The sequence below is a fragment of the Sceloporus occidentalis genome, unplaced genomic scaffold (genome assembly GCF_023333645.1).
Source record: "Sceloporus occidentalis isolate IW3139 unplaced genomic scaffold, rSceOcc1.0.p SCAF_84, whole genome shotgun sequence".
NCBI lineage: Eukaryota > Metazoa > Chordata > Lepidosauria > Squamata > Phrynosomatidae > Sceloporus > Sceloporus occidentalis.
Window position 1 is genome coordinate 1,263,445 of NW_028317064.1, and position 144,179 is coordinate 1,407,623.

At 40.7% G+C, this 144,179-nt stretch overlaps 1 protein-coding gene across 1 annotated transcript; it reads right to left on the minus strand.

Annotated features, from left to right (window-relative positions):
• Nucleotides 1-26,101: 26,101 nt before the first annotated feature.
• On the minus strand, nt 26,102-100,705 carry LOC149285096 (alpha-1D adrenergic receptor-like). Its single transcript, XM_089495775.1, has 2 exons — nt 99,754-100,705; nt 26,102-26,661 (listed from the first exon to the last, which is right to left on the minus strand). Exons 1-2 carry the CDS (start codon nt 100,703-100,705, stop codon nt 26,102-26,104), a joined length of 1,512 nt encoding a protein of 503 aa, XP_089351901.1.
• Nucleotides 100,706-144,179: the final 43,474 nt, after the last annotated feature.

A 144,179-nucleotide genomic window follows, 5' to 3' on the forward strand; every position in this document is an offset into this window, starting at 1 on the left:
TGTGTAAGTATATGGTATTAGTGTCAGTGTGTGTTACGGTATGACAGTAAAGCGTGCATTTGTTAGTGTACGATGTTAAAATGGGTGTGTAAGCATATGGTGTTAGTATGTGTGCGTGTGTGTATGCATGTTAGTGTATGGTGTTAGCATGAATGTGTGTGTTTCAGCCCATGATCCATGACGTATCCGTGCCTACGCTGACAATGGGGACCTGGTACAAAACCAGGGGTAGCAAATTGCCCTTTTTGGGTGATAAAAACTTCCCGATGTCCCGCTGTACAATCCACCGGTCGCTTACGTTATGGATGCTGTGTCGGCGAAGCACAGCCTCCATAGACGGTGTGAAAAGCCACTGCGTGCCTCATTTATTTTATTTTTTTAGCTTTATAGACTGTTTCTATAGCCCCAGTGCTAATGATGTAATAAATAAATAAAAATGAAATATAACTATGCCTTTACCGCAGAGAACAAAGCCGTGTTATACATGTTCGATACATAGAACTATCACAATTACATCTTGTTCCTTGCATTCATATTCCCTGCTGCACCGATATTCTAATGAGATTTTTATCAATGTGTCCCTGCTGACGCAGACGCACATTATTGTCCTCTATTTATTTTTCCCAGCTTTTTGATTTTATTTCTTGCTACACAAATAGAAATGGTTTACAAAAAAAAAAAGGACTGAAATAAAAAAAAACCAGGCTGAATTTTACTATAATCAATCAGAAAAAGGAGCACTGGCACTACATGAAGACCGAAGTAATCAAATAAATGTATAATATAAAAATATATATATCTTTTTTTGGATGCTTGATCTCATATATATATATAAAATATAATGTAGAAAAATATATATCCAAAATTATACAAAAAAAAAGAAATGAACAAACAAAAATTAGGACAATGAATATCATACCAGACGCAGAAAAAGAGGCCGATTGACGCGTTTCGCACCTCAAGTGCTTTATGAAAAGCCTGGGCATCCGGGACACTGGGAAAATAAGTGGAGGGGCACTGGCCATCGGCCCCCCATACTCACCCAATCTGCCGCCAGAGTAGCATGTAGCCAGAGGCTGAATATCCCTCAGTAGATTCTATGTGAGCATAAAAATCCTTTAAAAACGTGACAATTTAGCTATTTGAAGCAAAGTAAAATATTAATTTAACGGAATGATCAGTATTTATTACATGGCGCCATCATATTCCACAGAGCTGTACAATTGGTAAACAGGACATGGCAACGGCAGGCTGGCCTGGGAGGCAGTGGGTTAATTGCTTCCAGGGCTGGTCCAATATTGTTAAAACACTCCACTCGCAGGGCCGGGAGCGGACGGAAACATTGCCGCAATACTGAGTCTTAATATCACAGCCACTTGCAGCTCTGGGGAACAAGAAAGGTAAGGGTGAGGTGTGAGTGACGGAGTAAGTATGCCTTAGTGTGTGTTGATGTGAGTGTGTGTGCTAGTGTGTATTTTATGGGAGGGCAACGTACCCTGCTTAAAGGAGGTTACAATCTAGAAATAATAACATAAAGAATAGTAAATAATAATGATAAAATAATAATAATAATAATAGTAATAATATATTAAAACAAATAAAAATATAAAATTGTATTAATGTGCAAGTGGGAACCTACAGCAGAGAAACATTTGCCTAGTCGGTAAAATTGAAACAGATAATAGAACTTTTCTTTTTTTTAATGGTTGGATCAATCAAAATAGGATAAAGACAGCTATTCTATGATCTGATATCAATTTATGCTGAACGAGGACTGGGGAAGGTACCGTGAATCCTGATCACCAAAATCTTAGACCTTTTCTTCAGCCCTCCAGGGAATCTGTTGATTAGTTCCTTTGTCTGTTTTATTTTTTCTACCTTTTGAAAAAACCCAATTGGGCCGTTTCATAGGAGAAGAGACGGCGCTTTTTAACCGCTATGAAGTCAAGGCCTTAAGGATTGTTGTTTTTTTTTGGAAAAGAGCAGCAAATTTTTTTTTCTGTAGTTCAATATAATATTTTTCTTAATCATTAGATTATTATTAATTGGCATTATCAGCCTAAAATATTTTGTTTGAAAGTGAATTCCCCATCTTTACCACTCTCAATGAACTATAGCCTCATTTAAGCTGAGCGTAGATCGGAGTGTATCAATTAAGCCTTTTACTTTATTTTTTATGTCTAAAATAGCGGAAAAAGAAAACGGTCCAGTCCCCAGTTGAACGCAATCCCTATCTTGAAAGTCGTCTCCTCCTAGGCTGGTAATCTTTTCCACCTTATTTCAAAAGCCTTTGAAGATGGCTTCTTGGATTCTAAATATACAGACCATCGATGGACACCGGCGGGGAGGCGACGTCCCTGATTTTCTATTTCAGTTGCGAGGAGCCACGGGCTTTCTTCGAGTAGCGAGGAGACAATCTTTCGAGGGTTGTCATCCCATTATGGTGCATTGAAGAAGCGGATGAATAATATGAATGAGAGTTAATGGCAGATCATGAACAATCATTTCCAGTTGGCCGTAGGGGATCTGCTCACCTCCTATACCGATCTTAAAGGAGACACATTACAAATATAATACGGCTCCTTGGTATCAATGAGTCTTTGTATTTTGTATTCTTTGTATCACTTTCAGAATTGTTCTAGATTTTGTTAATCCCTTAATAACAAAGCCCGTACATGTATGGGCTCAAAGTGCATTGTTTTCAATGGGTTTTGGGACCGCCCATGGTCCTTAAGGGGTTGAAGAAGAGGAGAATAGTTTATTTAAAATGTTAGAATAAGAGTCATAATCTAAAGTTTCGAATTGGCTTAGAGGGTGGTGGATAGGTGGAACAGCCTCCTTGCAGAGGCGGTAGGGGCTAATACAGCGCGGGGGCTTAAACATGTATAGGCTGCTGAATCTTATACCGTTTGGATAGATGGGCAGAATGGTTCCGTTTTGTCATCAAATGCTATGTTTCTAATTCAGAGGCTTCGTCAGAAAAGATAAAACAAAGGTAGACAATCTAATGACAAAACAGTATTGCCGAAAAATAAAGAAATAAAAATATTTTTTTTTTTATAAATAAATGATAAATAATAAATCACTAAGGAACGGATTATCCATTGACAAAACAAATATTTGTAAAACAGCGAACTGTCATAATGATGGCGGCAAAAGATACAGAGACAATCAAAAAGCAATAAAAGTCTAAAGCATAAATAATACTCTTATAAAGAAAAGGCTGGAAGGCAAATACAATCGGAGGAAAAGAAGCCGAACAGAAGTTCTGAAACGCCATAGAGAGTTAAGTTCTTAAAGGGACAGACATGCCTAATTTTCTAGGTTGAGTTTCAGTAAATCAGTAAACTGAAACAGTCAAACAAGAACATTAAATCCTGATCATATTCAGAAAACAGAGGGAAAATAGCCAAATCCTCTTCCAACTGACTCCATTAGCATCGCCATAAAGCATCAGCTCAGTGTGGTGTTTGAGCCGGGAAAGTCACCCAAAATATCACATGACTGACAGCAACGGCGGCTCCAAGTCTGCAGATAAATAGAGTTTATTGGAACAAAATGAGATTAAAACCAGGTTTTTATCACTGATCGACATTAATGTATACAGCGCTGGGGGTTATATTACTGTATACAGCGCTGGGGGTTATATTACTGTATACAGCGCTGGGGGTTATATTACTGTGTACAGCGCTGGGGGTTATATTACTGTATACAGCGCTGGGGGTTATATTACTGTATACAGTGCTGGGGGTTATATTACTGTATACAGCGCTGGAGGGTTATTACTGTATACAGCACTGGGGGGTTATATTACTGTATACAGCGCTGGAGGGTTATTACTGTATACATCGTTGGGGTTTATGCTCAAGGACAAAAATATTTTTTTTCCATAGAACTTCCTGTTCCAGGTTATAATTGGTCTGCATATTGGTGAAAGTAAGTTAGATGAACCCAAGTAACATTCGGGGCACTATATTACCGGCCCACATTGTCTGAGTTACTCTTTCCCCCTGCGGCTGGCATTTGCCTGACTTCCCATGGCCACAGGGCTTACGACGTCCTGGTCATTACAGTCTATATCTCTGACAATTAGTATTCTACTAGCAGAACCGTAAAGATCCGACCGAGGCTAACGATAAACCTTCATAAGCTAGAAGTAGTATAATTTCTAGAACAGTTAGAGACCCTTCTGGCGATTTCCTCTCTGGCATCGTCACCGAGTTAGATCAAAAAGCAGACATTGTAGGCAAACAATAGGCCAGTCACGTATTTTCAATCGACCCTTTTGTTTTCGACATAAACGAGTTCCTCCAGGCAGTGCTTATCCAGCCACAGAGAGAAGAAATATTCTATACATAACATCAAACCTATATCACAGCCGCCCCTTACAAACCCCGAGTTCTAGAAGCCATAGATAAAAAAACCCATCCATTCTAGAAAATAAAAGAGCTGAAAGACTTGACGTCTGTCTTGAAGGAACCTCTCGTCCAACGCCGACCCCGTTGAGTTCCTTGACTTATTTTCGAGTCATGATCTCACTGCAAATGAAACAAACCAGCTAACAAGGACTAATTGCTTTCAGACCATTCTCCCAAGATTCTATTAACTTGTGTTTTTGTTGTTGTTGTTGCCATGTTGTCATCGTGCCATGGGGTGAAGGGCTCCTCCGGATTAAATAATATCGATCACAGCGATATGACGAGACTTGACACGGACAGAGATACCCGTTCGCTGATGAAGTGTTACTGCTTTAATCGCTACGGCCACATTAAACGGACCGCACGCATCTAGGTACAAACCGATCTTATTGCCATGCAGACGATCCAAGAGCTTATGGCCACCGATAAAATGATTTATACAGAAACCATACAGAAGGCTCCTATTCTAACATGTCTCCGTAAATAAACTTCCCTCCCGTACTTTGTTAAATCACTTTAGGTATTTAAGTATTTCTTTAGCATCTCCTCTCTATTCTCCTGGTTTGTCCCTCAGCCTTGGTTCTTCTGGACTGATATCTGGTTTGGCCTGGCTTGTTCCTGACCCCCGGTCCTACCTGCCCTGACATCCCTTCATTCCACAAGTTCTACTCAAGACTTAGAGGTGTATTCACCAAGCAATGTTTGGTTCTGGTGTCCTCTTAGCATTACAGGGGTGCCAAATCATGTAAAGTTCTCCACCAAAGTTGGTCCTCCAAAGTTATATGACTGCTTGCGATTTCATTACGTGTGCAATCAGATGCAATCCTCTTGGAGCTCCTTGGTCTAATTTCATCGTAACCCTTGCAGCTCTTGGCAGACTTCTTGTTGGACATTCTGAGAAATGTGTTTGTTTACGGAATGGCAACCAACTTCACCAAATGGCCAACAAATATCAACTCGGAAGAGAACCTGAGTTACTTAATGGGTCCATTACTTTCCACCGGGCAAACAGCAGGTCATGTCCAATCGGTGAATTCAGTAAATACGCCCGAAAAATACAATTAAATACTTAAATTAACATTTAGTCTCATATACCTAAAATGTAAATCTTACAAAATACTACAATATTCGGTTAAAAAAATTCCCAAACATTTTGAAATCAAAATTAATTTTGAGGGGGACTTAATGGAGAACGAGAAACGTAACGAGCCAACTCCAATCAAGCTATTGCTAAGAATTGGTTTTCCGTGGCCTGAAATGTTATTTAGTTTTGTTTACGGGAAAGAAAGAAAAAAAAGAACATTTTACCAAAAAAACGGGATGTTTATTAGGTAAGGGAGTTAGTCATCGAGGAGAATGGAAGCCAGCAGAGTACGTGACGGGAAGACCATAAATCTGTTCCCTCATCAAAGCAAAGCCATCCTTCATATAAACTGTAGAGCGACATTGAAAATAAACATACTTGAGATGATATCACAAGGAATGAATTTATTTACTGCTCCCTGAAGGCTCTGAAACAAAAACGCTTATCAAGATGAGTGAAAAAAACAACAAAAAAGAACCCAATTCGCACCGATAATTAAATCCATGTTTTGTTTTGTTTTTTGTTTACTCGCCGTAGATATAGAATAACAAAGCTACCTATTTTTATATATTTTTTTTTTTACTGTATTTCTAAAATATTATAGACGGTCAGCAAATAGTTAACTAAATCAAATATGGTTTTAATAAGGCAAAAAAGAATTAAAACAAGTGAAAATTATGTTTTTTGTTTTTTTGTTTTTTTGTTTTTTTTACTAGACTTGTGCCCAGGAAGCAAAATTGATTCGGAAGAATATTTATAAATGATTTATTGTTTTGCGTTGTCCTAGAGGTTTTGCTGGCATTGTGAATGAGCTGCCGTGCTTCTAGAAATGGACGAAACTGGCAAATTTGGTTTAAATGTAACGTTCTTACGAATCCGAACGAACAAGTCGAATTCTTACTGCCCAGATTGGGAATTTTTATTGTTTAACGAGAAATAATTGAAATATTTACGTTATTAAGCGGCATTATACGCTAATATGACATCGTATCAAAGATAGATTGTTGAGGGACATCAATGAAATGTAATACATCAGAATCCCAATCCAGAATATTTAATTGTAGAAAAGCAGAAAAAAGATCACTATTTTTTTTGGCGTTAAGTGCATTCCATTCCCTTGATAAACGCGTTTTTGGTTCGTGTCATGCAGCCGAATGAATAATATCAGTTTTGACGCCTGTTTATTTCTGATTTGAAGTCTTGCCACCGCTTGCGTCACCCACCCAGGGGGAATTAATCTCTTCCCTAAAAATAATCAACGATCTTAAAAGTGATGTCATAATTTTCAGCAGGGTCACGAAAAAGTAGATGGGGCCAAATTTAGAATGTTGGTGATGTCATAGCACTGAATGTAATGTTAATACCATAGGGGAATATAAACACGCATGGGGTAGGCAGATGGCTCCTGAACCAACGACTGATTAACGTTTGAGTCTTTACTGCAGGAGAAACGGGCGACTAGACGGGGGCCAAATGGGGCCGATCTGCTGTTAAACTGTGAGTGTGAGCTCAGCATGCACAGAATATCAGTGACATCACACATACTTTTATTTTTCATATCTCAGACTTTTTGGGTCCTTGTCTCATCCTATACTTGTCTCGTCCTTTGGGTCGGTCCCGGCGCCGTGGACCTCATACTAGGTGTGTTGGAGATTGCTCCTCTCCATCTATGCGTTACGTTTTGGGTCTGAATGGCTGCTTCTTGGAACTTTAGACTTCTTAAAATTGGTCCTTAAATAAGGGCCCTTAATTGACATCATATCCCGGTGATCTGTGTCTTAAACATACGCGGCACCTTCCAATAGTGGCTGAGCTAAGACATCAAAGACATCCCCCATAAGTGGCCCATCGAGCCCAACTGGCCCCTGGGGGGCGATTACCTGTCTCCCTTTTGTAGCAGGGTCAATGGCGCCCACTGGACCTGCCACCCTAGGGACCCTACATCTCCGGCCCTACAGGGGCCAAAATTAGACCCCTGGATGCATCCTTTTACTGTTACTTTATCGTCGATTTGTATGTTACAATAAATTAGGGAATTATCCAATTTATCGCTAGTATACAAATATGGCTCACCTCAAACCAAGAACTCTGTCTGAAAAACGAATAATTTTTTCTTTAATTCTCCCAAATTGTGGGTTGAAGAGAGAGTGAAAAAAACCCCAAACCTGTATACTTTCTTCTTATTACCAAATTAGTTTAATGTTGAAAAAATCACAATAAGCGAAGTACTGAACGTTCGGTACTTTTAATACAACTTAAGGATTTTGTCTAAACAGCCCATCAATGGCTGACATCTCAACGTCAACATTTGTACCAGAAAGTTTGTACGGTTTCTTTTGTATTTTTTTCTTTCTTTAATAATAATAACGTTCAGCTGTACCTAAAAGGATTTTTTTTTCTCTGGTAATTACACTTGATAAATGTGGGAACATCAGAAGGTGTTTTAAAAGGAAAGTATAGCTAATTATGCTTATTATATATATATATTTTTTTTTATATAACACATTATTTTTCATAGAAATTACGAAAAGAAAGTACGAAAAGCTTTTTTATGCCATATTTCTGACTTTTACCATCCGCAGTGAATCATTAGCATCTCATAAGGTTACTCACACCTTAGGTGCCTGTGATGCTTATGCCATTAAAATAGATTGCAAGCTCACAAGACCAGGACCCTCTTCTCCTTCTCTACCGGTATGTTTTAACGTGTTTTAAGGTTATTGTCATTTGAAATTGACGTTAAATCTCTTCACTGTCTCCGTTTGCGACAACGCTATGGAATATGCTGGCGCTATATATATATATATATATAAAAATTTAATATAGTAAGGGGGACGCCGTTGAGCATCCTGGTGGCAGAAGCAGATGTGACGTCAGTGAGGGGCCCCAAGGGCCCCAATTACACCAATGCATACACCTTTTAGGGCTGACATTGCTCTTTATTCTTAATGCTAAATCCAGTTGCTTTGGGTACACTTCTTTTATTATTATTATAATTATTATTTTTTTATATATAGCGCTATCATATTCCGCAGCGCTGTATTGAATCTGAGCTGTGCCTAGTACTCCGAGTATCTCCAAAACCTTTTTAATGCTTGAAAATAAAAATAAATAAATAAAAAATGTAACATTTTATAATTAATTTCATATTTTTTTAACCCAAAAAAGTCTCGAAGCTACCGGGTCAACTTGTACTCTTTTTTTTTTTATTATTATTATAATTTGAAAACTTCTGACATCATCTGATTGAAAACAGCAGTAAACATACAAACCACTCATAGATTTTATTAAACAGCTAAAATATCGGCATTTTTTTAAGCCGAGGACATTACTGTTCTGATGTCATACTATATATTTTTTATTTTTGAGTTTTTTTGTGCCCCTGAAAAATAAAAATAACGGTAATTGCCGTTTCAGAGGAAGAAATTGATATATAACAGAGTATTATTGGAAAACAGTGACTCACTTCGTGTCTTTGAAATCATCCGCCAAGGATTTTTTTTTTTTAAGTATTACTTTAAATATATTACGTTAATAATGTTTCCTGCTGTGACTGCGAATTGCCAAAACAGTCCAAATCCTGCTGAGAATTAATTAAAAAAACCCGTCTGCCGGCGTATGTCAGGACAAAAGCTCCGATATTGTAAACTGAAGCATTCACAGGAATAAGTCGAGATTCCCGGAGAGATAAGTAAGGACCTGTGCCTCGCATACTATCCACAGGCGCAAATCAGGACTTCGTTGTACCGATCCGTAGAAAATTTAGTAGTGTTTTCTGAACCTTTTTGAAATATAAATTGAGGTTATGCATCAGAATAAATGCATTTAAAAAAGGAGATTTTAATCTTTATATATGTATATTTATATATATATATTTATATATATATATATATTTATCTTTATATATATACTTTATATGTCATCATCACTCCATTAGCTGCGGATTCCAGATCTGAACTGCCCTCCCTATACATTTCCCGGAGGTGAGATTATTTTTAACCCCTTAATGACAATGGGCGGTCCCTAAACCCATTGAAAACGATGCATTTTGAGCCCGTACGGGCTTTGTCATTAAGGGGTTAAGTAGTCTACTCTAATTAAATTAAACATACAATAATACATAAACTATGGTGATTTTTAATAACATTTAAGAACAGTTGCTACTTGTGTAGCTAGCATTGCCAACCAGTGTCCAAACACGCTATATCAGGGGTGTCCAACCTGCGGCCCTCCAGCTGCTGCAGGACTACATCTCCCATAATGCTCTTTCAGCGAAGGGGCTGGCTGAGGAGGATGGGAGATGTAGTCATAGCGCAGGGGTGTCCAACCTGCAGCCCACCAGCTGCTGCAGATGTTCTGTCATGCTATAGAATCCCCTCATTTGCATTTGCCCCTCCCCCAGCTATATGTACAGAATGATATACTCATAGTATTCTTACTGCCAGTAAAATCTAGCAACCCCCCCATTGTGTGGAAAGTGCGCCTATTAATCTCAATGGGACTGCTTTCCTGCTACTGATTGGCTGCTTCATGGACCATGGAGTAGATGGGGTACTGCAGCTCTGCAGCTGCAACTTCTACTAAAGGAGTGTCCCTTTAACACATCTGGCAGTGGCTTTCAAACTATGCCCCCACCAGAAGACACTGTTCTGGAGAATGTTTACGTAGAGAAAAAAATGAAAAAAGAAGGTATCAAACCACATAATACCCAGGTAGCACGTTACAAACGACCTTTGTAAATGCCGCGTGGAAACGATCCTTCTGTGTGACGTTAGCATTACACGGGGTGGAATAACAGCTTGTACTCGGAGGGGGGGGGGGGTCACACGTAGAAGCACTTAAGAAACGCGCTCAGATCAGCAATTAGCAAGGAGAGGCCGACGCGCTCCACAAAGTAACCTGATTATATGTTACGGAATCCAGACCATTCCTTTATTTCATATCGCAGCCACCCGAAGATTATATATCACTTGAAAAGTATCTATTGTACGAAAACTATTATTTTTTTTTAGTAACCGAAAAAAAGGTACGACACAAACCTTTTCAGAGCCGCCAGTTGTTGAAACATCACTTTATTTTCACACTTTGTGTTTCATTATTGTATAAAAAAAATAGCATTTCAGGTATAGCTGCATCAATCCATATAAAATACTAATATTTACTGTATATACTGTATATATATATATATATATATATATATATATATAATAAATATATCATCATTTCATGTTCTAGCTTCATTCATCTGAACTGCCCTTCCTGCACATATAGAGTTTCCTATCTGAAAGACATCGTGTCCTCTGGATAGTTCGCAATGTTCTTTTCTATTTAAATCTGATATTATATTATATTTAACAAAGGATTAAATAAACTTTATTTGGGATACATGTCCTCAAGAGAATCTGTTGTCTCTTTAGTAATCCTTATATGTCAAGGATCCACAAGTGAGCTACATATTTATTACAGTTCTATTTTTGGCTGGGATTTTTTGGCTGAAACCCTTCTATACGTCGGCATGAGTATAGTGAGATTTAGACTCTTCATGATGGCGTGGTGTGGCATGATAAAATAATTTAGTAGTAGCCGGATCACTGCCAAAAGGTGTGGATGGTGCATGGAGCAGGCAGCCTAATGTGGCAAAGAGAAAAATGACCCCTGGTAATGTGCAGGGCCATACCGAGTACCTTCCACCTGTCTAATTCCCCCTCCCCAAATAATAAAGGCAAAGCACAAATATATATTTATATCACACATTGGAAGATGAGCCTTTGTGGACTGCAACTCCCATCATCCTCAGTCAGACTGATTTTGCAAAAATATTTTTATAATACTATGTTTATTATTATTTAGTTGGCACATATATATATATATATATATATATATATATATATATATATATACTGTATTGGCTCGGATATAGGCCGCCCCCCTATATAGGTCGCACCCTAAAAGTTTGGTGCTTTTTTAAAGAAAAAGTTTTTTTCTTTAAAAAACCACCAAAAAAACATGCTGCCACTGTCCCCCCCCCAGAGATATGCTGCCACTGTCCTCCTCCTCCTACCCCCCCGAGATATGCTGCCACTGTCCCCCCCCCCTAGATATGTTGCCACTGTCCCCCCCCCGAGATATGCTGCCACTCTGCCCCCCCGACTTACCAGAGCAGACTCCCGGGTGTCTTGCAGGGCCGGCGGGGGACATCTACGCAATACGCGTATACAACTTCCGTTGCCAGCACTCAGCGGATGTGCCGGCACCGGAAGTTGTATACGCGTATTGCGTAGATGTCCCCCGCCGGCCCCGCAAGACACCCGGGAGTCTGCTCTGGTAAGTCTTGGGGGCAGAGGTAAAACGCATCGTGCGGACGGTCACCAGCTGCGGCGATGCGGGTAAACAACCTCCGCAGCCGGTGACCGTCCGCACGATGCGCTTAGACAACCTCCCGTGCCGGCACCCATCCTCCTCCGCCCCGTGGGAAGTGCTGGCAGGGGAGGCTGTGTAAGTGTATCGGGGAGTAGGATGCGGGTCCCCTGCACCGCTGCGGGGGATCTGTATCCTAACCCTGCCCGGCGCCCGGGACTGCATGTCCCGGGCGTCGGGCGCTAGACCCCGAATATAGGCCGCACCCCCACTTTAAAGACTTAAAGTGGGGGGAAAAAGTGCGGCCTATATTCGAGACAATACGGTATATATATATATATATATATATATATATATATATATATACATATATATATATATATATATATATATACATATATATATATATATATATATACATATATATATATATATATATATATAATGGGAAACATATGGGGTTTTTTTTGGTTGGTCTATACATATATATATATATATTTATCATATGTGGAGTACACCAAAAATAAAAAAGGTAATCATGGCTAAATAAGCATATGGTTAAAAAAACCCACTCAATTCTCCAGTCCATTCATAAGAAAATCTGCAGAGAGGAAAGGGAGAAACAGCTGCAATCTTAAAATAATAAAAAACTAGAAGTTCTGAACTGAGATGCAACCTAATTATGTATAATTTGGGAGCTTTATAGAGAAATCTCGAAACCAAGATTTTTAATGTTCTTTTATTTTTATCGTTCCTCCCAAAATGGCCAAAAAGGGAGATGTTCTTTGTTTTAGAGGGTGCCCGTAGAAAAGAGGGACATCAGGGGAGGAAAAAGGGGACATAAAGATTTGGGTCCAACAACCGGTCCATCTTTATCTCCGGCGTTCAACACCGTAAGATCTTACAGCTCTATTGCTGTGGAATTCCCATAATGGTTGCTTAATGGTGTTTCCAGTTAAATCAGAATCATTTCTTTTGGGACTTAAGGCAGGTTTTCATGACAAATTTCCCAAAGTCAAAAACGAAGAAGAAATGAACTGATTTGCGCATTTTTGTAATTTATTTTTTGGTAGAGATCCCAGCCTTTATTGTTCCTTTATTTAAACTTGATATCTGGGGGGGGGGGGGGATACATTTATATTATTTATTATATATTTCATTTGATATTTATACAGGACATATCCAAAGAAAAAAAAACAGAATTCCAGCAGGGCAAGGACTCCGTCTGATGACCGCGATGTTGGGTCACTTAAAATAATCCTTTTTTTCCGGGATTAAGACCCATAGACGATGCCCTGGACACCTCTGCATTAATCTTTTTTTTTTTTTTTTTACAGATTGTCGGAGAAATGATGCTTCACGAATTTTTTTGATTGTTTCCTGAAAGTTACATTGTAATTCTGAAAAGTATCTATGCTCCGATGTCTAGAACTGCATACTAACCCATTAAACGCCGGCTCGCAGCCAGTGATCAGCTCCCTGACCCTTCGCTGCTCACCAGTGTGTTTCACAAAATCACCGGACGACAAGAAAGGGTGTAAATGTCTGTTCTGATCCGATCACCGGAAATACTTTGGAATATTCGTAGTAATTTGAACAGTAGTCACTGACACACGGAATAACTAAACACAGGGGCCGGATCTCATCATCTCCTGACATGAATGGATGTTTTCTTAAAATGAGAATAAGGCATGTTAAAGTACTTTAACCTCTATTTAGCTTTAGGAGAAGCTGCAGCTCCAGTGGCAGATTGGGTGCTGCCAGCGGCTGGATATGCCCAGCCACATGCCAATGAAACGCAGTGTAAGGCCGCGCATATTAAGCCATTGGCTGTACAAATGTCATTAGCATACCTGGGAACTTCTCGGCTCTGCACGACGACAATGGTGGGCGGTCCCGCTGACATCGGTGGGCGGTCCCGCTGACATCGGTGGGCGGTCCCGCTGACGTCGGGGGAGTTCCGACTGACGTCGACAGCGTTCCGGCTGACGGCGTTAAACACCCCCATTTAATGGAAAAAACGGGCGGGGAGCGGGGTGTGTTAAGACCCCACTCCCGCGACCCGGAGGATTCGGGTCTTGACCTGGAGAACCGGAGGAGCAGCGCTCACCCGGCAATCTTCAGGTCAAACCCGGAGAGTTCCCAGGTATGGTCATTAGGGGGCCTCAGGCCTTAAAGCACCAGGGCCACCCAGGCCCGGATCACCACCCGCACAGTGAATGAAAGAGGAAGCCCACAGTAATTATTATTTTACAGAATACTCTGGTTTGGGGTAAAATGCAGCCTCTCACGTGAAGATTCTAGTCCGTAAATCAGATACCAAGATAAACAAACAGAGATCCTGCCTTCTGTTCTAAACCGAATCCGGACGTTAATATCAAAGCGAAATCTCTGAACAGCTCATAAAATGAAAGCGAAAGTTTTTGTGTAAGTTTGCCGGCGGGCTGTTCCTTCCCTGCCGGGTGAAATAGTTTGTTTACTTCCCACAGACAGAAAATAAACATTTCAGCGGCAAGTAAACAACAAGGGGATTAGCAGGAACTGGCGGAAGAATTAGTTTAACCCCATGAGTGCTGCAAACGCACCCCTTATATTTTAACGCACATTAAAACGTTGACGGCTGGCAGTTGGGTCACTGGAGGGCAAGAAAGGATGGCCGAGGCTTGGATACGGGGTAGATGAGGGGTCGGCAAGGGGCGATTTTTACTCTGGGGTGTTGTGATTTAAAGAGTGTGTTTAACCTGCAATACCACATAAAACCACCAGGTTGTCCAGGGTAACGAACAAAGACTTGAAGCATCATTCACATTTAGTGCAGGTCCTTTATGTGCTCACTCTATATTTATTTTTTTGCCCCAATTGCTGTGCTTTCTTTCTCCCTATTACTTTGCCAAGTGGCCGATTTGTCCCATGAGCTGACGGTTATCGGTTGCAACGTATCAGGTTAATATAATCCGTGTTTCTTTTAAAAAAAAGAGAGCATATAACCATTTCTGTCCCATAGTGTCCACAGAAAATGATAAAAATCGAGCATAATGCCCAAAATTAAGTTTATTTTAACAAAGACCTCTCCAAAAATCTCTTTAGTGCTGGGCTTTTTTACTATTAGCCACTTAAATTAACATGAAAAAAACTACATTATTAAATCAAATATTGATTCTAGTCTGAAAGGACCTTTAGGCTGTAAGCCGGTGAGCCGGGCCATCTCTACCTGACGTATCGGCTCTTCTTAGTCTGTCAGACCCTTTCGATGTAGGGACTGTAAGAAGCGCTGCGGGAATTGTTGGAGCTATATAAATAAAAGATAATAATAATATTAATAAGAAAAATAATAATGTTAGAATCCTTGTTGTTTTCTGACCACTTCAATATTATTGGTAATATTATTATTATTATTATGATCCTTTATTTATATAGCGCCAACAGTTTACGCAGCGCTTAATACAATACATAAATTCAAGGGATATGACAAGACAAGAATTGACAGACTAAGACAAACCGATACATTTGGTGGAGAGAGCCCTGCTCGCAAGCGTAATATCGCTTATATATATAATATAAGTCCTCAGAAATTACTTATTATTATTTATTATTATTATTATTATTATATATTTTATTTATATAGCTCCAACAATTTCGGTTCTTACAGTCCCTACATTCAAAGGGTCTAACGAGCCGATACGTTAGGAAAAAGGGAGCCTTCTTTGCGACCTTCTGTCTGAAGGTCATGACCTCTAAATCAGTTTTTGAAGTATATTTTGGAAATATCTTAATATTTTGTTTAAATATCATTAAAGCTACTTATTTATTAGAGCAGCCAATTAACTTTCTAAATATTATATTAGCGATATTTACTGTGTGAAAAATGACAAATTCCATTTACGGTCTAAATATATATTTTAAAGAAATAAACAACGTGCCTGATTTAATTTGAAGATTCTTTTAGGCTCATTAACCTTCAAAGCGCTGCATCGTATTGAGTTTATAGAACAAACGATTACTTATTTTATATCAAATAATATCAAAATTTTTTGTATGACAAATTAAATTAAATAATTTTTTTCCCCATCATCCTTGAAATGCATTTGACATTTGTGCGGGGAACGCTTTAAATACAATTATTCTTATCAGCTGAGTAGCAGCAGAACCTCCTGTAAATAAACCAAAACAGGTATGTATATGCAGTGGTGGGATTCAATTTATTTTAGTAACCACTTCCGAGATTTCGTACTAAAAAATAAAAACCTCACACACACTCAGGCAGTCTCTCTCACACACACAGAGACTCAGGCAGTCTCTCTCACACACACACACAGACTCAGGCAGTCTCTCTCTCACACACACACAGACTCAGGCAGTCTCTCACACACACACAGAGACTCAGGCAGTCTCACACACACAGAGACTCAGGCAGTCTCTCTCTCACACACACACAGACTCAGGCAGTCTCTCACACACACAGAGACTCAGACAGTCTCTCACACACACAGAGACTCAGGCAGTCTCTCTCTCACACACAGAGACTCAGGCAGTCTCTCTCTCACACACAGAGACTCAGGCTGTCTCTCTCACACACACACAGACTCAGCAGTCTCTCACACACACACAGATACACAGGCAGTCTCTCTCTCACACACAGAGACACAGGCAGTCTCTCTCTCACACACACACAGACTCAGGCAGTCTCTCACACACACACAGAGACTCAGGCAGTCTCACACACACAGAGACTCAGGCAGTCTCTCTCTCTCACACACACAGACTCAGGCAGTCTCTCACACACACAGAGACTCAGGCAGTCTCTCTCTCACACACACAGACTCAGGCAGTCTCTCTCACACACACACAGACTCCATTTACGGTCTAAATATATATTTTAAAGAAATAAACAACGTGCCTGATTTAATTTGAAGATTCTTTTAGGCTCATTAACCTTCAAAGCGCTGCATCGTATTGAGTTTATAGAACAAACGATTACTTATTTTATATCAAATAATATCAAAATTTTTTGTATGACAAATTAAATTAAATAATTTTTTTCCCCATCATCCTTGAAATGCATTTGACATTTGTGCGGGGAACGCTTTAAATACAATTATTCTTATCAGCTGAGTAGCAGCAGAACCTCCTGTAAATAAACCAAAACAGGTATGTATATGCAGTGGTGGGATTCAATTTATTTTAGTAACCACTTCCGAGATTTCGTACTAAAAAATAAAAACCTCACACACACTCAGGCAGTCTCTCTCACACACACAGAGACTCAGGCAGTCTCTCTCACACACACACACAGACTCAGGCAGTCTCTCTCTCACACACACACAGACTCAGGCAGTCTCTCACACACACACAGAGACTCAGGCAGTCTCACACACACAGAGACTCAGGCAGTCTCTCTCTCACACACACACAGACTCAGGCAGTCTCTCACACACACAGAGACTCAGACAGTCTCTCACACACACAGAGACTCAGGCAGTCTCTCTCTCACACACAGAGACTCAGGCAGTCTCTCTCTCACACACAGAGACTCAGGCTGTCTCTCTCACACACACACAGACTCAGCAGTCTCTCACACACACACAGATACACAGGCAGTCTCTCTCTCACACACAGAGACACAGGCAGTCTCTCTCTCACACACACACAGACTCAGGCAGTCTCTCACACACACACAGAGACTCAGGCAGTCTCACACACACAGAGACTCAGGCAGTCTCTCTCTCTCACACACACAGACTCAGGCAGTCTCTCACACACACAGAGACTCAGGCAGTCTCTCTCTCACACACACAGACTCAGGCAGTCTCTCTCACACACACACAGACTCAGGCAGTCTCTCACACACACACAGAGACTCAGGCAGTCTCACACACACAGAGACTCAGGCAGTCTCTCTCTCACACACACACAGACTCAGGCAGTCTCTCACACACACAGAGACTCAGACAGTCTCTCACACACACAGAGACTCAGGCAGTCTCTCTCTCACACACAGAGACTCAGGCAGTCTCTCTCTCACACACAGAGACTCAGGCTGTCTCTCTCACACACACAGAGACTCAGCAGTCTCTCACACACACACAGATACACAGGCAGTCTCTCTCTCACACACAGAGACACAGGCAGTCTCTCTCTCACACACACACAGACTCAGGCAGTCTCTCACACACACACAGAGACTCAGGCAGTCTCACACACACAGAGACTCAGGCAGTCTCTCTCTCACACACACACAGACTCAGGCAGTCTCTCACACACACAGAGACTCAGACAGTCTCTCACACACACAGAGACTCAGGCAGTCTCTCTCTCACACACAGAGACTCAGGCAGTCTCTCTCTCACACACAGAGACTCAGGCTGTCTCTCTCACACACACAGAGACTCAGCAGTCTCTCACACACACACAGATACACAGGCAGTCTCTCTCTCACACACACACACACACACAGATTCAGGCAGTCTCTCACACACACAGAGACTCAGACAGTCTCTCACACACACAGAGACTCAGGCAGTCTCTCTCACACACACAGAGACTCAGGCAGTCTCTCTCACACACACACACACACAGATTCAGGCAGTCTCTCACACACACAGAGACTCAGACAGTCTCTCACACACACAGAGACTCAGGCAGTCTCTCTCTCACACACAGAGACTCAGGCTGTCTCTCTCACACACACAGAGACTCAGGCAGTCTCTCTCTCACACACAGAGACACAGGCAGTCTCTCTCTCACACACAGAGACACAGGCAGTCTCTCTCACACAGAGACTCAGACAGTCACACATAAATAAGTAAAATCTACTGTAAAAAATGCACTTTGAACAATTTCAAGCTGTTTCAAGCTGTTTAGCAAATATATATATATACAGCATTTAGGCTGTGTGTGTCTCTCATGCATACACAGCTTAAACACAATACTCCCTGCGCACAGCGTAATGCATTATTTTGCAGTACTTCTATGCTGGGACAGACTCCGAATTTAAAGGGAAAAAAAACAGGACTGTTGTCAACTATGTGACACTTAATGGCCGGAGGACACCAAATGACGCAAGTCTGGCCCTGCATCAAAACGCCACAAGTTGGCCAACGTGGAAGCTGCGAAACACAGACCTCCATTGATTTTACAGCTTCCGGGGCCAGTTAGAGGGGGGGATCACATGATCTCAACTGGCCAATGAGCCCAAGCTCGGTGGAAAAATACCCCCCCCCCAAAAAAAAATATATTTTTTTTCTCTTGTAATGTAAACCATAAGCATTTTTACACAAGATGTAGAAATAAAAAAAAACTACAAAAAAATGTTTTTTTTCCTCATTCAGATGTAAAGAACTCGCTTCTTTTTATAATCTTTCCTATAAAGCGTTCTTTCAACAGCACTGAAGTTCAGTTTTCTTCGTTGACAGTAACGATCGTTAATAAGAAACACCTGTTACATTGTTTCTGCTCGAAGGCCCTCCGCGTTCTAATGTAATTAACTAGCTGTTGAAAGAACGCTTTATAGGAAAGATTATAAAAACCTTTGGCGAACCTTTTAAAAAGCAGCTTTTCACTGCGTGTTTGGTGTATTTCTGCGTGTTTTTGGTGTATTCCTGCGTGTTTGGTGTATTCCTGCGTGTTTGGTGTATTCCTGCGTGTTTTTGGTGTATTCCTGCGTGTTTGGTGTATTCCTGCGTGTTTGGTGTATTCCTGCGTGTTTTTGGTGTATTCCTGCATGTTTGGTGTATTCCTGTGTGTTTTTGGTGTATTCCTGCGTGTTTGGTGTATTCCTGTGTGTTTTTGGTGTATTCCTGCGTGTTTGGTGTATTCCTGCGTGTTTTTGCTCTATTCCTGTGCGTTTGGTGTATTCCTGTGTGTTTTTGGTGTATTCCTGCGTGTTTTTGGTGTATTCCTGCGTGTTTGGTGTATTCCTGCGAGTTTTTGGTGTATTCCTGCGTGTTTTTGGTGTATTCCTGCGAGTTTTTGGTGTATTCCTGCGTGTTTTTGGTGTATTCCTGCGTGTTTGGTGTATTCCTGCGAGTTTTTGGTGTATTCCTGCGTGTTTGGTGTATTCCTGCGAGTTTTTGGTGTATTCCTGCGTGTTTGGTGTATTCCTGTGTGTTTTTGGTGTATTCCTGCGTGTTTGGTGTATTCCTGTGTGTTTTTGGTGTATTCCTGCGTGTTTGGTGTATTCCTGCGTGTTTTTGCTCTATTCCTGTGCGTTTGGTGTATTCCTGCGTGTTTGGTGTATTCCTGCGTGTTTGGTGTATTCCTGCGAGTTTTTGGTGTATTCCTGCGTGTTTGGTGTATTCCTGTGTGTTTTTGGTGTATTCCTGCGTGTTTGGTGTATTCCTGTGTGTTTTTGGTGTATTCCTGCGTGTTTGGTGTATTCCTGCGTGTTTTTGCTCTATTCCTGTGCGTTTGGTGTATTCCTGCGTGTTTGGTGTATTCCTGCGAGTTTTTGGTGTATTCCTGCGTGTTTGGTGTATTCCCGCGTGGCGTCTGTTCTGTGATGCTGAGAGATACGATACACATTTTGTAATTCCGAGTCTGAAATGTGAATTTGCCGTTTTATGCAACTTTTCTTGGTTTAATAAGCTATTTTAGTATTGACTTTTGTTGGATTAGACGAGGAGATTATGTCTTTGATTAATGTTTAGACCACAGGGTGCCATCGATCTGTAACGATATAAACACTGGAATGTCATTATGTTACTTGGAGTTAGAATATGGGATAATAATAATGATTGTATCCCGCAGACATCTGATTTGTTCTTATTAAGAGAAACCAGAACATTTTTGGATACTTCTAAGAAAATAGGCTACAAATATAGCAGGGGTCTCCTACCTGCCCCCAGCCGCTATGGCGGCACTCGCTAGCATCTCACGCTCCAGTGACATGTATTGTCCTCTGCTGGCGGGGGGGGGGGGTTCTTCTGTCCTCTTAAATCCTTCTGATTGGCGGTTCAGCGTTGATCCTACTACAGGAAGGAAGAGACTGACTGTGACGGAGTGGAGCTTCATCTTCTGACCCTATATAACCTATGAGCTCATTTTAGTTATTATGTATTATGTCGTCTTGGTCCTGACATTAATGACCCTTACGCTTGCCTGCTACTTAGCTGACCTCGCTTGACCCTTTTTGAACTCCCGGCTTCTGACCTCGGCTTGACTTTGGGCCCGAAAACCTTGGCCTGTTTGACCTTGATGAACCTGAGCTGTCTGCCTTGACTGTCCGACTACATGCGCGCTCTACCCTCCGGCTGTTACTGCTTTTGGTCTTCCTGGCCCTCGTGGCCTTACGCCTGCTCCTCAATGTACTTCCTTACTCTGAGGGATCAATTCAGTCCCATCACATGCTGCTGGATATGTGTATCTATTGGTGCAGGGCTGCTGTGCTGTACTGGTGGTCCTGCTGTGCTGTGCTGGTGGTCCTGCAGTGCAAAATCGAGTCTGGACCTCTTCTTGAACCTTGAGATGGTGCTACTTTTAGGTGAAAGGTGCGGAAGGTGTCAGGGACCTCTCCCTTTAGGGGAACCCCACAAAAATGAACGTGGCAAATGAAAATGTCATCCTGCCATGCACGAGTCCATCATACATTATTGGCTTATGACCAGTGGGAGAATTCTTAAAGGGGGGGACATATATGAGGTGTGGACACTCGGGACTGGATAAGATGGCGGGTTAAAGCAGGAGGCTGATTACAAAGAAGAGTAATAGCGAAATAATATATAAAAATGGTTGCAAAATAAGATGTTCTATCATAGTGAAGTTATAAGACCTTCTCTGTATTCTCCTGAAGTTCTCTGGACTCACAGGCTTAACGCATGAACCGGTCAGAAAATGATTCCGATTACATTAAAAGAATATGGTGATTGCAGCCGATACCCAGCAAAATTACAGAGACGGCGGGGCCACAGGTTTGCCCTGCGGGGACCTTCCATAAAGGGTCCTTCTGAACAAGACGCCGTGATAAAAGAGGCACGAGACTGATGATCTATTCAAGACCGAACTGATTGTCTGATCAGCTATAGATTGAGGGGAATGCCGTCCCGTATATCTTTTATCTATTCCATGCATGCCACAGGTGATTCTCACAGCACGTGCATCGTGCGCGATGATTGCCAAGATGATAATGATCCCAGACCCGGGGACATAAAGCGCCAGGAATTTCACTTGCAAATATATACCGTGCTTTTAGTGCATCATTACAATCATTTTAAGGCTTTCCTACTCGGATACGATATGCGGGGAAAAGAAGCTGCACAGATGAACCAAGCTACAACAGTCATTTACAACATTAACCCTGTCTGTTCTGTATTTCTGATCCATTTCATGTTATTTTTAATGGACAAAATGTCCTTTTCCTTTAAAAACAAGGGGATTTCAAAGTGACCCCAAACTTTTGAACGGTAGTGTGTGTATATGTGTGTGTATATGTGTGTATATGTATTATTTACACAATGTTAACAAATTAAAATGCTCATTGGGGTTTATTTTATCTTCCAATCAGTGTTAGGGTGGAGATGTTCAGAATTCTAAAGTGACCTTCTAAAACGACGCCCCCCCTTCCATATAAGGACATTTTTTATTTAGCTTTACTGTTTCTTTAAATTCCATCCCCCGCTTTCCTTCTTATGCTAATGTCACTGTTTATGGAGCATGTGAACCAGATATTTATCTTCCGATATTTAAATGCATGATGGAAATGAGCTTGGAGGAGAGGAGTATTACGGTATTATTATTTATTGTTTTATACAGCGCCAGCATATTCGGCGGCGCTGTACAATAGGAGGATAGGTACATCTGTCTGTATTAGAAATAAAAAACTGAAAACAGATAATGAATTTGGTATTTAAAGTCAAAAGCACTGAATACCAGAGAGAGAATTCCGGATGGGATTTGCTCAGAAAAAAGAATATATAAGAAACAAACTTTCAGATAGCGGAATATAATTGTAGGTAGCCCCCTTTTGATATTCGGGGTACAGTTTATGCTGTACCCCAAATATATTCCTCTGCGCCATGCAAGGGGGCCACATGGCTGCCCCCCCTCCCCCGGACAGACGATGACAGCCATTCCCTGCGAAACCTAATGCTAAGTGAATAAGCCATAGTGATAAAATCCATCCAATTGTTTTTTTTTCCCCCGTTGTAAAATTATTACCGGGTTATTTTTATTACTTTCAAAACTTTTTTTTTTAATCTCGTCATACGAGGGATTTGCTGAGAAAAAGTATAATGAATTAATACATGAATATTATTATTATTTCGTCTTTGCAACCATCAGCTATACTAATTAACGATATGGAAAAAATGCTGAATGCTTTTATATCTGATGTAATTAAAAATGCATTTGCAAAAAAAAGTGCAATATTCCAGCTAACTTTAGACTGAAACTATATAGTAATTTGTAGGGTATTAATAAAATCAGCAGGAACATTCCTTTAGTTGCTATGGTAATAAGTCCACTTTTAAAACTTTGCCAGTTGGGGAAATCAATAATTACACATTTTTTTCAGGTTTAAGCCATTTTATTATAAAACCGTCCAAAAGCTTCTTGCACCACATATTTCATTAATTACGTACTGGAATTTAATGAATTTAATTAAAAAAAAAAAATAAATGTGACAATGCCTGTGGATTTATGGGGATTTTGCTAGAAAATTTACTTATTTTTTTATATTTTTTAACATCCGTTTAGAAAACTGATTTTAAAAAAAGCATCGTGATCTAGGCTGCATTGCTCAAAATAAATCGATATTTTATATAAATGGCTCCGGTATATCTATATCTCAAACTATAATTCTATTTATTTTATTTTTTTCATAAATATATTAAATAATAATATTAATTGTCTCCCTTTAGATTAGAAAATCCACAAAATAAAAAACAAATATTAAAAGAAAGAGTGTTTAATCAATTTTTCCCGTGTGTGCTTTGTGCAAAATAATAGAAAACTGCCAGATTGGGGAAATCAATGAAATATGTATTTTTAGAAGGGGCTTTTGTTTGATAAAAAAAAAATCCCGCTGGAGATTGTTCTGATTTTCTAATGATACAGACGTAAGAGATCAGATCTATACGGTGTAAATGGCTGGGTAGATAGCTTAAAGAATTCTGTATTGATTTATATAAGGAACAATAAACCTCAGGTTGCGTAACTATCTCAATAAACCTTTTGATTGGAAAATCCAGAATTTAAATAGTATTAAAAAGTATATATTATTTTTTAAAAATGGATAAATATTGCATCTCTAGCTGCTGGAATATAACTCCTTTTGCACACAAGCGACAGAGGGTCTAAATTATGATAATATCTTATTTATTTTAAATTCTGGTACATTTCAGATAATTGTGTTAACCCTCTGCATGGGTGGGCTGGTGATCACATGGCCCCCTGGCACTTTAGGACCAGCGGCCACCTGATGTAGACAGCCGCATGGTTGGTGTTTATGCTCCCGCAGAGTGCCGGCTGGACACACGTCAGCAGATTGGGTGAGTATAGGGCGCCGATGGCCATCGGCCCACCGGACACTTGCCCATGTGACCCTCTGCATCACATAAACGCCTATGGAATATTGGCAAATGGTTGTTCATTAAAGATATATAAATGTTCTTTTTGAATGCAAAAATGATACTTTAATGCATTTAATATTTTGTAAATACCGTCGGAAATTCACCTGAAAATCATGTTTAAAAATTTTAAAAACTCAAGTATTCCCGCAGACAATGGGTTCTATAAGATATGTGAGCCCTGGAAAACACCTACTTGGCAGGCCGGTTACATGAAGAAGTACGTTGACTGTGACTTGGTCTTCAGGTGGAAAATAAGAGGACATCATGAGAACCAACTTGGTCAACCTGAGTTCCTCCTTATTCTGGTGGTAGATTTATCGATGAACCCAGGTATATTTAGCGAAGAACAGAGGTGCTAATTCTCTGTATTTAGGTCACTAGGTTAACCTGTCAGATACATCAAGGCCAGACTCATCAAAGTCTACTGAATTTTGCTTGACAAAAAAAAGCAAATACCTTGAACAAAAAAGTCAAACGCCTCTAATCACGTGGACAAGGTCCTTGTAATCCACCAGAGCCAGCTAAGACCTACTTGTTCCGAACAAACATTATCTGTTCCTGGAAACACTTCGCCGACAAGAATAATGACTCTTGGCTTCGTGACCTGTAAACATACTTCCAGAGATTGATAAGTTATTACAGAAAACATAAAGTTTAAATTTATGAAGATATACCAAGTAAGGGAGTTAAAAGATTGAAGGAGTTTCTACGCTCTCCAGCTTTCACGCTCCACTTTCCCACTAAATGTCCACCAAACTTTTCTGTACAAATATTTTGGGTAGATATTTAAAGCGGAAATGATACCTTATGTTCCAAAGTATGGCTCAGAATTCCTAATAAGTTATTGTCAAAAAAATTAAAAACTATTTTGGGAAGAGGTGGACTATTAGGAACTCTCTTCTCTCTAGTGTCCACTGTCCAGGCAATTGGCCCCTGGGCTGGTATGATTTAAAGAATTTAGGCTACTACCTGAAGCTTTTTCTGAGTGTTTTATAGCAATTCTAGAGTAGACACCAGGATGTCTAGACTAACAAGAGCTGTAGGTGGCGATTCCTTGGTGGTTGAATCATTTTTTTGGGTTTTCTATACATTGTGTGTGTCTCATGTTCTGTGCAAGGTGTCGTTTGGGCTCCTTTATTATGGAGCCACTTGGTTTGATGTGCCCCCCCCCCGGTATAAATGTTGTTAGCCCACCTTATGGCTAAGGTTTCCCCATAAGATACTGTAGATAGATGTTAAATAGAAGCTAAACGACCAACACACATTTACCCACCCAGACCCCTCTAGGTCTCTATAAAACCCCCCAAATTAACTTTTCTTTGTTGGCGGAGTATAAAAATTATATATATATATTATGTATACATGTTGCATGTGTATAAGATGACATAGGATAAGTATTTAACCCAAATGAATTCTTCTGATCACAAACATACGTTTTCTTTTTTATTTTCAGATATTTTTTTTTTTTTTTAATCACATAAAAATTTGGGACATTTACCACCGTAAATTCAACGTCATCGAAACTCTTTTAACCTTCTGATTCTTCACTTATTACACAAATACCAAATATTTCACATATATCACATTTTCTCTTCTGCACGGTATACCACGATGAAAACAAACCCCCCTCCCCAAAAAAAAACTGCAAGTAAAATCATAACTCTTCTAAATAATTACACCTATATATCGGTTTCTCTGAGCCCACAGCAGTCTGTAAGGTCGTACATTTGATATTCAAGTTCTGTCAAGTCATTGGAAACAGCCATGGAAATGGATTCGACTTCACTCTTGTAGGCAGCTGTAACGTTGCTCTTACTCGAGCCATTCCTGATTTTGTTTGAAAGATTGTTCATTTTTTCTTTTAGTTGAGTAGACGATCTTTGAAAAGGAGAAATGATTTTCCACCCTTTGAAATCCATGGCCTTCCTCTTGGCGTTGACTCCTCGGTTCCCAGGGTTAAATATGAACGAGGAGTTCATGGAGGAGAAATTCGTATGGCGTTCTCCGTCGGTTCCCTTTCCAGAACTAGTCATAGATGTTCTCCACTGGTGGTCATAAACCCTCCAAAGCGGTCTTCGTCTTCTCCGGCACTGACATCTCAACAGCCTGATGAACGCTCTTTTGAATTCCTTGCTGGAACATGGGTATATAATAGGATTGACGCAGCTGTTAAAGTATCCCAGCCAAAAGATCACCTTGAAGACCGACTCTGATGGTTTCAGGGATGGAAAGAAGGACCCTGAATAAAGAAAAAAAAAAGAAAAAAAATAATTTTTGAAAACTTAACTAAATTTCAAAAACTAAAAACAACTAAAAGTATTTTTTTAGGAAACTATTTCTTAAATAAAAAATGTAAAACGATCAATACAGAAGTCCTACTTGGTCAAACCCATTCCTCCTCTATAAAAAATAAATACCCTCCATATTAGAAAGGGAGGTGTCAATGTCACATAATTTCTCCTGGATAAATTTATTTATTAAAAATTAATTTCAACTTTTTTAAAGTTTTTGCTTGCCGATCAGATAAATTGTTTTAGAGATATTCAGTTGAAAAGCCCATCTAATGGAGGCTGAGATCTTTGCCTGAATATCTCCAATTATCACAATGTCTACTAGAACCAGTCGTCTATATTCAGGAACATAAAAATAGGGCAGAGATGCTATAAGCGAATTAAATAAAAAAATAAAAATAAAAAAAAAATTATCACGCAGCTCTCATGTTATATACACATCCTTATGTATTTATTACACAGGGTTAATTAGTGTATCGAACTATAATATATAATTTAGTAAGAGAGACCTATCCATTCTAAGTTTTGAATGCTGAATTACTTTATTTTCAACCATGGAAGGCATAATAAAAATGCTTTATAATAAATTAAGATTTGGTTCCTTATATTTTTGGTCCTAATATTATCTGCAATATTACTAACTAAACATAAAAAATAAATAAATGTAATTAAAAGCATTAGTATATACCGAATCACATGGGTCATTCCTATGATGTAAGAGTATGTTTGATGACAAAGCACTAACCAACTACCGGTAATATATATTTACGGAATATGTTCAGATCATCTGCAATGCAATGTAGAACTTCACCAATCAGTATAAAATGTATGGTAAGGTTTAGGTTTAGGATATTCCAGACTTAATCAGGACAATAGTAATCACAGTATTCGGTGCTTTTTTGACAACACACGCAAAACTTTCCAATCCCCATATGTAGATATTAACACAATATTTCAAGAGACCTCAAAGGTCACTTGTTGGGATGTATGGGATCCATATCTCACCAACCCCTTCATTAATTCTACACACTCCTGCGCCTACTCACCCTTACCCCAATGTAGTACGATGTTCACCTAGGTCGGTAGGAATGGCAAATCCCAAATGCATAGTGGCTAGCGGCATTAGTGAATAGATGAGTTTCTCATTTTCTCAAGCCCTGCTTGCCTAGGACCTATGTATTTTCAAAAAAATATTAACATCCCAGTGAAATAGATTCGTTTGTAGAATGGTCCTTTTTGATTTAATAAATAGCCAATTACTAGATTATATATTAGTTGTTTTTTTTTACAATAATCCTACATGCATTATTATGAATGGCCGAATTGTCCTAAAACTAAACCCTAGATGATGATTTTCACTAATGAGAGTTAAAGGGACACCGATTGGCTGCGTCAAGCAACATCAGACCTCGGAGGAGGAAGAGAGCTGCAGCTTCTCTCTAAGGAATATCAAAGTACTCATAACATGATTTAATATGCATTCTTTTTTGATGAGATCGTCAGGCACAGTAAACTGTCCCTTTAAGGTTTATTACAGACAGAACCAGAGAAACACTCAATGCGATGGTCTCCCAAGCAGACCCCTTACCAGCCCTCTCCTGAACACAAAGAAAGGGGAGACCGCGATAACCTAATTCGATTCTACGACTTTTATGGGTATGGGAAAGAGCGCACCCGCATTAAAAATAAGTTTGGATAAGATTAGGATAAAATACATAGTGGAATTTTCGTGCCTCCTAAAATAGACACTTTATTAGGGCGCGTATCCTTAAAATGGTAACATTTGTTGATATAAAGATCATGAAATTATTGTACACTTACTGCTTGTCATCTTTCCGTACAGTACATAAAACTCCTTGTTAACCCCTTAAGGACAATGGATGGTCCCTAAACCCATTGAAAACAATGCATTTTGAGCCCGTACATGTACGGGCTTTGTCAGTAAGGGGTTAATACCCTCTTGTTTCTTATCTACAGTTCCAGTTGGATATATATTAGATAGATAAGTGAGTACTGAATTGAGTTGCAGCTGTGGGTATAGAGGGCTGGGGCTTTGTTATCAAAAAAGAGTATTTTTAAGTATCAAATTTGTTTTTTAATGTTGACTACCCATATATCCCATTGTACAGCGCTATGGAATATGATAGCGCTATATAAAACAATAAATAATAATATTATTACGCTTAGATGCTATTCTACCTCCAGTGCAGTAGGTGGCGCAGGTACTTGCAGTACGATAATGTACGGGTTTGGCCCGGATTTAGTGCAAGAAGCGGCCAATAAAAATGAAATTCTACCAGCGTGCTGTTATTATAAACAATGTTTAATTGCGTTTTATTATGTATTATGTTGTTTTTGAATAGATCATAAGCTTTTATGCACTATGCTGTTTATGTAGAGATGTGTTTATGATTCAGATTTCAAAAGAATGTGCTCAATCGTTGTAGTTTTTGGACTAATAACTGAAAAGAATAACCACGTTATTTGTGTAAAAGATTTTCATGTTTTTATTCAAATGTCATTAATAGAATTAATACATTTTGTGTCCATATATAGGAGAATGGTAAAAGTAAGTGTATACAGAGGCTTACGATACGGCAACAGAAATTGTATATATTATATACAGCCCTACGGAATATAAAACAATAAATAATATATACAGTATATATATATAGATATATATATATATAAAATCCTGAGTGCGCTGCCTCCTGTGATTTTAGGGGTTTCTTGTACCGGACCCAGGCTTCTCCTAGGCCTGAGACCAGTTACATGGGCTATGTTGGTATAATTGTACAAAAACAAGATATACGTTAAAATACCATATAAATTATTTCCAGTCTTACGATTTTCCAGTTTGAGTCCACATTTTGTAAACGTTACGCGAGGTTTAACTTTAAACTCTGCTCGGGGTTATAGGCTGCAGGGTTGGTGGATATTACCGTATTTGCTCAATTATAAGACGACCCTGATTATAAGACGACCCCCCAAATCTGAATATTAATTTAGGAAAAAAAGAAAAAGCCTGAAAATAAGACGACCCTATAGGAAAAAAGTTTTACCAGTAAATGTTAATTCATCTAAACTAATTTTTTTTTAATAAAAGCTATGATTGCGAAAAATATTTTGGTTTTATTTCCTTCTTTTTTCCAACCTGCCCCCCAGTTATGCACATCTGCCCCAGAAATGCCTTCTACCCCCTATATGCCGCTGTGCCCCATGATATGCCTTTTAACCCTCTAAATAGCACTCTGCGCCATGATATGCCTTTTGACCCCCTATGTGCCACTCTGCCTCCAGAGATGCCTTATACCCCTATATGCCACTCTGGCATTTAGAGGGTTAAAAGGCATATTATGGGGAAGAGTGGCATATAGGGAGGTTTAAGGCATTCAGGAGGCAGAGTGGCGTATAGAGGGTTAAAAAGGCATTTCTGGAGGCAGAGTGGCATTAAGGGGGTTAAAAGGCATTTCACAGAGCACTCTGCCTCCAGAAATGCCTTATGCCCCCCATTTAACCGCCCCCCCCAACTTACCGGTGCTTCTGACTTCCCTGTCATGTAGCCGGGGCAGTGTGCAGATCCCACGCACTTACGCTGCAGCCGGAAGGAGGCGTGGCTAGGAGCGGGGGTTGTCTGCGTCCATTGCGCAGACCTTCCCCGACTGTCAGATATCAGAGTTCCCCGCACCGACTCTTATGGCTTCCTGTCGGCCAATATGTTGACACTGAGAAGGTTTGGAAACTTAGCATCTTGGGAGCCACAAACCACATGCTCCACTGTTCCTATATTTTTGGTCAGACGTGCGCTCCCCTAGGACCCTAAAAATAACCGTATGTTGTATACGAAATTAAAATGGCGCCCTAGGAGCATAGGTATAAATGGGCAGCACACCAGATAAAGTAAATAGGGGGGAGTGAGCGGGAATCTGTCGGAACAGGGAGAGCTTTAGCGGGAGCGGGGAGAGCTTTAGCGGGAACGGGGAGAGCTTTAGCGGGAGCGGTTGTGGTTAACGCTAGCTCATCGTTCTAACCTCCTGCGTTGACCGCGTTCTAGGTTTAGAACTTCGGTCTTCGCTCATGGTAAGTGTCTGCCGCGTGGATACCTTTTGTGGTTGAAATGGGCAAAAGTGCAGCTTAAAAACCTTTTTTTGTTCTTTTTTTCTAGATGATGACATGATGGAAATGTGTTGATAGGAAGCAGCTATCCCTCCCCAGGTTTTAGCGTATGCACGGTAGGGGGATCTCAGAGCCCTGTCCCATCATGTTGCCTTTTCGGGCTGCCCCGCGCTCCTTTACAAGATAAATAGATGCTTGAAGTGTTGCTCCGATTCTTTTTCATAACATGCCAGTGATAAAAATCTATGTTTGTTCTTGTCTGAATTAAACAAACCCATGTGTGTTGACGTTGGCTGTACCCTTATTGGAAAGGCTTGGCCGAGGCGTGGAAATGCAAGGAGAATGTATTTTAGTCCTATTTCAATTTTCTTTTTTTACCTTTAATATTTTTCGAGTGCTTCACGGAGTTAAAGGGGCGCGCCACTCGTATATTTAAGTGAAATGCGTTCTGGAATCCATTAATCACGGACCCAAGATGCATATTTCGTCAAGCTGGAGTCCATGATAGGTGAACCCCGCCGAAGTCGATGGGCGTAGTGGCAGCCAATTGTGTTGTGTGTTGTGTGTTGTTCAGCTACAATACATGCAATTGGTTGCTGCTTCTCCTATTGAGTTTAATGGGAGCTCAGTTTCATTAAAATGATTAAAAGCTATTAAAAAAATATTTTTAAAAAATTGAGGCCCGTCCCTTTAACAGATTAACCGCCAGGTCTCGTCTTAGATTTAGAAGCCATATTCCTACCCCACGCAAGTTTACATTCCTTCACTGTATTAACCTCTACCACTTCTGCTGAAAGGCTGTTCCACGTATCTACCACCTATTCTGAAGGTGACAAATGTGTCGTTATATAGACCATTCTATTCCAGATATTTGGATTGTCATTATTATTCTATTCTATTATTTAAACCCAGAGTCTCGAGTTAAATCGTGGGATGTTAGAGATGTCGCTATATAAACCGTAATTCATCTTATCATGGCTTTGCAAGAAAAAGGTGCCCTCAGCAAGTAAAAGCCTTAGTGTGTAGCGATGCAGACATCTTACAGATGGCACCGAGGTGACCTGTGATGTAACGAAGCAGAGCGCCGCAACGTGATGTCATATCCCAGTGCTCAGCTTCAATACATCATACATATAGCTGGACGTGGATGGTCCTGGCCTCAGTCCCTCCACACACCCCAGAGAAGGTGCCCTGCTTTGGGCACATGAAATGTTGGAGGCAACGCATATTTTTAGCTCATTCATCACATGGAAACACTAAAAATGCAGGATTTTTTTTATATTAATGGTGCTATTTTGTTCTGTCACATTTAACACTTTTGGAAGTAAATACAGTATTAGAAACAACTCTCATAGTGTTCATTGCCCTCTTTTTATATTTTTAGGGAATGCTTAATTGTCTCCTTTAAATGAATTTATTAAAAGAAAGCTTTTATATTTGTTATTATTATTATTATTGTTCAATATTCTCTCACAGCTTTATTCAGTTTCAGTTTATAGACATTTTACGTTCTTGATGCCTAAGCAATTTTATTTCAAGACACAAGTAAAACTCTTTAGGGTCCTTCACACACACTTTGAACTACAATAAATGCTGTCATAAGCAAGGAAAAAATCAATTATTAAAGCGTACAAAAGTCAGTTGCATGAAGTGAACTGCAATATGGTCAGAAGGCAGTATATTATTCTACCATTCTTATTGCTACGGTAACACCGCGTCACATGGTCATACCTGGGTTGGCCTGGCGTCTCGGGGTGAAGCGCTGCTTCCCTGGGTCCCCTGATCACTTCTCACTTTCTCCAGGCAAGGGGAGGAGTGTTTAGCCCCCCTAATCGCTGCCCACTTTTCCTTTTAAACAAGAAGGAGGAGGGGCTATCTCCGCCCCATGCGGAGCTGGTCCCACCCACATGACTGGCTAGCCCCACCCCCACAAAGCCACTCCCCAAAAGAGAAGGAAGCTCCCTACCCTGGGAAGTTCTCTGGTATCTCCATGGTGGCCCTCATCTCACATATTTGAAATCCAAAACGATGGGCCCCTTTGTAGATTGTAAAGCCAGACCTGAGGCAAGATGTCGAAGGAAGGGTTTTTGGCAAAAATTCCCCCAAAAAGATAAATTCTCTTGAATTTGTAAACAATAACCATTGGATATATGACTAACGGGATCACAAAAATCAACCATATGAGTCAGTATCAACTCCGTTTGTAAACTAAATTTCCAATGGCATTCCACCGCTAAAACACAAAAATGTGTTTTTGGCCTAATTTTGAAATATTTTAGCTCTTCCGTTATGTCCAGCTTAGTACTTTCAGGTTTTAGGGCCAATTCCCACACTTCTGCGCTTGTCAAATAAAAATAAAAAAAGTCATTTTGGAACCTGGAGAGTCTTTACGACCCAAAAGTTGTTTTTTTTCTTTCGAGAAAAATATTTTGCCTGTTCAAATATCTTCATATTTCCCGGACAACATGACTTCTAGACATAGAGTTTTATTTCTTTAGCCCAGGAGATATCTGGTAATGCCATTAATCTACATCGCTATTCCAATGCGGGGGAGGGGGAGGCCGGTCCGATCACGAATCACGAAACGTAGAAAAAACACGTTGTAAACTTCTGTTTTTGATCCTGAAATTTTTTTCTTTTTTTTTTTGCATTCAAGCCTTGGGGCTCAGGATTACCCTCGCAGACTATCTCAGGGTTCAATCACACGAAAACACGCATCTCATTTAAAAGCGCTGCCTGAATACACAAAGCCGCGGCTTACGGGTTATGCAGAATGCTAACTCTGGCCAAAAAAATAAAATGGGAAAAAAATAAAATAATAATAAAATAAAAAGCAAGCGCTGTTAGCTTAAATAGTTTGGGCCTTAACCCCTTAATGAGATGTTAACCTTAGACAAAGCATATAGTATAGTCAGCTTTATAAGAATGATTCCAGCTTGGAAGAACCCAATAATATTGGAATTCTTCTCATTTTTCCATACTAATGTAAAGGGGTTTCCATGACAACAATAATAGCTATTATTCTTTACCCAGTAACGTATTGTTAGTTTTTTTAAGGCTACGTGTCAAGCAGACTTTGAAAGTTATCTGCGTTAATGAGGGCATTTGTATATAGTTTGCCCAAATAGTATAATTTTACTTATGATCTTTGACTACGTTGACCAATAACGTTCCAGTTCGGCTTGAGCTGCCTACACACTCATCATACACAATTAACCCCTTAAGGACAATGGGCGGTCCCTAAACCCATTGAAAACAATGCATTTTGAGCCCGTACGTGTACAGGATTTATCATTAAGGGGTTAAGAACCAATTTAATTGCCCGATCAGGACAGATGGCTTCTTGTTGGGGGGGGGGATTTATTTTAAATTAGATTCAGATTCTGTATGTGGGGCGTCAGGATGTCATGTCGTCCGTTTCTTGATCCATCATGGAAAGAATAAAACCGCCCGTTAAATTGGAAATTAAATGTCCGATCGTTCCGTGTTCGCCGATGGATTTTTCCGTTCTCTGGGAAGCGCCCTGCGGTGAATTAAAAGGAATCGGGGAATCTGCACAATTTAAAGGGTTTGATGAATTAGGAAAGAAATACAATGTTCTGTGATTCCACGTACGGAGAGAGCAGCTGCTGAAAGATTTATTGACGGTAGATAAGTGGGAACGTGGAGAACGGATAGCGAGTTACAAAGTATCTTGTAAGACGTTATCAAGGGTGGGCTTCTGATCTCTTCTAAGAGTCATTAAGCAGGAGCTTTATTAGGGTTTAATTGGACTCACTTTAAAGAGATATACTTTTACCGGAAAATCTAAAATAATTCCTTTTTTTGTTGCCTTTGAGTTACTAAATCGTTTATTTCCTCTGGGTTTCATTTACATTTTTATTAGTTTTTAGGATCGAAAAAAATACAATATATTATGGAGGCGGATTGTAATCAAACAAGGTCAATCCCTTAATACCTTTTCTGGTCTATTAGACTTTTCTGTTAACGTTTATCATAACACCAATATATGAATGTTTACACAAAAATGCAACTTTTTCTTACCACCCGTCTTTCTCCCCAAATATCCAGGTCCGGTCGGGTCATCAAATTCCCCACCGGTTACTCCCAGGTCAATCTTTTTATCTGATCTGAATTCAGGAGATCGTGGTGGAGAATGGCTGCCAACATGCCTAAATTCCATAGCTGTCCTGGCTGGTTATTTAGCTTAAAGGGAGCTTTCAACAAGCAATGCCTATAATCTGACATTGCGAATGAGCCAAAGGAGTGTTCTGCGGGCCAGACAGGGCCGGCCCGACAATGGAGTGGGGCAACCGCTCCAGGCGGCACTTTTGAAGGGGCGGCACCTTTTTTTAAAGAAAGGGGCGCGGAGTGGTTTTCGCTTACCAATCTGTCAGTACCCGCTCAGCGCCCCTCTCTCCCTCCTCTGCGGCGAGTCTTCCTGTTCGGTCTCGGTGCCGGCTTGTAATGCTGAGTGCCAGAAGATTTCCGGCGCTCAGCATTACAAGCCGGCACCGAGACCGAACAGGGAGACTCGCCGCAGGACTGCTGAAAGTTAAGTACAAGGGGGGGGGGGGGCGGCAGGGACGGAGGGAGAGGAAGGGTAGATAAGGGGGGGCGGCATTTTAAAATTCGCCCCAGGCAGCATTTTGCCTTGGGCCGCCCCTGGGGCCAGATGATCATGTGACGTGAAAACGATGGCTTCCATGCGGACAGGTTGTTATTCGTGAGCATAAGAGGTTCTACAGTGGGGAATAAAATACTTATTTGTGAATGAATTTGTAAATTTCTTACACAATAAACCAGTAGTTCAGGTTTGGTCCTTCCTCTAAAAAGCCTTCTCGATAAGAAAAGCTGCAGTTCAGCTACTTTGCTCCAGGCTACCCTCGTTGAGTGAACTCTTGTCTGACTCATTTGGGTAAAGGTGGTCCTCAGAAGAGTCTTTATGGATGTAGACTAAGACCAAGACATTATAGTGGGGCATGAGTTTGAATTTAGTGCCCGGGGAATATTTCCTATATAAAGAAATAAAAACCTGTCCCACCAGCCCCTAGCCATTTAGAGTTTTGATGGCCCTTTGACAAACGTCCATGACTCTATGATGTGGGAAGCCAAGAAATTATGAGGTTAACAATCACATCGTATTTGTAATGTCTCAAAAGGGAAATACGCTCCATACCCCTTTTTGTTTCACTTGATGCTTCGTCTTATAGTTCTGTAATACTAAAGAATAAAATGAAGAGTAAACCCAGCTGGCACATGTAACGATTCACCTGACGTAACAGCGACAGCTGATAACCGAGAAACACTACGTTATCCAATTATATGGAAAATTAATCCATTTTCTGTTTGAAATGATGGATAGCCAGAAAAAGAAGAGCGTTATCTCTAAGAAAGTCAGATTATCTTTCAATTTAATACGTGGTATACTCCAATAATAGACTCTAAGTATATCCATTTCTAAGAAAGAAGATATTATCGGCCGAATTTCCTTCTGGAGATACATTGTATCAGCTATAACATGTCTACGCCGTCCAGGTCTGTTAATGTCTAGAAAAGTCTTATGAATGGCCATTTTGATCACGCCATATTATTTCAATTGTGTTACAGTATCTACGGTGCGGGCTGGAAAATTACAGGATTTACAGACAGATGATATGGATTTAGGGCAGAAGACAGTCCGCTTGGCCAGCCATGCTAAGTGCCATCCATTTTTAATAAGAAAATTGTAAGGATGTGACTGGACAAGGAGAAAAAGTTTAAGAAAAGTTGTGTTCATGAAGGAAACCAAAAGTATCTGGAAATACCTGAAAGTCACCGATAGAATACTAAGGAATATCCGCTAAAGATATCACCGCCAGATCGTTCACAATATAGCTGGTTTTAGTACCAAAAAGTGCAACGAACCCAGGAACAATGTTCAGCTGCACTTAGAAATTTCAAGACAGTCTTCTACAAGAGAACAGTTTACAATTCTAACGGGTTCTATCCGTAAACATTCACCCACCTCTGAAAATGAAGCCCCGACAGAAACATCATATTTCTACCCTCTTTATTGTTATGATGTTGATGTCATGACTGCTCATGACATCATCATACCTGGAAATATATCAGGGTAGGCTACCCCGAGCTTATGCTTTTTTTCATTGCAAGTGGCTTTATTAAAGGGGGCCAGATTAACCATGCATGGAGTCTCAGAAAGCCTTAAGTGGGCAGGGAGTAGGAGGAGAATTGGGCGGGGAGTGGGAGTGGCCAAACACCACTTTTCAGGAAAGAAGAAACTGACCCGGAGAGGCAGGACTTGATGTTGGGTCAAACCCAGACCATTCCCAGCTATGGACATCAAAATGCGCGCTAAATGAATTACAATAAATTATAGATTATTATTATTATTAATTATTTTATATATATAGCGCTATTATATTCCATAGCGCTGTACACTGGGTGGCTTTTCCCTAGAAAGTAACAAAGTTGCATTGCAGTTAATCATTCTAAGGCACTCATGACGGACGATTGAAACATAATACTAAGTAGGCCAGACATCCAAGAATTCCTGTTCCAGCCCTGTATCTATCCACTCATATAATTCATCTTCTCGATGGGAATTTTAACCCGTACCAGTTTAAGTACCAGACGTTTCCAGTTACTGGGTTTTTTTTGTAAGAATAATCACGTTGGGTTGAAGACAGCGAACTCTATTGTTTTATTTCTGTTAGCGACCGCTCACTCTTCTGTATTACCATTAATAAATCCCTTTGGATACGAATTGTATTTTCATAGCTCCGTGGGAATTTGCTATCTGTCTATCAGCATACATATAACTGTAGCTGGGAAAATATTAACCAACCAGCCTGCGAGCTTGTCTAAGGATCTATAGATACCGCCGTGTCTAGATCCAATGCAATCCTAACCACGTCCTATGAAAACTGCCATATTTTGAACCTTCTTATACCTGGGTCCGTAAAAAAAGAATTTTACTAATGACAAACGTCCGTAATATTCCAAGGAAGGAATTAAGATTAAGTCAAAAAGCTGCCTAAAACTATTTTATGTTAATCAATCAAGTTCTCGGATAAGTAATTAATATCAATGGCAAAAAAACCATAATTATAATAATCGTGTAGGATGTATTAATTTTCTAAAAGTATAAAATCGAGCGTTTTGTAGAACGCGTCGCCTACCGTGCATTCCGCCGCCACGGAAAGGGTTAAAGAGATTATATGCTAATTCCATTATTACCGACTGAATAAACAACTGAGAAAGAGTACAAGTGGGATGGGATTAGTGAGGCTTCATAAAGTATAGAAATCTACTGTAAAGTACAAATAACTCTTTATAATTGGATTTACATTCTGATTACTTATTGTATGTTTTGTTTTCTTTGGTGACGCCCGTATCGGTGGGTAGACGTGAAATTCGCAGACGCTGAAGCACTTTGTGTTCTTATTGTGCATATTAACTCGCTCGTGTGGGATGCAAATGTTTGTTTAACTATTTCATTGCCAGAGCATTGGGAGAAAATGTCTAAATCCCTCTTTGGCCACTTAGGGTTAATACGAATCGAAATGTACATGCTGAGAATGATGAAAATCTAATGAGAAGAGAATTGGCCTCCATTCTCCTGCTAGTAGGAGTTGAGAAGAAGCAATCTGTTTTAGGAAAATACAAAAATATAATAAACCAATAAACGTTGAACCCTTAAAAAGTTTTTAAATAAGTAAATAAAAAAATATTTTTACATCATCAAGAACATTTTCCAGTCCTGGAGACTTTTGACATAAGGTACAAATTCTAATAAAAGTTTAGTAATTGCAGAATTCCGAATGGCCACTTGGGGGCAGCAGCAGTCAAACTTTACAAAAGGAAAAACTCTTAACATTTATATAACTTTTCAGCAAACTGTAAACAAGATCTTATCAAAGGGAAACACACTTTACAAGAAGAAAAGAAGCCCATCGTACTTATTTTACTGCCATTAAGCCTACATACAAAATGAGGCTTCTTTTTCACATTTCTATATCATCATTTTTATATTGATTTCAGGACATTTTTTCTGCGAAAGAGGGAAAAAAGACATAAAACAAATGCAAAAACTTTAAAAAGAAAAAAAGGCTTATAAAATGTTCAGAATTAGCCACATGATAAGTCACAATATCTAATCTAATAAATATTTATAGGGCCGCCTGCCGCTGGAGCTGGGCATTTACTCGGTGCGCCAGACGGCCAGTCAGAATTCCCAACCGTTATACTAATTTATTTTGTGCATGGTTTTTTTATTTTTTTTTTACATTTTTTGAGGAAATTATTTATAAATGCGATACATCGTTTTTTTGGTGCGGCATTTAGACATTTGTGAGTCTCCCCTTTTTTTCATTATTTTTGCATTAGCAACATTATTTGACTTCATACCTACATAGCATTCTGCGTTCCTAAAAAAGAGGGATGGACGGGTTAGAAGCCCAAAGAGGGACTAACCCTGTCTAATCAGGGACACATGGGAATTATCCTTCATGAACAGGAACACATTTTTCAGTCCTCACTATTACCCCTCCTGGATAAGTACACCGATTATGTTCAGCCCCACCCCCCCCAAAAAAACCAACCCTGTTTTTGAACTATATTTCCCATAATGATCAACCTTCAACAGTAGCTGAGCGTGATGGGAGTTGTTGATTAAAGCTGAAATAATAGCCTCCTATCCCTACTTTTAGAAAAAAATGACACATTTTTTTTCTTTTCTTGCTATTTTCTCCTTGAAATGATGATAGTTTTCCGCAGCCGAAATTAGTGAGGTTTAATCAGTTTATGTATGCATAACCCACACAATACGAACTCGCAAAACCCATTAAATTCAGCCGCCCAAAAAGCCTTTTTTTGCAAATTGAGCTGCATATTTAACCAGGGTATGTGAAATGGTTCAATTCACGAAAATAATTTATTTATGGTCTGAGATTAAGAAATTAGGCAGGATGTCGTTTTTTTATTAATCTCCATCCAGAATTATTATTATTATTATTATTATTATTATTATTATTATTTTTTGCCTATAGGCTTTTCTAATGTATGTAATCTGATGTACTTTATTGTCGTTTTTAATGTTTGCCCCCAAGGGTCTTTAATGCAGAGAATTAGAATTGGAGTATTGGGCTGGTATTGGGTCGGATTCAATTATCAGAGATAACATATCATTATATATTTATATAGCACTATCATATTCTGTAGAGCTGCACAAAGAGTGTATCTCATAGCAATCTGGATTTATAGAAGCAAAGGTTAAAGAGAGCCCAGCTCAAAGGAGCTTACAATCTATTATCACAAGTAATTGAATAGCAGTCCTTCCATACACGGCAATGGAAAAATTGGAGTCAAAAACATTGATACATTTTATCTCAATTATCCTTTATTTATTTTTATCTCACGCTTAATATTGTTAGATTGCTATTTAATGACTTGTGATAGATTATCTCTGGTGATTGAATCCAACACATTTGCCGTTGAAACATCGAGTAGAAGGAGACTATTGTTTTTTATTAAGCCCATTCGTATGTTTTATACATCTCAAGGTTATATTTTGAGTTTAAATTCATTTTGAAGATGAATGGACCCACAATGGGCATCCAGCCCAATACTTTACATCATGTCTGGCATGGGGACACAAGAAGCAAGATCTTCCGTATATGTGTCCCAGGCAGCATTATTATTATTATTATTATTATTAGTGATTTATATTTATATGACTTGTTCAGCAGTGCCGTACAATGGGTAGACAGGACATAAGTAGCCCATCTAAAAGGTCTTGTTACTAGTGGGGTACATCAGAGATCGGTATTGGGATCCATACTTTTTAATATTATTAGCGTTATTACAAAAAGTCTTAATGGTAAGGTATCTATTTATGCAGATGATCCAAAAGGCTGCAACAGGGTAGACATTACTGGTGGAAGACGTCAAATGGGAAATTATTTCATTCAATTAGAAGAATGGTTGAGAGTGTGACAGCTGCAGTTTAATGTTGATCAGTAGCATACCTAGCGGGGGGCGGGGGGGGCGGTCCGCACCGGGTGCCGCTCATCAGGGGGGTGCCAACTTGCCGGCACCCCTCCAGAGACGGACAGTAATGTCCGCCGCTGGAGGAGAAGGCTCGCAAGGGAGCGGTATCGGAGGTCTTTAACAGACCTTCTGGCTCCCTTGAGTGATTTTAAGCCGGTTCCCTTGAACCGGCTTAAAATCACTCAAGGGAGCCGGAGGTCTGTTAAAGACCTCCGATACCGCTCCCTCGCGATCCATGCGGCAACTGCTGCTGTGCGCCGAGGTTAACCCACTGAACATAAAAGTGACCCTTTCATGCTGGGTACATCTGTAAATATATCTGAAAACCCTCATCAAGGAAATAAATCAATAAAATGACTATATATATATATATATATATATATATATATATATATATATATATATATATATATATATATACTCCCTTTATATATAAATCCCTACCATATAGGGGTTCATACATATTCACCAACACAGCCGTAGCATTCTATAAAGGAAAAGGCTGTGTTTATTGTGACTATTTTTTTACTATTTCAGCACATGATTGGGTTTCAACCTACATATTAAATTAATGACCATCGGTATATTTGTTAATTCATACGCCTAACCATAAGCCGACAAAACCCCTGACTTTATGTGAGCGTACCTAGTAGAATTGACGCTATTTTAAAGGCAAAGGGTGGTCACACCAAACATTAATAAATTTAGATTTTTCTTCTTTTCACTCACTTTGCGTTTTGTTAAATGATAAAAAAATAAACTACGAACATGTCTATTTCCAAAATAATTCTTACTTCTTGCCCTCGTCATAATTCTTCCCATTAATTGTTGGAGGAGAAGGAATTCACCAGCCTGGTTTATCATACGCATATTTTTTCGGCACCAGAGCTCCATGCTGCCCACCATTAATGGTAGATAACGGTAATTAAATAATGAGGCTAGATTCTATCACCCAAATTCATGCTCATCGCAGATTTCTAACCCATTTTTCTTTCTAGTGTAGTCTATGGGGATTATTGGAACTCTATTATTGGAATTGCGCTTTGTCTGGTAATAGAATCTCCCCCCTTGTGTATCTGGGTATGTTTCCAACTCTTTCAACTCCACACCCAAACCTCATGGGCTATTATTTTACTCATAAGTTTAAAGACCAGACCGAGCAACGCAGCGTTTTTTCTAGAAACTGACAGATTTGATAGCAGGACGTGTCTAGTTGTTGCTAATCGTGACCTTCGGTCCTACTGTCAACAAGAACATAGGGTTCGCAGGTCCCCGGCGTCTGCTCGTAGATATCCGCTGGCTCCAGACAGCGCGTTATGACATATCGTTACATAGAAAGTAGGACTCTCCGAGCACTCGCTGCAAATCATTCCTCAGAGTCCTCGTCATCGTCACAGCCACTATATGACAGCAACTGGAATAGAACCGGCTCGGTACGGGGTCAACGACAAGAATAATGCTGTGATAAACGACGGGGTCAGCCCTTTTTGAAGGCAATTATTTTGTTGAAGTAAAATGTCCGGTTCTTCGTTCTCATTTTTGTGGAGTCACTGTCATTAGTCACGCGAGCATCGGCCATAAGACGTACGAGAAGGAAACACAATGAAAAGCTCTAAATGTTATCTTATTACTTTTCTCAAGGTAACAAGAGCCTGGGACATAGCGATCTAGGCCTGACGAAGGCCATTTGTGGCTGAAACGTCAGCACCTGGCATTAAGAAGCATCTTGTTCATTTTTCTCTATACCGTGTGCGTGGTTTTTCTTCGTTATTGTGTTATCCCTGGGATCGTAGGAGGATCACTATCACTCTAAGAAAGAAAGCTTATCAACGGGACCTCAGAGGTGTCTTCTTCTTGGGCTGGTGGGGGGCGCGCAACCAACATATTCTAGATTAGCAAGCATGTGTACAAAGGAGATGGGCTTCTTAGACATCGCTTGCCTTGGGTTCTAGAAGCCTTGCCCCCTCTAACTTTCTTCTACGCATGTATTATATACAATGTGCGGCGTACTAACACTTATTATTAACGATCACAAGATCAAGGCACATGCTGCTGTCTTCACTGCCTGGAATTGCCGTTAGTTTCACCGGTTTGTACATTTGTCCTACATGTTTTTGGAAAACCCGAAGCAAGGCTGTAAAATGTCAAAGGAAAAAAAAATAATGCATATTTTAAGTCTGCCAGTTCTGTTTTAGAAACAATATAAATACAGCCAGACATGAAGCAAGATCAGAAAAAATAAAAATATTCCCCTGGGTTCAGACAATAAAGTGCGTGTGACCGAGTCGGGCGGTGAGGTTTTAATTTGAAGGCTCTTAGTTTGTCTGCTGCTTCCAATTTAACTTCTTCGACTACAAAGCTTTCCCCGACGGTCTCATATTACACCTTCGTCAGACCCCTGTCAGGCTTCCTCTTCTGTTCCTTCCTTTCATTCCATGACCTTGTCAACATACTAAGGCCTCCTTAAGGTGTTCCACATATATTTCGGTAACCTCTCAACCTTCATATCATACCTTCCAAGTGTCATACCTTCCAAGTGTCTTTAGGACTTAACTCCCCCCCCCCTTGCTACCCCTCTAACTACAACCCCAAAAACAAGAATATCCTTCTATTTTTTCTATTATACATCATGTTAACACATTGTATATAATATCTATACAGGAGGGGGGGCAAGATTGTAAGATTGAGCAAAGCTCTCCTTACATTTTGTTTTTTGGAGTCCAGATTGTTATGTGATGTCAGCGCTGCGGAATATGATGGCGCCAAATGTATCCATCAACAAAAATAACAATAGGATCTAAAACGGAATGCTCAAACGGAATGGTCTTGAACGTAAGAGGAGCCCATGATCAGATCTTACTATTCCACTCAAAAATTCGTCTCGTGATATCCCAATTTCTGTTTTTTTTTCCTCTAGACTACGATGTAAGAGGTTATGTTTGTGAATATCGTTCTGCTGTGTTGGGAATCTAACGTGCGTGAAAGGGCAATCCCACGTGGCATTTGCTATGTGCCTGAGTTGTGCCTTCTCTTGGTAATTATGAATTTCATTTCAGCCGAAACCGAGTATTAGGAACAACATCTGATTAAGTCGGGTTTCAGCCTATTTGTAGTATGAGTTATAATCATGAAACGTTCAGCATTTTGGTAGGATAATGCATCATAATGCATACATGTTTCATGCAGAAATTCTAAGCCCCGTCAGCAAGGGCCACAATGAGACATCGAAGTCTTCCCGAAAATCAAGCGCCATTTTTTTTTTTGCATTATTTTGCATTGCTTTTTTTGTATTTAATTAGTAACTTCTTCACTATGCATGTCATGGCCAAACCAGGAGCACCACCAGAAGCCAGATTAGAAATATGGCAGACCCAGGGGTAATAAATGAAATAAACCGGCTGGGATTATCGTTCCCGCTAGTAGCGGCCAATGGCTTAGTTCTCCCGGGGCCCTCAACCAGAAAAACATAGACAAAAACTGAACAAGCTATGCCGTTTCCCCAGACCTGTATTGACTGTACAACGAATGGTAATAAGGAAGAAGGTCTCCTGGAATTGACTTGAACCTCAGAGGACTTGGTTCTCTTCATCCAACGTTTTTTTTTCCAGTCCTAGTTTAGATTTTCCAGTCAGTTCTAGAATGGATATTGGAAATATATCCATTTTTTTCTGGGTTACTTAACATTTTTTAATTTGTTTCCTAGTGGCTTCCAGAACATGTCATGGCCAAACCTGGACAATTACCAAAGAAACATACGAGGAACTTGGGGTCTTCCCATCAGACCGTATCCTTATCAAGTAATACCAACCTTCAATCATATTCTAGATCCCACAAGTCTTCCTGGGTACAAGTGAACCCTGAAAAACTAAGGAAAAGGAACTGGAAAGGGATGTACATCATCGTGTTGGTTTTTTCCGAGAGGCAGCGCTACCATAATATAGATTTATTTGGGGGGGTTTCACTCGACTTCATTTTTTACTGCCATTTGGGGGGGGGGGGGCTGTTTGGCCAACTTGGACAGAATTGACAAAACATTTATTATTCCACCAAATTCTCGAGTACACGCAGCCATTAAATCAAATGAATACAAACAAAATTAATAATGGGCAGTAAAGGTGGCCCCACCACGATGAAACTACTCTTGGAACGAGCCGGACGGTAAATGCTATTCTGAAATAGATTTGTGGATTCCCGAAAAAATTAAGTTAATACCAGATAAGCCGAGGTTTAAAGATTAACGCAATCTCTCTGTAAATAAACAGCGGAAGATTTATGTAGGAGCTGTCAGCCCAACGCGAGTAGAGATAGAAACATTTAACGCAAGTACTAAGTGGGGAATAATGATGGAGGGGAGGCATTGTTAATCCCGTTACAAGTAACTATATTACTGCGGACGGCCATAGTTTTATTGCATAATGTTAAGAACCCCCGCCGACGACAATCTGACGGGCAACACAGTTTCATCTCCTTAATCCCTCCGACGACATTGGAAATAACGCTCTTTGAATCTTTCATCAGATGGCTCCCAGCTTAAATTCTGATTAAGCAGAGCTCATAAAATGTACAAATTATCCTAAGGGAATAGCCGTGATCAAATTAAATAGAATTTGGGTCACATAAGGTGAATTCTTCTTTAGGAAAATTAACCAAAAAAATTAGAATTCAGCGAAAGAAAAGTTTCCAAATAATGTGTTAATATATATATATACATATAAATATATACATATATATATATAAAATATATATATATATTTCTTATTTATTTTAATGCCTGTTGACTTCAAATTAAGACTAATAATCAGTTTGCTCACAAATCAAATATCACTTAAGCTAAGATTAAGACGGAAAAAAAACAATCCATAGCAGAAGAAGCATCAAAAAGGAGGCATTAAAAGGGGAATTGTTGCCTTCATATATTTAGTATAATAACTTTTGTGAAAATAACCACTGTTTGCATTCCATTAATTTTACTTTAGTAATGACAAGCCCTAAGGGCGGCAGGGGGGGGGCAGTACCCCAGCTGCAAGATTGGGGGACAGATCACCCTCTCGGGTGATAGAGAACCCCGGTGGGTACACTGGAGATGTCTGACCTCCCCAACCCCCCTATTTACGCTATGATGGTTGTGCCGACTCAGCACAGGCTCCGTAGCCTAAACTGAAAGGCTCTTCGCGCCTTTAAGACACAGGATATGACATCATATACCGGCGCTCGGTGTCTTAAAGGAGCCTCGGAGGGGGCAGAGCCAAAGATATATACATCGCTGACCATATGTGATATTTACTTTTATTATTATTATTATATTCCTTTATTATATTATATTTTGTTTTAAACGTTGGGATTCTTCAAATCTATCGAGTGAATAAAAAAAAAGAAATCGTAACCGTTTAATGATCCGAGCATTGTCGTTTATAGTCGTGTCTCTACTTTTAGAAGCAGCCTGGCATACAACCCAAAACAAGCAAACTGACGTTTTCTGGTTTTCATTCTTGATTCTTCACATTAGCCGCTATCACACTGACGTTTTTTTTTTTTTAGGAATCCGATAATTCAATCACATGAGCCTAAAAACTTTTGCTATATTTTGTTCATGTATTGGAGAAAAAAAAAATGCGAAAAAAAGTTAAGTTCTTGGAAAAACAAAATCTCCTGACCGTGTCTGCATAGTCCTTGGGGTTTGGATTCCAAAATCAAACTTGATTCTCATCTGTAGAGACTTCGTATCCCCAATCTGTGAAGTAACGTCACCCATTGTGCGTATTCATTCTGTATTCTTTTTTTTTTTACCGCTTAAAGGGATTTTATTTTACGTAAAACAGCAGCACCTTCTGTAAGACTCTGTCACCTACAGTATACCTGGATGTCATATGGCGGACATCGCCTACAGGCGACGCTCCTATGTGATGAGTTATTCTTTTCTAGCTCCCATATAACATAATGCTTTCAGACAGCTATATATTAGTCATTCGTATGTGTTCTAGTTCTGCGGTTATTTTAGCCTAATCTTCTAGACAAGCACCTTGACACCTTTACCCTGGTGGTAAACAATAGAATGACCCAGTCTTAATGACCCAGACCACCTGACTCTATAGAGGAAAGGACTTCATGAGCATTGTCATAAGAAATTGAATTGAGTCCTTGTCTTTGAGTGAGTGTCACTGAAAATATTACATGGCTGACAGCAACGGCGATATGTGTTCTTTCTCTATGTTTTATCCCAATCTACTAAACAAACAGCTCGGTCTTAATCACCCATCCAGACTTTCTTACCAATGAAAGCCTATGGAAGGACGGACTTCATTAGCATCGCCATAAAGCATCAGCTCAGTGTGGTGTTAGAGCCGGGAAAGTCACCCGAAATATCACATGACTGACAGCAATGGCGGCTCCAGGTCTGCAGATAAATGGAGTTTATTGGAACAAAATGAGATAAAAACAGTTTTTCTTATAAAATAAATATAAATTTCATTCCTAGGTTCTTGTACCAATAAAAAATAATAATAAAATCCTCAATTAAAATGTAATACCCCCAAAGCATTTATTTTACTTTTTTTTTCTCATTGCATTGTAATTTTTTTGTACATGAAGCTCGGCTGCGATTTTCTCTGGAGATCTGAATTCTGTATGCTTTTATTATTTAACCAGCATGGTAAAAAATCTTTTTTTTTCTTTTCTTCTAGTTATTATTGTCCGCAGGGATGGATATTTTACGTACGGACTACATAAACAGGTCCGGCGTTATGCAGAATAACAATGATTTTATAAATTGACTGGAAGTGAACATTTCAGCACAAAATAATTAGAATGCGGAGAAAAATAAATGTGGTTACTTTCTTAGCAGAGCCACATGCTATGGATTAAACAGGACGGTCTGTTAATCGTAACAGGTCTACCATGAAAAATAGTGTTCATGGGGCAGGCGTACTGATGGACTATGACCCCGTGCCGAGAAGGAGACCTCAAAGAAACTGATATTAGCTTCTGTGTCTTCTGCGGGTCATGCTGGAGTCTCGGACCAAACGCAACTCAGCAGGTGTTTCAAATAAAAAAACAACCATTATCTCCACCATCTGAATTATCAAAGACACATGTTCGGAAAATTGATAGGAGAAGGTTCTTTCCAGCCAGGATAAAAATATTTTACCTACAATGGAGTTCTCACCAGCCCCAGTCTACTAGACAAGCATCCCGACTCCTTATCATACTGCCTGTAGAGTGGCTCAGTCTTAATCACCCAGTCAGACACTGACTTAGGAAAGTCTATGGAGGAATGGACTTCATTAGCATTGCCATAAAGCATCAGCTCAGTGTGGTGTTTGAGCCGGGAAAGTCACCCAAAATATCACACGACTGACAGCAACGGCGGCTCCAGGTCTGCAGATAAAGGAGGTTTATTGGAACAAAATGAGATAAAAAAATGGTTTTTTTTTGTCAATTCTACGTAATGCTGTACTGTATTTATTATTCAAATAAAAGCGCTTGAAATGCTTTATTTCACCTTTAACTCCAAGGTTAAACTAGCACATGCACAGAAGACTCTAAATACATACACAAATTAACCCATTCATTATATCAAGGGAATCTCGACACTTATGGTGGTTTATTTAGCTAAATGTCTAATTATCTTTGACCTCAGTTGGGTTCCCGGACATTCGCTTTAATTAGTCCAGAAACGCAGTGATTTCACCTTAAAATTATTTGAATTCGAAATGTTTGTTGTATACGAACACGCTTGACCATGTGCCCTGGTAGCTGAATCACCGAATACATTGTTGCAATTGAGCACCTGTTCCACGGATATTACACGGGATGCTGAATAAAGCCCGACATTGCTGTGCACGCTACGATGGCTTCCCGATATTAAAAATAGCAGGTGCCAAAAAAAATCACTGTTTCACTGATATATCTCAAAATATATTCATTTTTACTGTCAAAATAAACAGAAAATAAAAGTCAATTATTATTATTATTATTATTTTTGAACACCATCTTATGTCTTCTTCTCTTTTGCTCCATAATTGTTTGGGACAGGCTTTCCTTAATGTTATAGAACACACAATAATGAGGTCATATCACCCAATAATTTTAGATTGATTTAAACAATTAAAGCAAAAGTTTTGTGTTCTATGCAACGAATACCACATTGGTCTTCATCTGCATTAACCTTGAGCCCACCCATATCGCTCCCCCTTGCCTTATTTTCTGGACATTTTGAAAGCCATAAAATGAAGATAAGCATGATTTCTGAATAATTTCTCATTTCATAATAACATAATTGGAGGACATTGCCCATTTCCTAATATTAAAGCTAAAAAAAACCCAAAAACAGAATATTAAATCCAAAAATTTTCAATAAATATTCAAGATTAAAATAAAAAGTGCTTCAGATGGAACAAGAAAATTGGTCCATTAGTGAAAATGTGAACGTCAGGTTGGCAGAAATGGCATATTTTGCTACATAAGCACAGCTTTCTTAAGAATATATATTAAAGCTAAGAAAACTCGTATCTACTGGCCGTGGTAGATTACTCAAGAATACCGCCATGCTGGTCAAGAAATGCTCATGCATTGAGAAATTAGGGTAGATTCTACTCACAAACCATCTGACCAGAGAGTAGGGAGTGAACATTTTATGATGAGAACGTTCTATTACAGTAGATAGGTTGTGGGGTCTTTTTTCCCCAAGGACTGGTGAAGGAAACACTACAACAGGTGCCACGCAAGCAGTTTTTGATTCTACTATATGTATCAATAAATTCTACATGCCTTGGTATACTTGTATGGACACTTGGCCGTCCTTGAGATAAGTCTTCCATTGTATTTATAGGTGTCGATGACCTTGGGCTTAACCAGAACCTACTTCTATTCTCCTACCTAGAGTAGGGTTTCTTGCCACATCCTCAATGGAAGTAGCAGAACATGATATCATATCCTGACACGCCAACTCAGATGGGTGCACAAGGGTAGTTGTGTTGGGTAGGAGCCAACTTCCCATAGTGTAAATGGAATGCTTAAAAAAAACAACCTCGGACCACCCCAACCAGTCCATTAAGCAGCGGAGCACCAGGCATGATTATTGCCCAACATGACGATCTTCCTCAGGTAACAAGACACAGGAGCTGCCACCACTGGACCTGCCACCATAAGCGTAGTCTACATGGGCCAGAATATACCCCATGTTCATGGCTTAACTTCTCAAAAGAAGAAAAGCCGGTTCTAGATTTGTCAACATATTGCCTTCTGTACTTATGATTAAAACTCTCTGTATAGTTTAGAGATGAGCTAAAATACTTGTATTCAGGTCTCGGAAGAACCTTGTCATATAATTGTTATCTTAACATTATGGGGCAAAAAACTAGAACTGTGTATAAAAAAAGAAACAGTGCAATAATTTTGAAAGCTCATATTTAATGTGATACTATTACTACGACGGGAGTTCTCCTTTACGACCTGTCTACGTATTTCTAGCCGTTCTCTTTGGTTGTCTAAAATGTATAAATTTTGACATGCAGTATTTTTCTACAGTCTCCCGCCGAATCACGTAATTGCAGATATTTCCATTAGCTTTAATTGAAACATTTGTAGCGGTCGTTTTCTAGTTTCGGTACTTTGTAGACAGGTCAATTGATGCATTATTCACCCCCGTTAAAACCAATTAAGGTACAGATGGGTCAATGAATCGAGGCCCTTATTGCAGGAGCTCATATAAGCTCGATAAAAGTGCCACAACTGCGTCACACATAAACGATTCCCCCCAACGTACTTCTGTAGAGTTCCATGGAACTTTAGAAAAGGAAAGTCCTATCGATTTGTTAAAAAAGAAAACAGCCAATTTTTTTAGAAATCCTTACATATTCTTTGCTTTTTTTCTTTAAAATATAGATTTTTCAGATTCAATCCCCCCAAAAAATTTAGAAGAGCATAACCTTCCAGAGAATTGCAGAAAAAAATATATGCTAAGTACGGTATGTGATGTCTCCCAAAAGAAAAATGTACAAAAAATACGAGCCCTTAGTAACAAAATAAAATATATTCCAATACCAGTTACTCACTCGCTGGGACTCAAACGGTTAATGATGCGCTGCCTTGACATTTTGTTGCCCGGACTTTGGCAAAAATGATGTAAAAGCATTATCTCTTGCTAATTAGGTGATGAACAATTTATGTTATTTTTTTTTGCTTTTTTTGGTCTTATTTAACAGAAAATCATTAGTCGTGCAAAGAAAGCATCGAGAATAGACGGCTAATTATATTCTGCCATTTTTTTGGTAATAATTAGAATTTCAACACATTTGAATATTCTGTAATGGCTGGTGGTAAACCATTATCACGTATTTTGTCGTGTTTCCCTTTTCAGATATGACAAGCAAGGATAGCTTCATATCTCCCAAGTGACCCTTAATAGGAGGTGCAGTCCCTCCCTTCGCTCATTCCCCCCTCAAGCATCACATTATAATTGGTGAGTATTAAGTTGTCATAAGTTACAATGGTTGGAGAAGGGGCCGGGGGCCATTTGGCTCCAGGCCTTGGCCAAGAACTGGCTCAGATCCCATGATCTACCCTTTCCAAAACACATCCACAAAAAGGGGTGGTAGAAAAAGCCTTAAACGGAGCACAGAAAGGATCCAGTGTGAATGTAAACAATATCTCAGGATCTTCTCAGGTCTCCTGAGTACTTGTCACCAAAAGAGTTAGGCCGATACCGCCCATCATTTGAAATGCCCAATCAGAGACCTTAGGGGTGTGGTTAGAGGAGTGGCTAGGGATGGGGCTTTACAGAGGCTCTGCATGCAATTTTGAAATAATTTATTTTATTAACACGATGGAATTTTTAAACCCATTTCACACATTATTGGGGCTTTTAGGGCGGTAGAACCCTGTGATAGCCTCATACCCAGCAGGGGCATCAGGGGAGGGGAACAGGGAGAGATTTAGGGGGCAAACAGTATATACAATTCTGTCTGAATAATGATGTGGAAATCACTTATCAGAGTCATTTTCCACTGACAAATGTTTGTTATAAGATAAACACGGATCCTGTTTTGGTTGATTTCGTGGCATTTCTGTTATTTTCTCTTCTGTGTAATCTATCAGGAACATCAGTCAGCAGGTAAAGTGCCTGCTAAACACCGCTATTATTGGTAATTATTGTCAAAACACGAGAAGGTGTGAAATTCGAAATATTTTCCAATACCAGACATATTTCACTGTTTTTTTCACCGTTTCTGGGTGGTTCATCACACATTCTCCGTGCCCCTGTTTGCGTGCGGATGCCGCTCCGAGCCGGGGGGGGGGGGGGTCATTTGATCCTTCATTCTTCTCTCTCCACCATATCTCTGCGCCCCCTTGCCCACCGTCCTTTTCATAACCCAAAGGGTTAAAATTACTTAGTCCTAAAGTGTGAGACTTGCTTAACCCTTAAGACCCATGCTACGTTTAAAGGAAAGGGTTAATATCTGTAGGGTTTCAAGGTAGAAGTGTTAAGAATAACAATTTTAAGATCTAAAAGCATGTTTTTTTTTTAAAAAAAACAACAAGATTGGGATGGATTTTGATTGTTTTCTTCATATCTGGAGATTATTATCTTGCAGACTTTCCCCAGATTTCCTGCAGTTTTCGGAGATTCGGAGGGGTGCCTATCTCAGGCGTGCAACAAAGAAGAACTTCTCTCTCTTTCTTTTTAGCAGAACACGCGATTTCAGAGTCATTCCAGATCCCCTTTCCGAAAGCTTCATAGTGATTCTTTCGAGTTGTATCCTACTGCACAATTGCAATAGCAGCCACCAGTCCCAAACTTGATAGAACAGTCCTGGAACCCTGGTTGTCGGGTTCTCTCAGCCATTCACAAACATTGAGGCTGCTCAGAACACGTAATGGTGCAATGAGCATCCGTAAGAGATCCAGACATCAATATTCCACGATGGTAAGCCACCGGCAGAGCATGCCATGATACCCCACAGCCTATGGACAGACCCACACAACATAGCGCATGTACATAGGACACATGGCATCAGAAGCCAGGATGTTGGTAAGTATAACATTCTCTGATGCCTGCTATCTGCACAGGCACTGGGAGCATACATAGCCTGTCCTGATGGTGCGTGGCCGAATGCTTAAGACGGACATAACTGTAACATAGTGTCCTCGAGGCATGGTGTACAATGGGCAGTATTGGTCTGCTGTTCGCTACACTGACATGGAGCCCATGAACCGCGATTGGGCCAGCATCGGGAAGATGGAGGGTGTTGGGTTATATGTATACTATCTATCTATCTATCTATCTATCTATCTATCTATCTATCTATCTACCTATCTATCTATCTATCTATCTATCTATCTATCTATCTATCTATCTATCTATCTGTTTACCTATCCATCTATCTACCTATCCATCTATCTATCTATCTATCTATCTATCTATCTATCTATCTATCTATCTATCTACCTATCCATCTATCTATCTATCTATCTATCTATCTTTCATCTCTCTGTACCATATGACTCCTCTATTAATCCTAAATTTCGGTGGAATATTCATCCTCACCCAACGTCCAATGTGCACCGATTTAAACGACCGACTTGCTGTTATTTCGATGTCTCGGTAACATCCAGTCACTTTCTTGCTTTTCCTTGAGAAAATTGAGCGGTGTTTATCTAGCAATCACCGCGCCGATGCTTACCTTTCAAGACTCAGACAAAGATTATTCCGAGCGCCTTGAATCGGTGAAACCTCCCCGAAATGATCTCGCCTGCATGTTTCTCCGAAGGTTTCCCGCGGCTGCAGGTCGAGCGATCGCCCGCATCTGGATCTTAAACCTATTTCACCTGTTTCTGATTTCTGCGTCTCTGCTTCCGACGTTAAACATTCTTTCCCAGCCGCCCGTGTAGAAGCCAAGGAGCGGAAGGGTTATACGATGTTTGGCCAATTATTTCAGATCCCGGTATGAACCTGAAATGTATCTAATATTGATGTTTTTTCAATACATTTCAAATCATTGATTTACTTATATTTTTCTTTAGCGCTTCAAACACCAAATCGAGGAGAAATGGTGTTTAATTCCTTTCCTCGGGATCCGCATGATTCTTTTATACCTTCTCATTAAGTTATCTCTCCCTTTATGTTATGTTGCTGATTGTTGTTGATTTGTTACTAGAAGTTCCACCTATTTTCTTCAGATCACAGCCTTCGTGTCTTTCATAGTCCTTTAATTTTAAATCATAATAAAGTATCGAAGCCTCCTTCCAACACGAGAGCCTCTCATGTCATAATTTAATTTATAGAATGTACTTAAGTCATCTGAGGGTCCTTTGACGTGCTTGGGCGTAGGGTCTTCAACGTTCCTCTAGGTAAACAAAAACAGATTCCCCCAGTTTACTGAATAAATAAGTCTAGCGTTGCAAAAATAGCTATCGGAATTTATTAAACAGTGACTTCATTTTATCAAAGAAAGTCAAATCGAGTGAATAAGAACAACGAGAAATCCGGAGCCCCGAAGGACATTATTTTCTTAAGTAAAAGTTGTTTTAAGGTTCTTTTTTTTTGCAGAAAATGTTATAAAGCTATCCATTCTTGGAATTCCGGTTGAGTTAAGCGCAAAAGAAAAGTATAAATATACCTTTTTAGAAATGTCCAGATTAGGTAATTTACGCTGGCCTCGGTTCGGCAGAGCGAGGCTGCTCGTAGTATAAACAAGAAAGGTCAAGTGTACAGAAAGTGCCTCTTTTAACGTACTTTGAGGAACAAGGAGACGCTCAGGGTCACGCAACCTGCGGCACTAATACATTTTAATTATAACGACGCCTTACTTTACAGAAGACGTGTTAACGATTTGCATAGTTGAGTTCTGCTTACAAGGCTGATCTGTTTTCCTGAATTTTTGCATTTTAGAGGTCTAGGTAAAAAATATGTAATTCTGTTCACTGGTTACAATAAGGAGAACAGGTAGAGTGGAGAGCTTGTATGACTTTTATCTCCATTTTTATGAGTTTCCATGATAATGATCCAGCTGATTCACGTGGAGAAGCCACGGTGCATCCCACGATGAGAGACGACAAATAGCTACACAACTCCAGTCATCAAGGGCCCCAATTTCACATCTAGTCTGCCTGTTTCTCCTGCTGTAAAGACTCAAACCTTCAATCAGTCCTACCTACCACACATCACTCTCATCACCCCTATAACAGCTCACTCCCACCGCACATCACAACTAACCCCCATCACAGCTATCACACCTATCAATCACACATCACTCACATCACGCCTATTGCACTTCACTCCTAGCACGCTTCCCACCTGACATCCTTACATCGCCCAGGGATTTCTTACTGTTGGTCACGTAAATGACCCCACTACACTCCACCCGTGAGACTATCAAAGTCAGAGCTGCCCTATTAGAAGAATGGCCCCTGGCTGTGAGGCTGCTCCACTTATCCACCACCCTCTCAGTAAAGTACAACTTCCTAACATTAACTCTTTAAAATAAACATTTCTTCTTAAAAAAAACCCTCCTGTACTTTGTCAAACCCCTGTAAGTATTTAAATGTTTCTATCCCATCTCCGCTCGCTCTTCTCTCCTCCATGCCATACGTATTGAAATCCTTTAGTCCTTACCTCAATGTTTATCCTGCAAACCATTCGTCATTTCAGTCGCCCCTTCTCTGAACTCTCTCCAAAAACCTTAATACTCTCCTGGAGATCTCCAACACTGTACCCAATACAGAAAGATGGCAGAAGCACCTCCACCCTACCTGCGTCTAATGCCTCTAACTACTCGCCCTGGCCTGAAGACAAGTCGTGTGACTGGGGTGCCGGCACTCAAGCTGGAATGATGCCCACGGGGGGGCCAGTATGGGCTATAGCGGGCCTTGACTGTTGTGCGGAGGAGGGGTAGGCTTTTTGGCGGGAATTTCGGGGGTGGAGTTGGGGGAAGATTATATAAGTGGCTGCTTTCCCGGGCTCAGGAACCATTTTTTGTGGTTAGCTTACCTGGTTGCGTGTCCCACCCTCCCTCCCTTTTTTCTTTTGTTTGTAGGTTTGTGTCGTTTGTCACAGTCTGTGGGGCGGCAGCTTGCCAGGTATCCAGGGGGTTAATGTGGTGGTAAGTGAATGGTTGGTAACATCTGGTGGGAGGTTCTTGGCTGTCAGTGCTGGAACCTCAGGTCAGGGTGGGGGCATCTCGGTATGTCCCTTCCTTAAGTGGTATTTGGTTATGGTACCTGGATTGCTTGGCAAGCTTGGGTGTTTATTGTATATATTTACATGTTTGTGTTTTGAGTCATTGTCCTTGTTAACGCACCGATGTTTATTGTTTCAGGTTTTGGCGTGACAATGACTCTAATAAATAAAATTGGCTGTGGCCTTTTCTCATCCATATTTATGGTGTGCGGTGTCATTATTGGGGGGTTTTTAATGGGGAGTTAAGCCCAGCCCGGAGAATCGAAGCTACAACAGTCATGGCCAAAAAACGAGGACTCTCGTGGTCCTCAAGGAGCGGCGCAGCCCTGATCTACGTTACAACACCGTCTGCTCGATTCCTGCTTGGAAACCCGAATACATTATTATTTTTTTTGCTGCCTTTTCTTTACTTTAATAGTCTATTATCTGTTTTCTCAACATTGGAAGTCAACATTCCGTTTGGCTCTTCTCCACTCCAGCTTTAATAGTCTAGCCTTTTACGTGTGAAGTTACCGTTAACAAATTCCCTATACATTGTACTTTTTATAATAAGCCTTCAGAACATTCCCAGTCTGGATCGATCTCAGCCGCCCATTAATGGGTGATCCGGTTAACTATTTCATATAAAAATCTGGCATTGTTTTAGCCGTAAAACAGATTAGGATTTTCACAGTTTTATCCATTTTATACTCATTTAGAAGGGAATATTTTGTAAGCGGCTATGAAACGTAATGAATGGAAATAAGATGCACAGAACCCCTGCAATCCAGCGAGTTCTAATGACAAAACAGCAATTCCTTAAATTAGATTTTGTGTTTGTTTTCTCTGGAATCTCATTGTGTTCGTTGGCTTTCTACTTACAAATCATCAAATCCGCTTCCAATCTATCTCTTGCAAAAACAGTGATTTAACAAAAATTTATCGGGCAAAGGAGCGCATTCGTACAGCTAGACCAAACAACGCACATTAGTCATATTGAAGTATTTTGTTTTTCCAAAAATTATTTCAAACAGTCACTGCATCTGTGAAAAAGCGGCCATAAGAATCAGGGTAGTTACTTAAAAAGCAAACAAAATGTAACGTTCAGAGCTGATTATTTGAATTGTACCCCATTGTACTGCGCTACAGAATATGACGGCGCTTCATAACTCAATAAATAATAATGATAATAATATAACTGTTTCAAGCTATAGGAAGAAGTTTTATATAGCAGTCTTATGTATATATATATATATATATATATATATATATTTATATTTATTTATAGATATATATACAGTCTTATGTATATATTGATATATATTTATATATATTTATATTTATATATATTGATATATATTTATATATATAGTCTTATGTATATATTTATTTATATATATATATATATATATATACAGTCTTATGTATATCCTTATGTATCTTATGTATCTTATAGTATTATAATTTTCAGAAGAAGCTCTTAAAACCTTTTTTTTCACTCCATATGAAAAGGATTGAACCTCAGGTGCATTCTCCACTTTAAATCCAGCACTATGTAATGTGAAGGCGCTATATAAATCAATAATAATAATAATGTAAACTGCAATTCCACATATAGCCACCAGGGTACAAAGTATATAAGTAGCACTTTTATTCTACCTTTGATCCTTTCTGTGCTTCTTTCATGGGGTTTTAATGCAAACTGAGCACTTGGGTATTTCATTAAGGTCACTATGAGGCTCACGGGCTGAACTTTGTTTGGCGTTTCCTTTCTTCAATAAATCATATTTCCACTAAACCGTGAGAAATGGAAGTTCGCTAAAAATGCGAAGCTTTTCATTCTGTGTTATTGTAAGAAAATGCCTCACTTTTAACCCCCCGGGCTCCGGGACGTCAAATGCTTCCGTTTGATACACGGGGCTGGATGGCCGTGTGGTTTCTGGTAGCTCGGAAACGGTTACACGGTTAAACCAGGTTATGAAGACGCTGCGTGCAGCTGGGCTGCGCGGAATACATCGTGTTCCTTTACAGTATGGAGATTTGTTTTCTCTTTAAAAAAAGAGGAATTTAGCTTTTTTTCTTTCTTTTTTTTTTTTTCAGTCCAGGGCCGATCAGCTTAGAAACAACATGGACCGGAGACAATCCAGGCACACCGTGCCACTGCGATGTCACACCTTACCACTGCGATGTCACACCGTGCCACTGCGATGTCACACCTTACCACTGCGATGTCACACCGTGCCACTGCGATGTCACACCGTGCCACTGCGATGTCACACCTTACCACTGCGATGTCACACCGTGCCACTGCGATGTCACACTTTACCACTGCGATGTCACACCGTGCCACTGCGATGTCACACCGTGCCACTGCGATATCACACCGTGCCACTGCGATGTCACACCTTCCCACTGCGATGTCACACCTTACCACTGCGATGTCACACCTTGCCACTGCGATGTCACACCTTACCACTGCGATGTCACACCTTACCACTGCGATGTCACACCTTACCACTGCGATGTCACACCTTACCACTGCGATGTCACACCTTGCCACTGCGATGTCACACCTTGCCACTGCGATGTCACACCTTACCACTGCGATGTCACACCTTACCACTGCGATGTCACACCTTGCCACTGCGATGTCACACCTTACCACTGCGATGTCACACCGTGCCACTGCGATGTCACACCCATAGGCATTACTAGGGGGAATTTACATTTAAATCTCACATTAAAACCCGGAACGAGTGCAATGATAGCAGCGTCCAGACCATGAGGTATATGATACTCTGTTAATGAATGCCCTCTTACTCAAGCTGAGTCCCAATACTCACTGCCTGGCACATAAACCGGACGCATGCTGCTTGTGCTGTTCATATATACTGTATTTATACTTTGTAGGTCAGCAGTGAAGCCAGACGTGATATTTCAGGAGACTTTCTCTGCATAAACACCACACTGAGCTGTTGGCAATGCTGATGAAGTCCTCTTTAACTAATGAAGTCCTTCCCACCATTTACTTCCATTAATCTGAAGGTCCCTTTGGGCGATTAAGACTGAGCCATTCTTTTGTTTGCCACAGTATAATTGCAGTCGATGTATTTATCTAGTAGATTAAGCTAATATAACAAATACAAATAGTGTGTAAAAACATTATCTTAGCTGAAAACTAGAACTGTTCTATAACAGAAATGAATACAATATATTTTTTTATGTTGGCTGGGTTTCTGGTGAACCAATATCTATTGACCTATGCGGATCCTGGTATCTGAGCCCTGACGTTACAGAGTTGGCAGGCAATTTACTGAATAGTTCATTTGATATGTTGTTAGTGTTCGTGTCTCCTCTGCTTTGTCTATTGTTTTCCTATAAGAGAGTTTCAGACATTCAATGGCTTAAAAAGGGATTCCGTAGACTGGTTCCTTGTAACCTTACAGCGGGATAAATACCTTTATTACAACACAGTCCGTTTCTAGGTGACGATGCACGGCCAGCATTGTTCATCGGCTTCCTATCACTTTCCTGCTACTAGTATTCGTGCTCGGTCTAGTACATCATATTTTCTCAATGACGACTATCCGTTTATTCATGCGCCCGTATTATTCATCGCTTAGTGGGCTTACTACCACTGCTCGGTCTAGTATATAATAATTTCTCAATGCCGATTACCCAATTATTCATGTGCCAGCATTACTCATCATTTAGTGGGTTTATTACCCATACTCCGTCTAGTACAAACTAGTGTCTCAATGGTGACGATATAATCATTCATATCATTCTACTCATTCCTTAACCATTCAAACCTTAATCTGTCTTGTCTTAGATTCAGGAGCCATATGCCCACCCCATGCGTGTTTATATTCCCTCACTGTATTCGCTTCTTCTACTTCTGCTGGGTGGCTGTTCCACTTATCTACCACCCCCTCAGTAAAGTTAAACTTTCTTACATTATATGCTGGTTTAAAATTGGTCGCTGAGCATCCATAAAAGAGAGATCGACTTGGATCTTGCTGTGATCCCGTGTGTGACGTGGGCCAGAAATGCACGGGATTGGCATGTTTGGCATGTCGAAGCTCGAGTCTCTCTTTACAGCCGCGTCTTTAATTACTTTGTGTTCATTGGCAGCCGAAGTACCGGCCGTATTTCAGTTTTGTCTTTTTCGTACCGCCTAAAACATATCAATCTGTTTCCCAGACAGGGGACAAGAGGTCCGGCCTGGAATGTTACAAATTCAAGCACCGAAATTTCTAAAATGGGAAAAACACGAAGTTTAAAAAAAAAAACACCAGGAATACCGGCTACAAAACTCCACAAGATTGAGCTTGGAGTTTTATTTCATACCCTAAAGTCTGGCACAAGTAATGGTCATACCTGGGAACTTCTTAACTCCGGCTACCCGGAGCCTTCCCTTGCGGGACGCGGCCAGGACTGCCCGCTGATGTTGGTGGGTGTTCCTGGTGATGTCGATGGGCGTTCCTGGTGATGTCAGGGGCGTTCCTGGTGATGTCAGCAGGAAACACCCCCATTTAAAGGGAAAATAGGGTGGGGAACCGGGCGTGTCAAGACCTCGCTCCAGCGACCCATAGAATTTGGGTCTTGAATCGGAGAAGCGGTGCATCACCCAGGAGATCTCTGGGTCAAACCTGGAGAGTTCCCAGGTATGGTCATTGCGGCATTATACCCGCCGGGCGGAATGTTATTACTGAACATGCTTTTGTTTTAAAATAAAAAAAAGAAAGGCGTAACAAGGTTATTGTTTTTCAGAATGCGATAATAGCGGCTAGTATTAAAGAAAAAAAATAAATAAAAGAATTCCCGGGAGGCATCCCTGTGACACTAAAAATCCTAGACCTCATCCACATGTCTTCTATTGATGTGAAATGTAATATTTTAACCGCACGGTTTTTAATGACACAGCATTAGATACACAGAAGCTGGAAATTAATATGTCCTCCGCTATTAGGTTTGCAAAAATCTTGACTTAATGGGATTTGAAATTTGAAAAGCCATTTCCAAACAAAATAAAAAAACAGACAAAATAACTACAAAGTTGATAATATTAAAAATTTGCACTAATAAAGACATTGTTCTACTGAAGCTTAATTTTGGAAAACATGTCCAAGTGGCAGATACGATCTTTCCCTTTCTAATGAAGACCTCAGATGGGTTGAAAGGTTGGCAATGTATGATTAATAAATATATATAATATTATTATTATATTTTTAAGATGTTAAGGACTGCGTCTCATATATTTTGCTTATTCTTTCAGCACGCTGCACCTAACATTTATTGTTGGGGAGTATTCTTTTTTTAGTGTGCGTACTCTCTCTACCATTGGGACTCTTGGTTAAAAAAATAAAAAAATAGCAATTTTTATAAAATAAAAAAAAAAGGCTTACTATGGTCACAGAATGTGCTTCGTATAAATCTTGCAATCTTTGTGACAAAAAAATGAATTGTATGTGAAAAGACAAAACTGTTTCACGAGGGGGTGGCGTTTGATGAACTGAACCCTCTCTATATTGTAAAATTTGAAGTAAGTTAATTTAAAAAAGTAAGATTTGGGAAATAAAACCGCTCACTCCCTATATGCTGGCACATAATAAACTTCTAGAATCTCCAATACAATATAAAATAAACTTCTCAAAAATAAACTTCTAGAATAAACTTCTCAAAATAAACTTCTAGAATCTCAAAATAAACTTCTCAAAATAAACTTCTAGAATCTCCAATACAACATAAAAATAAAATTGAAAAATTCCCTTTACCCAAAGTTATTCTCCATTACGCCCATCGAACATACCTACAGTATAACAAAACATTCATGCCGTATAATCCTTAACCCTTGCACCCCTATCCCACATTGTGTGTTGCGTGTTAGTTGTTACATGTAATGTAATGTAGTTATTAAATAATACATTATTTTTATACGCTGGATGTTTGATGGGGGCAGAAGAGAACTGGGCTATGTAACCTTATTACAGTATTTAGCGCCAGGGGAGTGGCACACGAGTATATAATGAGATTAATGTTCTCTTACTTCAAGACGGGGCTGGGGAGATTAAGGAACCATGCTGTTCCAATTATTACGAGCTAAATATGTGAACGGAACATATAATAAGCTTCGGTAGCGTTCTTATTAAAGTCAAGAGCAGGCTGACTGCTCAGTAGCTGTAAGGGCTGGACAGCGGTCGAGGAAAGCCACACACGGTGCATAAAGAAATAGAATTGTCTAGAGAAACTTGCTTCAATGTCTCTTGTGGCCACCTAAGAACGTTGACCAACCCTATGTGCGATTCCAAATGGCTGGTAGACCTTGTTTTGTACTAAACATTGGACATGTCTAATGTAGTATGATAGAAGTCACACCGTGATTCTCTATTAAGTAGATCAGTAATGTTCCTGGGACCACTATGTTTTTAGAGAAACCTTTCAGGGTTCCTGGGCAAAAGTATGGTGTCCAGTGGTGCCTTCTAGCCACTGTTGGGTGAGTTTTGGGTTGGTGGAGGGTGGTAGATGTTGGTTTGGTTTAATATTACCAGAAATATATTAAAAAAACAGCTCCATACATATCCTACAACATGATTTCCCGCTTCCCCAGCAGAAGATCAACGTTTTTGACCATCGTGGGGTCTTCATCAGAAGGAACGTCTTGAGTAAGGGAAAGACAATATTGGCCAAAGGAGTAAAAGCACACCATTTTTCAGGCTGGAACGACGATTTGTCCGTTTATAAAAGAGCTTAATTAAAATATGTATTTGAAATATACAACTATGAAAGAATGTAACATTACAAAACATTTTGGAAGGATTGTTCACTTTACTTGGCTTCCACCATCTTAATAAAAGTCAAGGACATATTCTGTTTCCCTGTTAACTGTGATTCTTAACCTTACTATTTTTTTGGCCAAATTAAATCTCTAAGTTGAATTTCCCGTGATTTTGACATCTTGTGTATGGCCTGCTGTTACGATACTTAATTGTTCAAATAAATAATACTTCGGGTGTCAAATACAATTTCCTCAGTTTAAAAATCAAAGAATGGCAACCAGACTCGGATTATAAAGACTTTTTTTGAAGATGACCGCACAATGGGGGTGAAAGAACGAGAGCGTGAAGGATGGTACTACGGACATCGGGGTTATCCATACCACAGAAACATTCTACTCTGATAAAGGGACGTCCGATACCTTCTTCTCCGGGACTTTCATCACAGTACCTGGGAACTTTCTAAATGAACTATCCCCGAGACTCTTTAAATGTTAACACTTTAATAGCCCATTGAGAATCTTCTGTGTAGCATCTCATCAAAATGTTTTAGCCTCTAATACCTTGATTTGGGATTATTTAAAGATACACTTAATTGAGTAACATTATAACATTGAGTATTCAAGCAGGGATATCAACCATGACATTAGGTATCTTAAGTATTATCAGATCAATGTAGAGTATGAAGGAGTCGGCTCCAGACTGCATGACCCTGAGATTTTGCCCCTTCTCCCAAGACCCTGAGATTTTGCCCCTTCACCCGAGACCCTGAGATTTTGCCCCTTCACCTTGAGATTTTGCCCCTTCTCCTGAGACCCTGAGATTTTGCCCCTTCACCCCGAGAGCCTGAGATTTTGCCCCTTCACCCGAGACCCTGAGATTTTGCCCCTTCACCTTGAGATTTTGCCCCTTCTCCTGAGACCCTGAGATTTTGCCCCTTCACCCCGAGAGCCTGAGATTTTGCCCCTTCACCCGAGACCCTGAGCTTTTGCCCCTTCACCTTGAGCTTTTGCCCCTTCTCCTGAGACCCTGAGATTTTGCCCCTTCACCCCGAGAGCCTGAGATTTTGCCCCTTCACCCGAGACCCTGAGATTTTGCCCCTTCACCTTGAGATTTTGCCCCTACACCCAGAGAGCCTGAGATTTTGCCTTTATAGGGATAACCCAGATGTTTGTAGTATGATCCTTTACACTATCGTTGTGCAGCCATCTTCAAAATAGTCTTTATAATTAGGTTGCCATTCTATGATTTCTAAATAGTGCTATCACCTAAATGTATCCACATTCTCTTTGGCCCATTCCTTGTCCGTGGAAGCATTCCAGAACGTTCCACGTTCCATATGTTCATAGGACTCTTGTTTCGGAACACCAATAATATGAATTTCTTACACCAGCACCCTTGCAAAGGCTGCCTGGACCAACCAACAACAATCTGCAGCTTATAGAAGAATGAAAATTTAATGGGGAGGAATAGCCATGCAGACCTGGAAAACAAGGGGTTCTACTCCCACGGTGTAAACATCACATTTCATTGTTTAGTGTTGAAAAAAATGGGGAAAAAGTGACAGATCTGCCTAAAGAAGTAAAGTATTGGATGGTTTCTTCACTCAACGCCAGAATAAGCACAAAATTACAGGAAGAATTATGAATGTAAGAATCTTTTGCTTCTGACATTATTACTATTAATGTAGATCTATTGCTCCGCCATCGGCAAGGGGAAGATATAAATATTTATACTTATCAGTATAGTTTAACATGAAAAAAATCTTTCGGCTAAAGAATGCATAATGAAGTACTTACAAAATACTTTCATGGGGATTCATGGTTGGTGGTGCAGCTCAGGCCGCTGGAGTCCCTTTAATATTAACTAAACACACTATCAGGCCAAATTACCACCGGGGCGGTTACCGATACTGCCTCCAGCTGCGGGTTGAGTCCCGAGGTGTGCTGCTTGTAGGTCGTTTGGTGGCCTTTGGCCTTAAAGTGACAATGTCACTTAGTCCTGGTCCAGCTCTGTCCCTCTATCTATGTATTATTTGCTAAGATATTTTAAAACATGCCTCTTTTGTGCCATTGCCTGTAGCTTTTATGGTGTCTTACTTGCAATCCCACATACAGCCACCAGGGGGTTTAAAGCGGCCAGGAGGTTAGGCAGCATTTACAGTATGACTGGATCCTTTGTGTGCTCCTATGTGCTTTTCCTATGTGTTCTGTAAATGTATTTCTGTAAATGCATAGGACTGAACGGTGCACATTAGACTCGTACAAATGGACCAGAAATGGACCAGATTTGGACTTTTTTTTGTTTTGTTTTGGGCCATTCATTTTTTTTTTAAACAATGAATTTAATTTCCTGCTCTTTTGGTTCGGACAAAATTCAAAGGGTGTTTTTGATTTGAAACAAAATCTGAACACTTATTTGTGTGGAGAGCTTTTCTCTTTCTCCACGAATTCATCTGCATTACTCAGGCCACTTGGAGAACTTCCGCAAAAGGGGGCAGCCTCTCCCTTATTCCTCCAAACGGTGGAGGCTCAGTCCATTTTGCAAGAAGGGCTCTCAAGGATAATACAGCGCTTGGCGGGGAGAAGCAGATCAAGAAAGATGAAAGAAGACAGAAGAAGGGAAGAACAAGAAGAGACAAGACAAAAAGTAGAGCTGTGGAAAAGGATGGGGGCATGGAAGTGGTTGGTTGGTGGAGACATTAAGAGAAAGTGTGAAAGGGTGTGTAAGAGAGTGTGTACGAGAATGAGAGTGTGTGTAAGAGTGTGAGGGAGTGAGAAAGTGAATGAGGGTCAGTGTCCAAATTTTGTTTCCGAATTGAAAAAACCTCTGAATTTCATCTGAACTTAAAGGGGAGGAAAATAAATTTGTCTGAAAACAAATAGACCAAAAACTAAATGAAAAGTCTATCCAAATCGTTTTTGGTCTATTTGAAGTCTTCTATAAACTACAATTCAGTCAATGACAAATATTTTTCTTAGATGAGTAACATCAGCCCGCTAGCTAATTTTCGTAATAAAAAGAAAGCATATTGATTTATTTTAATCCGTTTCACTCCAAAATATATATTTCTACCCTTTTAAAGGGCACGTTTGTGTTCATGCTGTCTATTAATCTGTGTTAATGAATAATTGATAGCCAGCATGTTGATTTTCCTAGTATATAAATACAAATATATTTTTTCAGGTGGTTTGAGGTGGAGGCAAAAAAATAAGAAAATATAGTTTTTCATTTATACCAAAACTAACCACAAACAAAATAATTTCAAAGGAACAGCTTAGCCATTTTTTAAATGACATTAATGTTCTTTTAGGAGAGTACTAACAGCCCCCCCTCTCATATGCCAGAGCCATATTTATCTTCCACACTGCCCTGAGCTCTGCCACCACTGCCTCCTCCGAACTGGGGTAATAATTTCTAGGGAATGCTTAAATGTCATGTGACATAAAATCAGGAACTGATAGGTTGTTGCTGAAGAAACTAAAAGTTTCCGTGTTGTTTTGATATGATTAACCCATCAGAGGAAACAATAAAACAATAGACCTATCAAGGGTTTTCCGTGTAACGAGTACAAAAAAGGGACACTCCACCCATCCTATGCAAATACAAGAGGGGGTTTGTAGAATGCCCTCATGTGCTCTTGCCCCTTTTTCCCACCCCATCCCCATTTACCAACAGTCACCTCCAGCACTTCCCCAGCAAACCGCCATGCCCATGAGCGGAAAACACACCCATTGATTTCAATGGGGGCATTTTCCCGCAGCTGATTGGCTAATTTAAGCAGGAGGAGTGCAGCTGCAGGGCTGCAGCTTCTACCTTACATGGTTTTTTTTCCCGATTTTTTGACGAATGCATATTAATGAACACACAGAGGGAGAGTACTATCAATTCTTTCGTGGCGGCATCAGGGGCAGTAAACTGTCCCTTTAACATTTTGTCTAAGTGGAACAGCAGCTTTAATGCCAGTAGGACAAACCTAGACAGAAGAAGCATGTGTTGTTTTTATAAAGGTATAATGTTATAATTGCTCCTGTTGTCAGCACAGCCGGGGTAAAACAGTTCTCTGGCACTTTTACGCATCTTTGATTTGAAGCCGCATGCCTCCAGTCAACACGACGGCTGACCCATACTTTTCTGGCCACGGATATGCCTCTCAACGTTCAGGATTTGTAGCGTGCAGACAGGACGGGATTTACTATCTGGTACTTAAGAGGCCGTAAGAGCAGGCACATGGCCACGGAGAAGCCGAATCCCGAGATCAAAGCGTTCTGCAGCTGGTGAAAGATGCAATTGGATCTCATGGTGGTTTGCCCTTTATTCATCAATTACAGCAGATGTCAATAAAGTGCATGTTCCTGTGGCTACTACTCTGGGAAAACTGGAACGGATGGCGCGTTCGGCAAGGACCCGGCCGTACAAACCACAAACGAAGCTCATTGTCCGACATAATTCTTCTTCTTCTGGTTTTGTTGTTTTACAAGCGTTACGTTGTTACAAACACCGCAAGCAGCTGTGATGCTGTCCTGGTCCCGGATCAATGGTCAATGGGACGTTGTTTTTAAAGACGGCCTGTCGCCGATGGCGTTAGAACGCGTGGTAACGAAATACTCGCCAGCATGCACGTTTTTACTCAACGCTCTGATGATTTCTATCCATGTCTAATGTCTGTGAAAACGTGACTTCTGACGCATGGCTAATGATTAGCTTTAGACATGGGCTATAATTGTGTTTACAAATGTATGTTCATTAGCTTCAGTCTGTACATTAGTAATGTGCGTGTAAATAAAATACTTTCATCCTGCCCCAAATCGCTTATTTTACCGTAAAATGGGGTAAAATGTCCCATTAAGCCCCATTCCTTACCCACCATACCATCCATACTTCCAAAAACATAGGTATGGATATGGAGGTATGGATATATGGTATGGAGTCCTCATGACTCGGGCACTATATATTAACATACAGCGAAAAGACATGAAATAAAACACAGGAGACATGAGGTCGTTGGAAAAAGTGTAAGGCCACAGTGCTTTATTACTGTGACAAGTGCAAGAAAATACATTAATAAAACAAGAGATAGGTTATGCATTAATAACATGTAAAACCAGTGGCAGAACTACCGGGGTCGCAGGGGTCGCGACTGCGACCGGGCCCCGGCGGCAGGGGGGCCCAAACCAAGGGGCCGCCCGAAATCTTTTTTCCGTTTTTTTTTTTTTTTAAATAAGGCAGGGGCGTCCAACATGCGGCCCGCGGGCCAAATGCGGCCCGCAAGACCTCGAGGTGCGGCCCCCGTAAGATCGGCAGCCAGGGCAACCGATCTTACGCGAGCCGCACCTCAAGCCCTGCTACTTACTTGTGGGAGGGTCTTCTGGACTGCACAGAGGAAGCGGAGTTCACGTGACATCCTACTTCCTCTGTGCTTTAGCAGAGAAGGCAGAGGGAGGCCGCGCCCCCTGCTGAAGTCTGTGAGCGGCATCGAGGAGCTGCAGTGCAGGTAAGGGAATGAATCTGTGAATGAAGTGCTGGAACCTAGGCATGATGGGACTGTGACTACTGTTAGCAATTACACTCCTATCATGCCAAGTCAGCCAGTACATGCTGAAACCTAGCTAGCTGCCCTCCTTGTGTAGTGATGCTGCCAGCAGTATGGGGTCTGCACATCACTTACAGCCAGCCTGTACCAGCATGTACTGGCTGACTTGGCATGATAGGAGTGTGATTGCTAACAGCAATCACAGCGAGCACAGTCCCATCATGCCTAGGTACCAGCATTTACTGTTTTTATTATTATTTTTAAAGGTGGGGGTCATTTTCGGTTTTGGCTAAGTGAACCCTGAATGTTTTGGTCCAGAATTTTCATTTTAGTTCATCCCTAGAATAAATCTAGGGAATCCTGAATTTGTAGTCGCAAAACTTTCAAGGCCCAGAAATCAGTGAGAGGAAGAGTAAAGGTTTTGTGTCATTTTACTTTATTTTAATCCGCATATTTTATTAAAGGCCATATTTTTTGTCACAGTGAAAAATGAGTGCGGCCCGCGCACGTATACAATTCTGATGAAGTGGCCCACTGCAGAAAAAACTTGGACACCCCTGGATTATGCCCTTTGTACATGCGCCCCTTTTTCTTTGATTTTTTTACAGATATGATTCAATACGTAAATTGAATTTGTTGAATTAGTTGATTCTCGCACCCGGGCCCTGAGGCGTCTAGTTACGCCCCTGTGTAAAACCATAACCAAACAACATCTTGTAGGGATATCCCGCCAAATTCCAAACGGAGACCGTTGGGTCGGAACACCCTACCCTTCGAAAGTTCCCCCAGGGACTGAACCCGTGGGGAAAGCCAATTGAACATGAATGTTGGCATAGCAACCAATTGTAAACTCAGCATACCTATCTCAAAATTCTGCCGTACACTGCAGACAGATACAAACAGATTAAAATTGGGGAGGGAGGGCGGGAAATGTTTTGGTTTATCCTCTGATTAACAGATTTCTGATCAGTGGTGGGAAAACGGTCCCCTAAATAGCCACCAAAACCCCACCCATACGAGGATGTGGGACCCCATAGGATGTCCCTTAAATGACCCTTTAAAACCTGGCCAGCACGCTTCTAGTTAATACAGGCCCAGTCATGCAGCCCTTCCTCTTACTATCCAGGGCTTGTCTTTCTCCTCTAAAGTAAATCTGTGTGGCGAAGAAATACCACCACTTTTTTATTATTAGTTTAAAAAATTTTTTTCAAAAATCATTGAATTTTGGTAATAAATGGTTTTTTAGACAGTTGCTTTTCAGCCATGTGTATGTGTTCTGTTATCCTAGCCTAATGTGGTAACAAATAGAATGACTCAGGCTTAATTACTCAGAGGGACCATCTAAACAATGAAAGCCTATCGAGGAAGCAGAAATTACTTTATTAGGTTAAAAGGACATTGTAAGCATTGAGATGAAGAAAGTCTTCCATGAGGAGGGAAGAACCTCTGAAAAATCACATGACTGCCTACAATGGCCACTTACAAGAACAAAATACTAAACTACATTGTTGTATATAACACTGCATTTCATGTTTCAAGTAAAATATATATTTCTCATAGGACTTCGTCCACAAGGCAAATGCTACTTGACCCATGGCGTCAACTCAGCAAGTTCTCAAACCTCAAGCATATAGTCGGTTTCACAGGATGACTACACTCCGTGTTTGAATAGACACAGCAGGAAGGACATAGAGACTACACAGCAACATCCTCAAAAGAGTCTTTTTCTGGGAGAAAAAAATACCGTCTCCAGCTACCAGAAATACTCTTATTGCTATCAAGAGAATTCTAAGAATAGATTTTTTTTTTAAAAAGCCATCCAAGAACAGAAAAAGCCAACGGATTGTGACTCATTGTCCCAATTTCTTGGCCAGGAGAAAAAAAACAACTTAAATCTAGGGAACAAGACTAAACGATAAAATATATGAACATTTGTCCCATAATTATATAGAAACCATGCATAGAAGAAAGATAATTTTAAAAAGCGCGCTATTTTTACCATTATCTGGTTCCATTTTTACCTTTACCATTAAAAGACCTTCAATGGCATTTGAAGACAAGAGAGCCAAAAAACAATGAAAAAAAGGCAATTGATTTTATAAAATGTTATTGTGTATTGTGTTATTGTATTGTGCTGTCGGACAAATATTCATAGCTATAGATACAGCTAAACATTCAGTTTAGGGACATAAACAGCACTTACATTTTCCGGAGGTCAAGGAAACCAATGGCAAGCAGCTTTGGCTCAGCATTTCTGGTACTGGAAAATGTTATGCTTTTTTAAACTTTTTTGTTTCCTCGATAAAATACCCATACATGTTGTGTATCACCGTACAGATTTGTTTTACTTTTACTGACAGATTTGTTTTATTCTTAGTCTTTAATGTCATTTAAAATGTCTGGCCTTCCCGGGAAAAACATTTCATACAGATACAGAATAACAAAGGTAAGCATTATGAAAGAGCTCCTGACAGTCTGCATTCTGCCCCGGCTCCAGGGGGTATAGCACAGGGCCATGTAGCCCTTGCGGTGCAGGTGGCCCTCAGGTCTTAAGGGGCCTTCAAGACTTCTTGGTGCAGAATTGGGCCCTTTGAAAGTTGCCCTAATTTCTGTTTTTTTTTTATTTTTTTACTACTGAGCATTCTCAAGTTGTTTCTGTTAACATTCCAATGGTTCGTATTTTGAGCTAAATTGCATTTATTTTCTACATAATATTTAGATCTAAAACAGGATGCATACATGTGGAGGGTCCCTAAACACGGCTTTCATGGGACCCCAGGATTTTCTGTCTACCCAACCTATAACAGAGTTCCCAAAGTGCACAGGAAAGCAGGCTTCTGTTCATAAATCAATGCCTCCCCCCACAGGGAGTCAAGAATTGCTCGTCAAAGACCTAAAAGAGGGTCATCTATTTTATTGTTTTTTTATAGCTCTGGCACATCTGGCTGACAAGGACTTACTGGATGACTTTTACTTACTGCTGTCTTTGATCTTTTTCTTGATTTAACCAAATCAACCATTTTCTAAAGTGCTTTGAATGTCACAGGGAGTAAAAGAACATCTAAAACTCTGTAATTATTATTATAATCATTACTTTCAGGTTGTTCAACTTGTTCCTAATAAGTGTTCATTTTTATACTTTCATAAAGTGCAAGGGAGTTTATCAAATTCACATTTATACTCTAAATGTAGATCATTTCAGTATTTAGAAGTAAACGAGCCGCTTTCCTTTTTCACATAAGTGTGTTAAATGGACAAGACTTTTATATGGCGGAGTTAAGATGGAGCCGTTCTTCGCTTTTGAGGGGCATCCTTCAGTGCCAACGCGTAGGAGATCCATGGTTGGCTCTTCTGGTCCACTTTGCCAACCGTAAAATGGACATGGGACTATTTGACTTTAGGAAATCTAGAATTGAAAATACTTTTTGAGAATTGTGAATCTACGGGAAGTCTCTTTTGATCTATACCTGTGCACTGTTGACACTTTGCAGAATTCATACTTCATTAAGATTAATTGGGCGAATGTTTTTTTTGTATTTTTACAGGATGGTCCCATCTGCCGGATGATCCTTTTGCATCTGGTTTGGGTTTAAAGCTAGTCTGGCTTTTTGTGTAAATTATTCCTGAAGGGGGGGTAAAGTGTCATTACATAACATACAGACATTCTTGCTAACTATCCCTAACCTTAAGGTTACTCGGGTTTTTAGATAGTAATACAATGAAAAGGGAATAGTTTCTTATTTTATTCTCAATATTATTTACGTACATTTATCAAAAATAGTTTCTTTTTTTTTTTTACAAAATGCATTTTCACTTGCTGATTATATCTAGGGCTACATTTTCTATGATTTGACATTTTCTGTGATTCGTATATTTAGACGCTTCAGATTTTTTTTATTGACCTCTGACATGCAGGTGAAACAAAGAACAAAACTCCAGAAGATACCACAATGAATTACTTGATCTGAGCTGCACTCCTTGGCCAAAAGACCTGCAGGAGTGCTGAATCTTCTTGGTCCTCCATTGGACAGGGTGGCAACTGAAGGGAGGCAGGAGCCCAGGGCCAGTCTTAGTACCAGGTGGCCAAGGCACACACCTGGGGCACCTTAACCAGCGGGGTGCCTATTACTGTAGGAGCAGGAAATCATGGATCTCCTTCTAGACAGCTCAAAAAAAAGGGAGTGCGAGCGTCAGGAATAGATGTCATATCCCATGCTCTGCAATGAAGTCGCAGCACTGAAACAGATCTCGCGCTCCCACCATGGAACCACCATGTTAAGTAAAAAGAAAAACGCAAAGGTGGAAAGGTGAGATATGAAAAAGGGGAGAGATAGAGAAGATAAAGAGAAAGGAGAGATTGTGGCCTTTTCAGTGCATCAAAAATCAAGACGAATGAATGAATGAATGAATAAAATAGCTATTTATCTAACCTATTAAGGCATTTACATAAAAAAAATGTATTTACAAAATTTAATTTATAAACTAATTTTCAGCTGTTTCTATATCCATTATTTTACTTTTAGTTTCCAATCGTTGATACATTTGTATGTTAATATCTCAAGGTCATATAATGTAGAATAAAGGCGAATAAGGAGAGACTCATTGTGCAAAATATGCTAATGGAGGAGAGCAAGTCCTGAAACGGTGGACAATGAGAAAAATACGGATATTTACAATTCAGGACAAAGCTGGTAATACCCTTTTTTAGTTCCCTCCCTGGCTCTCTGTTAAAGGGAAGGAAATTCCGTGGATATTCACAGTCCTCCCGCCAGCTTCACTGTTATTCATAAGTGTGAAATCTTATTTGGAGTGTGAATTACGATCAGCTTCCCAAGCGACAATTTAGCCGCCAGGAAATCAGCGGAGGAGCCGAAGCGCCATCGTACAAGAGACTCGTGTCGGTTCATGTCCACAGTTGTGAATAGAAATAGATAAATGTATTACACTAACGAGGAAGTCACCTCATCACATGTGTCGACTGCGACAACGGAATGCCGCAAAGTCGCAAAATGTGTCCGCGTATCTAGTAGTTCCAATAAACATCTCCGATGTCTTGCTTTTTGTCACTTATTGGATGGTTTGTTTCAAATGAGGCAAAATGTTGAACAAGAGATCAGAATCTAAAACTAGAGTCGCAGAAACTTGTAAGGAAGAAAATGTAAGGACGTTTTAATTTACGGAGAGGATGGTATATCCGTAGAGAAGCCTCCCAGCAGAAGTGGTAGAGGCTAATTCAGTGATGGTAATTAGACATGCATGGAATAGACAAGGCCCCTGGGAATCAGCGTAGCTAAATGGACAGGGAGCATGTATGTGTGTGGGTTAGTGCATGCTCAGGGCATGTCCGTGTTTTGATTGGGGTATGTTAATTGAGGGGTGGGAGACCCTAGGTGATATAAGGTGCCCTCTGGGTGACCCCGGTCACTGTCCTTTTTACAGACACGGCCAACAGTCTTACCTGCTTCCCACCCTCCCTCCCTATTTCTTGTGTACTACCTTTCTTTCTTTTGTCACAGCTGGCGGTTTGTGTGTCCTTGCCGGTCTGGTTTTGGTAAGTGATGGAGTTTGGATGCTGGTGGAATGGAAGGCTCAATCCTCCCCTAACCTCTGGTGTTTTATTGGACGTGCCCACCGAGCTTGTTGGACGGCTGGTGGTTAGCATTGGTGGTGGGACAGCGAAAGGTAGCTGTCAATTTTGTTTGGACGAGGGGGGAGGTGAGTACCTGTGGTCGGGATTGTGCAGTGTGAGAGGCCGGCAAGGACGGGGTTAATTCGGTTCCTGTGTTGGTTATGTTTTGAATATGTTACGGTAATGTGTTATGTATATTTGTATATTTGTATTTATTATTTATCGGTTATTGTATATTATTCTTATTGGTTTATGGTGTTTTGGGCCAACACAGTGTTTTATGGTTTTATAATAAAATTGTGCTGTGGCCTGCTTTATCCAATTTCGTTCTCCGTGTCGTTATTTGGTGGGTTAAACTGGTATTGGGTTTACAATGCACGATACACACTACCTACATACATGATTGAGGTTTGAGTTTTTATGGCAGAAATGCATTTTCAAACATATTGTTCTTTTTTAAAAATCTAATGATTTCAGGTAGCTGCTTATCAGCCATTTGTATGACTTCTCACTGTGTTATTTGAGCCCCAATCTACTAGACAAACACCCCGACTCCTTATCATACTGCCTGTGGGGAACAATAGAATGACTCAGTCTTAAACGATCAGCTGGACACTGTTACTAATCAAATGGAGGGCAACGGACTTCATTAGCATTGCCATAAAGCAAAATATCACATGGCTGACAACAATGGCGGCTCCAGATCAGCAGAACAAAATAAGAGAAAACCAGGTTTTTGTCACCGACCAACATTACTGTATACAGTGCGGGGGGGTTATATTACTGTATACAGCACTGGGGGTTATATTACGGGTATACAGCGCTGGGGAGGTTATATTACTGTATACAGTGCTGGGGGTTATATTACTGTATACAGCGCTGGGGGTTATATTACTGTATACAGCGCTGGGGGGTTATTACTGTATACAGCGCTGGGGGTTATATTACTGTATACAGCGCTGGGGGTTATATTACTGTATACAGTGCTGGGGGGTTATATTACTGTATACAGCGCTGGGGTTATATTACTGTATACAGCGCTGGGGGTTATATTACTGTATACAGCGCTGGGGGGTTATAAAAAAACACATGAAACAGACACACGAGGGTCTATTTACATTCGCAAAAGTTAGTCAGCAATTTTCCTCTATTGAGTGAAAAGGAAGATTTCATCTTTATGTCTCCGATGAGCTCCGTAGAAAACTCTATTTTGATCATATTTTAAAACTATGAATGGAAACACAGAAGAGATATTTATCTGCCGTTCCTTACATTAAAACGCTGCTCTCTGTGACTGAGGCTCGGATCATCTTCCATTTATTCAGGATAATTGAATCTCCTAAATCAAATTTTTATTCAGTCATGTAGTTTAATATAATGTCTTAGTCAAGTACAGTATTGGCCCGAATATAGGCTGCACTCCCCCCCCCTTTAATTCTTTAAAGTGGGGGTGCGGCCTATATTCGGGGTCTAGCGCAGGAATGTGCAATTCGTATCGCCCGACACCCGGGACATGCAGTTCCAGGCGCCGGGCAGGCAGCAGGTTTAGCGGCTGCGGCGATGCACGTAAACAACCTCCGCTGCCAGCACGTCTGCGCGATGTACGTTAACAATCTTCTTTGCCGGCACTTCCCACGGCGGATGTGCCTTGAACCGGAAGCTGTCTACACGTATTGCGCAGATGTCCCCCGCAAGACACCCGGCAGTCTACTTTGGTAAGTCTAGGGGGGAGGGGCACATCTTGGGGGCAGAGCGGCCTATACTCGGGTGTGGCTTGTTTTTACCTCAGAAATCTTATGGCGCTGCCACAACCACAAGGGATTCTGGGTAGGCGCATGCAAATAAGGTCAACAATGATCACCTTTTGCCTCTATAGTTGAATGCATCCAAATGCAAAATCCTCTTCACACATCTGACACTTTTCTCCATCCCCTTGCCGGTTGGCTTACAGGAGATGGGTTTCGCCCAATGCATCTCCTGCTCATCGGTGTTCGTCCTCGGGATTTACCCCCGGGCAGCTCCAGTGCTGGTTCTATGAGAATTTCAGGGGTTCTAACGAGAGCCCCTTCTCTTTTAGCCGCGGTACACGTTAAGCCGCTGGCAAGGACATCTGACATCATGTCATGTTTCACCTTGATAAGGGCGTTTGTTCACGCCGAAACTGTTTTCAGAAATAAAGAAAAGAACTGCTTTGACTATTCTCCTGGCTGGTGCTTCTACTTTGTCCTCATTCATGATTGAGGTTGATACATTTGTATCCAGTGAGTAGCTACAGAGCGGAGTCCACGTTATAAGCAGCTCCTTTTGCTTTGCATGATCCTTTGCTGTATAAAGACATCTGCCAGGACACAGACATGGCCGTCGGGACCGTCCCAGGAAATTCGGGACTGTCTACAACTTTTGCAGGAAATCTGCAATGGCAATTCAACGAAATACCTCTAAAACAATTGCCCGTCTTCTCTTCCAAGCTTTAAATACCGAGTGAGCGTTCCCAGCATCCATGGTGTGAAGGTCCCGAGTCCCCTTTACGGTGGCCTCATGTCACGGATTAACGAGGATGTCCGTGGAATTTTAAGAAGTGTCCTGCGTCCTCTGGAAGCTCTTTGCCGACACAAGACGGAATCTTTGAATAAAAGCTTGTTTCTTAATAGTTTGCCCACCGATACCCCGTGCGCCATCAGCCTGCCTAGAATTCATTAACCTTTCGAGTGCCAGAGACATTACTCATCGCTCTGCCCTTGAACAAATGGGCGATGATTCCATTCTCATTTCATGGCAGTTGCTGCTACAAACGTACTTTTTTTTCCTGTATATTTTTCACGCCACTGACAGATTTATTCTTGCAGCGTTTCTAGCGATCGCTATAATAGTTTTTATGATACCGCTCCGTTGCCTACGGGCGGCGGGTCACGCAGACTAAAGTACATGCTGTTTTGTGCTTTTTGGAATCATTAGAAATTGCAATTAGTTATTGACCCACATAACACGGAGACAGCCCGTGAATGCAGAGCACACAATGTGGTACGGAGACGCGGCAAAGACGTTCATTAGTATTTAACAGGAGCTTTGTGTAACAATACATTGAATCCAGTGTGCCGTTTCAATCACTGGCAGCGTACAGTAGGGGGGGTTTCTGATTTTTAGGGGAAAAACAGCATTCTTCCTTCTTATGTCTCTACTTAAGCATTTAAGTATTTTAATCATTTATTTGTATATTAAACAGGGATGGACGAAAAAAAATAGGGTTGGGTTTTTTGAAGAAACAGCCCCGTGTCTCATAAAAAAAAAGTAAATTACTGTTTACTTTAAAGCGCTTTGGTTAAATTCAACAAGTGTGTGTTTAATTGTCACTTTCCACCTTAAAGGGGCAGTTTAGTCCGTACGGATCACCTTCAATATGCACTACCCTGACTTTAAGCGCTGTTTAGGTTAAGGCGCCCCTTTAAATGATTTTCGAACTCTTCTATCAGGGCACAGGCTCGGATTTGTTATTTCCCTTTCATTGCACTTCTGGCATGTGCCGTTTATCTGTGATTGTGTTATTAACACATGAAACAGAAGATCTATTACTCCGAGAATTCTACATGTCGGATTAGTTTTGTTTTTTTTAAGAATTGCTCATTTCCTCCTTAAACCTGGCATCAAACTCCACATCACCTACAAATTATTTCTACATGTTTTATTAGTCTACGCTGTCTACCCCTCCCTAGACACTGCATATCCTGCCATGTACTCATAGCTATTAATTTTATATTTGATATTCAAATATAAATATATAATTATATACAGGGATGCCAGGTTGCAGCTGTACTTGGGGTAGCCAGTTGGCGGCTGTTGTTTAAGAGCAGTTCCCATGGCGCTTAGGCAGTTATAGGTACAATTATTTTGCAGCAGAATATTGGCTAAGCTTCATGGGAGCAGTAGAGATACCTGTTAGCTGGTCTAGAAAAACGACGCGGTCAATTAAGCCTTTGAATCTAGGAACTTTTTTTATTGCTTGTAATACCGCGTGTGACCACTGGGGGAGATGTTCCAAAATTTGTTTCATCACTGGATTATTTCTGTGCTCCATGAATGATCTTGCCATAAACTGACAAAACCCCCCAATAAGCCTATGTTGCTTCTTCCATTTCTTCTGCCTCTCCCTCCCTCACGCTGCTTGATAGCGGAAAACACCAGATTTCAAAATACTTAACAACTGCTTTTTGTCAAATAAAAAAAACAAAAAAAACCCCATGAAATTGAAAACAAACAGAATCAAACAAACACAATCCTGATATAAACCATGAAACCTCCTTCCAAAGGCAATATATTATGGTTGTATTCCTGCGGCCAGATTGCCAGTAACATTGTTTCCCTTTTTTTGTGGCCCAGCAGAAAAAAGGGTTAACGGTTAATGTTAAAATTTAATTGGCCGGTAGTAAGATGATGGAGAGCAAGGCATGATTATACCAATGTTTATGCAAATTCTTATCTTTGCCTTACTAGGGAGACCGTATTATGTTAAATTATCACACAAAGCCAAGAATGCAAATAAACATCGAGTTTAAAACAAACAGGCAGGCTGAAGATTTTATGAAAAATGGACGTTGTCGTTTTCTGGAACGTTCTGAGCAACATTTTTTTTACAAATTTAGCCAAATAGGCTGAAATCAAAATATTTCTAAAAATTACCACAAGTGTGAAAACGTGGGTGACGGTGAACTTGTGTATCGCTTAAACCCGACGGTCTAATAATCTTAGCCGTTTAAGTCCTGTAAATAATCAAAAGTGGAATTATTATTTGATTTTGTGAGTTGGCCAGGGAGGGTAGATAAAGCCAAGTGCCTCCCGGGCAATTAACATATGCGCTGGCACACATATTTACACACACAGTAACACACACTCAAACATACACAACCATGCCAACACACACTTATACATAAGCACTCACTCACCCTAACACACGTTAACACACACTCGCACATACACACTCATGCTAACACATACATACTTATGTACGTAGGGCTTACCCTTTTTTCACAAAAAAATATCAAATTCCATTTATCTCAATGTTTTTTTGGTATTTTTTTACTTAGTCCAGAAACGTTGCAAAAAAAAGGAGAAATAATTGACAGTAATTAGTTAATGTTGAGGAATATTCACCCATAAATATTGTGGGTGTATGGGCATATTTCTGTTGGACACACATTTATTATATAGTGCTTATTATCAGCTATATAAAATTAACTTAAAGAATTATTAATTAATTATTAAATAATTATTAATTATTTAATAATTAATTAAGAATTAATTGATTAAAGAATAGATGAATAGCGTACAATAGCGCTAGGGAATCTTTTTGCCTCCTATAAATAAAATGCAGTAAAAATGCTAATAATTGACCAAGGACCTATGTTATGTTATGGAAATGATTTTTGTTATATTTGTCAATTTCCCCCTCTGTTTATCTGTTTTGTCTTCTTGTTTAGTTTGCACTACTTTATCTTTATTACAAACGTTTAACATAATGAAAAGAAATTATTGTCCCTTTGAAGAGGCCTGGAGCACGTTATTTGCTATGACGATACATTCTCAAAAGATATCATACAGATATTTCAGATCTTACAGATCTTGAAACAGATCATCCCGTGTTTCTCAAGCAGTTGTCTTTCACTAAGATGGCGCAATCCAGTTGGCACGTAATAGTCTTCTGCAACAGATGGGTTCCTGCTTTAGAGTAGGTCATTCTACGTGATTTGCAAACAGAAACTCTGTATTCCACATCTGTTAACCCTTGTCCTTTTAGAGCAGGGGTTCTCAAACTGCGGCCCTCCAGCTGCTGCAGGACTACATCTCCCATAATGCTCCTTCAGCTAAGGGGCTGGCTGAGGAGTATGGGAGATGTAGTCCTGCAGCAGCTGGAGGGCCGCAGTTTGAGAACCCCTGTTTTAGAGATATAAGCAAATTGTCCTTGTTTAAGACACTGAACCAGCATTGCCTATGGTAAAACCCATTATAAGAATAAGAATGTATTGTATGATCTCTAGGAGATAAACCCATACGCAGAGGCCAGTTGTGTAAGACACCAAACATGAGTGGAAGGCCATTGTTCTGGGAAACTGTGGTGAGCCACCATGACATCTGCAATTTGAGGTTTTGTATACACCATGGTCTAGTGGATGACAGCAAAGACCTCCAAGTTTCATGGAACACATCTTTTCCTCTAGCCCTCATGACTTATTGTAGAGAAAGAATGGACAATACTCTACGTCAGTAAACGCAGTCCTAGTCCCAGAAATGTGTCACCCATGCATTCCTCCAGATGGATAGAAATCAAGTCCAAGAGGAAAGATACCCCCCACTGCCCCTCTTTAAGGAGAAACTGTTTTGTTTTTTCTATTCCGTATGATTTGGTCAAGAGGTCCCCACCAGAAGCTACGGGAAAATTCTACAAAAACTTGCAATTATTTAGAAGTACTCTTCATTGACCCATTGACTAATTCCTATGACATGGGTATGTTGTTGCACAGACGCCTACGCCTATGCTACTCGGCTGACTTTTGGACACATTGGAATGACGTTAGACTACTAACAGAAGGATGGGCGCTGGGGTTTTGGTTTATGTTCTTTTTTATGAGGGAGAATGGAAACATTATGAAGCAAAGCTGCCCAGGGCCACCCTGGCGGCCTCCTGATGATGCAAGTGCGCCCTAACATTATGTTTTTATGCTCACATGCAGATCGGGTGGGTATGGGGCTCTGTCAGCCAGCAGCCCAATGGCCATTAGCCCGGTGGGCCAGATGGCCAGTCCGTCTTGGCCCTTCATAATAGATTCCGTTGAAATAATTTGGAAGTCTTTTTTTTTGGCCGACATATAAAACTATTTCTCAGTTATTTCCTAGTATGAGTTTAAAAGGTATAGCGGCAGAATAATTGAAAGATTGCATTTCAGAAGGGAGGAATTAGAACAGAAGGATTGAAAGGTTTGAGGGGAACATACAATACGGAGACTGAATAACTGCCCCGGGGGCTTGCATTTAATTAGCATGATGTCTGTTTAAAGACAATAGAAGACAAATTAATTGTTTCAGTTCAGAAAGAATGTTAGGATTAATGTGTGGTTAGTAGTCATTAAAGAAAATAATGACTTTGCTGTCACACATTCCAAATTATGTTACAGGGGCATTAGCACCAAATTATTTTAGTACTAGTACCATTAAAAAGAGTTCTCGCTCTGTTATCTGAACCCCAATCTACTAGAGAAACACCCGACTCCTTATCATACTGCCTTGTGGTAAATAATAGAATATCTCCGTCTTAATCACCCAGACCCTTACAGTATGACTCATGAAAGTCTAATGAAGAACGGAATTCGTCAGCATTGCCATAAAGCATCAGCTCAGTGTGGTGTCACCCAAAATATCACACGACTGACAACAATGATGGCCTCCATGTCTGCAGATAAAGAGATTTTATTGGAATAAAATGAGATAAAACCAGGGTTTTTCTCAATGCCAACCTAAATTACCTGGGGGGTCATTACTATATACCGCGCTGGGAGGGGGGTTACTGTGTACAGCACTGGGGGTTATTACTGTACACAGCGCTGGCGGTTATTACTGTATACAGTGCCTTGGGGTTTATTACTGTATACAGCGCCTTGGGGTTTATTACTGTATACAGCGCCTGGGGGGTTATTACTATATACAGTACAAGAAGAATTTTTTTCTGTTGGTTAACATAATACCTCCGGTTGTACCCCTTAAAACACGGTCCTTTATTAGCATTCCTATTGAAGCTGTACACAATTTATGCTTATTAAACATTGCTATAGATAAGGGCAAGCGCTGTAGTGCCTCCAGGCAAGCAGGAGCCTCCACCCAGGCTTAGACACCGATCTGGTGACAAACAGGTATTTAGCCCGTGAGCGACTGCTGAATGTCTGGTAGCTGAGATAAGCTACGTGCCACTTTAAAAAGCCACAGGCAAGCCGTGATTTTCCAAATACTGCACATTACGAGAAGAAACAAGTTGCATGCGGAAGAGTGAAAACCTATGGGGCTTTTGGTTCTCCTTTGGACATCAATGTCTGGCTTGGCCCGGCTTATCAAGAGTAAATGAGCCCAAGCTGGAGCCATGGAGGTTCAAACTACTTAACTTGGAAACTACTTATTTTGGAATGTAAGCGACTTATATGACCGGCTTGCCCAGGCTTGGCTTGTGCCACTCAACCAGGCAGATGGCCTACAAGTTCCAGTACTCATGGTCAAGTCACTTCTGGCCAGGAGACAATCTGAGCTTCTAGAAAAGACAGACATAGGGCAGGGATAAGAGACTGGGGGTCTCAAACCGGGACTGTTCCTTCTAAACGAGGATATTTGGGAGGTATGCTTCTGTTATGGAGCTTCTGTGTCATTCCAGCTGATGTGTCTCCCATAATGCTTAGCGGTAATTACCCAAACATAACTGTCAGGCCAAAGTAGCTGGACTTCCAGAATGTTCATATCTCTGAACACAATATTAAAGACATTGTGACCATTTAAATCCAGAATTTAAATGAAGATTAGTAAATCGAGGTAGGCCGATCCAAGAGTGTTGATATATGTCACTGTCACTTAATTAAATATGTAATGTTTATACATAGAGTATTATGATTTCATTATGTAATCACATGGCATTAAACACTATCATTAGCAAGACAAATAGTACGATGCAATCAAAGCTACTGATCTGGCCAAAGTGTTGTTGGGCGTGTAACCATAATCCTCCACTTTACTCGTATTGAGGTTCTATTGTGTCATACTTTTTTCGGTTTCTGTCTTAAGACTTAAGTGTGGCCTAATTTTATCGAATAACATGTGATATTTTGTTTTGAAAACAATTAAACACGTGGTCCGCTCCGAACAGGCGTCAACTCTCTAAGGTGTGAACCAGAGTGATCATCAGGACACATGTTATGTTGAAGAAGTCCAGCGCCTAATGTGTTCACCCAGAGGAGGGAACCCTCCCCTGCCCCTGTTTTTTGCCCACCCATTTTTTACCAGTGGTGTTTTTATGGAGTTTTCTGCCCCAGCTTAGAGCCCAGACATCACCCCTAGCCACCCCTCCATGACCTAACTGGACTAGGGTCTTTTCAAGCCGCACATTGGCTTTGCCGAGTGTCTGGACATGGTGCCATATTTTGGAGCACTACCTTGGAAGAACAGGGAAGGGATACTGCGGAGGGCTTTTTCTGGAGCGCTGATGACACATTTTGAGCTGTGACTTTACCAAATGATTTTAAACTATATGTTATTAGCTTATTTTTATCATTTAACAAAATCCAAAGTGAGTGAACGGAAGAAAAATCTGAATCAAATGAATATTTAGTGGGACCTCACTTATTATGTGTTTAAAACAGCATCAATTCTTCTCGGTACTCAATGCGTCAACCAACGTATCATCGTTAACAAATTACTGCTGACGCGTTAAGTTGCTGATTGGCTTGTTTTTCAAACATATAGACACTCTGTCCTGTTTCTATTTTTATGAAATGATCTGTTATTGACCTTGACATGTAACCGTGTCTATATGTTAGTAGGCACTTGAACAAGAATCCTTGTGTGTTGATATTAAACACCGAAACTAATGTATACAAAATAAAAAAACCCCCTGCGATATACAATAAGTATGTAAAGCCATGGAAAATATTGTAAGGGGCCAGATACCTCAACGTGTTTCGGTCACCTTGTTAATGTTTATCACTTAATATTTTCTTTCAGCATCCACCTAGATCAGGTTAGAGTTATTTTCCATTCTTCTCCACGTATCTCGCTCTGTTCACTGAATTAGGACTTAATCACCTTTTCTTGCTGTATTTATGGATGGAGCGTAACTAATATTGCTCATGCCTACCAGGGCCGGGCTGGTGTTGATGGGCAACTTGGCACTTTAAGGCCAGCGGCCACCTGATGGCATAAGTGCACGCTGGTTTTTAAGCTCAGATAACATGCGCCCGGGTGTATCCAGACACTGGCGGCACGCTGCAGCCCCCGATCTGCCACTAGAGTGTGTGGCGCTGTCGGCTAGCGGCCCTCTGGACATGCCTTCATCCAGCTGTTGCATAACCAGCTGCCTTCTTCCAGCTGTTCCATGATGCTCTTCTGACAAACAGGCATTCTTGGGAATACTCCGGGTTTGACCTGGAGTCTCCTGGTCAGTTTCGCTTTTCTCCGAGCATCCACTCCCCGCCCACTTCCCCTCCTACTACCTGCCCACATAGGGCTACCTGGGGCTAGCCCCGCCCACTTGCACTCCCACATAAAAGGAAAAGCTCTGGGAAGCCTACCCTGAGAACTTCCTGCGTATGCAAATAGGCTTGCAGAGGATCATGGGAGCTGTAGTTCAGCAGCAGGTGCTGGCATTTGCTAAATTACTAATTGTTTGCGGGTTTCTTTCTGTGGAAGCCCTAGATTATTATTATTATATTTAATGTTTTATATAGCGCCATTATATTCCGTAGCGCTGTACAATGGGTAGACGGACAAAACAAGTATATAACATAACAATTTGACTTATAGAAACAACAGGTGAGGACGGCCCTGGTCCAATGAGCTTACAATCTAGAGGTAATGTGCTCACGTGGTAGCGCCACCTATAGGGGATTTTATTAGCCTATAAGGAATGGAGGTTAAGTCTTTTAAGCAATTTAAGTCTTCACTGTCTGGGTTTCACTCATTTTTGGGTGGAGTCTGATAAACAAAGAACGATATTAATGAAATAATATTTCATTTTAGTTTTTTCTCTACAGCAGCGTGGTGAAATGATACGGCTCGGGCGAGATTTTATTCTCACGCCTTCGTGCGCGCACTTTTGTTTGATGGAGAATTTGTTTAAGGTGTTTTTCTCGCTGCACTGCAGATTCGGGTAATGAGACGCCCCCTCAATTGGCGCAGCGGACCGCCAATACACAGGATCAATACCCCAAGGCCCTGCGCTCGCAAAGTGAATTGACAATTGCATTAGCCAGCTAAAACAATGACTCACACGCAAATGAACACGTTTTTTGTAATCAACCCCTTTCCATAATTAACCCATTAAGTGCTGAAGCAATGTATAGCCTGCTTGTGTATAATCCCACTGTAATACCTAGTTCAAAAGACTGAAACTATTTCATCCGTATTGACTAAGAATTAAAAAAGCTTTGTCTGAGCAAAGAAATTCCCTATAAAAGAGAATTTTCCTGTATACAGTAATAACCCCCAGCGCTGTATACAGTAATATAACCCCCAGCGCTGTATACAGTAATATAACCCCCAGCGCTGTATACAGCAATATAACCCCCCAGCACTGTATACAGTAATATAACCCCCAACGCTGTATACAGTAATATAACCCCAGCGCTGTATACAGTAATATAACCCCCAGCACTGTATACAGTAATATAACCCCCAGCGCTGTATACAGTAATATAACCCCCAGCGCTGTATACAGTAATATAACCCCCAACGCTGTATACAGTAATATAACCCCCAGTGCTGTATACAGTAATATAACCCCCCAGCACTGTATACAGTGATAACCCCCCGCGCTGTATACAGTAAAATAACCACCCAGCGCTGTATACAGTAATATAGGTTGGCATTAACAAAAACCTGGTTCTATCTCATTTTGTTTCAATAAACTCTCTTTATTGCTGTCAGTCGTGAGATATCTTGGGTGACTTTCCCGGCTCAAACGCCACACTGAGCTGATGCTTTATAGCAATGCTAATGAAGTCTGTTCTTTCATAGGCTTTCATCAGTCAGAGAGTCCGGCTGGGTGATGAAGATATTTAAAAGGAAAACAGCTGAATATTTTGGAAAACATATTTTTAATTTATTATTAGTATAGAAATAAAAAATAGTGAGAGGTCCTCTCTAAGTTAATTTGTTACCGGTACTTCTTGTCATTTGAATGTACAGGACACATACGATAAAACATATAAGGGTCTAAATATTAACCATAAGCCTTTCATACTGAAGAAGGTTGTAAAACATGGGCCAAACGTGTAAAATGGGACAACTGGGGAGATCAGAGATCCCACCGACCCATAAAGCGTCAGTGCACTGGGGGCCTAATGGTCCAAGGGGAGCGATCTGCCCCCTTGTTTTGTGGCATAGGGACTAGACCTTGTCGGCCTATGGCACACAGCAGTAACCAGGGCTTTTGACACCTATGACAGGGTTGGAGGTCTCGCCGCTCACTGATGGAACATCCGCTTTTGGAGGTGGATGCAGGGCCATTGCTGCATGGGGGCTCGAGCGTGCCCCTCACCACGCAGCACCTGGAGTGGCGCCCCTTTTGCCCCATGGAAGTTACTGACTTAACTTGGTTAAAATTATTATATTTCAATCAACAATTGGTATTCTCAGTGATCACAGACTTTGGGGACAGGTTAAACCCAAATCAATTTCGCTACGATATAAAAATATCCTTCAATAATCTGAAGCATTACCATGACAATTAAAATCAATGAGACAGCTAAAATGTGAAGTTTTAAAAAAATCCATCCAAGCTAGGATATACAAAAATGTAAGCGGAATATATTAGGACTGCTAAAGCATGAAATTGGTTAGCCCTGCTTACCAACTCAAAATTAACCATTTGCTACAATGGAAGATGGGTGATTTTCTAAATTGAAAATGCGAGGTGAGGAGAGGTGTCTGGTACGTTGGTTCATGTGTTTTTTTCCATACCTTGGACATTCCTGGGGCCGGCCCCCGCGGGGCTTTTCCCATCTTGCTCCTTGTAGGCAGGATGGAGGTGTGGCCAAATTAAGGGTAACTAGCCCCAATTGGCACGCAAGGGGCTTGATCTAGGTGGGGAATGGGAAAGACCTGGCTGGTAGTAGAAACAGACAAACAACTATCCCTCGCCTGAAGATAAGACACAGGTCAACACCATGTGTTTCTGTGTGTGACCAGTTCACCCAGTTAAACATCAATTAATGTGAACCACCAGAAGCAAGTTCGATAAACATTTTTCAGATTTATGAATAAAAACCCCTGACCTGAGAAACACCATGTACAACAGGAGTCAAAATGGGACCCAGTTGCCCCAGGGACACCATTACGGCACTCTATCCTATCAACCTCTAGGCCTCAGCACAAAACAAATTATGAGTATTGAGGCCTAAATCATAATTTGGGTCTTTTTGCTAAGGAAAGACTAGAACATTTGGTCATATTCTTTGTTATCTGGTAATGTCATCAGGGATAATAAAAAAGAAAACATCATCCCTCACCATCTACCGGTTGGCCATCTGTAACAATGACGAGTTGAACAAGCTATTTGAAGGTGTCAGGGAGTCATTATCCATATTATCCAGGTGGTGCTGCTGCCTAAGAAGACCCCCTCCTGCTTAAATCTACTCGCACCTGGGAAGTCTCCAGGTTTCAGCCGAGACTACAGGTGAAGCTCTTCTTCTCTGGGTCCCCATGGAGAATCTCTAAGTCGCGGGAGCGGCGTTGTGGCATGACCCACTTCCCGACGATTTCCTTTCTAACCGTGTCCATCGGGATTGCCGATCAACATCAGTGATACCTCCTAACCGCATGCCGGAAAGAAAGGGCTCCGGGTAGCTGGAGGTGGACGTTCCCAGGTTTGGGTCTAAGTGGAACAGCACCTTTAGGTTTCCTCTTAATTCCTAGCTTTCTGGAACACCAGGAACCTTATTTTTCGCTGTCTCGTAAAAAAGAGGGAGATAACACGTCTCGCGCGCGTTCACCCTTACCATTTACCAATCAAACCCTAGTGCCATGAAGCCAGCTGTCCTATCACAAAGCCTACGCTACATGGGAATCGTCCTTTAGTGACCCGTGTACCGTTAAGTACCGTTAAACAAACACGGCTTTGGACTACCATCTGGTTCATGTTAAGGAGAGACGACTAATCACTTAAAACCACAACAAACACAGCGATGGCTCCCTCCCTGTCCTCATCGAAGAAAATATGTACATGCGCCATACATCCAACGGGTTAATACTGTTTTTTTTTCCACGGGAAAGCCCTCTGGGATTCAATAATAGTTATAGTGTTCATTGACCAAGAGGAACTAGTATGTGACCACTTACATAAGCAGGTCGTCTTAATCCCTGTAATTTGCTGTCATAGAAATAACCAACTCAATGATAACACGTGAAACAAAAACACCTCTCAACCTTTTCTAATCGGGAATGTGGCTGCGGAAGATAAGCGTCCTTTAACACGAAGGAGTATCGGTAAAATAGATCAGCTTTCTCGCGACCAATGTCGTGATTTGGTCATTAGAAAAGCTGCAGGGGGCTATGCCTTAAAAACCCTATACGTCTCCTTTCATGTATATAAGAAACATGCATTAGCCTAAAAGAGATATAAAGAATAATAATAATAATTATTATTATTATATAAATAATAAATTACTTAAAAATATGGATACAAATGTACCATAGTTATCAATAAAAAATACAAAAAAATAATATAAAAAAATGGAAAAAAGTTTCATCTTAAAATAAACAACTTTTTTGTTTTTATAGCGCCTGGTCAGAAGTTAGCATATTACCCCAGAATTTTTGCATTTTTTTATACGTAAATACAACTGCTAGTTTTCTTAGATTAAGGTTAACAAACACAAAAAAAAAAAAAACTGAAGGTGCTGAATGCAGTCATTAAATGCAGAATTAGAAACGTCTTCCCTAATACTGCTGAATGCCCAAATCTTACCCCGAAATAAGTCTTTAATCCTATTAATTTTTGCATAGTTTTTCATTTTTGCCGGGAACACTTAATTGTCATGTGACACAAAAAAACAAGCACCGCGGTTGAAACTGAATAAGGCTCTGGATGTTTTCACTAGATATATGTATGGACTGACTGAAGAGTGAGAGGGTATTGTGGGGGTGATAGGAGTTACCCTGTCAGTTGAAAAATAAAGGACTAAATGCAAGCAGGGAGTTGGATAAACCAGGATAGCGCCTGCCAAAGGAAAGGGGCCGCTCCTCCCTTAATCACAACCACGGCCCCTTAGGGCCGGGCTGTAATTTTAAGTAATTGGGACAGAGTGCGGCACAAAAATATCTTTGTCTCCACATTGTTGTATAATTGCTTAAATTAATTAATGCCCCTGGATGAACTTGATGATCTGTAGCCACAACACGCATAATGAATACCTCTCTTAAAAACAGCCTCGCCCCGGACCGATTCTGGCGCGAAGGGTTAATTTGCGTGCGCTGTTTTTAGATTAAAAGTATTTATAATCCCTGTAAACAAGGTGCGTCCAAATTATTTTTCTGTGTGTCGTTGTCTACAATTAGCCTACAAACCTTCAGGTCCACTCCTAACTTCTTCTGGTCCAAGATGCATTCCAATTACAAGGGGCTTACGCTGGAGGAGGAGGAGAGGGGGCAAATCTCACTCTATAGTGAAACAGTCATTTTTCTGTCTTTAATATTTTTTATTTCTTACATTTTTAATTTTTTTACATTTTTCTTTATTTTTATATTTTTATTTTACATTTTAATTTTTTTTAATTATTTTTAATATACTAATAAAAAAAATATTGAAAATCCTTAAATCCAGTGACCAGTTAGCACAATAGCCAATTATTTATGATATCCGTCTTGAAAAATCTCATCTTTTGTAGACTTATTATAAAACACATAGGCTAAATTTTAAAATAAAATAACCGACCAATCAGAAAGAGGAATGTAAACGCGGGCAGGTAGTCATTGGCCGAAGGGCATAGTGATAGGCAGGGAGTGTATAGGCTCAGTTTTTTTTATTGACTGAGATGACGTCCGTGCCACCAAGCTCCCTTGTCATTGACTGATTTAATGATAAAAATATTTGTTTTTGCAAAAAAACACCATAAAATAAGTCATTTTTTAAGGTTAGAATAAATGAACAATATACCTGACCCTGCGACACAACCAGATCACAAATCATATAAAGTTGTTTTTTTTTCCATACTACACTCCAAACAAAATGCCACGATAGGGCTGAGTTATGGAAGTCTGAAAGTGGCACAGAAAGCCGAGGCTGTGTTTTATTGGGCTGAATGTTATTAAAGGCCTTCATAAAAAGGAGTCATAAAAACAAGACGGATATCGCCGAGCGAGTTAGCAGCAGCCCGGTCGGCTAAGAAAAAAATAATTTTAGGGGGAAAAAATGAATGGTCTGAAAAAAATGATGTAGATTATGTAGATATAAGGTCGGGTTCCATATAAGTATCTTCTGTTTCTAATAAGAATGCTATGTTTTTAGCTTCTTTTGTGTTCCGTAATAAAGGAGATTTTAAGTTTTTCATGGAAATGGATTGGCCCTCTGGTAATTTAGGCTACCAAAGAGGATCTGGTTTTATCAGCATACCTGGGACCTTGCCTGGTTGAACCTGGGGTCTCCGGTTAACATGTGGCTTCCCCGAGGCTCCGGCCTAGATATATATTTAATCTCTGGGCAGGAAAGAAGTGTTTGGTTTTGCCAACTACCTGTATCTACAAAGCCAAACTGGGGCTAGCCTCACCCTATGGACGGCTAGTCCTGCCCCTTGACTATAGGCCTACTGTGCAGGGGTGTAGTTAACTTTGGTGTTGCCCTAAGCCCGACCCAGGGCAGCACCCCCAGCCGACCACTCTACAGACGGCATCCTGATCTCTCCTGTTACCGGCCCATTGTGCAGGGGGACGTCTGCGGCTTCATCGCCCAAGGGGGGATCTGAACCCCTTCCGGCCCTTAGGCCTGAATACTCTTCTCCACAGTAACTACCCCGGGTAGCATATGGACTGCCCTCCCGTAATCCATATTTTCACGGCTGGGTAGCGGCTTCTGTTTAATTTTCTACGGCTGCCCGTTTTTCCCGGGCCAGTCCACATGGTAAAGATCAATGGTACCCTAACCAAGCGTGTGAACTAGTGATTATAAGGGGGGGAGACGATGTTGAGGGGAGATATGGGGTAGTTATTGATATATATATGGTGGATTGTTTTGAAATACAGCATATGGAAAGAAATGGAATAAAGATGCTGATGATCGTTACATCTGTTTAGCATCTAGAAAACTGAAAACATCCAACAAACGGTCAGAGAATGAGCCTAATATTTCACGTGCTGATCTTAAATGTTAGTCGTATCCTCGGGAGGAACATCAGGTTTTAATACCTAATGAGCATACCTGGGAACTCTCTGGAGACTCCGGGTGGACCTCTGCTTCTCCCGGTCTCCGGGTCATCGCTGAGAATCTCCAGGTGGCGGTAGCAGCGTTGAGACACGCCCCAATCCCGCCCACTACTATTACTTTACGTTTTTCAACATGTGGGGCAAGCCCAGCACGCAACATCAGCAGTCCGCCCACTGGCAGCGGACCGCCCACTGATGTCAGTAGGCCCGCCCACCCACATCCTGGGCCTCAGGTAGCTGCATTGTATGCTAATGAGTTACGCATCATTTAATTGTACTACCAAGAAGGACTGGGACGGTTGGCGCAGAATTAAGTTGTAGACACGCCAGCTGTGACCTTGGCTATATGTTTTGGGAGCAGCAGGAGCCAGAACCACAACCAAGCCCAGGAGGCCACTCCATGGGAGACTGTAGTGACTTCTCTGCCCTTGCTCTATAAAAATTCAAAGAGAATCGTCTTCCGACTGCACCCAAGGATGGCATTTCCCGGACAGCCACGTCTTACGGGAAAACAGTTCTCTAATTGTGACCCTGAACTGTGTGTCTGTGTGCCGCAAGCGACAATGAGGTCTATTCAGTGAAGAAAGGAGAGCTGGTGGTCACTTCTCTGTTCATTAAGGGCCAGCAAGGCTGACCCTGTATAATGTATAATTCTGCATGTAAGCAGACTTTGAGGAAATCTCCCTGATATATACATTATACAGGGCCACTCATGGTCTTCATGGAGAAGAAGCTCTCTGTTGGAACGACAAACCTGCCCTAATAACTCTCCTTTTAGTGAATAAGCCCCAATGCTAAGGTGTGCCATTCTTCAATTCAGACAAATAAAGACAAAAACTCCAAAACGATATAGTCAGGTTGTAAACTTACTGACCTCACAAGAAGTTACTTCTTACTGTCTACCATCCTCTTAAAAGGTGCGTTTTAATTGCTGTAATGGGAATTTTAGAACATGATTGCCTCCAGATGTTATGTAAACTGCACTCAGAGCGAGTTAGCTGTCCCCAACGCCCCTGATCAGGCAAGATGAGGAAAGGACATCTTTTATGACCAAAGCACTTGATGTCTGCAAGGGAAATAGGTCTGAATGGTGTTAGAGTGTCTCATAGTGTCGGAGCTGTCATCTAAATACTCTACGGGGTAAAGGCTTTTAATACAGCTACATAATCAACGCCGTGGTAATAAATAAATACGTTTGGGGGAATTTCCCTTTAATATCAGACACCTCTCTTTAGGTTTTTTTGTGGGAAAGTAACATATTTAGCTGTCTATAAATGAAGGCGACCACGTCTCCCCACGTTTAAAGGCCATACAATTATCTACCATGGTTAAGGTCGGGAGATAAATCCGCATCTGGAATTTTGAGAAAAAATGACATATTTAAGCATAGTTACCGATTATCTGATTGGGTTATACATTTATATATATAATCCGCGCAGAGCCTCACAAAATAACTATATTTAGTTAATTTATATAACTGCGTAAAATAGAATTGGATTTTGCTTTTAAAAATCCGTTCAATTTATTTTTATCCGGCTTTTTCATGGGATGGTCACATCATTGAGACCAGATGTTTCTTCTAATAGTGTTTATGCATTTTTTTTTATTTTGACCAGATACTGTCATTTATAATTCTGCGTGTGTTTAAAGGTCCTGTTCCCATTACTATGCTGAATGTAACGCCTATGTAACTAAACACAGCACTCGTTCTGTTGAATGCCCAAACCCTTCCACGAAATGATTCCATAATCCTTTGCAAATTTTCCCCTACCCGTATTTTCTTTTTTTTTTTTTTTGCTGGGAACGCTTAATTATCGTGTGACACAAAAGCAGGCACTCAATGGTTGCCATAGAAACCGATAACGCTACTTAAACATTTCATGTCTTGCCTAAGCGGAACAGCGCCTTTAAAAGGGCAATATGCTTAAAACGGTAAAGTGTATTTCTTAAAATCATAAATAAAACTAATTTGCCATTTTAGGTCAAAACAAGACAGATCGGCCCCATTTGGCCCCCGTCTAGTCTGTCCATTTTCCTGATGTAAAGTCTCAGACCTTATTGAGTCCTTGGTCTCGCCTTAGATTCACTGACTGGAATAACATCTACGACTTCTGCTGGGAGGCTGTTCCATTTATCTACCACTCTGCCTTAAATATTAAAATAAAAAAAAGCATGTGACGCCTATGCGAAAAAAAAAGAACTATTTAGTACCCTGAATTTTCATCTGTTCCCTTCTGCTGCTTTTGTGTTGGTGGAATGCCGTTATCTTATAAACCGATCACGTAGTACAAGAAAAAAGCTGTAGAAGGAATTCCCAAGTTACTGAATTGATGCCCTGATAACATCTGTGTTTTAAAGGTTAAAGACTTACTTGAGAGAAAGCGTGGAGGAGGGTTGGACAGCGGTTTGTGTTTAGTGATGGAGACATGTGTGATTGTGGCGTCTCAAATGTCTGTTTTCATTTTGTTAAACAGAGACAATTAATAGTAGGCTGATGCCTTTGGATTTGGTGAATTGCGAATTTACCAAGTTTTGGTAAATTCTGCGACTCGTGCAAAGCCACAAAAATGAGGCCAGACCCCCCTACGTGGGTCCACATTCGCTCGCACTCACTCTAGTTCTCGTTCACTCTCTCTAAATGTTTCCCATTCACAGTTTTCCCTTGAACTCAAGGTAATATGGCGGCGCTTGCGGTGACGTCCTCTCCCCAATCGTTCAGTAGGGGGAGAGGACGTCACCACAAGCACCGCCATTGTGGCAGAAGTTCCTGCCGGGTTATGTCGGCGGAGATGCGGACGAAGATAGAAGAGAGGAGAAGATAAAAGACGTGGAAGCGGAAGTGGTCGGCGGAAGTGAAATTGGCCGGCAGAGAAGGTTAACACGAGTGAGCATGTGAGAGAGTAAATGTGGGCACCGAATTTGGTTCCCGAATTAAAAATGCCCCCCCAATTATAGGCCAAACCGAATGAGCAGGGAACGTAATTCGTTGCCCGAAACCAAATGGGCCAAAAACTAAACTAAAAATGTGTCCAAATACTTTTGGACCATGTCTACTTAATAGTGTGCGATGACAATATTTAACATAAGAAACACATAGGCAGTGCACTCCAGAGTTTTGCAGCCCTCACTGTGAAGAACTCCTTTTTCTATTTAGTAGCGTTATTGGGGCTTCTTGAGGTCTCTTCTATATTAAACTTACTTCCGTATTAAGACCTCACCAGCTGCTGCTCATCAAAACTGACTACAGAAACACAAGCGCTCGTCTGACAAGCAATCACAAGTTCTGCCAATTCTTATATCATACGTGGCAAGAACGCTCATGTTAACGTGTTAATGAAAATGACTTTATGAGACGCACAACCTTTCCCGCCCGGGGTGTAGGTGCGGCACGTATCGGGTGGTTGCCACAAACTTCTCCTGGATACAATAATAATTGTTTTTTTGGCACCTTGTAACATTAGAGGGGTTAAACACGCATTGGGATAGACCTACGGCTCCTAAGACGAGACAAACGACTGGTTAAGGTCTTTACAGCGGGAATGGCGGGCGGACTACACAGGGGCTGAATGGGGGTTTTATCTGCCATCAAATTCTATGCACCTAGCTAGACTCCAAAGAGCTTGCAATCTACCAGAAGAGGTATGGGGGGGGGGGGGGTAAATAAAAGTGAAATCGAACTGAACCCCATTAGTGCAATTTTTCTGTGGATAAGACTTCTTTCCCTAGTACCGGTATAATCGTGGAGCATATCATATCATGTTTTTCTCCTAACTTGAGAGATATAGAAAGTGTTATCCATGCGCAATCATCTGATGATTTGTACAAAACGTACAAATCATCCTCAATTTACAGATGTCTTACAGCCCTGACAAAATAAGCAACGCTGCCGGCTGTGAGTCATGTTTTTTTTTCCCCCCTGGATAAAGATGAATAATCATTAACCCTTTTGCCTTCCTCAACAGCAGCCTGATGTTGTGCAATGCCTTGCATTTACCTCGGTGGTGAAACGGTTAAAACCCCCTACTTTTTAACCACGTCTAGTCATCACCTGTCCGTGGCAGAAGACAATTTAATTGTAAGCTCCTTTGAGCGCGGCCTTCCTTACCGTACCTTCCAGTAAGTCCAGCGCTGCGGACTATGATGGCGCTATATAAATCAATCAATCACATTAGCGCACACTTCCCAGGCACTGTAAGGGTTAATTCCCGCAGCGTCGGATTACCAATTATCTTCCACATTATTGGGCAAGTGGTAATGGGGGGGGGGGGGTGAGTGACTAATGAGGAGTTAACTAAACAAATATTAGCAGGGCTGCATCTGCTAAATAGAGAAGTCATGCGCGGCTAACGTGTCTTCTGTGTCCAATGCCCTGCATCAGAAGAATTATTCCTCTTATTATGTTCCTTTGACACTTACCTTTATTCATACAGATTATTACTAATAACACCCAGCACTTAATATAAGCCTGGGTCAAAGTTAACCAGGGAGGCTGGCATGGGGGAGGGGGCAGTATTTGCCCTACTTAAAGGATTTTGGGTCAGTATGTATTTTTTTATGTATTTTACTTACAATAAGAACAACCAGATTTTTCCGTTTCCGCTTCCAATCCATAAAGACATTAACAGAGACTCTATCTGGATTGGAAGATTCCAAGTTCATCTTAGTCTCTCAGACCCTTGTTGGGACTGTAAGAAGCGCTGAGGGACAGTTGGTGCTATATACATTGCTTCTCCTTGCTTATGCGCTCTGCGCCATCTTCAATGGCTATAATGATTTATTGATTTCTATAGTGCCTTCCTATTCCGTGACAGAAATCTTCTAGATTGTAAGCTCTTTTGAGCAAGGAACTCTTAACCTTTTTTTTTACGAGTCCAGCAGAGCTGCAGTATATGAGGGCGCTATATAAATCAATAAATCATAATAACAGCGAAAAGGACGTTTTAATGGACTATGCAGGGAGGGTGGAGGGGCAATCTGTACCAAGTAAAGTGACCCGGGGGCTGTGCCCTCCATCAAAAGCACACCACTGCCTAGCACCCCCCCTCATTCACGCACCCGAAGCAGCTGCCTGCGATGTCTGCCACTAACACCGGCTCTGCTCCAGATACAGAACTTAATCACCCTGTATAAAGACCTTACCCCCACTGTACAGAACTTACAATACCCCCCAGCGCTGTATACAGTAATATAACCCCAGCGCTGTATACAGTAATATAACCCCCAGCACTGTATGCAGTAATATAACCCCCAGCACTGTATGCAGTAATATAACCCCCCAGCGCTGTATACAGTAATATAACCCCCCAGCACTGTATACAGTAATATAACCCCCAGCGCTGTATACAGTAATATAACCCCCAGCGCTGTATACAGTAATATAACCCCCAGTGCTGTATACAGTAATATAACCCCCAGCGCTTTATACAGTAATATAACCCCAGCGCTGTATACAGTAATATAACCCCCAGCGCTGTATACAGTAATATAACCCCCAGGACTGTATACAGTAATATAACCCCAGCGCTGTATACAGTAATATAACCCCCAGCGCTGTATACAGTAATATAACCCCCAGCGCTGTATACAGTAATATAACCCCCAGCGCTGTATACAGTAATATAACCCCCAGCGCTGTATACTGTAATATAACCCCAGCGCTGTATACAGTAATATATCCCCCCCAGAGCTGTATACTGTAATATAACCCCAGCGCTGTATACAGTAATATATCCCCCCCAGCGCTGTATACAGTAATATACCCCCCAGCGCTGTATACAGTAATATAACCCCCAGCGCTGTATACAGTAATATAACCCCCCAGCACTGTATACAGTAATATAACCTCCCAGCTCTGTATACAGTAATATAACCCCCAGCGCTGTATACAGTAATATAACCCCCCAGCACTGTATACAGTAATATAACCCCCAGCGCTGTATACAGTAATATAACCCCCCCAGCGCTATATACAGTAATATAACCCCCCAGCGCTGTATACAGTAATATAACCCCCAGCGCTGTATACAGTAATATAACCCCCAGCGCTGTATACAGTAATATAACCCCCCAGCGCTGTATACAGTAATATAACCCCCCAGCGCTGTATACAGTAATATAACCCCCCAGCGCTATATACAGTAATATAACCTCCCAGCGCTGTATACAGTAATATAACCCCCAGCAATGTATACAGTAATATAACCCCCCAGCGCTGTATACTGTAATATAACCCCAGCGCTGTATACAGTAATATATCCCCCCCAGCGCTGTATACAGTAATATACCCCCCAGCGCTGTATACAGTAATATAACCCCCAGCGCTGTATACAGTAATATAACCCCCAGCGCTGTATACAGTAATATAACCCCCAGCGCTGTATACAGTAACATAACCCCCAGCGCTGTATACAGTAATATAACCCCAGCGCTGTATACAGTAATAACCCCCATTATGTCATTCTATTGTTCCCCACAGGCAGTATGATTAGGAGTCGGGGGAAACTAGAACTGGTTAAAAACAGAAAATTCTATATTTCTGAAAGTGTATTTTGAATCAGAAATGTAAACAGACTGATGGGATTTATCTGTTACGGTTTCTCTGCTCACCTTTATAGCAAAAGGTTATTTCAGGAATAAATCTCAGGGATTCTGGCTCCTCGATCACAAATCTCACACACACACAGGGACTGTCAGGACACTCGGCAGCAGTAATGGGAAATAAAACTATACAACTACATACAAGAACAGCGGGGGCACATGCAGAACTACCCCAGTGTGTGTGCCCGGGGCAATAAAGTACAAGAACTACCCCAGTGTGTGCATTCAATGCAGTGATATTCCAGAGTGTCTGTACTCGGAATAATAAAATTCCCGGCCTTATTGAAGTTTTGCATAATTGTGCCAGTTATTTGAAACATAGAATCTGCCGGCAGATCGGCCCCATTCGGCCCCCGTCTAGTCGCCCGTTTTCCCTCGGTCTTGTCTTAGATTCAGGAGCCGTATGTCTATCCCATGCATGTTTACATCCTCTCACTGTATTACCCTCTACCACTTCTGCTGGGAGGCTGTTCCATTTATCTACCACCCATTTGCCAGCATTTCCATACACTGAGCAACACTACCAGTTATGCAGCAAAGCAGATTCCCGAGGGCAGTGCCCTGTACACTGTGCTTATGTTATGGGTACAAAATGATTTGGCGCGGGTATACTAAATAGGACGATGTCAGACATGTGACGCAAGAACCGGTCATCGCCAATACAAGGCGCCCAGCCTCTATAGATGGCAAAAATCCACCTCTGATTCGGATCCCAACACCCGCTGTTTGTACTTATTGTTCTTTGTATCACGGGAAGAGTATATAACACCCAGACGTTCTGGAACCCAAGGGGTTAACTAAAAACAATGGTGACGGCCAAATACATCTGATATGCTGATGGTAACAAAAGCCTACGAGGGTGGCATTTTATTCTGGGATTAATAGTTCTATTGTAACAGTAGCATAGATACATAGTATTCTACGGCAGATAAGACTCATTCGGACCCAGACCTTAATTCCCCTACTGTATTAACCTCTACCACCTCAGCTGGGAGGCTGTTCTATTTATCGACCGCCCTTTTGGTAAAAAAAAACCAATGCATCTAAACCTCCGACCCTCCGGTTTTAGACTAGGACCTCCAGTTCTAACATTTTTCATTCCGTACTCCATTTGTTCTATACACTTAGTTACAGTTGCAAGCCTCCAGTTGTTACAGCCGACTTCAAGGTTCTTTGACATCTTGTGTACCAAAAAAAAACCAAAAACCCCAAAAACATTAAATTAAATAGGAATGATTGATTTTTTTTTTTGGTTCTACTCAAGTGAGGCTGTGAGTTTCCATGAACCTCCTCCAATCTAAACAGCACAAATACTTCACTTAAGCAGAAGAAACTCTTTAGGTCAAAGACTTTGATATCTCTCCCAAGAGGCTCAGGAGATAGAGTCAAGGAATTTCTTCTGTATCTGCAACCTTGTGGCCTTTAAACTCTGGATTTGTAACATGTTCTTAACAAAGTGTTGTCGTTTAGAGTACTTTTCCCAAAGTGCAAATATTTACTTGTTTGTCTGTTTTTTTTGTTAAGGAATTTGTTTCCAATGAAGAACTATTTGGGAAACAATAAAATCTACAGGATTGCTTGTCCTACTACCATAAAAAAAGCCTTGAAGCCAAGAGTACGTATTTTTGGTTGGACGGGTGACATTCTGATTGTTCTAAATTTATTTTTAGGGATAAAAAAAAATAAAAATTGGATAGTAACATGATTTCAGTTTTTGGAGAGAACTAAACACTTGGTTATTGTGATGTGGGTCAGGTGAATGAATACATAAGAACTTGGTTCCAGGTTGATGGTAGCTTCTCATATGTTGTAGCCCCCTTTTAACATCTCTTACACTTTGCTCTAGCTGGACCATAGAGTAGGATATGATAGGATTTACGTTTATTTATTGGCAATAACTATGATTAGAAGACTGCACTGCAGATACGGTGGCTTTTATAAACCAATACAATCTTTCTTCACGAGATATTGAGGTTCACCATGAGCTTAGGAGGCCCTCAATACAAAATGACAACAACAATGTCCACTTACCTATAGGCAACACGACAAAGAAGGGTAGCCAGCAGAGTATAAATACCCCAACCACGATGGCAAGTGTCTTTGCAGCTTTCTTCTCCCTGGAGAATTTGAGAAGCCTCACAGAAAGGGAGCTCCTGAAGGTATGTCCTTTATTCCTGGAACTAGAGGTAGATTCCTCCAAGACACTTCTGCAGTGAATCCTGAGCACAACTTCCATGGACTTATTTCTTTCCTTCTTCACGCCAGCTTCCAGGCTTTTTGTTGTCCTCCTAGCCACAATGTAGACTCTAAAATACATGACCAGGATGACCAACAAGGGCAAGTAGAAAGAGAACAGGGAAGAAAAGAGGGCATATCCAGGTTCCTCTGTGATGCTGCACTTGCTGTCGTCTGGAGGTGGAGGCTCCTTCCATCCCAACAGGGGTCCAATGGAGATGACCATGGAGGATAACCAAAGCAGGATGAGGATAAGCACAGCTTTCTTCTCGGTCATGATAGTTGGGTACTTGAGGGAATATTTCACACCAACATACCTGTCAATGGATATGATACATAAGCTCAGGATAGAAGCAGTGCAGCAGAGGACATCTACAGCAGCCCATATGTCACAGAAGATCCTTCCAAAAGCCCAAAACCCTAGGACCTCCAGGGTAGCAGAAAAAGGGAGTACAGTGGTGCTGAGCAAGAGGTCAGCTATAGCGAGATTAATGATAAAGTAATTCGTGACTGTCTGGAGCTGCCTGTTGCATGCCACCGAGAGAATGACCATAATGTTCCCAACAATGGCAAAGAGGATGAAAACTGCCAGGATGACCCCGACAGTCAGAGCTTGCAGGTCCAGGGGCAGAGCCAAAGAGGTGCCATTGACAGAGTCCTCGGTGTCATTGTAACCCAGTGCGGTGGGGTCACCCTGTTTCTCCGTGTGGTTCCCGAAGCTGACATTTGCCAGGTCTGAAAAAGTCATGTTAGCACAGTGTTCTCCCCATGTACGTGGATCCAGATCTCAGACACATTCCATCAGAAGGTTCAGACATCCTCTCCTTCCTATCTCTTTTGCTTCGTCGGCTCCTCAAAGTTCCAGGGCTGCGAACAATCCTGGATGCAACATTCTACAGGTCACCAGCTTCAGATTATGAGCACTCCCAGGAGAACCAGAAGAACTCAGGAGGAACTTTTCAGATGATTGCTCTCACCGTGAGTGACGCTGTAAACTGGTGCTACTCGCTTCCATACAGAAGCAGCTCCTCCCCAGAGTCTTCCTAATGATGCTTTAACCAGACTTGACTGCTGCTTAGGACATCCATAGCCTTCAAGGTAAAACAAAACCTGGTATGTAGGTCCAGCTGGTGTCCTTTTGTCTCAACCTCCAAGTTTATCTTTATGTTTCAATCAGCCTGGGTTGATTTGGTGAATCTATACATGAATGGACAGAGGAGCTTTATCTCACAGTAATTCATTCACTTTGGCAGGATCCCTCCCCTCTCTGTTCATTGCTCCTCTCTGCTATGTGCCTTGAATAACTATTGCATTTATCACTGCTACCACTAGGGGGCAGCAGGAGGCTGAAGTTTACTAGTGCTATGCATATGGAAAAAAATATATTGATTTTTAAAGCTTTTTTTCCCCTGTTTTAAGATCTTACTTTTTAAGGGAAAGGGAGTTAACAATCTGATCCCATTCTACTTGTTCATTTTCTCATTGTGACAACAAATGTTCAAATTAATATTAACCTTTAAACATATGTTTTCCAGGGGTTAATTAAACCTAGATTTTCCAGTTCTCTCCAGATGAACTGTACAACCAGTATGCTAAGATGGTATCTTATCTCCAGTTTCCTGACATGAATTGACTAGGGGTTTAATATAAAATAATCAGTGTTCTATGTCAGAATGTAGGATTGGGCTAGGAACTGAATGAGAAAGATCAACTGCTGCAGAACCTCTTTGGATGCTGATGACCAATTATCAGAAAGAAGCTGATGAGTTGGGGTACCAGATGTTGGGGAATCCCTTGTGCTGCAAATCTGCATGGAGTAGTGTAATGATTGACAGGTGTGTCTCAAAAGACAAGCAAAGTGCATTACATTTAGGGTATTTATTATTATTATTTACACATATTTATTATTATTTATTTACATTTATTATTATTATTTACATGTTTTTATATAGCGCCAACAGATTCCATAGCGCTGTTACAATTAGTGGGATAATTTAAAGTGACACACAATAACAAACTGTACAACAATGTATAGGAAAAAACTAGCTCCTTGGGCATAACAATAATCTACACTTATAAAGAGGTTATGCAGCAATTTAGCCCCCCCCAAAACATATGCAAATATTAGCATGGTGGGGTATAAATCTGTTGCCCCCCTCTTTAATACAAGCAGTGCAAGCCATCTTCCATATGTGCTATTTTGATTCAAACCACATCAGTCTGGGGACACAGACCACAGCCAAGCCTGACCCTAAATCTCTTTTTTTAAAGTTTTTTTTTTTTTTTTCTACATCTTGGACCCCCTTGTTTTCCCCATTAGGTGTGAAATTCCCATGCAATCCAGAAGCAGTAAATTAGCCGGATCCTGTGTTTGCTTAGGCTTTGAGCTGACATGAGCAGAGAGGAATGGCAGATGGGGAGAAGAAGCTGGAGCTTCAGCCTGATCACAGCAAACAGAATCCCAGTTTTCACCTTTGACCCTTAAAACCTTGAGGTCTGCTTATAGCATTTGCTGCTGCATGAGTTACCCTTCCAATGTTAATCCTTTTAAACAGACCTAAATCTCCCAAAAATGTGACATGATAGCATTAACACATTCACTGCACTACAAAGACGCCAATTAACCCTAGCTGGGAGAATCCCTCGGAGAATCCTAATAACTAAACTCGAGTAATAATTCACATTATTGACCGTTACCCTAGTAGATACATTTATTAAAATGTATTGATTTATATAGAATAATCATGTTCCATGGCGCTGTGCAATGGAACAGGACATAACAAGTAGTGTGTCATTTAGCGAGTTGGACTTACAGAAGGAATGGAGGGCCCTTGCTCGAAGGAGCTTGCAATCTAGAGGCGATTTGGGGTACAGCACGGAAATTATAACATTACCTGTTACTCTTTAAATAGCTTTTTTCATGGAATAAAATATGCAAATTCATAATTTGGTGTACAATTTAACCCTTCTGTCTCTTATAAGTGGTTATTTGTATAAATTCTGTGGTTAACCCATTATTTACCTTACCATGTGCTCATGTTTACAATTCTTAACTCTCCCGTAACTCTTAATGTCTTGGTTTAGGGTGATTCAGAACAATAGAGAGTACAATGAACAGCAATTAAGGGATATAACTGATAAGTCTAGCTTTTTATCCTAAAGTGGAATGCATTGTTTTTATTATACCAGGTACCAGAAGGTGTTCAGGAGCCACAAGAAGAGTTTTACCCAGGGCTGGATGGTGTATGCAAGTTACAGGTTTCCTTAGCATTCAAAAAGAATTACAAACTCAGAATGCAACAAAAATATTGGAATTAATGCTAATAAGACTCCTAAGGGATATTTATGCATATAGAGAGAAGATGGAATAGAAACATTTAGGGATTTAAAAAAGTACAGGAGGGACATTTAGTTAAAAGAGGAGAAACGTTAGAAGAAGAGGTCATCATCTAAAGCTGGAGAGTCGCAGCATTAGATGTAAAGTAAGGGAGTTTTAATTTACTGAGAGGGTGGTAGATAAATGGGACATGCTCCCAGCAGAAGTGGTAGAGGTTAATACAGGGAGGGAGTTGAAACATGCATGGGATAGGCATATGGCTCCTGAATCTAGAGACTAAAACAGATTAAAGACTAAGTCCAGGAACATAGACTAGATGGGACAAATGGTTCTTATCTGCCATCACATTCTATATTTCCTATATGCATATATGATAATATTTGGTCGGCACGTGCCTATGATTTTGGGGGAAATTGATTTTGATTCCGGCAAACATCGCCCTTAAATCGGTCTGTAAGACCCCAATGCAATAAAAGAAAAATATAAATGCTAGTAGGGTTTTCTGCAACATTAAACTAAGAGAAAAGATAGAAAATGAGCAAATCATCTATAATGGCACAGTTTTGCAAGTGCCAACATTTCAATATTTATTAATTTTATAGTGGTTACCAAATACAGTGGTATTCATATAAAAAACTGAGCCGCCAAATGAAATGCATTTGTTATAATGCATAATTATTATTGATTCTGTGTTTCTTGTACCGTAATTGGTTGTTATAACAGCTATTAATGCTACACTAAGCTGATAGGATCTTTAAAAACAAAAGTACATGTAAAGAGTATGAAGTTATCAGTTTGAGTAATCATCTGGAAATCAGTTGTTGTCACTAGCCCCATTGTACAGCGCTGCAGAATATGATATAAAACAATCAATTATAAAAAAAAAGCTAGCAAATTGTAGGGGAAATGTTATCAAAGGATGGGGCAGGTTAACCTTGGCCAATTGGCCTTGGGCATGTCCAAAATGTTTGAAATAGGGCCTCTGTGAGTGGGTTGGTCCAAGGGGGGGATATATGTTTGTGTAGATTAGAGGGAGTGTGTATGTGTAAGTACAAATGTGTATACGTAAACGTGAGTGTGTTGGCATTAGTTTGTATATGTAATTGTTTGCATATTAGCATTAGTGTGTGTTGGCATGAATGTGTCTGTATGAGTGTGTATCACCATGGGTCTGAAAGTGTTTGTGTTAGCATGAGTGTATAAGTGCGTGTTAGTGTAAGTATGTGTGTTAGCATGAGTGGGTAAGCATGAGACTGTAAATGTGTGCCAGTGCGTATGTTACTGAGGTGGAGGGACTGAAGGGGCCACTTGGCTTTACCTGCCCCCCCCAGGCCTGAAGGTGCATCCAATGTCCATCCAATGACAAATGGTGCAAATCATGGAGGTAAAAAAGGTAACTACCATAATCCCCTGTCCCTCTCCACATTACATTTATTGATATGGCGCCAGCAGATTCCGTAGCGCTGTTACAATAGGGTGAGATGGCCAGTATTGGCAACTACAGAAATATATTAACCACAATTATCCTTGCGCTAAGAGGGCATTCGGCATAAAGATTAAACTTTTTGCTCTTCTGACTGTGGGATTCCAGGAGGTGTTCAGGTTACAACCCCTGACATCTACAGCCAGGGTGATCTTACAAGGAATCTGTTGGATCTTAGAATGTAAAATGATTTACGATTAGAGCCTGACTTTTAAATCAGCAAATATACCATGCATTTAAAAAGCTGATTTTTAACTCTTATGTGTCCTGAGGGTCTGGTAATGATCATGTGGCATCTAAATGTTTATTGCAGCTACTTACTGCCTCTTGTGGTCACTGTGAGAATTACATGGCTGTTCTAATGCCATACCCTGCCCAATGGCGAAGCTACACAAGAAGTGGCGAGCCAGATCGATAATTTTACATATTTAATCATCAATGCATAGAGCTCTCACCTTAGCTAGGGCTGGAAGTGCCATACAGCAGCACGTGCCATTTTCTTGGTGATGGGTGTGTAATATAAGACAAAGAGGAGCTTGCTGGTGACTGCACCTCATCTCGGTTTCCTGATTTTTTTCCTTCATTCACTATATCTTTTGTTGAGTTGTCTGCCTGAGCCTGGCCATCAAAGCCTTTTTATTGTTATTTTTTTAGAACAATGGCGGCACCAAGGGGCTTTAATGCCTAGATGCAAACTTAGTTTCAAAGGGGAGGCAAATGTAAGATTAAATATTTTTCTTTGTGCATCGGCTACAGTGCTGTGTAATGGAGTTAAGCTTTGAAGAAAAGTGATCTTTTACATTTTGTTATAACAAACGTCCATTATCCGAAGACCTGAAGGTCACCCTTGTAGACAGTAACGTGGTAACACCACACTGAGCTGATTCTTTATGGCAGTACTATTAAAGTACTGTTTATCTGAGGAAAACCTTTCCCATGTATTCATTTATGAGTCATAAGGTCCCTCGAGGTGGTTAAGACTGAGCTATTCTAATGTTTAAGACAAGGTAGTCATTTGAATTGTTTTAAAACTGAAAATAACACAAATATCATAAAAGGATCAAACCATAAAATCCTATTTTATCTGTTAACGCATTTAGGGCTGGACTGGGGGTGATGAGGGGGTCCTGGCGATTTAAGACCAGCAGCTGCCAAATGACATAAGTGTGGCCGCCGGCTGGACATGCCAGGCGTATGTTATGTCTTTATAGTCACGTGGCTTGCGGCTGTGGTTCCAGCACACAGATCGGGTGATTATGGAGCACTCCTGGTCAGAAGGCCCACCGGGCACCTGTCCTGTGTGCCAGATGGCCAGTCTGGGCGTGAATTTATTTTCCTAGCAGAGTTTTTCATTACAAGCAGCTTTAAGAGAGCTTTGCCTTGGTATTATCTGATTTGCCTTTCAAATTGGAACATTTACGGAACACGCCCGAATTATAAATTAAAAGCTGTTCCTGCCCTGCGTGATGCATCTCTTATAAAGGTGCAAGTTAACAGGGGCATCTGGAACCTCATTCAAGATGAATGCTGAAAAATGCGGCAGCTGCTTTAACTGGGCTGTGATATAACAGGTCCATGACAGGATCAAATTTCCCCGGTCACGGACCTCAGATCAGCGGCAGAAGAACAATCCCACCACTCCTTGCTCCATAATGTCCCAAGGCCAGGAGGCCAAAGGACCATGTTGTTTCATGCATGTGTGATTACATTTTGTTGATGATTTGGGTGAAATCACCAGCTCATGCACTTAGATTATGAAGGACCAGCTGTACTATATCTTTCCTGCAAGGAGGGCCAAATTGACCTTGCATTGTGATTGCGCATACCGAATGTCTCCTGATTTAACTATGCATTAGACAGGGCACAGCTTAGACCTTCTTGCAGGAGTGGGGTTTGGCCAATATCAACGCATAGTTGATGAGTTCTAGTGTTGCATCTTAAAGATCAGAGATCTCCCTTTTAACCAGACCATTGGGCAGAGACAGATGGGGGGGGGCTAATTGCCAAAAAGAACTGTCATCCTCCCTGCTAGAACTGCCCCCCCAATCAATATGTGTATGTTAGCATAAGTGTGTATATGTAATTGTGTGCATGTTAGCATGAGTGTGTGTGTGTGTGTGTTAGCGTGAATGTGTATATGTGAGTGTGTGTTAGCATAGGTCTGTACGTATGCGTGTGTGTGTTAGAGCGTGTGTTAATATGAGAGTGAGTATGTGTTAGTGTAAGTATGTGTGTTTGCGTGAGTATGTAAGTGTGAGAGTGTTTTTATAAATATGTGTGCCAGTGGGTATGTTATTTACTGGCGGAGGGGCATCTTCCAGGTCAGAGATCTCTCTTGTAGCCCATTGTCCAATGTATTGAAATAATTGCCCTTCTGGCTCCCTTAGATTTAAAGCAGAAGCTGTAAAGAAGAGGGGAATCCAATAAACTATTCTCACGTTGTATTTAAAGTCTTTTATCATCCCATCAGTACGTACAGACTAGGACTGTTAGGTTTCAGGTTAAACAACCCTTTCGACATGTTTGGGTAAAATATGTGCGCCATAAAGTGGTGTCACACACAGTTTAATATGTTAATGACCCTGCAAATACAGATTAATTGTAACGGATGTGTGATTGGTAGAATGCATGCAAGATTACAGGATTAACATCTCATCCTTATCAATAACGACTTAATTATTAAACAAACAAGAACCTTCATGTGATATTAATGAATTGTATCGTGTGGCTTAACATGAAATGGTCCATTTTACAGTCCGTGTCTTGGACCATGGGAAGGTCGGAAGTAAAACTTCTCAACCATGGCTCATAAACATCAGAAGAAGGCTACGGCTGAGAAGTGCAATAGTGCATAAAAATAATAAAAAATAAAATTTCTACATCGGAACAAATAATATCTATATAATCGTCCAAATGTTAAAGGGGCCAGTAATGCATAGCTTGCTGTTATCTGCCACTGAAGGGGTCAGCGCGAGGCTACATTCTGTAAGAGAGGGATGTACACCGGTGAGAAAAACCAGGTTGATGAGCCAGACATAAATAAATTGGTGATATTTTACATCATCATTACAGCTTTCAATATAACGCCAGTATTTATTGAAAATATCTAAAACATCATTTTTTGGAAATCAGTATGAATGCTTTAGGAAGTATCTAGAAGGAGTCCAGGTCTAACTCTAGTCTGGCTACATCACCCTTTGGCCAGCCAACTCACACCCGACATGGCAGGGTCTGATTAAACATAGAGGATCGCGGACAGTAAGCCATCACGCTCCCTGCAGCATCCCTGTTCAATAGGCCGTTAAAAGGAAGATCAATGATCGCCCCAACCACCCAACTGACTATGGCGGACTGAGGTGACGTTGTGGAGTACCAAGTTCGCACAGCCTCCATAGTTCATATCCACCTGGCGTCCTTTATAGGCAGAGCACTGGGATATGACATCATTGTGGGGTGTAGAGCTCCAATGTGTGATGTCATAGTCATACAATAAGAGGAGAAATCACTTCCCGCTGCTTAATTTTCATCTCCAGCCCTCCAAGAATCCATTAATCCATCATTAAAAGATAGGCAATCCTTGTTTATTTTCATATTCATATTGCTACACAGTCAGTGTGAGTCTCGGTCAGGGAATGGATTGTTATGAGCTCAGCGGGGTCTCTGTGCAATTAAAAATGGTTAAAAATGAGAACACATGTCTGCTCTTTACAAGATAACACTTACTATGTATCTCGTGGGCACAACCAGCTCAGAATGGCTGCGTAATGGTGCACAGAGGAGCCTCGCTGAAGGTTAATGTATTAATGTTTCATTTGTTATAGAGCTTGTGGAATGATGCCTCCTGATACATTGCCAGGAGCGCTCCCGTTCACAGTGTTTGTTACCTGTGTTTTTGCTGTATATTTCCGAAGAACACTTTATATCTCTTTGTGACTGCTGGTGCTATATACATAAATATACATAAATATAATGTAAAATAGAACAAAAATGTAACTTAAAATAAATAAACCAGTCAGAATTGCAAAAAAAAAGTAATTCCATCTCTGTGATAACCAATCCCGTGCATTCTTGTGCCAAAGACAATGTTTGAAAGCATTGGCTTCGTCAGATGTTCCCCCTTGTGGGTCTCACGCTTTTAAAAGAGAGCATAGACTTTCCTTAAAACAATCCTCCCAGAGCTTTGTGCTGTAATCAAAATGTTCATATATTATTTTTTCATGTATTAATTTTCTCTTTACTTCATTGTGTGGTTGGTTGGTGGGAATTGAGAATTAAAAAATAATAATAAAAAAAGAAATGAAAAAATAATACATTTTAAGGTATTTTAGTCACTCTAACTAGTTGAGATACCTACTTATGCCTATCACTCCTGCCAGGGTTTGGGCCACCAACTACAGGTCTCTGGAGTCCTCTGTCCTAGACCATTCTTTCTAGCTGGTTCCAGGTGTAGCTCATCTTTTTCGTGTCAACCTCGAGGTCGCATCACCAGCTGTTTCTTGGACAACCTCTTTTCCCTTTGCCTTATGGGTTCCATGGCTGCTTGCGTAGAGTGTGCCCTATCCAGCCCCATCTTCTCTTCTGGATTTCTTGCTCTGCCAGGAATTGGCAAGTTTTCTACTAAAGATTGGACTTGGACAATCCATCTAAGGCAGCTGTTGATGAAGTTCTGAGCCTTCTGGATGGTAGCTTTGGTTGTCCTCCAGGTTTCCGCTCCATACAGTAGGATTGAGTTCCATCTTGGAGTAGAACAGTCAAATCTTTCTTGCCAAAGACAGCACTCTGGAACTCCTGATGTTCTTGTCTTAATGTCTACATCAGAGCCACCCTGCTGGCCGATGATGCTGTCCAGGTAGGTGTAGGACTCCACTTGATGTTGCTGATGTAGTTGATGAGTGAGGATCTTGGTCTTGTCCTTGTGGACGTTGAGACCAACCTGTGAAAACTATGTTTTCAACTTCACATTTCCTCCATATATATAGATCTCAAAGACAATGAACACCTAAAAATGTATTATTTGGGAGAAGTGACATGTCTTAGTTAATAACACCCTATTGCTATTTTTGAAGAACAACCTCCAGTAAACTTTCCGGCGTGACAGCGGCCGGGGTGAGATTAACAGGCATTGTCTGCCAGCGGCTCCAGTAGCCTCACAGTTTGACAATTGTTCCAGAGAGTGGGGCGTAGTTGTGTGAGATAAATCGAGCTGACAGTGTCCGGGGCTAACATCTCTGATTATATCAAACATCTCTTCTGTTTGGAACTTAGCTGTGCCCCGTAGGATTTATAGTCTAAACAGCACCTCTGCTTTAAACACCTGATGCCATAAATTATCTTTTTTTGTATACTTTACCCTTGCAAACATACCGACAGTGAGATTTAACATTTTCTTTCAGCTCATGCAGTAAAAAGTTTGTTAAACCTAATACGTGCAAGTAATTTCAACATTCCCAGATACCATGTGAACGTAAAGAGCCCTGCTCACTTAGAAGAGGACAAGGGACATCTGCCACTTTTTGTTTGTTCTACTTGCAATACCACAAGTATCCACCAGGGACAGACCTAAAGCAACACAGACTTTAAGCAGCATTTACAAACTGACTGGATCACTTTTGTGCTTCTTTCATTGGGTTTCTATGCATTTCCTTTAAATTAATATATTTTGGATAGGACTGGTACATGTGTCTTAGGCTTTTTCATTACTGGGTCACTTAGTTGGAGTTCCCTCAGTACTTTCAACCCTACCCTGTACGCATTACAGAGCAAGATGGGGGGCTGCATCATGCATCAAGTAATCAGGGAGATGTCTGTCATATTTGCCCCCCACATTCATTGCAGGGCCAACTTGGTCTTTATTGCAGGAGAAGCTCATTAGGGTTGACCTACCATGATACATAGCTAACCGATGAGTTTAGTGTCCTCTTGCGCAATGAGTGAATAAAGTAGTGCGGGATATTATGAGGTTGTGTGAGTTCATTTTGGTGCATAAATGTGTTAATAAAATACTTATTGTACTAAATTAAATAAATAGCCATCAATACATTATAAAAACAATTCTCGGCAATGTTCCTCCCCGGCGGCACTGCCAGCGAAGGGTCCCTTATCGGCCATTTGCAATTGGTTGTATGCACAAGGTTCCCAGCGGAGGAAAATCCATGCAATTAAATTACATTTAAATGAAACACAATATTGAGAATCTCTCTAAAGGCCATTTAGTCAGATATTTTAACTAATTTATCCAGGTGATGCTGTCCTCAGTTTCACAGAATGCACTCTGCTGTTACTCTTATCAATAAAGCAATAAAAAAAGTTTTCCTGCTTGGGGTCCGTTATCACTCTTAATGTATTTTTTGGTAATTAAAACAGTTTAGCATTGTTGAATGTGTTTGTAGACGTGATGATAAGCTGAAGGAGTTAAGTTGGGTGTGATAAGGAAAAGGTATGGTTAAAAGCGCCATATCGCCCTCTGCTGGTAAACTTTCCTCCTTTCCATTATCTGTCATTAACCATTTACAGACTACACATCTGGTGACCACTCACACGTCACAAGGAGGAGAACAAATAAAGCTTAGCTATATAGTAAAATTATGACATTTTCAGTTCGGCCTCCCAGGGGCCCGTGCGTCCTCAAACTATCTGTACACATATCACTCAAAAATACACACTCTTATACCACTAATGTATGGTCCCACCTTCTGATTTATGTCATACACACACACATATGACAGAGATTATAACATTGCTCATTATGACCTCATAATTCATGTCAATGACATCATGCACACTTTATTGCATAATCCAGCTTTGAAGACAAGCCTTCATACCCAATAAGGACAGATTGGGGAGATCTCATCTGGTAGCTTTAGTTATCGCTCCTGCTGCTCTGGTTGAAGACCAAACCATTAAAAATGCAAACCAATCAATACTAACATTCCTCTGGTTTCCATGGTGATTGCACCGTTTCAGCCTTTTGCACCAGAATATTTTATACGCAAACTCTTATGGTTCCCACGATGAAACTATTGGTGGCCTTCACTGTTCCTGCGTTACTTATCTTTGCTAAACCTTTTCCACTAGAACAATTATTTTGTCATCAATAATCCAAAGTATTTCCGAAATCCCCAAATTAAAGGAAGAGTAACATTAGCGGTCTGTTAATGATGTTGTGCATGGCTGTCGGCATCTGTCATGCAATTGGTATTTTAATGAGCGTCAGGACCTGCATGCATCCACATCTGCGTTATATCATAGCTGAGGTTGATGAATTATGGCAGTAAGCACGTTAACGAGTACTAATTGACTAATATTAAAGAGAAATGATGTCTTAATCACATGAAAAATAATCCCAAAGACAAAACAATCTCTAATATACTCTCCGGTTTCAAAATTACATTAATACACAAGACATGAGTACAGCCTGAACGCTAACGCTTTTTTAGGATGATCAGCAGGTTTAAACATACTTAATATAACATGTTTCGGGATTGATTACATTTTCCAGATAAAGTTTTTCCATGTATTTTTAATCATACCGGTATTTTGTGAACAGGGAGGAGATGCCTATTAATGAATCAAAAAAATTCTTAAGTCCTACCACAAGTTTTTTTTTTATTATTATTACCATTATTAGATTAAAATATTTTTTTCTTTTTTTTTTAAAACAGTTGTAGTTTTTGCCCCGTGATATAATGTTTTCAGACAGCTGCACATCAGCCATGTGTATGAGTTATCGCTCTGTATCTGAGCCCCAATCTACTAAACAATGAATGGCTCAGTCTTAACCGCCCAGCTGGACACTCTGTCTAATGATGAAAATGAAAATCTATGGAGGGACGGACTTCATTAGCATCGCCATAAAGCATCAGCTCAGTGTGGTGTTTGAGGAGGGAAAGTCACTCAAAATATCACATGACTGACAGCAATGGCGGCTCCAGGGCTGCTGGGGGTTATATTACTATATACAGCACTGGGGGGTTATATTACTGTATACAGCGCTGGGGGTTATATTACTGTATACAGTGCTGGGGGGTTATATTACTGTATACAGAGCTTGGGGTTATTACTGTATACAGCGCTGGGGGTTATATTACTATTTACAGCACTGGGGGGTTATATTACTGTATACAGTGCTGGGGATTATATTACTGTATACAGCGCTGGGGGGTTATTACTGTATACAGCGCTGGGGGTTATATTACTGTATACAGCGCTGGGGGTTATATTACTGCATACAGTGCTGGGGGGTTATATTACTGTATACAGTGCTGGGGGTTATATTACTGTATACAGCGCTGGGGGTTATATTACTGTATACAGCGCTGGGGGTTATATTACTGTATACAGCGCTGGGGGGTTATATTACTGTATACACTGCTGGGGGTTATATTACTGTATACAGCGCTGGGGGTATATTACTGTATACAGAGCTGGGGGTTATTACTGTATACAGCGCTGGGGGGTTATATTACTGTATACAGTGCTGGGGGGTTATATTACTGTATACAGTGCTGGGGGTTATTACTGTATACAGAGCTGGGGGTTATTACTGTATACAGCGCTGGGGGTTATTACTGTATACAGTATACTGGGGGGTATTAAAAATTTATTCCAGCTTGTTCTATACACATTAGCTGTAGAACCCCTAGAGGGGCATCAGGGGAGCAGAGAGGGGCGGAGGGATTTTATGGGTAAGCTGGATACACTGTGTTCCATTGCCTTTATTAATACATGACGTACATTCTAAAAAGGACTATAACGTAATCCCGTTATGGGAAGAGTTGACGATGAATGGAACGCAAGCTGAGTTTTTTGCCTTAATTAAATCTATATTAGTAATGGCGTGGAATTCCTTGGCAGGGAATATACGCTTTTAGTAACACAACGGTAGGTTTCCTGAAGAACATAATATATAAAAGTTATTATTTATAGCTCCCACGCTACAGCTGTTATTCCTTCCTCCCATAAATCATCAGGTATTACTTCCTTACACTGACTGGATCTTAAGAGATGCTGTAGAAATGTGCTATAATAGAAAAACACAATATATATATATATATATATATAAAAAAATAAAAGATGTGTGCAGAAACCAGTAACCCTCCTCGAGATGATATAAAATATTGACAAAAAAAACCCCCAAAACATCAAAACTGAGCAAACAGCAGAAAAATATCTGTAAAGACATCTGTAAGATGTACAGATACATAATCAGTACCATCAATTCTGTTTATAATATTCTTGGAGCCCCCCCCCGCTAAGGGGGTAATTGCTGGAATATTTCTGGTGGTAGTTATTATCATTGGGGATTTACTAATATGAACCTGGATGCAGCTTGGGTGGTCTTGACATTAATTATTAATTAAGTCATTAAAAGTAATAATTAAGGTTCAGATTTACAGAGCTACATTTACAGACACAACCGTATGTTTTTTTACTATGTATAGCCACAGGGTTGTCTGGAGTAAAAATGACTTTTATGATGCATTTACATACTGACTGGATCCTTTCCATGTTTCTTTTTTAAGATAAAAAAAGCCACTTTATATTAAGCCCACTCTGAGATAAATGAGTTTTGGTAGATAGTATTACTAGGCAGCATGGCAGGGCTTACCCTGGGTGGAATGGTGTCTAAACTATACTGAAAATAAGCAGAAATTGCCGACTTGGTATTTTCTTTACTCCCCTGTATTTATTCTCCGATGATTTATTTATTTATTGGGACTGACACTCAACTCCATGTCGGAGATGCTTCCAAATATTATCATTTCTGGTCCTCACAATATGTTATTTTTTATTTTTATTTTATTAACAAAAATGCAGTTAGTTGATTACATCTTAGCACAGTATCAATAGTGCTATACAAAAAAAGAATAAACATTTGTCACTTCTGCATTTAAAAACAATAAAAAATTACATTACAAAGACATACAAGACTTACAATTGATTCCATTTGTCTTTACAATATTTCTTATCAAAACCCAGAGTGTGTGATTTTTGGGGAGTTATCTAAGTAAATTACTTAAGTTTTCGCAATATGTTATTTTGATCAGCAGGGTCCGGTTTGGGAGCCAAGCTGCTTAGAATCCTGAACCACGAGAAGTTCAATCTGCTCCTCTTAGACTAAACATTAATTCTGCTTCGCGGCTTCGTTATATTCTTTCCTTTGATGATTATTTACATGAAACCACCCAAACTTATAAGATTATTTTTTTTTAGTTCTTTATGGCAACAACCCATCAGTGGCTGCTTTTGTGACGCATAACGTTCCCTGAAAATTAGGAACGAGGCAAAACTTTACGTGATTACAAGATGACAAGCATTTCAAAGTCGGGAATGAAATTCCTTACTCTCACTCACTCTCACTCACTCACCGTCTCACACTTTCATTCTCCCTCACACTCTCTCTCTCACACTCTCTAAATGTTCCCCTACCTTCTCTGCCAACCACCTGCAGCGGGGCCAAGTGAGCGCAACATCGGGAAGAAGGAGTATGAGAAGCTGGAGAACAACCAGGGTCTGAAAGAAGAACTCGAGAAGACGCGGAGAGCGAGGGCCAAAGTGGTCCCAGTGGCCATAGGAGTGCTTAGGGCTGTGATTCCTAAGCTGAGAGAGAGCGGCTCCAACATATTCCAAGAACAACATTAGAACACTCTTCTCCAGAAGAGTGCAGTGATGGGAACAGCTAAGATACTGAGCAGAAACCTGAAACTGGTAGAGGACCCGAGGTTGAGGAAGACACATACTACTCATCAATGTAATAGAAGTTCAGCTTAGACAATGTTGTATAAAATTCTTGTTCTAATTAATTTGATGAACTCTGCAAGAATAATGAAAAAACCTTTATACATTAAGCTGTCGCTAAATTCTGGAAGATAATTTATCATTCTTATTGTTGGCTGCTTGAACTTCCACTTAGATGGTTGACTGAATTTGGCACCTACTATGTCTTCATGTCTACCCTTTCTTTTAATTACCATTCACCGAGAGATCTTCTCCTCTGGAAGGTACATTCAGAGTATGTTTCATTTGAAATAATCTGTCACTTCACCGCTTTAATTATTATAAAAAAACATATGGAACATTTGCTAAAAGGCACATTATGAGTGATACCCATGGAACTCTGTACAATAATGGGCCATTCTGCTAAATATAGCTATGGTGTATGTGGCAAAATATATTTTTGTGTGTCTGCATGGCTCAAATATGAAGAATTTATTTTGTAAACTTAGTTTACGCTGTGTACAGAGGTGTATTTATCTAGGCCTGATTCAGGGCAGCACCCAAGCTGCCCCCTCCATTGCGGCTTTCCTTGCTGGGAGATGATGTCATATCTCCGCACTCTGTGACTTTGCAGCAGCCTACGGAGGCTGTGCCTAAGTGTAAATGGTCTGGTTGGGGAAATCAGACATTGTAACCCCTGTTCTGCCCCTGGTTTTGTGGCAGGGGGACCCCTGCCCCATCGGGATCTGACGGCTTTTAAGAACGCAGCTTTTAATTAAGTTTGCGTCAAGTTCACTACTATTTTTATGTTTCTTTTGCACAGTTTTGGGATGGCTTAAAAGGGATTGCAGCACGGTTAGACATAGGCAGGGACATGGCCCACATGGATGGGGTAATTGTTAAGCTGCTCCCCTTTTGCCCCTTACAGGGGCTTCAAAGGGATTGCAAACACAATTAGCGATGCAAAATACTTAATTTTATTTTCCAGACAGTTTCCAAATGCCACCGAAGTACAATTTAACTTTTTAAAGCCAGTTACTTACTAAATAAACTGCAAAGAAATCCGGCCCTCAGTACCGCAAATAAAAGATACTCTGTTCCCATTTGGTTCGGCAAACTGCGTGTTACTTTGATCCATGAATCTCGATTAAAACCCTGCATATTTAAACAGTCAAAAAAAAGAAAACAGCTATTCCAAATCTCAAAGTAATGCGGAAAATCCTGTTATTTCCTGAGAATTAGTGTAAAGTACCTCTTACAACATCAGGCTACAATGACAACCTTCAATAAGTTTAGCAAGCTGTGGAGTAGATCCTTTAGTCAGAGATAAATGTATCTACAATAATGAAATATCAATTCTCCTTTGGGTGTTTACAGTTGAGAAGATTGCAATAAAGACCAGTGTCGGATTGTATCACTGATGATAGAATCTAGTCCTTTGTGTGAAACACTCACTACCTACCCTAACAGCCCCAACTCTGGCTTTCTGCCCCTGAGTATCCCGGAGTCACAGCTGATTACTGTACCTCTGGGATAGCCTTTGATCTTTGGGTCTGGTGGGTATCTAGAGCCTACATGGTCATGTCTCTTCCAACTAGCCCCACCGCATGTCCGTCCCTTCGTCAAAAGGTACGGTGTCCAAGAGAACAGACGACTTAGGATGTGCCACGTTTTAGTAACAGGCCTTTGGCAAGAGCCATGTGTATCTTAGATTAACCCAAGTACACGGCTAACACGCCTTCCCAACTATCCTTCTACAGGAAGGACCCTCTTTAGAGCTTCGGATGGGTGTTCTACAGCCCTCAAAGTCACAATAATGTGTATAGAAACACTAGAAAACGTGTTTATAAATTGAAATGTGTAAATAATATAAATTTTTCCTAAAATCCCTTATCCGTTACTTAAATATAGATCGATAGGTCATAAAAGTATGAAAGGTTGGGGGGTATGACCGATACCTGGTGCTGTTGATTGACCTGTTGGATGCACTGATCCCTGAGCTAACAACGGGGAAAGGAGCATGACTGCCTCTTCTGCGCCCACCTTTTGTAGACGGCTAGGCCACTCGAATAGCGGCTGATTCCAGTGTAAATTATTTTTAGATTGTTTTGATTAGAATGTTTCCACATGGCACTCATTACCACGTTAAGAAAAATGCAGGCAGGTCTCCCAGAGCAGACACTTAACCTTCGGTTTGAAGTGCTGGGCGGCTGCGGCACACGGGCTGATTTATCGGCAGATTAGAGAGCGGTTTATATTAGAACCCGCGAGATTGTTTTTAGAAGAGGCTATAAAAATGAAATGCTCACCGTTCAGCTTGCTAGGAATGATGGCATAAACGGGAACCACTGTCGTCTCAAACTTTACCATATCCGCGTAGTGTAATTACCTTGGGTACTGCCTTAGGCCTGTCCTAAGCTGCCCCTCCACATTAAAAGGCGCTCTAAAAAGCACAGGCCAGGCACAGCCTCCATAGTGTAAGTAGGCTGGTTGGGAGATCAGAGATCTCCCCTGTAACCGGCCCATTGTGGAGCCAGACCACTGGGGTCTTGATCACCTAAAAGGGCCATTTGCCCCACCAGGGACTGCAGCCCCCATAGGCCTAGGCAGACTAGGATCCGTCACTGCCTATACCTTCTGGGTTTTTTGTCAATGAGCGTAATTATTACCATATTTTGGAGATATAACTTTGTGGAAGTTGAAATCTGTTTTTAGACTCCCTTTTTCTAGAAGTGAAGAAATATGCTTTTTTTTGTCTGTCTTCCAATGTGACTTCTTGCTTGGAGAAGTGGCATCATTTCCAAAATCATTTTTATTTTCACAAAGAGAATTTAAGGTGTCTCTGAAACTGCGAAAAGATTAGAATTCTGTGTTTGTAAAAATAGTTCACGTAACCAAAGGCAGAACGTCTTTGTGACACTGCGTAGAAGAACAGAATAAACCCGAATAATTCAAAATAAAGCAGAGCCTGTTTATTTTAACAAGACATATCGCCCGTGTCAAGTTCCAAAAGACACCCAGGGGTGTCAGGATGGTTATGTACTAGTCATCCAAATCTGACAAATGTAATGGTACAACAGGTACAAGAAATAAGAAATCTAAAACATCACACATTTTTAATCATCAAACATTACATACACAGAGAAAGTTCTTTTAGAAACAATATTTCTTATCAAGCATTCACTATATTAAAATAAAAAAATGTGACACTAGTCTTACAATCACTTCTAAAATATATTATTATATTCACTTAGTATTATGTGTGAAGAATCGATACACTATACCCCTAACGGCACCGGGCACCGGCACATGGCTGACGACACCGGGCACCACCCCCATTTAAAGAAAAAATGGGCGGGGAGTGGGGTGTGTCAAGATCCCGCTCCCGCGACCCGGAGGATTCGGGTCTTGACCCAGAGAACCGGAGAAGCAGCGCTCACCTAGCAATCTCCGGGGCAAACACGGCGAGTTCCCGGGTATGGTTATAGTCACTGAGCAAAAACATTGCGGGACAATAGAAAATGTCAATACAACAACCCCGGTGAGCTTCTGCTGCCAATGAAGGGCTTGGCTGGCTAGGGTTGGCGTGTTTCCTGAAGAGTGTCTGAGAGATTTTAGTATGGGAATGTAACCGTTGCATGGTCAGAATGTGGCCATGAGTGTGGTTTTACCGTGGCAGATAAAATAATTGATTTAGTAGAGAGAAAGAAGAAACAAGATGATAAGGATCAGTAGAAAGGAGAGTAAAGAGCATAAAGAGAGGGAGAAGAGAAAATGAGATGAGGGAAAAAGGAGTAGAGATAAATGAAATAAAATAAATATTAGATAGAGACAAATGAAAGAAAGGACAGGGGAGAAAAATGTTAAAAGAGAGAAGAAAGGGAGAGGAGAGATATAAAGAAAGGAGAGAAGAAAGAGAGATGAGAGATACAAAGAAAAGAGAGAATACAGAGAGAGAGAGGAGAGATATAAAGAAAGGAGAGAAGACAGAGAGAGGAAAGATATAAAGAAAGGAGAGAAGGAAAAGAGAGGAGAGATATAAAGAAAGGAGAGAAGGAAAAGAGAGGAGAGATATAAAAAAAGCAGAGAAGAAAGAGAGAGAGGAGATATATAAAGAAAGGAGAGAATAAAGAGAGAGGAGATATATAAAGAAAGGCGAGAAGAAAGAGAGAGGAGATATATAAAGAAAGGAGAGAAGACAGGAAGGACATGAGAAAAAAGAGAGAAAAGAAAGGAGCGAAGAAAGAAGTGAAGGGAGAAAGGGCCAGCTAAGCCCCTCTTCAGGACACTCACTGGCAATGACCATTCCAAAATGCGTTGTGAAGTTAGGAAGATAAAACTGTAAACTCCCAGTTTAGTGAATACACCTCACAGACTTTTATCACTGCAGATAATTCAGATGAATCTGTCATTTACCAGTTTCCACAAATTCAGGCCCGACGTATGCAAAATGCAAAAGTTAATTGCCGGATGGAGCCAGACACAGTAAGAAGTTCCCGCCGCAACTGACTTTTCAGTTCTTCGGTTCCCGTAAACAGAGCCGAACTTGGTGGAACTCGTCGGGACGTCGAGGAAGTAGACAGAGCCGTGCTGCGAATCCCATCGGTCCCGATACGATGTAGGTTCTGCACGCTTCGAGCCAATTTCACATAGTCTTAGGAGGTCAGCATGACAGCTGTGTTCTCATGAAGTAAATCAATTCACCTGTAATGTGAGGACAGGACTTGGAAGCCTGGATGTAAGACATCTAACAGGTACATTGTGCCTGGAGCGTATCATTCTCAGCAATAAAAATAAGGAGACTTCCTTGAAAACAACAATTTCTCCTTACATTACATTTCATATTTTCACCTCCGTGCGAAGGAACATGTCATAGATGAATGCCCGGAATATAAAGTCCAATGATACCACGGGACCACAGCGGAGGACATCAACTGGAACAATTGATTACTACTGGAAAATACACCAAAAAAAAAATGCAATTTTCCGAAGCTTCAAACAATGCTACAGCATTCCGAACGGAACAAAAACGTGCGATCTAAGATTTATGACTCGTGCTTAACGTGCATTCGAAAATGAAATAGAAAACCGTGATTATTAGGAAACTCATCGTTTTGTGTTGGTTTGTAAGCTCATCATATTTCAGTCTTCTCGAAAAAAACAAACTAAGAAGACCCTTATCTCGCTGCATTTTGATAAAGAGTATAATGTCTGATTCCTTAGTCCCTACACAATACGCAGGTTTAAACTGCTCAGGAAAATCATTTTTCAAGGCTTCTATGAGTCCATATTGTTGTACGGTGCTTTATTTTTTTAGGCTGTCGTTCCCCTTTCTTTATATTTTGCAGGTTGACCAAACCTTAGGGTTGAGCACAGGTATATGGCTCCTTAGTATAAAATGAGACCAAGGACCAAAGGTAGTGGGGACTGTGCTATGCCCACCAACCGCCCCACCCAACCATCACCCTACATACCCAGAAACCACCACAGACACATATATATGGATAATAACAGCCCACGGCGTTTATTGAATAGTACTGTATTAAGATTATTACCAAACAGCATAAAAAATCAACATACATTAAAATAATAAGCTTGTACATTCGGATTCGTACAAATAGCAAATTCACAGAATTTTGGTCAATTCGGGATTCATACAAAGCCCCAAAAATGAGGACAGACCCCCCCCCCCCACGAATCGGCAGAAGTGGTCGGCAGAAGCGGAAGTGGTCGGCAGAAAAGGTAGGGTAACATTTAGAGAACGTGAGAGAGAGTGAATGAGAGTGCGAGTGAATGGGCACCAAATTAAGTTCCCAAATTACGAATGCCTCCAAATTTTTGGCCGAAGTAAACGGGCAGGGAATATAATTCAATACACGAAACCGAATGGGCCAAAAACAAACTGAAACATTTGTTCAAATTATTTTTGGTCCATTTGCACATTAATAACATAAACCTACTACGTTACTGGAACCTAAACCGTCCTTGCCGGTCACCCTGTAAGAGCCCCCCCCCCCCAAAAGGATCTCACTTTGGCTAAAACTTCACATAATTCCAGACGCCATCCATGCACAAGTGCTGACCACCCGGTCGGTGGGCACGTCCATCAAACCTTACCGTATAAGAGGTTTAGCTAGAATTTAAACCCAAATTGCCATCCGCCCGCCGTGGCACAAAAGAGAACAACCCTCCAACATACAAGCTATTACACGCCACTCATTCACACTCATACATGTGCCGTGCCCACCGTGTTCCGCTAATTCCCAGGGGTCTGATGCAGGAAAGTATGACTGGGCCAACCAAAGCAAGGATTCAGCGCCATTAATGCTTTTTAGTTTGCGCGCTTCCCTTTTCTGCATAGCACTAATACAAAGTGGTTTTATTTTTTTTTGGGGGGGGGGGACAGGTGGTCATTTCTTGTTTTTTTTTAGCTTTTAAAATATTTTTTCACATTTTTATGCTATTCTAAGGTTTTAAGGATCGGGTGTATCTGACGTTCGGACTGTCCCTTTAAAAGCGATCTCGCCACAGCCGCTACGCTTCTTGGGGCCGTTTCCGCAAAAGCAATATAAAAACTTCCCGCATCAGGCGATTAGTTCTCTAATGAGCGATCGACGTGGGGATTTTCATTCTCCGGGATAAGCCCCCCACGGTGTATTATTGGGCGTAAACGCCTCGGTCACAAACAGAACGTCCGGGCAAAGGCTTGGTAACGCATCCCTCGTCTCTCAGCTTTTGTCATTTGTTTTTGAGGCACATTCTGGACATTTGGCTTATTAATGCCCGCTGGCCGTTATCAGCCAGAAACAGAGGAATTTTTCTTCGACGTGCTTTTTTCCCACCGGGGAACATTTATAATTAAAAGGAAGCGCCCATTCAACAACCTTGATTACATACCTGCCAAGTGTCCCTCTTAAGGAGAGCCAGTCCCCCTTCACTCTTTTCTAGGAGGATGAAAATTTACTGCGTATAAGTGTATCTCAATTTAACCTTTGGACTGCCGTAAGCCTGACTCAGGGCAGTGGTCCCAGCCGCCCCCCTCTCCTGCCGGTATTCTCACTCCTGGGTGCGGGGATAGGGTGTCATGCGCTTTAATGGCATGCAGCGCCATTTTTTTTTTTACTGCCATAACGGCAAAACGAGCAGATACCCAGGGCCCAAACATCCTCAGGGGCCCATATTCAGCTGTAACCTTTCCCAAACGATCGACTTTTATCGCAATATATATGTACTAAAGTTCTTAATGAGCATTTGTACATAAATCCCAGCAGAGGTAGAGGCTAATACCCTATGTGACAAAGACCAGGGACTGATCGGGAAAAGCAGGTCGATTAGATTGGCCTCATCTGCCATCAAGTCCGATGCGTCCATGGGGCTCCGTGAACGCGTTAAAAGCAATGTGTATTAGAACTTTTCTCTTAGTCGCTGTTGGCGTCAGAAAACAAATTCATTTCACTTTTTGAACAAAAACTGTTAAATAAAGATGGAAAAGCCACAGTGAGACCCCGCGTTCCACCGAGCGCCCATCAGCACCACCGCTGTTTTGGCCCAAAACATTATTTCTCCAGAACTAAAACACAAATGTGATAATAATACCAAGCAAAGACGGTACTCGTACTTAGAAAAAGCTATAAGGCATCCTGGCAAGTGATTTTAGGATTTTTTGTTGGTTGCTATGGAGATAGTACCAGAATCACTTTTTACACACCTAATATCTTTATAGAATTTGAGACCCATTCAGCCCCATCAAGTGCGATATAAAGACGCAAATCTTAACCAGTCGTTGGTCTAGTCTTAGATGTCTATCGCATACATGTTTAATCCTCTCACTGTATTACCCTCTACCACTTCTGCATGATTATGTAACTGTTTTGGAAAACTATTTTATTTAAACAAAAAAAAAACCATATATGTACATACATATAACATGGGAAGCCTGAAGCCACAATTTAGTACAACTAATCCTTTAAAAAAATATTAGAGTAAATAACACAATACCTTATCTTTTCCACTAAATGATTTCAGGGCCTTGATTGTTTTGTCCCCTGAAGTCACTACAACTTCAGGAGGGCATTTTATCTCTGGATAAGTAAAAATGAAATAGTTCCTACTGTAAATTAAGGAAACAGATAAGCAAACACACACACCAGGACAGGCTTTTCCACACTGACACCCAGACACACACACCAGGACAGGCTCTGCCACACCGACACCCAAACACACACCAGGACAGGCTCTGCCACACCGACATCAAAACACACACACACCAGGAAAGGATCTGCCACACCGACATCCAAACACACACACACCAGGACAGTTAAAAAAAGAAGAAATGGTTCAGCACTCAACTCCCAGGAAGCTGGGAGCTAGCAGGAAAAAAGGGCAAAACAAAAACAGAAAGCATAACAAAAATAGCAACGTTTGGCCGAAACGTTGCTTTTTTGTTTTGCTTTCTTGGAATAAAGTAACTTTAGGATTGGAAGCTGATTGGAGTGCTTGGGTTCTTTTCTGTGTTCAAACACACCAGGACAGGCTCTGCCACACCAACACCCAAACACACGCCCCAGGACAGGCTCTGCCACATTGACACCCGAACACACACACTAGGACAGGCTCTGCCACACTGACACCCAGACACACACATCAGGACAGGCTCTGCCACACTGACACCCAGACACACACATCAGGACATGCTCTGCCACACTGACACCCAGACACACACACACCAGGACAGGCTCTGGACAGGCACATCGACACCCAAACACACCAGGACAGGCTCTGTCACACCGACACCCAAACACACACACCAGGGCAGGCTCTGTCACACCAACACCCATACACAAACATACACCAGGACAGGCTCTGCTACACTGACACCCACACACACACCAGGACAGGCTCTGCCACACCGACACCCAAACACACACACAACAGGACAGGCTCTGCCACACTGACACCCAATCACAAACACCTGGACAGGCTTTGCCACACTGATACCCGCATCCGGAGGGTTTCCACGGACGGTTTCACTCAGCCTGCCTGTGGCATCTTTGCCCCCAAAACAGCTTGCCTGTGGCATCTTTGCCACCAAAACAGCCTGCCTGTTGCATCTTTGCCCCCCCTTACACATCCATGCTATCACACACACATATTCATTCACTCTTTCACAAATATTTATTCACTAATTCACAGATAATCATTCACTCATTCAGATATTCATTCATACATTGATACTCATTAATTCCCTCATTCAGATACTCATTAATTCCCTCATTCAGATACTCATTTACATATACTCATTCACAAACATTCATTCACTCACTTCTTTACATATACTCATTAATTCATTCTTTCATGGTTCCGTTGGATTCCTGCGTCCCCCTGGCGGTAGAAGAGATGCTGCTCACGCGCGTCTGCCAGGTAAGTAGCGGGCCCGCTGCTAGAGTTGCGGTCCCGGTTGCAGTGTCTGCGGGCATAAGGGGCAGTTGCCCCTTTTGCCCTGCATTAAGGACGGCCGCATAGGCCCAGTCAGTCCAGTCCTGGCTGGGCCTATTTTAAGGTAGGGGCCTGGAGCTGCAGCTCCATTAGCCCCTAAGTCGATCCGGCCCTGCCGCGGCCAGTCCGGGCCTGATTATCGGTATCCCAAACCCACCAAATAACCAAGAAGAGGAAAGACGCTGGTGTGACCTCAACATCAAGATATACGCTCACTGACCTCTTTATTAGGTACACCTGTTCAATTGCTTGTTAACACAAATAGCTAATCAGCCAATAACAAGGCAGCAACTCGATGCATTCAGGCATGCAGACGTGGTCAAGACAACTTGCTGAAGTTCAAACTGAGCATCAGAATGGGGAAGAAATGGGATTTCAGTGACTTTGAACATGGCATGGTTGTTGTTGGTGCCAGACGGGCTGGTCTGAGTATTTCAGAAACTGCTGATCTACTGGGATTTTCACCCAAACCATCACTAGGGTTTACAGGGAATGGTCCGAAAAAGAGAAAATATCCAGTGAGTGGCAGTTGTGTGACAAAAATGCCTCGTTGATGTCAGAGGACAGAAGAGAATCGGCACACTGGTTCGAGATGACAGAAAGGCAACAGTAACTTAAATAGCCACTCGTTACAACCAAGCAGAGGCGTATCTACTGAAAATAGCGCCTATGGCAAGCACTGAAATTGCGCCCCTGTCCAAATATCTAAAACCCATTTACTAGCCCCTGCTGCCTATATATATATATATATATATATATATATATATATATATATATTAGTCCCTGCTGCCGATAGCGGGTATAGATCAACACACAAACCCAGATCAATTGAAATTCACTTGTGATCTCAGCACTGAAGGTATATATCAAATAAACAGAATCAGACATATGAAACGTAGCATCGCAGGTATAGATCAACTGAATAAGGCATATTAACCCTGTATTTGCAGGTATACATAAATAATGTATGGAAACATAGCATAGCAGCTTTGGATCTACAGAATAACACAAAAACCCAGCTTTGCAGGTAAAGATCAATTGGAATTCACTTAAAAACACGGCATTAAAGGTATATTTAAAACCCCCTAAATTACAGGCATAGATCACAGGTTGCACACCCCAAAGCCAGCCCTGGCGTCCACACTGCCCACATAGAACCTGGCCAGCACCCAGATTACACACATAAAATTTGCAATCTTTGTCGCCAAATAGCCCACCACAAGTCAACTTTGTCCCCAAACAGTCCGGCCAGTGCCATCTTTGTCCCATATACACCCTGCCTGTGCCATCTTGGTCCCCAAGGCTCAAACCTCCTGCTAGTGCCATCTTTGCCCTTCCACAATTATACATCTATGATACACAAACACTTTTACAGTCACTCACTAATTCACACTTTAATTCAGACAACTCATCCACACATTAACTCATGCTCTCCCTCATTCACTCAATGCATCCACACATTAATGCACACTCTTTACTTATATCTACCCCCTCTCCCTTATCACTTTTTAACTCCCTCCCTCCCTCATCACTTTTTAACTCCCTCCCTCCCTCATCACTTTTTAACTCCCTCCTTTCCTCATCACTTTTTAACTCCCTCCCTCATCACTTTTTAACTCCCTCCCTTCCTCATCACTTTTTAACTCCCTCCCTCCCTCATCACTTTTTAACTCCCTCCCTCCCTTATCACTTTTTAACTCCCTCCCTCCCTTATCACTTTTTAACCCCTCCCCCCCTTCTCTCTCACCTTGAAGTCCAGCGAGGGGAGGACGATGCTTCTGTCTTCCTGTAATATGACGTCATATTTCGGCGCCCAGCAGTGAAGCAGCGGGCACCAGCGAGCGGCTTTTAAACGCTGTCTTCTTTTTTTTTTGATGCGGGGGAGAACGAGGGGCGCCGAGCGGTTGCTAGGCGCCCCTCTCTCTCCTCCGCATCAGTGTTTAATAGCCGCTCGCTGGTGCCGGTATTTCATGCAGAGCTCTGCATGAAATGCCGGCACCGGGACGGGGGTAGAGGGCTCGTGGAGGAGAATGAGGGGAGCCGAGCGGTTGTTAGGCGCCCCTCTCTCTCCTCCGCATCAAAAATTTTTTTTAAAAAAATGCCGGTGAGCGGCATTTAAAAGCCGCTCACCGGCGCCCCCCTTGAGATGGCGCCCATGGCACGTGCCATGGCTGCCATACCCTATACACGCCTCTGCAACCAAGGTATGCCGAATATCATCTCTGAACGCACAACACGGTGAACCTTGAAGGAGATGGGCTACAGCAGCAGAAGACTACACCGGGTGCCACTCCTGTCAGCTAAAAACAGGAAACTGAGGCGACAATTCACACAGACTCACCCAAAATTGGACAATGGAAGACTGGAAGAACGTTGCCTGGTCTGATGAGTATTGATTCCAGCTAAGATATTCAGATGGCAGGGTCAGACTTTGGCGTTAACAACATGAAAGCATGGACCCAACGGTTCAGGCTGGTGGTTGTGTAGTGGTGTGGGGGACATTTTCTTGGCATACTTTGGGCCCCTTAGTACCAACTGAGCATCTTTTAAATGCAACAGCCCACCTGAGTATTGTTGCTGACCATGTCCATCCCTATATGACCACAGTGTACTCATCTTCTGATGGCTACTTCCAGCAGGATAATGCACCCTGTCAAAAAGCTCAAATCAACTGGTTTCTTGAACATAACGTTGAGTTCACTGAACTTCAACGACCTCCACAGTCACCAGATCTCAATCCAATAGAGCACCTCTGGGATGTGGTCGAACCCGGTACTAGCAAGGTGTACCTAATAAAGCGGCCAGTGAGTGTATACAACCCGCAAGAATAAAGATACAAAAACCTAGTAAAGACGATTGAAAGGCTTCTTCAAGCAGAAATGCCTTTTTTCAATCTGTTTTCATTTTGTAAAAAACATTTGCTTTTATCAGCATGTATTTGTTTAAAATAAAGCGTTTTGACCTAGAATCATGATAAAAGCCGCGCATCGCAGGTCACCTCCTGAGAATACATTAGTATAAATTTGATACAACTGAAAGACTGTAAATTAGACTTTTATTCAGCAATGCGTGTGCACACATTTATTTTTGGATGTGATAAATCACTATTATAGATACTGCATGAATCAGACTTACTGTACTTCATCTATATGTATACAAGAAAAAAATATATTATTTTATATTATATATATATATTTTATATATATATTTTTTTTATATATATAATATATAATATATTTTTTTTTATATATATATATAATATATAATATTTTTATAAATAATTTATAATATAATAATAAATAATATATTTTATATATATATATTTATTAATTTTTTTATTGTCTACCACTGCTGCTGGAAGGCTGTTCCACTTATCTACCACCGTCTCTGTAAAGTAAAACGTCCTTCCATTACATCTAAGCCTCTGACCCTCTAGTTTTAGATTCTTGTTCTACCATTTCTCCTTCTCTGAAATAAATGCTTATAATGTATTCTACTTATGAGATCAAAGGCCGGACGGCAGATTAAGGTAAATTAATCAGATATTTATTACATTTATGGTTTAGATGCAGTTAATAAATCTTCTTTATAACCTCTGAATGGTTTGCATTACACTGATTTTTTGGGGGCCGAAAAAATATTCAGACCCTGCTAAAGAAAATTAGCATTTTCTGTTACGTATTCTATGAGTCATGTTAAAATTAACATTTTTCCATTAAATATGTCCTGCGAAAAAAAAATAATAAGAATTTGCATGGGCGACTAACGAGGGAAAAAAGTTCCAGTAATTTACAAAGTTACTTATCTCATATCTGTTCGCTTCTAAGTAGCGGAATTGTAAATGTACTAATTATGAATCACGGAGAGTTAATGTAAAATTCCACGGCAACGACTTCGCTTCTCAGAAGCAAAATATTCCGTGATTAAATTGCCAATTTTTTTTTCGCTTTTTTCCGTGTTTATTAATACCGGAAGCCATTTCTTCATTGGATTTTTGGTTCACAACTATCCTTAAGGGCGATCAGAATATTAAACGATTTAGCATTTTGATTAGATTGGGTACTTCCCCAACAGCGCTGTATAAAAACAGAATTTAGCGGAATCTCCCGTACTGAGCACTGACTCCCGGTGGAGTTGTTACCAGGGTAATGGGTACTAAGCCAGCCGTGGGGCCGGGCTTTCTAAAGTTAATTAATTTATAACACCCTTTTTAACCACTAGAGTGCCAGCTACGAAGGAGATCCATACCAGGCAAGTTGGGCACAGGAGGGCAGCTGTGGATCTCCTATGCCGGGCTGGACCGAGGATGACGAGGCAGCCTTGGCACTTTTGTAAGTGTGGCGGCTGCCTATGGTGTACGTGTGAGCGACGCCTGGGCATGATAGGCCGCTGGAGTGGCAGATTGGGTGTTTATGGAGCAATGTCCTATGCCTGGTGTGCTACAAGGTCAGTCTGGGTCCACTAGTCCAGCACTCCGTGGCGTAAATAGGCCGGTTTGGGGAGAACAAAGATCTCCCATTAAACCTGCCCATTGAGCAGCGAGACACCGGGGGGGCTCGTTGCCCAAGAGGGCGATCTGCCTCCCTGGTTTGGTAGCAGAGGCACTGCCGCCCGACTAAATCCGCAGCAAAAGTTGCATGCACTCACCAAAAAAACTGTAAATTAGCAAACGCAAATAACATCCGCTCAGCCGACATAACTGGTAACCTGAATGACTACTCAGCTGTTTAGTAAATAAACCCAAACGTTGTATTTTGTGACAACGCCGTATACAGTGTATGAGTGGATAAACCCATCTGCCGTATGCACACAATGTAAAGAACTTCTTCTAAAAGAATTTAAGAATGTGTTTAGTTCCAAAAGAGGGGGTATTCAAACCCACAGCTTTTCAAGCCCAATAGATAACTGGAAGAAACTGAGTTCTCAGAGTGTGCCGAAAAAAAACATTTGGAGAAGTACAGCCCCCATCCCGCACCTCTTCCCCCTACCTCTTCGCTGCCCAGTCAGGGTAGTAATAATAATAAAACTTACTTATATTTGGAGAAATTCAGTATGACGACTATTTGCGTGAAATGAAGGTAGTGAAACCCGGTAATAAAGTGTAGGCCCAGGACAGCGCCACCTGCTGGCCCCCTCTGTACCTTACTTCAAGCATTATGATATGACATCATATCCCAGCACCCAACTTTTAAAGGAAGTGGAAGGCGCGGAAGGAAGCTATGGTAGACTGTGCCTACTCGGCACAGCTCTCCATAGTGTTTATTTACCGGCCCATTGAGTAATGGCGTTGTAGGGAGTCTGAGGCTCCCTCTTGTGTGGCAGATGGACAGCCGCCTCCCTGGACCCGCCGGCCCTAGGCATGCCATTGCTGGTGGAGTCCATTTTTATACCAGCTGGCTGGCTTGTACTGGAAAAACAAACTCATCGTTAGTGTTGAGTCATAAAGCTGTTGGATATTTTACCGCACGTAATTAAGTTCTGGCAGCCGCCGGCGTTCTAAACTCTGTTTAAAAAATAATCATATGACCTGTACTTTAAATAAGAAGGTTTGTTTTCGTAACAAATACGGGGATTGTTCGATCTGGTTTGCAATTTAATCTTTTATTGTCAAAAAACCAAACCAAGAAATGTTTGTTGATGTTGAAATTCACCAGAGTGAGTCAACAGAAGAGATTCAATGAATCTGTCACATTTTTTCACAAAATATAATCTGTATCTCACCATATGAGTCATCTAAGTGGATTATATCTGCCTGTCATACCCCGTCTATCTATCATGTTGATGTCCGATGTCCCTGAAACAAGAATATCTGACATACCAGGGTTGAACTAAGGTATTCTTACATCGATTGTAACAGAATTATATAAAAAAAAACATATGTGCTGACAGCTGGATAACCAAGTCTACGGAAAATAAACACGGGAGAGATACTAGAAGGGGAATAAGCATTCCGGAATATACACCTGATTTATGCAGGGCAGTCGTGATCAGTAATGCAATGCGGCATCTTTCTTTAGGAATCCTCATCGAGTCTTCACCCGCGCGCTGCGCTCAGAGGAATGATGTCACATCCAGGCATGTTCAGTATCGTGCTGTTTCTGTACCCATCATTGTGACTTTTAGGGCTGTAGAACATATTCAGCAAACATTCTGAGCTTCTAAAAAAAGAGGGTCATCAGGAGAGGAAAGAGGGACACTGGCATTGGGGTCCCATTCGGCCGACCTAACACCACTTTGACCTTTCCACCTAGAAATCAATGCCCAGCAGACCCCTGATTAAAGCACCCCAGGCAGCTGTCTAGGACACCTAGTATTATTCATACCTATTTTCAAGATCATTACTTCTTCAGATGTGGTTTCAAACACCCTGTAGGTAGGTAGATCACAAACACCAAAGCGATATTTGAGCTGCCCATGGAGTGTGGAGCTGAGCTGGAGCCAAAACAGACCTCAGGCTTGTAGAACCACACAAGCAAGGCATGGCAGAACATACGGCCTCCTACTTAACCTTTCTCCATTAACGTCTAAAAAGGGACCTCTATTCAGGCTTATGCGTGACCCACTTTACGGATCTTCTCCTGAACTTTATTCATATTGAATTCTTTTTTAATTAAATTAAGAATAAAGACCCATGTTAGAAACTATGAATGTTTAAATGTCCACATAGGATCTTCTTGATAGACTGTTGATACTTTGAAGAGTCTCAGGGTCATCTTATTTAGAAAGTGCCCAAGTGCCCTTTGACTGCAACAAGCCCTAGAACAGGCTCCTGAAATGTAATTCTAAAGCATAAGTTTGATACAAATAATAAGTATGAAGTATATTGTAACCTTCATTACAACATAATCATGATGATAAAAATCGGGATAGATTTAAGATAATAAAAAGAGACTCAGAACAGCTTCACAAAACGGAGCTCACGTTGAAGCCCTCTTTGAACTTCAGGTGAAGTCTTCTTCTGTAACGTTGCAATTAGTGGAACAAAAGAAAACATTCTGAAGGTTCGAAGGGCAGAAGCTGACAACAATGTTACCGACAACTATTCATTTACTTGTTTAATTGTTGGAAACAAATATAAAATATCCAAAACCGGTTATTGTTTTGTTTCACAAAATAAGCGTGTTGTGCTCTTAATTGAAAAGTGCAAAATGCTGTGTTATGATGTCAGCGATGGCTTTGTGGGGGTCTGTGGAAGAATACGAAGAGGGCTATTAATGTGTAAGTACATTTGTTTCTGCTAGCTGGTACTAGGAATCTCAGCTACCCTAATTAGTGGTGTGTGAAGTCTGCCCCGCATAGATTTGGACTGATTTCCCGAAAGCAAACTTTGCTGATTCTGATATCACAAAGAGACGGAGGCCTCATTAAACTGAGAAATAGTTCTTGGATATCCGTCGTGTACTTGAGGAGGTGGAAAAGCGGAGCTTGGCAGTGAAAATAGAGTTCTACTGAAATATTTATTTCTCTTTGGTGTGGTTAGACATATGGTTAAGGTGAAGGGTTTTAACAAGGCTATGTATCTATGTATGGGATCTCTCATGACCTGTTGATAGCTATTTATGTAATTCATATCATGGGGAGGAAAGAGGGGCTCGTGGGAGGTCTGCAGCCTCCATGTTCCCTGTAAAGTGAAAGCTGAAGAATGACTAGTCTCAGGGCCGGCCTTAGGGGTGTGCGATCTGTGCGGCTGCACAAGGCGCCATAGCAACAGGGGCGACGTTCGGGACTTAAATTAAAACATCGGTGGGGGGGTTTTGTAACTTTATTTAACATCCTCCATGTTAAATAAAGTTTTTTTAACTTTATTTAACATGGAGGAAGTTAAATAAAGTTAAACAAAAAAAACCAACAGTGTTTTCATTTAAGTCCCGGGTAGGGGCGACGAGCGGTTGCTCGTGAAGTTTTCAGCAACCGATCGGCGCCCCTCACTCTCCGTGACTCCGTCGCGGTGCCGGCGTTTCGTGCTGAGTGCCAGAATTATTCTGGCTCTCAGCTGTGAAGCGCGCACCGCGGCAGAGCAGGAAGACGGACGCCTCCCGCTCCCACCGCAGGACTCCGGCAACAAGGTAAGTAAGGCTAGGGGGTAGATAGTGAGAAGGGGCAGGGGGGGGCAGTGAGAAGGGGCAGAGGGGGGGTATTTAGTGAGAAGGGGCAGAGGGGGGAGATTTTTATCCTTTCTTTTTTTGGGGAGGGGGGGCACCAGAGGAGTAGTTCGCACAGGGCGCCAGAACACTTAAGGCTGGCTCTGACTAGTCTGCTCCATTAAGGTTTCTGGGACCTTCTATAAAGCAGGCTTCTGGGCCAGTGGCTCCATGGGATGCCCCTGGGTTCAATGCCAAATATTGACAGGAGGGTCCAAACTCATGAGCAGAGACCTGTTACTCCTGGTAGAGATCCCCAAAAGGTGTATTTGTGTATTTTGTTTGTGTATCTCCTAATAGTTTATGTTTGTTAATAAGCTAGCACGTTGTAGCTTAGTCCTTGTGCCGTGTGGCTTATTAACACAACAGATTGGAATATATTTAGGATTGAACATAAAGCCACCAAAAGAATGGGGATCCCACGCTAGGAACATGGGAAGGATCCAGACAGGGTGCCAATGCTGCATAACATCCTTGTAAATGTCGGTACTTTTGTTGTTGAACTAGAAGTAAAATACACAAAAATGGCTTTTGCTAGAATGTTCTAATTACAGCAGCCCAGAGGGCAATAGCCCCCCTTGCAAGCCCTACCCCGCTTACGAGTGAGCTGCCTCCTTTGAAGTTAATTTATTAAAACTAAGCTGTTTACCTTATGGAAGGTGAGATATGTGGCAAAGCATGGCATAACTAGCAATCAATTCCAAGCAATTTACATTCCTGAAGATAAACTCTAACCTTAATGCACCTTACATTATTTTTGGGTAATAAAGTGAAAAAAAACAATGTTTTTCACATGATAGTTCAACAGTGAAACATATGCTTAAATTTGCAAAATCAAGGATACATACAAGTAGGATTGAGCTGTGGTAATAATTATTATTATTAAGATAGCTGAATATTTATTATATTTTTATTTGCCATATAATGCATCACGTCTGTATGTGTGTGTGTGTGTGTGTGTGTGGTCTTGTGTTGCTGTATGATGTATATTTATCTTGTGTTTGTAGTACAGCTGGATCCGGCGATATCGCTCACTCGCTACCAGATAAAGTGATATTTTGGCTCAGTAACATGAAACTGCGCTGACAAGTTTACGGTCCAGAGATACTCAGCATTTCACATTTTACGCAGCTGATGATTAGATGTCTTGAAAGCAAAAGAAACATTCAAGAATAGTTCATGAAATATAGGCCAAGGAGATCCTTCAAAATGTGGCAGATGTTCTAAGCCACCAAAGCATTGTTAATGGAGAACATTTAATGTATATTTTGCAACTAACACCAAAAAATAACTAATACGGTCCAATTCTGGAGTTTCACCATAATAACTGAGAAAAAAATGAGATCCGTACCAAATCATGGTCTCAGAGCCATGATGGGTGATGGATATTATGGAAATTTCCCCTAATTGTCCCTGAAATCATCAAAAATCACCTGATCTATGTCTAGGAATCCAATCCCATTCCCCACCAGACCCTTGTAATGTTTTGTAATGACTGGACCTACCCCCCCCCACATAAGCCTAGCCTCATCCATTCAACTGAAAGACACCAAGAGGTCCTGAGGTCACGCCTAAGTGCGATAAATCCAAAAAGCATATCGTAGACCAAATAATAATCCAGCAATAACAGCCAGAAGACCTCAGTGGTATCTAGTAGTGAGTTCCATGGCAGATATAATAAGGTCCTTACAAGCCAAAGCAAGATGGTGGCCATAGCTGGATGATGAGGTCCTCAAAACTTAGGCCACTAAGATACCACCTTTGGATGCAGTTAACAATACGATGATGATGAACGACCTTCAGTAACTCATGAGAGGGCTCAGACGTCGCCGTCTTCTTCCGTGCACCGTAGCTATTTTCTCAATATGTTGCAGCAGTCTGGTCTCCCAACATTTGACGTTGTGCCGTAAATGGACCTAAGTGCTTCTGAGCTGCCAGCTATAATTCTATAACGTAAAAAGATTAGCATTCCTATAATTCATGGGACTTTACTACATTTCTTATTAAATGGAGACACCACATACCCATATATAACATCAAAATATTTTACGTCATAAAATATTTTTTTTATAATAAAAAGATCGAAGAAAAGCGAAATACATAGAAAAGAAATAAAAGATATAACAAAACTGCTACACGTGCCGTTTGTGTACAAATTCTATTTGTATTCTTACGTTTTAAAAGCAGAACTAAAAAAAAATAGAATTTTGGTTCACTTCCTCTTTACTACTTTGCTTGAAAATATGTTGATTTTCTAATGAATATAATAGGCTTGTCATAATTGCGCAACCCGGAAAATTTAGAGATTTCCACCAATCACCCTCCCGGGCTAAATATATGGCAATCAACACTCTTAACACAAGTATATCTACTTCATCATGAAGCCTTTGAGAAGTATTGATAGAGGTAAAAAGCATTCTATACACCAGCGCATGTTACCAAGTTATTAACATATGCTGATACTTATATCAGAAAGGGTGGTTGATACGTGGGACAACCTCCTAGCAGATGTGGGAGAGGCTAATACATTGAGGGAAGTTAAACGAGACCACCGACTGATTAAGGTCTGAGTCTTTATAGGAAAAACAGGCAGACTAGATGGGGGGCCGAATGGGGCCGATCTGCTGGTTGTTTCTCTTTTTCTATGTTTCTCCAAATTTATAGAAATCTCCATTTTTGTACAGAGCTATAGCATATTTTATATGAACAGTATATACTGGGTACTTACGCTCTTTGAAAACCAAGGTATAGATCAGAGGTATCAGAATCTGTCCTCGAGGCTCGAAAATCCTGCCAGACTCCAAAGAATCAGGATTTCTATAATTATCGTGTAATTAACCAATTAACACCGCATACCAACAATCTGCTAGGCTTTAGCTTGAAAAATGGGATGTTTTTAGCCTACATGGAAAATGGGGTTTCATTTGTTTGCACCGTGCTCCAGGCTATGACATCATTACACGGAAGACGGCAATATTGAAAGGCATCTATTGAACTTCATAGCACAGTCTCTGTGTGTAGTGGATTCCATATCTTTACTGCTCTTACTGTAAAGAGCCATTCCTTTCTTCAAGTCTGAATGTATGACATCTTTTTCTTTGCACAGTCCTATTAAAGAAGAGGTCATCATAGAGCGGCTGGTATTGCCCCCGTATGAACCTGTATAATGACATCATATCCCTTCTAAAAAAAAAAGTGGTCGATAGAACCGAATACGGCCGCTGGCATTATAGTAGAAGTAACGTGTGTTGAATAAAAGAGCATAATTAATATTTTAAGTTTATTAACATCAGTATCAGTATTTGATGACCAGATTTGAACTTTTAAGGTAGGTGGGCGAACTATAGTCCTAGAGTAACATATAGAATATTGTCTGCATTACTTGTTAATAGAATAATAGATAGATCGTTGCATTTGGACCATATACAGAGAAGCTTGGTGTGCGTCAGTAAACTAAGCTTAGCAATTGCTGCATTACTGACTATAACCCCAAATCTACAATTATAGGGCTTTTGAGAATGTATTTTTAGCTGATTTCATTCTTTTTTTTGTTGCTAACCTTCCAGTTAGTGCTGGATATAATGCAGTATAAATTAGTCTAATTCGCTAATAGGTATTGCTAATCATGGTTCAGGACATATTGAAAAGCAAGAGGTTGATTGCAAACCGAATGGGTTTCTATTTCATGATTGTTCTGCAGATATGCCACGCTAAACTTCAGATGGACTCAGTATTGCCTTCCATACCAAATGGAATAACGGGGAATTATGAGCAAATATCAGCTGGCGTTCTGATATAAAATGTAACCATCTGTTTGTGTTTTTCATAGAGGGACACAAGTAGCGTTTTGAAGAACCCTGCTTTGAGCATTCAGGACTGGGCATCTCACCCCACTGCCATGTTCACGAGAAGGTCTTTGAGATGACCTTGAGACGACCTTTCCATTTAAGTTGCCAAGAACCCAGGGTCCATGGTTTTATTCCACTCTTTGCAAGCATGTAATAATAATATGATTTTTGGGGGTGCAACCGGGACATGATGGCCCTCAGCGAGTAGAGGTGTCAGAATACTTTTTCCTATACCTGTATATTAAAACATGTCTTTTGTTAGCAAAGGGGCTCTTACGTACTTCTCTACCTGACAGGGACTTTTATATTTTATTTGAAGCTTGTCTGCAACTGAACGCATCCATCACCTTTATAAATCTGAAATCACATGCATCCCAACACCAAAAATAACCTCTAGTAGTTCTGATGGGCAATTATCAGATTTTTTGCACCGGACTGGACGGTGTACATTGAGCACGTTGTCTGTCAAATGAGTTCTGTTTTGCGCTACTTGGCCAAAATTGCCCCCGTGGGGCCGAATGTTGCCGGTCCCACCTCTGTCCGTTCCCACTGGGATCCACACAAACAAGTTTTATGAAAAGGCTCAGTAATACATACTTTATTGTTATTATGGCTGAACCCCCCCCCCCCCCCCCAAAACAGTTATATTATTTCAATCTATGAAAATATACAACGGGAATTTATTTTAAATTGAAAAGACATTTTGAGAAGAAAAAAAATCAGCCAAATGGATTTGTGGCTCTTGGCCAAAGAATGTTCTATCCACTCAAATCACACAGCGAAAAAGTGTGGTCAATTTTTTTCTTTATTTATGCCAAGTTAAATCGTATTATGGTTCAGCAATATTTATACAAAAAGTGCACCAACGTCACACAAGTTTATACAATTATTGTTCTTTTTCCTTTTTAACTCTTTGAAGTCCTGGAGGGGTGTGTAATGCATTAGTGTGTCGATATCGCTCACCACCTCTGGCACCTATGGGGTTAAATACATTGGATCTTTCAAATTATTTCATAAAGGGAAACGATGCTCGTTTAGATTGCTTTACAACCCGATTAATCCTGGGGGTATCAACAAAAAATACGCACCAACCCAGACTTCTAAGAGGGATAAACAAACCAGGAATGTCTTATGCCCTGCCACGCAAACAAAGTCATCGCCGTGAACCAGAAAAACGCACAATTTAGTTTATTTGTTCATTTTTTACATTGTATATATAGATTTGCTGGCAGCACAGTGTCGGTTCACTTAGATAATGATTGCCATCTAGGCATATATATTAGTAAATGCCCTCATCATATGAGCTTAAAGTGGATCTGCCAAGTTTCCCGAATCATATGTTTTGCAGGTCTATACATGAAATAAACCGGCGCCGTATGTTAAAATAAGCAACGTGAATGGGGGAAGAAACCCACCATAGAAGAGTAACTGGCAACATTCAGCTCGGCACCAAGCTCAGGCAAGTGTGCCATTGGTACAGAGAACAAAATAAATGTGGCAGACATACACTGTATACAATATAAGCTCCTCAAAAGGGAAAAACACAGATAGCCAATAGAAAGAGCATAGAAAGGATCTGGTCATGTCGTATATGGTTCTCTATCTCTTTTGGGAATCTAGGCACCCCAGTGGCTGTTGGTGGAATTGCAAGTAAAAACAAAAAAATGGTTTCTTATAGATTAAAAAAAATAAATAGAGCGACCTCAGAAGAAATTGCTTATCTGCCTCTCGTGCCAGCCCCGAACCCATTGCTGTGTACACTATGAGAGTAGAAATCTTAACTTGCTGTTCCTCCCCACGTTATCTCTCCACTATTGTTACGCCGCTTATTGTTGTAGGTTCAGGCAGCCTTTGTAAGGTTCAGGGAGGAGAAAGGAGAGAACTTCAGGGCAGTAAATTGATTAGGCGAACCTCAAACGGAATATTGCCAATACAATTACTACGAATGGAAGACAAGAATAATAAAGAATGGGTGGTTTTATAAAATAATTTAATTATGTCAAAAAGTTATGGCCATCTTTAAACAGGTATAGATGGCTCAACATAAATCTTTGCCCATGAAGTAAAAAAAAACAACTGTTTAATTGAAGTGACCATTCAATTGGTTAAATGGTTTTATTTATGTTGACCATAGCTCTGAACAGTCCTGAATTAGCCAGTAGAGTCCAGACAACTATGCTTATGTCCTGGTTGTTATCTGTTTATTCGGACTGCTGGCGGCTTGGCATGCCCTGTGTTCAAATCAAGCACTATGTTTACTGGAAAAAAGAAAAGAGACAGAGCATTCCTCTTGGAGAAAACCCAGTGAGGTCACTTAAAGTCATAAAAGTATGGCATGATGTCACAACGCCGCCCACATAGTTGTAGGGGAGTCGTGCTCATAGAGATCATAGCACCGGACCACAAAATGCTGGTGCTGGCGACAATGCCCTGCGCTGACATCAATTACATCTTTAACCTTTAGTAGATGTGGAGTGGTTTATGTATTCGTGATTGTTTTTTTAGGTTTTGAGCCACGGGAACAGAATTGGTTACTAGAGAGAGTCTGATTTCAGCATAATCAGCAAATCTATACTTCAGATGGGTCATTGAGTCGAGCCCAGAACGTTTAATAATAATAATACTAATAAAAAGTAGCAACATTATATTTTTTTATAATAAATATCAGTAAAATAGAAAATTCCATTCTCTTCCTTTGCGTTTCACCGATCACCAAATTGGAGTCAGCAGGGTTCCATCAACTGATGCATTTCTAGCTCCTTGCTTGAAGACTTTAAAAGATGAATTTATATTCGGGGGAAAATTTATATCAGGAACCAGAAATACCATAAACCGTACGTACAATGTCATATTAAAAGTATTTCTGATGCTATTTAAAAATTCAAGTTAAATATTAATAAAAATATAACTAAAATTAGGATTAAATTATTATACTCTCTCACAATGCATATTTCTAGGAAAATAAATCCATATTAATAAGAGCCCAGTAACGACGAAAAAAATACTCACAAATAATGAATGAAAAATATGAAAAACAAATCAATGCCCAGAAAAAACCAAAACAAAATGTCTTTAGTCCGTGTGTATTATAAACCATATTAAAATATATATTAATTAATTAATTAAATATATATTATACTGAAAAAAAGTGCATCCAAGTAGGTGTATTGGTGTATATGTATATGAAATTTAAATAATTGTTTAATAATTAATTGATGGAATCGGATTAAATGGAAGATTTAGATTTGTACCCCCCCCCTCAGAAAACTAACGGAATAACTAAATACTCTTGAAAAAAGTACTCTGCTTTTATTAATGTTTTTTTTTTCTAACACAATCACCTTAGAGAAGAAGGGTTTTGAGACAATTATGTTTAAAAAAAATCTGATACAAAGTTGGAAAATAAGTGGTCTTGTTACCATAGCGTCCGGGTGATTGGTAGCTTCCATTAGTTGCTATGGCAACAAAGACCACTTTTCAAGCCTTACGCCGAAATAACTTTTTGTATGTTAACCAAAGTGTGTATAATTTAAAGGGTTCCCAGGACAGATATTAATTTTCCAAAGCCAATATTCGCCCCTTACTTTAAATGTGTAAAAAGTGTCTACAAAATGAAGTAATATACATATTTAAAAAAACAAACAAAAAACAAACATACAATATCAATAGGCGTTGTCTATCCTGCTGTTTTTATTTTGGCCAGGAATCCCATTTGTGCTTCTTTTAGTGGTTTCATGCAGTCACTACGGGGACATTTTCACCTCCACAAAGTTAGTTTTAAATAATTAAACATTTTAATGCACCCCACGGAACGGCTTGTTCCATTTATTTGTTGTGTAAATCTGAAGGTTTTCAGAGCATAAAAGAACTGTTGCTAAAGCTGATGCCACTTACTATCCTATAAAAGCCGCCTGTGAGTCTCGCTTTGGGGTGAGGGTGCGATGAATGCCGCTTATCCACTTAGATAGACGTATTTATAGTTGATGCGTAGAAAAAAATTTCTGCCTTTACAGAATAAGATACACCACAGGGCAGTGCTGTATTTATCTTCACGGCCGCCCCCTGTGTTCTGAGGTCATTAATGCCGAGCGGCAGGATATGACATCATACCCTGATGCTCTACCATTTAGAGAAGGGTGAAAGTAAGCGATAAAGGCTGTGCCCAAAAGGGTGATTTGCTCCATGTTATGTTTCAGAAGGGCTGCCACCACCTGGACCCACCACGCTAAACCTATGCCTAGTCAGCCTAGGCCAGAATATGGCATAAGATTAGGCTGCCTACAGATACTGGCACTTCATGCAGTATTTGTTAAGAAATGGTATTTCCAAGCCCCTTCCAGCAGGGGGCAACATGATCAAGTTTTGAAATGCTATGGTTAGGTGGCAGGGCTTTACCGAGACTTTATGTTACCAATTATAGCTATTTAATTAAATGTATATGGTCTTTATTCTGCAGTTTCTGCGATGCACTCACAAAGCAGGGCTGTCAGTTTTCAGGCCCAGGGGGCAAGTGCAGATAATTGCCTGGGAATGTAATTGCCCATTTGCAGCCAACGCACACACACACGCATACTATCCTACCATGCGCCACATGAGTCTTCCAAAGGGATTTGCATAGAAGCCTCGCAACAAGCACAGAAAAGGCACATTTTGCCTCACTTACTCTAGACTCCCTAGTGGCTACAAATAGAAATGCAACCAAAGCCCACAAAACACCAAAACAATCTGGTAAAGGCGCAAATAAGACTTCATATCATAGAGGCCCATGGGGCAATTACCAGCCCCTGCCCTGCATACCCAGCAAACATTCTGAGCTCCTACAAAAGAGAAGCGGGAAAGGGAGATTTGGGTCCCAAAAAGGGACTGTCTCTCCCAAACAAGGACACTCGGGAGGTATAAAATAAAGTGGGACCTGCAAAGACAACTAATTTTTTTTTTTTTTTTACATTATATGAATAAGTACAGATTACCAAGTAACTGGAAATGTCATTTTATTTTGTGGACACTTATTTTAGAATCCAGTCACAGTATTCCCTGGAATATGACTTCCCGGAACACAGGATTCTCTGTTTCATAAGGTTTTTCCGTTGACCATCAAACCTCTGTAGATTGACTAAAATAATGGAAATCAATAAATCTTGAACGACCCAGCGATCCCAGGAAGGTATAGCGTTGAGAATCTTCTTTATTTTATCTCTTTTATTTCAGCTGTTATTACAAGAGTCACTTACAATGCGAGATATCACCGGATTTCCCCGTAGCAAAATTTGTGATAATTAAAAAGAAAAAGAAAATGTCATTAAAGATTGTAAAAATGATAGCGTGACAATTACAGAATTCCAAAAAGCGAGTTATTATAATGAGTAGCAATAAAAGCAGCAACTGCAATTGGAATCAAACTATTGATTAATGTACTATAAAAGTGAAATTTTTTAGTCCATCCGTTTCAAGTGTTTCTTTAATGATGCATTATTTAGAATAAAATGTATTAGGAGTTGAACTTGATGGACTGAAGTCTTTTTTTTCAACCTACTATATTACAAGAAACAGCTTAAAAATAATTAAATAATTAAATTTGTTGTTTGTAGGGGAAATATGACATAACGGAGAGGAATAATCATGCAAATGCAGAGAACAGGGAGTTAAAATGGCTGCTTCTGTTCTCTGTTCTCCCTTCTATCGTCTGTTTTCTTTCTTCGTCCTCATCTCCGCAAAGATAACCTTCACGTGAACTTCCGTGGAATCGTAGGGAAAAATGTCAGAGCTTCTGGTGATGACCTCTCCCCAATTCTCCAATCGGAGGAGAGGACGTCACCAGAAGCTCTGCCATTTTGGAGGAAGTTCGACAGGAGGTTATGTTTGTGGACATGCGGATGAAGAGAAAAGAAAGAAGGGAGAAGAGAGAACATCAAGGTGAAGAACAAGAAGATGCGAGACACGGAAATGGTCTGCAGAGAAGGTAGGGAGACATTCAGAAAGTGTAAGAAAATGAGAGTGAAAGAGGCTATGGATTTTGGATGAAAATTCCTAATTTTATGTTTTCGTCTGTTTCGTGGGGGTTTGGCCTCATTTTCGGAGATTCTTCTGAAATCTGCAAAATGTTGTTAAATTTGCAAATCATAAAATCGTAATGCACAGGTCTAATACATACAAAATATTTTAAAGGGACGGTTTAATGTCCTTGATACCCCCCCCACTATCAAAGAATGCACCGCTGATCCATCTGACCTTCTCTGCGATCCGACTATTCTTGCCACTGATTGGCTGCTTGAAACCAATCCAACGCTGGCTCATAGGACACTTTGGAGGTTTGGGTCTGTTCAGAGCCCTGTGCGCATGTCCATAGGGCTCTGAAGAGGTGGGGAAAGGGGCAAATGCATATGGGAGAATTCAAAAGAAAAACCATTAAAATGTATGGCTGGAGTGTCCCTTTAACACATAAACATCACTACCAAAGGTTAATTCCCCATAAAAAAAAACTAAAATGTAGGATATGGGAAAAGCGGCAGATCGGTTTTTACATCCTTATTAGGTTAAGCGAAACAAATCCCGGAGAACAGTAGTGAGTAGACTGACACATTGATTGAATAACCTTTGCATTAGTGTAACAGTGTCTGGCGTTAAATGGTATAAAATGGTACATTTCATATGTCTTGTAAACTATCCAGATTAGTAGCCGAGGCTATTTGTGCAAACTCTGTTTATAATTTATGACGGTTTTGGTCCTCGTTGAAATATAAAGCAGTGAATTATGAATCGACGGATTAAGAACTGATTTATTGTGTTTTTCTTGCCAATTCTTTTCAATCTAGATATTTTATATAAAAGTCTCAATATTTCACAAATATTTTTTCGCTGCCACAATGATGCATTTTATCTAAAATTTGCTTTAGGTATTTTAAGAATGTTCTTTGAAGTAATGAATTTGGGGCCGTAAATATTCTTTTGACTCTTTGAGTGCCACAGTTAGTTGTCTCCATATGAAAAATAAATAAAACATAAACTACAAAATAATAATATTAATAATAACAATTTGGAAATGTTCCCCAGTTTTAACCACATCTAGACCACAGTCTACTGCAATTGGAGTTGGTCTCAAGATAAAACGTCAATTTTTTGGACCTTTAATCAATATTTAGTAAAAAAAACCAACAAATCCAACCAAGTTCCACCACTTTTCATAAAAAAGATCAAAAAAGGTT

What these genes read in the sequence shown, in the direction of transcription:
- LOC149285096 (XM_089495775.1), bottom strand. Translation starts at nt 100,705, where the DNA reads ATGACTTTTTCAGACCTGGCAAATGTCAGCTTCGGGAACCACACGGAG. An exon ending in CTTTGTCGTGTTGCCTATAG is followed by an intron (nt 26,662 to 99,753) that starts GTAAGTGGACAT and finishes TTCTTTATTCAG; the next exon opens with GGTCCTTCTTTCCATCCCTG.